Below are 128,820 nucleotides of genomic sequence, written 5' to 3' on the forward strand. Positions count from 1 at the left end.
GGCAGAGGGGTTGGCCAGCGATGTGGCAGGGACGGAAAGGAGCGTCTTGGTGTTGGGCTGAGCCGTCGTGCCGCTCACGTGGTTGCTGGTGGGCGTTTGAGCTTCACCGGCAGGGCTCGTGGCACCGCTACCTGCAGCGGTCGTGCTCAGGGCAGGCAAAGGGCTCTCGGTGGAAGACGAAGTGACCTCCGCCTCCGCCGTGGCCTGCCCCTGTTTGAGGGGGCTGGAGGTGAGCTGCGCTGCCTGTGTGTGCGCACTGCCGGCCAGCGGGGACGAGTGGCTAACCTGGCTTGTAGCTGAGTCTGGGGACGTGCTGGAGGTGGATAGCCATGGCCTGGGGCTGGGCGTGCTGGAAGCTGTGTTGGGGCTCGTAGGCTCTGGCGGCATGCTGCCCGACCCCAAGGTGGTAGGGCCAGAAGCGGCAGGAGGAGCAGTGGACTCAAGTGCCGTGGACGCAAGTGTCGTGGATGAGTGGGATGGGGTGGCCAAGCCCGCCTCCGTGGTGGGGCTGGTGCTGCTCGGCTGCGGGCTGGGCGTCCCTACTGAGAAACCCAGGGCAGAAGAGGGTGAGTGGCTGGTCGCTGCTGAGGTGGGGCTGAGAGATACGGAGGCAGCAGTGCCAGTCGCTGTGGCCACGCCAGTGGCCGTGTTGTTGGGCGTCATCGATGGGTAGGCGGAGCTGCTCACCCTGGTGGCGGCAGACGGGCCGCTCGAGCTCCCTTGCTGGGTGGCCGTCGTGGGCGCAGTCTCAGTGCTCCCTGCTCCGCCGTCTGTCTCCGTGGCAGAGGGGTTGGCCAGCGATGTGGCAGGGACGGAAAGGAGCGTCTTGGTGTTGGGCTGAGCCGTCGTGCCGCTCACGTGGTTGCTGGTGGGCGTTTGAGCTTCACCGGCAGGGCTCGTGGCACCGCTACCTGCAGCGGTCGTGCTCAGGGCAGGCAAAGGGCTCTCGGTGGAAGACGAAGTGACCTCCGCCTCCGCCGTGGCCTGCCCCTGTTTGAGGGGGCTGGAGGTGAGCTGCGCTGCCTGTGTGTGCGCACTGCCGGCCAGCGGGGACGAGTGGCTAACCTGGCTTGTAGCTGAGTCTGGGGACGTGCTGGAGGTGGATAGCCATGGCCTGGGGCTGGGCGTGCTGGAAGCTGTGTTGGGGCTCGTAGGCTCTGGCGGCATGCTGCCCGACCCCAAGGTGGTAGGGCCAGAAGCGGCAGGAGGAGCAGTGGACTCAAGTGCCGTGGACGCAAGTGTCGTGGATGAGTGGGATGGGGTGGCCAAGCCCGCCTCCGTGGTGGGGCTGGTGCTGCTCGGCTGCGGGCTGGGCGTCCCTACTGAGAAACCCAGGGCAGAAGAGGGTGAGTGGCTGGTCGCTGCTGAGGTGGGGCTGAGAGATACGGAGGCAGCAGTGCCAGTCGCTGTGGCCACGCCAGTGGCCGCGTTGTTGGGCGTCATCGATGGGTAGGCGGAGCTGCTCACCCTGGTGGCGGCAGACGGGCCGCTCGAGCTCCCTTGCTGGGTGGCCGTCGTGGGCGCAGTCTCAGTGCTCCCTGCTCCGCCGTCTGTCTCCGTGGCAGAGGGGTTGGCCAGCGATGTGGCAGGGACGGAAAGGAGCGTCTTGGTGTTGGGCTGAGCCGTCGTGCCGCTCACGTGGTTGCTGGTGGGCGTTTGAGCTTCACCGGCAGGGCTCGTGGCACCGCTACCTGCAGCGGTCGTGCTCAGGGCAGGCAAAGGGCTCTCGGTGGAAGACGAAGTGACCTCCGCCTCCGCCGTGGCCTGCCCCTGTTTGAGGGGGCTGGAGGTGAGCTGCGCTGCCTGTGTGTGCGCACTGCCGGCCAGCGGGGACGAGTGGCTAACCTGGCTTGTAGCTGAGTCTGGGGACGTGCTGGAGGTGGATAGCCATGGCCTGGGGCTGGGCGTGCTGGAAGCTGTGTTGGGGCTCGTAGGCTCTGGCGGCATGCTGCCCGACCCCAAGGTGGTAGGGCCAGAAGCGGCAGGAGGAGCAGTGGACTCAAGTGCCGTGGACGCAAGTGTCGTGGATGAGTGGGATGGGGTGGCCAAGCCCGCCTCCGTGGTGGGGCTGGTGCTGCTCGGCTGCGGGCTGGGCGTCCCTACTGAGAAACCCAGGGCAGAAGAGGGTGAGTGGCTGGTCGCTGCTGAGGTGGGGCTGAGAGATACGGAGGCAGCAGTGCCAGTCGCTGTGGCCACGCCAGTGGCCGTGTTGTTGGGCGTCATCGATGGGTAGGCGGAGCTGCTCACCCTGGTGGCGGCAGACGGGCCGCTCGAGCTCCCTTGCTGGGTGGCCGTCGTGGGCGCAGTCTCAGTGCTCCCTGCTCCGCCGTCTGTCTCCGTGGCAGAGGGGTTGGCCAGCGATGTGGCAGGGACGGAAAGGAGCGTCTTGGTGTTGGGCTGAGCCGTCGTGCCGCTCACGTGGTTGCTGGTGGGCGTTTGAGCTTCACCGGCAGGGCTCGTGGCACCGCTACCTGCAGCGGTCGTGCTCAGGGCAGGCAAAGGGCTCTCGGTGGAAGACGAAGTGACCTCCGCCTCCGCCGTGGCCTGCCCCTGTTTGAGGGGGCTGGAGGTGAGCTGCGCTGCCTGTGTGTGCGCACTGCCGGCCAGCGGGGACGAGTGGCTAACCTGGCTTGTAGCTGAGTCTGGGGACGTGCTGGAGGTGGATAGCCATGGCCTGGGGCTGGGCGTGCTGGAAGCTGCGTTGGGGCTCGTAGGCTCTGGCGGCATGCTGCCCGACCCCAAGGTGGTAGGGCCAGAAGCGGCAGGAGGAGCAGTGGACTCAAGTGCCGTGGACGCAAGTGTCGTGGATGAGTGGGATGGGGTGGCCAAGCCCGCCTCCGTGGTGGGGCTGGTGCTGCTCGGCTGCGGGCTGGGCGTCCCTACTGAGAAACCCAGGGCAGAAGAGGGTGAGTGGCTGGTCGCTGCTGAGGTGGGGCTGAGAGATACGGAGGCAGCAGTGCCAGTCGCTGTGGCCACGCCAGTGGCCGTGTTGTTGGGCGTCATCGATGGGTAGGCGGAGCTGCTCACCCTGGTGGCGGCAGACGGGCCGCTCGAGCTCCCTTGCTGGGTGGCCGTCGTGGGCGCAGTCTCAGTGCTCCCTGCTCCGCCGTCTGTCTCCGTGGCAGAGGGGTTGGCCAGCGATGTGGCAGGGACGGAAAGGAGCGTCTTGGTGTTGGGCTGAGCCGTCGTGCCGCTCACGTGGTTGCTGGTGGGCGTTTGAGCTTCACCGGCAGGGCTCGTGGCACCGCTACCTGCAGCGGTCGTGCTCAGGGCAGGCAAAGGGCTCTCGGTGGAAGACGAAGTGACCTCCGCCTCCGCCGTGGCCTGCCCCTGTTTGAGGGGGCTGGAGGTGAGCTGCGCTGCCTGTGTGTGCGCACTGCCGGCCAGCGGGGACGAGTGGCTAACCTGGCTTGTAGCTGAGTCTGGGGACGTGCTGGAGGTGGATAGCCATGGCCTGGGGCTGGGCGTGCTGGAAGCTGCGTTGGGGCTCGTAGGCTCTGGCGGCATGCTGCCCGACCCCAAGGTGGTAGGGCCAGAAGCGGCAGGAGGAGCAGTGGACTCAAGTGCCGTGGACGCAAGTGTCGTGGATGAGTGGGATGGGGTGGCCAAGCCCGCCTCCGTGGTGGGGCTGGTGCTGCTCGGCTGCGGGCTGGGCGTCCCTACTGAGAAACCCAGGGCAGAAGAGGGTGAGTGGCTGGTCGCTGCTGAGGTGGGGCTGAGAGATACGGAGGCAGCAGTGCCAGTCGCTGTGGCCACGCCAGTGGCCGTGTTGTTGGGCGTCATCGATGGGTAGGCGGAGCTGCTCACCCTGGTGGCGGCAGACGGGCCGCTCGAGCTCCCTTGCTGGGTGGCCGTCGTGGGCGCAGTCTCAGTGCTCCCTGCTCCGCCGTCTGTCTCCGTGGCAGAGGGGTTGGCCAGCGATGTGGCAGGGACGGAAAGGAGCGTCTTGGTGTTGGGCTGAGCCGTCGTGCCGCTCACGTGGTTGCTGGTGGGCGTCTGAGCTTCACCGGCAGGGCTCGTGGCACCGCTACCTGCAGCGGTCGTGCTCAGGGCAGGCAAAGGGCTCTCGGTGGAAGACGAAGTGACCTCCGCCTCCGCCGTGGCCTGCCCCTGTTTGAGGGGGCTGGAGGTGAGCTGCGCTGCCTGTGTGTGCGCACTGCCGGCCAGCGGGGACGAGTGGCTAACCTGGCTTGTAGCTGAGTCTGGGGACGTGCTGGAGGTGGATAGCCATGGCCTGGGGCTGGGCGTGCTGGAAGCTGTGTTGGGGCTCGTAGGCTCTGGCGGCATGCTGCCCGACCCCAAGGTGGTATGGCCAGAAGCGGCAGGAGGAGCAGTGGACTCAAGTGCCGTGGACGCAAGTGTCGTGGATGAGTGGGATGGGGTGGCCAAGCCCGCCTCCGTGGTGGGGCTGGTGCTGCTCGGCTGCGGGCTGGGCGTCCCTACTGAGAAACCCAGGGCAGAAGAGGGTGAGTGGCTGGTCGCTGCTGAGGTGGGGCTGAGAGATACGGAGGCAGCAGTGCCAGTCGCTGTGGCCACGCCAGTGGCCGTGTTGTTGGGCGTCATCGATGGGTAGGCGGAGCTGCTCACCCTGGTGGCGGCAGACGGGCCGCTCGAGCTCCCTTGCTGGGTGGCCGTCGTGGGCGCAGTCTCAGTGCTCCCTGCTCCGCCGTCTGTCTCCGTGGCAGAGGGGTTGGCCAGCGATGTGGCAGGGACGGAAAGGAGCGTCTTGGTGTTGGGCTGAGCCGTCGTGCCGCTCACGTGGTTGCTGGTGGGCGTTTGAGCTTCACCGGCAGGGCTCGTGGCACCGCTACCTGCAGCGGTCGTGCTCAGGGCAGGCAAAGGGCTCTCGGTGGAAGACGAAGTGACCTCCGCCTCCGCCGTGGCCTGCCCCTGTTTGAGGGGGCTGGAGGTGAGCTGCGCTGCCTGTGTGTGCGCACTGCCGGCCAGCGGGGACGAGTGGCTAACCTGGCTTGTAGCTGAGTCTGGGGACGTGCTGGAGGTGGATAGCCATGGCCTGGGGCTGGGCGTGCTGGAAGCTGTGTTGGGGCTCGTAGGCTCTGGCGGCATGCTGCCCGACCCCAAGGTGGTAGGGCCAGAAGCGGCAGGAGGAGCAGTGGACTCAAGTGCCGTGGACGCAAGTGTCGTGGATGAGTGGGATGGGGTGGCCAAGCCCGCCTCCGTGGTGGGGCTGGTGCTGCTCGGCTGCGGGCTGGGCGTCCCTACTGAGAAACCCAGGGCAGAAGAGGGTGAGTGGCTGGTCGCTGCTGAGGTGGGGCTGAGAGATACGGAGGCAGCAGTGCCAGTCGCTGTGGCCACGCCAGTGGCCGTGTTGTTGGGCGTCATCGATGGGTAGGCGGAGCTGCTCACCCTGGTGGCGGCAGACGGGCCGCTCGAGCTCCCTTGCTGGGTGGCCGTCGTGGGCGCAGTCTCAGTGCTCCCTGCTCCGCCGTCTGTCTCCGTGGCAGAGGGGTTGGCCAGCGATGTGGCAGGGACGGAAAGGAGCGTCTTGGTGTTGGGCTGAGCCGTCGTGCCGCTCACGTGGTTGCTGGTGGGCGTCTGAGCTTCACCGGCAGGGCTCGTGGCACCGCTACCTGCAGCGGTCGTGCTCAGGGCAGGCAAAGGGCTCTCGGTGGAAGACGAAGTGACCTCCGCCTCCGCCGTGGCCTGCCCCTGTTTGAGGGGGCTGGAGGTGAGCTGCGCTGCCTGTGTGTGCGCACTGCCGGCCAGCGGGGACGAGTGGCTAACCTGGCTTGTAGCTGAGTCTGGGGACGTGCTGGAGGTGGATAGCCATGGCCTGGGGCTGGGCGTGCTGGAAGCTGTGTTGGGGCTCGTAGGCTCTGGCGGCATGCTGCCCGACCCCAAGGTGGTATGGCCAGAAGCGGCAGGAGGAGCAGTGGACTCAAGTGCCGTGGACGCAAGTGTCGTGGATGAGTGGGATGGGGTGGCCAAGCCCGCCTCCGTGGTGGGGCTGGTGCTGCTCGGCTGCGGGCTGGGCGTCCCTACTGAGAAACCCAGGGCAGAAGAGGGTGAGTGGCTGGTCGCTGCTGAGGTGGGGCTGAGAGATACGGAGGCAGCAGTGCCAGTCGCTGTGGCCACGCCAGTGGCCGTGTTGTTGGGCGTCATCGATGGGTAGGCGGAGCTGCTCACCCTGGTGGCGGCAGACGGGCCGCTCGAGCTCCCTTGCTGGGTGGCCGTCGTGGGCGCAGTCTCAGTGCTCCCTGCTCCGCCGTCTGTCTCCGTGGCAGAGGGGTTGGCCAGCGATGTGGCAGGGACGGAAAGGAGCGTCTTGGTGTTGGGCTGAGCCGTCGTGCCGCTCACGTGGTTGCTGGTGGGCGTTTGAGCTTCACCGGCAGGGCTCGTGGCACCGCTACCTGCAGCGGTCGTGCTCAGGGCAGGCAAAGGGCTCTCGGTGGAAGACGAAGTGACCTCCGCCTCCGCCGTGGCCTGCCCCTGTTTGAGGGGGCTGGAGGTGAGCTGCGCTGCCTGTGTGTGCGCACTGCCGGCCAGCGGGGACGAGTGGCTAACCTGGCTTGTAGCTGAGTCTGGGGACGTGCTGGAGGTGGATAGCCATGGCCTGGGGCTGGGCGTGCTGGAAGCTGTGTTGGGGCTCGTAGGCTCTGGCGGCATGCTGCCCGACCCCAAGGTGGTAGGGCCAGAAGCGGCAGGAGGAGCAGTGGACTCAAGTGCCGTGGACGCAAGTGTCGTGGATGAGTGGGATGGGGTGGCCAAGCCCGCCTCCGTGGTGGGGCTGGTGCTGCTCGGCTGCGGGCTGGGCATCCCTACTGAGAAACCCAGGGCAGAAGAGGGTGAGTGGCTGGTCGCTGCTGAGGTGGGGCTGAGAGATACGGAGGCAGCAGTGCCAGTCGCTGTGGCCACGCCAGTGGCCGTGTTGTTGGGCGTCATCGATGGGTAGGCGGAGCTGCTCACCCTGGTGGCGGCAGACGGGCCGCTCGAGCTCCCTTGCTGGGTGGCCGTCGTGGGCGCAGTCTCAGTGCTCCCTGCTCCGCCGTCTGTCTCCGTGGCAGAGGGGTTGGCCAGCGATGTGGCAGGGACGGAAAGGAGCGTCTTGGTGTTGGGCTGAGCCGTCGTGCCGCTCACGTGGTTGCTGGTGGGCGTTTGAGCTTCACCGGCAGGGCTCGTGGCACCGCTACCTGCAGCGGTCGTGCTCAGGGCAGGCAAAGGGCTCTCGGTGGAAGACGAAGTGACCTCCGCCTCCGCCGTGGCCTGCCCCTGTTTGAGGGGGCTGGAGGTGAGCTGCGCTGCCTGTGTGTGCGCACTGCCGGCCAGCGGGGACGAGTGGCTAACCTGGCTTGTAGCTGAGTCTGGGGACGTGCTGGAGGTGGATAGCCATGGCCTGGGGCTGGGCGTGCTGGAAGCTGTGTTGGGGCTCGTAGGCTCTGGCGGCATGCTGCCCGACCCCAAGGTGGTAGGGCCAGAAGCGGCAGGAGGAGCAGTGGACTCAAGTGCCGTGGACGCAAGTGTCGTGGATGAGTGGGATGGGGTGGCCAAGCCCGCCTCCGTGGTGGGGCTGGTGCTGCTCGGCTGCGGGCTGGGCGTCCCTACTGAGAAACCCAGGGCAGAAGAGGGTGAGTGGCTGGTCGCTGCTGAGGTGGGGCTGAGAGATACGGAGGCAGCAGTGCCAGTCGCTGTGGCCACGCCAGTGGCCGTGTTGTTGGGCGTCATCGATGGGTAGGCGGAGCTGCTCACCCTGGTGGCGGCAGACGGGCCGCTCGAGCTCCCTTGCTGGGTGGCCGTCGTGGGCGCAGTCTCAGTGCTCCCTGCTCCGCCGTCTGTCTCCGTGGCAGAGGGGTTGGCCAGCGATGTGGCAGGGACGGAAAGGAGCGTCTTGGTGTTGGGCTGAGCCGTCGTGCCGCTCACGTGGTTGCTGGTGGGCGTTTGAGCTTCACCGGCAGGGCTCGTGGCACCGCTACCTGCAGCGGTCGTGCTCAGGGCAGGCAAAGGGCTCTCGGTGGAAGACGAAGTGACCTCCGCCTCCGCCGTGGCCTGCCCCTGTTTGAGGGGGCTGGAGGTGAGCTGCGCTGCCTGTGTGTGCGCACTGCCGGCCAGCGGGGACGAGTGGCTAACCTGGCTTGTAGCTGAGTCTGGGGACGTGCTGGAGGTGGATAGCCATGGCCTGGGGCTGGGCGTGCTGGAAGCTGTGTTGGGGCTCGTAGGCTCTGGCGGCATGCTGCCCGACCCCAAGGTGGTAGGGCCAGAAGCGGCAGGAGGAGCAGTGGACTCAAGTGCCGTGGACGCAAGTGTCGTGGATGAGTGGGATGGGGTGGCCAAGCCCGCCTCCGTGGTGGGGCTGGTGCTGCTCGGCTGCGGGCTGGGCGTCCCTACTGAGAAACCCAGGGCAGAAGAGGGTGAGTGGCTGGTCGCTGCTGAGGTGGGGCTGAGAGATACGGAGGCAGCAGTGCCAGTCGCTGTGGCCACGCCAGTGGCCGTGTTGTTGGGCGTCATCGATGGGTAGGCGGAGCTGCTCACCCTGGTGGCGGCAGACGGGCCGCTCGAGCTCCCTTGCTGGGTGGCCGTCGTGGGCGCAGTCTCAGTGCTCCCTGCTCCGCCGTCTGTCTCCGTGGCAGAGGGGTTGGCCAGCGATGTGGCAGGGACGGAAAGGAGCGTCTTGGTGTTGGGCTGAGCCGTCGTGCCGCTCACGTGGTTGCTGGTGGGCGTTTGAGCTTCACCGGCAGGGCTCGTGGCACCGCTACCTGCAGCGGTCGTGCTCAGGGCAGGCAAAGGGCTCTCGGTGGAAGACGAAGTGACCTCCGCCTCCGCCGTGGCCTGCCCCTGTTTGAGGGGGCTGGAGGTGAGCTGCGCTGCCTGTGTGTGCGCACTGCCGGCCAGCGGGGACGAGTGGCTAACCTGGCTTGTAGCTGAGTCTGGGGACGTGCTGGAGGTGGATAGCCATGGCCTGGGGCTGGGCGTGCTGGAAGCTGCGTTGGGGCTCGTAGGCTCTGGCGGCATGCTGCCCGACCCCAAGGTGGTAGGGCCAGAAGCGGCAGGAGGAGCAGTGGACTCAAGTGCCGTGGACGCAAGTGTCGTGGATGAGTGGGATGGGGTGGCCAAGCCCGCCTCCGTGGTGGGGCTGGTGCTGCTCGGCTGCGGGCTGGGCGTCCCTACTGAGAAACCCAGGGCAGAAGAGGGTGAGTGGCTGGTCGCTGCTGAGGTGGGGCTGAGAGATACGGAGGCAGCAGTGCCAGTCGCTGTGGCCACGCCAGTGGCCGTGTTGTTGGGCGTCATCGATGGGTAGGCGGAGCTGCTCACCCTGGTGGCGGCAGACGGGCCGCTCGAGCTCCCTTGCTGGGTGGCCGTCGTGGGCGCAGTCTCAGTGCTCCCTGCTCCGCCGTCTGTCTCCGTGGCAGAGGGGTTGGCCAGCGATGTGGCAGGGACGGAAAGGAGCGTCTTGGTGTTGGGCTGAGCCGTCGTGCCGCTCACGTGGTTGCTGGTGGGCGTTTGAGCTTCACCGGCAGGGCTCGTGGCACCGCTACCTGCAGCGGTCGTGCTCAGGGCAGGCAAAGGGCTCTCGGTGGAAGACGAAGTGACCTCCGCCTCCGCCGTGGCCTGCCCCTGTTTGAGGGGGCTGGAGGTGAGCTGCGCTGCCTGTGTGTGCGCACTGCCGGCCAGCGGGGACGAGTGGCTAACCTGGCTTGTAGCTGAGTCTGGGGACGTGCTGGAGGTGGATAGCCATGGCCTGGGGCTGGGCGTGCTGGAAGCTGCGTTGGGGCTCGTAGGCTCTGGCGGCATGCTGCCCGACCCCAAGGTGGTATGGCCAGAAGCGGCAGGAGGAGCAGTGGACTCAAGTGCCGTGGACGCAAGTGTCGTGGATGAGTGGGATGGGGTGGCCAAGCCCGCCTCCGTGGTGGGGCTGGTGCTGCTCGGCTGCGGGCTGGGCGTCCCTACTGAGAAACCCAGGGCAGAAGAGGGTGAGTGGCTGGTCGCTGCTGAGGTGGGGCTGAGAGATACGGAGGCAGCAGTGCCAGTCGCTGTGGCCATGCCAGTGGCCGTGTTGTTGGGCGTCATCGATGGGTAGGCGGAGCTGCTCACCCTGGTGGCGGCAGACGGGCCGCTCGAGCTCCCTTGCTGGGTGGCCGTCGTGGGCGCAGTCTCAGTGCTCCCTGCTCCGCCGTCTGTCTCCGTGGCAGAGGGGTTGGCCAGCGATGTGGCAGGGACGGAAAGGAGCGTCTTGGTGTTGGGCTGAGCCGTCGTGCCGCTCACGTGGTTGCTGGTGGGCGTTTGAGCTTCACCGGCAGGGCTCGTGGCACCGCTACCTGCAGCGGTCGTGCTCAGGGCAGGCAAAGGGCTCTCGGTGGAAGACGAAGTGACCTCCGCCTCCGCCGTGGCCTGCCCCTGTTTGAGGGGGCTGGAGGTGAGCTGCGCTGCCTGTGTGTGCGCACTGCCGGCCAGCGGGGACGAGTGGCTAACCTGGCTTGTAGCTGAGTCTGGGGACGTGCTGGAGGTGGATAGCCATGGCCTGGGGCTGGGCGTGCTGGAAGCTGTGTTGGGGCTCGTAGGCTCTGGCGGCATGCTGCCCGACCCCAAGGTGGTATGGCCAGAAGCGGCAGGAGGAGCAGAGGACTCAAGTGCCGTGGACGCAAGTGTCGTGGATGAGTGGGATGGGGTGGCCAAGCCCGCCTCCGTGGTGGGGCTGGTGCTGCTCGGCTGCGGGCTGGGCGTCCCTACTGAGAAACCCAGGGCAGAAGAGGGTGAGTGGCTGGTCGCTGCTGAGGTGGGGCTGAGAGATACGGAGGCAGCAGTGCCAGTCGCTGTGGCCACGCCAGTGGCCGTGTTGTTGGGCGTCATCGATGGGTAGGCGGAGCTGCTCACCCTGGTGGCGGCAGACGGGCCGCTCGAGCTCCCTTGCTGGGTGGCCGTCGTGGGCGCAGTCTCAGTGCTCCCTGCTCCGCCGCCTGTCTCCGTGGCAGAGGGGTTGGCCAGCGATGTGGCAGGGACGGAAAGGAGCGTCTTGGTGTTGGGCTGAGCCGTCGTGCCGCTCACGTGGTTGCTGGTGGGCGTTTGAGCTTCACCGGCAGGGCTCGTGGTACCGCTACCTGCAGCGGTCGTGCTCAGGGCAGGCAAAGGGCTCTCGGTGGAAGACGAAGTGACCTCCGCCTCCGCCGTGGCCTGCCCCTGTTTGAGGGGGCTGGAGGTGAGCTGCGCTGCCTGTGTGTGCGCACTGCCGGCCAGCGGGGACGAGTGGCTAACCTGGCTTGTAGCTGAGTCTGGGGACGTGCTGGAGGTGGATAGCCATGGCCTGGGGCTGGGCGTGCTGGAAGCTGTGTTGGGGCTCGTAGGCTCTGGCGGCATGCTGCCCGACCCCAAGGTGGTAGGGCCAGAAGCGGCAGGAGGAGCAGTGGACTCAAGTGCCGTGGACGCAAGTGTCGTGGATGAGTGGGATGGGGTGGCCAAGCCCGCCTCCGTGGTGGGGCTGGTGCTGCTCGGCTGCGGGCTGGGCGTCCCTACTGAGAAACCCAGGGCAGAAGAGGGTGAGTGGCTGGTCGCTGCTGAGGTGGGGCTGAGAGATACGGAGGCAGCAGTGCCAGTCGCTGTGGCCACGCCAGCGGCCGTGTTGTTGGGCGTCATCGATGGGTAGGCGGAGCTGCTCACCCTGGTGGCGGCAGACGGGCCGCTCGAGCTCCCTTGCTGGGTGGCCGTCGTGGGCGCAGTCTCAGTGCTCCCTGCTCCGCCGTCTGTCTCCGTGGCAGAGGGGTTGGCCAGCGATGTGGCAGGGACGGAAAGGAGCGTCTTGGTGTTGGGCTGAGCCGTCGTGCCGCTCACGTGGTTGCTGGTGGGCGTTTGAGCTTCACCGGCAGGGCTCGTGGCACCGCTACCTGCAGCGGTCGTGCTCAGGGCAGGCAAAGGGCTCTCGGTGGAAGACGACGTGACCTCCGCCTCCGCCGTGGCCTGCCCCTGTTTGAGGGGGCTGGAGGTGAGCTGCGCTGCCTGTGTGTGCGCACTGCCGGCCAGCGGGGACGAGTGGCTAACCTGGCTTGTAGCTGAGTCTGGGGACGTGCTGGAGGTGGATAGCCATGGCCTGGGGCTGGGCGTGCTGGAAGCTGTGTTGGGGCTCGTAGGCTCTGGCGGCATGCTGCCCGACCCCAAGGTGGTAGGGCCAGAAGCGGCAGGAGGAGCAGTGGACTCAAGTGCCGTGGACGCAAGTGTCGTGGATGAGTGGGATGAGGTGGCCAAGCCCGCCTCCGTGGTGGGGCTGGTGCTGCTCGGCTGCGGGCTGGGCGTCCCTACTGAGAAACCCAGGGCAGAAGAGGGTGAGTGGCTGGTCGCTGCTGAGGTGGGGCTGAGAGATACGGAGGCAGCAGTGCCAGTCGCTGTGGCCACGCCAGTGGCCGTGTTGTTGGGCGTCATCGATGGGTAGGCGGAGCTGCTCACCCTGGTGGCAGCAGACGGGCCGCTCGAGCTCCCTTGCTGGGTGGCCGTCGTGGGCGCAGTCTCAGTGCTCCCTGCTCCGCCGTCTGTCTCCGTGGCAGAGGGGTTGGCCAGCGATGTGGCAGGGACGGAAAGGAGCGTCTTGGTGTTGGGCTGAGCCGTCGTGCCACTCACGTGGTTGCTGGTGGGCGTTTGAGCTTCACCGGCAGAGGCGTGGTTCTGGTTTGTGCTGGCAAGTGTGCCTACATGGAAGACATAGTCTCCTGTGTCATGGCCTGCCCTGTATTTGCATGATTTACTTTAATACTCTACCAACTGTTATTTCATTCCTGTGTGTTAATTTCATTTCCCATGTTGGGGGGGGGTTTAACCTTTCTTTTCTTAGTTTCAGTTATGAAATTTTTTGCACATTTTTTAATTTCTATGAAATTCATTTTCCTTATTCTTTTTCATTTGCATATATTTTCCTTTTACCAGTACCACATATTACCTTTCTTTTTTACTTTTCTAATTTTTTCTTTGTTTTTTAGTGTCCTACTTTTTTTGTTATATTCCTTTCTTTTTCTCATTCACATATTCTTATCGTTTTGTTTGTTACTTGTTTTACTTCTTTATAGACATCCTATTCACTTGGGGACTTGTTTTATTGGATGACTTGGCATCGTTCGGTCCATATTTTGACTTGATTATTTGAAATGTCTGTTGCAGTCTAAATGATTTTTTGATTCCAGGGTTCTCTGATGTCTCTAAAATATCTAGAGAATTTACGCAGAAAATTTATAAGGACCAGAATGCATTTTTTAAGCATTTTTTTTTTTGCTCTATTTTATCATTTAAAATTCTTTATTTTGCAGTGCAATTATGTCCTCTTTACTGGTATTTAGGTAGTTGAGAAAGCTTTTTCTGTGTATATATTTATTTTTATATCTGAAATCATAATGATATTGGGAGAAAACTCATTGCTTTCCTTTGTTTACCTGTATTTCTAACTATAAATATGTCATAACTACTTTATTTCACAAGTATGAATTTGATAATAGTTTTAATACTCTTGTAAATTTCTTTAAAATAAAAATCAAATCTTTCTTCAGGTTTGAATCAATACGCCAACTTGGGCTCATTTCATTTACTTGCTCAAGCAATTAAACCTTGGTTATGAGGATTGGTTTTGTTTCCATTAAAAACACAGATTTAGTCCTCTATCTCATGTTAATATTACTGCTTGGCAACACTGAGTTATTATCCTGGGTCTTTGGTTTTGGTTATAAAAAAACTTGAAGTATTCTCACAGATGTTATACTGGGGTAGCTCTTTCAAAGTCATAAGAACCACATTAATTCACTTGTTTTGACTCTACTTTCCTGTAAAACCAAAGTGGTGTTTTCATATAATTTGATATATACATAAAAGCTTGTTATGTAACAATACATATTTTGGAAAATTTCTCCTACAGGCTAATATATTTTCTGCATCCCAGTACAGCTTGAATTGTAAGACCCCGTGCTTGTATCTCTTTGATTATTAACAGCAAATACTGATCATTCAAAAAACTTGGAATCATCCGCATTGAATAAAATGAAACTAAACAGTAAGAATAACATAACATAGTCCTCTGAATTTTTAGATGGTATTTCAAAAAAATTATCGCAGTACAGAGAGAACACAGCATAACTAATACAACCTAGTCCAACCTCATACATGCTTTCTTATGAGTCTTTTTCTAAAGAGTCTCATAGGGGAGAAAAATTTGCAAAATAGATCATTCATTAGTCTCATAAGTAAGCTTAAGGCTAAAAAATGTCATAAAATCTGATCAGACACTGCACATTTAATCTTTTAGATGAGAGTTTTCCAAATACTTTGCTCTCAGTCTTTTATCTACTTACAGCTTTATGTCCCTACTAAAATACGTGCTGGAACACTACATATTCAAGAGAAAATAAAAATCAAAAAACCCCACCTGTAAATATTAGATGTTATTGTTTTTTATACTGATTTTTAGCCTTTGAGCCCCCTCCCCCCCCGGCCCCGATTATAATTTCAAATGTATCTCAAGGACATCCTCTAAATATATAGTAATGGTAAATAATCAAATAGATTTTAACTTACACAGAAAGAACAAGAAAATGAAATGCCAAAGGTAATTCCAAGTCCCCATGTTGAGTTTTCACCCTCTTGCAGTACTCTTTCCATTTGTGAAACTGACGTTAAATTGAAGACTTCAGTAATTTAAACAGGGGTGAGGCTGCATTGTTACGTCTCAGCCTCAGCTAATCCCTCACACAGGTGGGATCACAGCCAATGTAATGAAATTCTCACACCTGACCTGTACTATAAAACATTCCAAAGTTTTCTGTTGAATTATGCTTGCTTTTCTTTAATGGAACCAAGTCTGAATGTGATGCAAAGGGTAGTGAGTCAAAAGGTAGGACAGATAGAATTCAGTGAGCAATACATCACACCTGAACATCTTTTTGGTTCATGTGATTCAATGAGTGGAATATTTTAACAACTTTCGGCCTGGGCAATGCGTGACTAAGGTACAGAACTTGCATCCAAAAGTCTTTCCCTAATCAGATGATACAACTTCTTTCTTCTATATTTTCCTGATTTTTTAATTAGTTAGGAGTCAATGTTTAATTTAACTGAAATTGCAAGTTGCTCAAAATGCACCAAACAGACATCAACCTTTGGTTCTCCAATACTGTAAAGAGGGTGGAGTGGTTGTAAATCTCTGCTATTTCATGTCTGTAAACTAAGTGGAAAATACTGTAAAACCAGGCTTCACATTCTTACCTGAGTTTATCCACATTTTCTTTAGCAGGTAAGCTCCTTCTAACTATCATCAGTTGACACAGATAGGCACTGCTGGTCACCTGCTTTGGGTCACAACTTTACCCAAAGACACCATACCCTCCTTTCTTCTCTTCGGTTGCAAATCTTTACAGAAACCCCAGGCCTCTGTGTGCTTGTGGGCTCATCAGGGGCTTAAATGGTTACATTATGACATATTTTAATACCCTTTCCTGCCTGAAGTTTATGCTGATAAAGGCCTTCATTAAATCATTTTCAGTGAGGGTTGTTTTTTTTTCCAATCACACTTTTTGCAGAGGAATGCTGCCAAACTGACAGTGCACTTGCGGTCCTTTGCAAAGGGAAGGGGGTCCCTTTTTCTCTGCCACACACCAGGAGTTAAAACTCGCCTCTTTGCAGGATGCTGCCAGTCCTGGCACAGCAAGAGCAGTGAATGTACTTAAATTTCCTTCACTCTCTGTCTGGAGCGGAGTGGGATGGAGTGGAGTGGAGTAGGGGCTAAAGAAGGAAGACCATTACTTATCTGAACTTTTAAAAAGTTTTCTATAGATATGCAAAGACCTGGCACACTTATAGCTGCATGAGTTCTAGATTTTTCTCCAGCAGTTATATTTTCTAAAATTAGTTTCATTTTGGTTTTACTTCAAGAAGGAAGTAAAATGAAGGCAAATAGTCATTGAAATTTATCCAAGAAAGGGTATTATTCTCTGGTGTGAGGTAGCAGATTTCAGCTTTGTGCCTTGTTTGGTGTAGGAACTCCTGACACAGTCAGAGGTTTTCTTAGCAATCACTTGTTCACAGCTTTAACTGAAATGCTTAAAGAATGCGTGTGAGCTATTTTCTCTTCTATAAATCATTGGCAATTCCATCTTCCTTTTACTCAGGAGGTCAATGTCTTCAGGGTCCTCTCTCTCTTGGAATCCCATTAGCCTAATGTCAGCCTTTAACCCATACTCAGCTTGGGCACTTATGGTGTTACCATTCCACACACGAGGGTAGTGTTTGGACCTAATCCCCTCCCATGACCTCTGTAGGTCCTCCCTATCTGTGAACAACGTACGAGCACCAATGCTCTTGCATGAGAATGTAACAAGGTGGATGGATGATGGCAGAGCGGTGGATGTGGTCTACCTTGACTTCAGTAAAGCCTTTGACACAGTCTCCCACAGCATCCTCACAGCTAAGTTGAGAAGTTGTGGTCTAGACAATAGAGTAGTGAGGTGGGTTACAAACTGGCTTAAGGAGAGAAGCCAGAGAGTGGTAGTCAATGGTGCGGAGTCTAGTTGGAGGCCAGTATCTAGTGGAGTGCCTCAGGGGTCAGTACTGGGGCCAGTATTATTCAATATATTCATTAACGATTTAGACGAGGGAATAGAGTGTACTATCAGCAAGTTTGCTGATGACACTAAGCTGGGAGGAGTGGCTGACACGCCAGAAGGCTGTGCTGCCATCCAGTGGGACCTGGACAAACTGGAGAGTTGGGCAGGGAATAACCTAATGAAATTTAACAAGGGAAAGTGTAGAGTCCTGCATCTGGGCAGGAACAACCCCAGGTTCCAGTATAGGTTGGGAAATTCCATATTAGAGAGCAGTGTAGGGGAAAGGGACCTGGGGGTCCTGGTGGACAACAGGATGACCATGAGGCAGCACTGTGCCCTTGTGGCCAGGAAGGCCAATGGCATCCTGGGGTGTATTAGAAGGAGGGTGGTTAGTAGATCGAGAGAGGTTCTCCTTCCCCTCTACTCTGCCCTGGTGAGACCCCATCTGGAATATTGTGTCCAGTTCTGGGCCCCTCAGTTCAAGAAGGACAGGGAACTGCTGGAGAGGGTCCAGCGTAAGGCAACAAAGATGATTAAGGGAGTGGAGCACCTCCCTTATGAGGAAAGGCTGAGGGAGCTGGGTCTCTTTAGTTTGGAGGAGACTGAGGGGTGACCTTATTAATGTTTATAAATATATAAAGGGTGAGTGCCACGAGGATGGAGCCAGGCTCTTCTCGGTGGCAAACAATGATAGGACAACGGGTAATGGGATCAAGCTGGAACACAAGAGGTTCCACTTAAATTTGAGAAAAAACTTCTTCTCAATGAGGGTGACAGAGCACTGGAACAGGCTGCCCAGGGGGGTTGTGGAGTCTCCTTCTCTGGAGACATTCAAGACCCACCTGGACATGTTCCTGTGCAACCTCACCTAGGCGTTCCTGCTCCAGCAGGGGGATTGGACTAGATGATCTTTTGAGGTCCCTTCCAATCCCAAACATACTGTGATACTGTGAAACCAGAGCTTTCTGTCCCTATCAATCAAAGGGCAGGATACACCACTCCCTACCTTTCTTAACCAAGATCATCATCTATGAAATGACAGCCACAGAAAATTGGGTTTTAACTACCTTAGAAGAAGCACCACTGTTTTTGGGGGTACATTGACACTTAACTGGTATGAAAAAGGTTCTTTATGAACCAAAAGAACAAAACAAGTTCAGATTTAGTAGTATAAGCCCATTTTCACTAACATATAGCAAATGACATATTAACTTCAAAACAAATAAAAAAACGCATAAAATTTCTTTCTGGGGAATAAATATAATGGGGTGTCTCGTTGTTTTATCACTGCCTGTCACCAGAGCTGAGGTTCAGATAAGTCTCTCTGTTAGGCAGCCTTGATTCCATAGGTTCTCTTTTTGTACCTGTGAAAATTTATGTCTCAGAAGCAAACTAACTTCAGCTTGCCATGCATTTTTCCATAGAAGTTGCTTTCTGGCAAATGCAGAACAAGTTTTACCACATGTCTTAAAGGTACAAGAGTTCCCAGTGTCAAACTGGTGACCCTTCTCAAATTTTTTAAGTACCTTTTGACTCATCTCACCAACATATAAACTCAAGATTTGACTAAACACCTACTTCTTACATGTACCTTTCAAAGCTTGTGAGGAAATTCAGGTTACACCTAGAGATAGATCAATATATACAAGGAAATAACAGGATGAAATGCCATATAGTACACTTGTTAAAACCTTGGTATTCCTTTGGTATGCTCAGAGACTCTGGACCTTACAATAAAAAAAACCAAAAAACAAAAAACAAAACAAAACAAAAACTTAAGATATTAATTTCCATCTGCTTAAGAACATGTTGTTTAAACCCCGTGTTTACCAAGGACTTGGCTTTTTTTTTTTTTTTAAAAAAAAAAAAAAACAAACTGAAAGAAATACAGAGGACAGCTGAATTGACAAAGGCAGTATCTTTCATTAAGTGAAAGAATGCAATGGGGAGAAAACCAAAATTCTTGTGTGCATCTAAGCCCCTCAGTCAACTTCAATCACAAGCGGCAAATATTGGGGAGAAGCAGCAGCTGGGAGATAAACAACCCATTTTGAGATATTCAGTTTTCTAATGCTCCCTTCTGCCAGCCATCACCGAATACTTCCAGACTCTCATTTGCCCATGTATTAGTCAAAGATGGAATTTCTTGGGGAAATTACAATTCAGAGGAAGAGGATAATACTGTTTTTACCTTCTTTTATCATGTTGTAGTACCAAACTGACATACCCAAGAGCTTCCAAAAACATATCAGTACTTTTAGTGAGAATGTGCCTTTGCTCTCTGGGTATAGGAAGTGGAAGAAAAAGGGGTTTTTAGGTAGGAACTGTACTTTCCACATGCATAAGAATGTCTGTGAGGCCACATAACTGCGGCCACAATATGGATTTCGGCCATTCAAACCCTCCCGCCTTCTACAGTGACTCAAGAGTTTTTTGCTAGAGGGATAGATTATTATTATTATCATTACTGTTGTTGTTGTTATTGTTATTATTGATACTAGATGTGGGTCAGTGACATTTCCAGATGACATTCTGTATCATTTACAATTACACTTGCATAAGAGGTGCCATGTCACTGAATTTTCTCTTCAGTTACTTAATGTGTGAACCTCATTTTAGAGAGTTTAGGCCACCTGAACAAAGTAAAGCTGTGTTATTCAGAGGAAACCACTGGTTTTTTTCTGAAATCAACCAGGACTGTCTCTTAGGTTTGTATTTTATGTTTTCCTTCTCATTAGTCACGAACAGAAGTGAGGTTCTTCCTTGTCCAAACCTGCTTCCGGAAGAACTGCTTTCTCATTTTGTAATTTCAGTTACAGAGAGAATGAGTTTTTTTCAACAACTTTCTTATTTGTGACTGATTCACACATTTCTAACTCAGTGTGATTCTGAACAGCAAAGATATGATATACATTTTTCTTCTGGTCACAAAAGTCCAAAAACATTCAAAATTTATGCATTTAAATGTGCACTCAGAACTTCTTGGCTGTGAGGCTTTAGTGTCCCAGAGAAAAAGTCATGCTGAGGAGTGTTAAAAGTTAATCAGATATAAGGAAATTAGATTAGATTAGCACTAAGTATTCAAAGAATATAACTTGTCTTGGCCGAAGACCTAAATAGCACACCATGTTCCAACAGGGTCTGTGCTCCCACATCACCCACACTGAAGACCCAGTCCAAACAAGCTGCATTTCCCCCTTGCCTCTTAGCATTTGGTGAGAAAGCAATCTGAGGGAGGTACAGGAGTATTCCTGTCCCTCAGCCCCGTAGGAAATCAGTGTATGGGGGGCATTTCATGGAATATGGGAGCCATGTAGCTCCCTCACTATAGATATCATGCACATGGCTACTGAGATAACTACAAGCAGCTACTCACTTATTAGCACACCATGTGAGCTATATGTTGTGAGACCTCTCTTACACATGGACAAACTGAGGCCTGGGGGCATTTATTTACTCATAGCATGATTAAGATAAAAAATTCCTAACTGGCAGACCTCTGAACAATCCACTTGATAAGAAGGAAGGAAATTTTCCCCCTGTGCTGCACAGGACTTCCAGATACCTTTAGAAAGCTCCTGTTCACTGAGGCTCACCTATACTTCACTAAAGACATGTCTGGACCTGATTTCCTCCTGCTCATGCGTAAAGAAACTACAGAAAATAAAGTCATTTTTCAACCCTCAGGCCATAAACCATGCTATCATTTCTGAAATGATCAGTCATTGCTCCTTGACAATTAATCACAGTGGGCACTATGCACAGCCTGCATCCATATTATGTAAATGCTGAGACAATTCCAAAGTATGCTTTGTGAAGGCAAAGATCCACTGAAGGCAGCATATTGCATGCATCTTGGCCACTTTGGAGCTCAGTACAATATGGATGGAAGGAGGGGGAAATACACTCCCAGGTGGCTAGGACACTATTATGGATCCCTGACCACAAAATCACACACACAAAAAAAAAAACTCGAACAGAAAAACAATTCATAGGAGCCTTGAACTCTTCTGACTTCCATCTCCCCATACCTAAATATCCAAAGCTCAGCACAGTGAGGCCAAGCAAAATCATTATCTTGACTGTAAAAAAATATCATGAGAAACAAACAGGAAACAAACAAGGGCAAGAAGTACCTCTATTTGCCTCCTAGGTTTGGAGAACTTCAAAGTTCACATGGACATACTTTTTGCTGCATTTATAATGATCAGAAATTTAAGACACAAGAACTAGTAATGCTGAAGACCTGTGTTCCTATGGGAGCTCATTAAAAACATAAGTGTCGTCAAACAAGAAGTTCCAGGCTTAAAATGAAAGAAAATGAGTTTCCTAGAAGCTATACCTGTTTAAAGTTGGCAAACTGTAGTCCCTTCTTTGAAGGGCTAATGAGGCATGGTGCTGAGTATAGAGTCACAGAGGTAATAAGTGTCCTTTAACTAGCTCCAATGAGATGAAACCCACATTTTTCTTCCCAGACTTGCATTACATTATCCTAGAAAGAGCAAATGCAAGAGAAACGAAGTACCAAATACCAGGACAACAGCAAAGAGCACAGATAAAGAATCAGAAATACAACTGAAACAAATCAATACCCAGAGTTCACAATCTAACTTGCAAACTCTGCAGCTTCCAAACAGACATCTCATGGATTTATTCAAATGCTCTACTCTGGAAATAAGCATGACAGAAAATAGAGACAAGCCTTCTGGGCAGGAAAGGAGGTATGTATTCTCAGAGAGGGAAGGTATGTTCTGCGTTTGGGCAGGGCATAAAGCCAAAAGGACACCATCATTGGAGAATATGTCAATATGTCTACCTTACTCACAGAGAGACCCCTGAGACAGGACCAGCCAAGGTGGCTCTAGAACCAGAATCAGGAAAGCTCAACTAATCTCAATGTTTGACTACAGATAATTAGTTCTGAAACAAAGGTAGTCTTAAAATACTAGTAAGACTATGTTACTTCTGTGACTTCACTAGCAATCTCTCTTGACTTTCTTCTGTGCTGTGCAGTGCAGATGCATCAGTTTGGTTATCAGGGAATTTCTAACACAGCACTGCATAAAGCTGTGTAGAAAAATTGTCCCTATGGGTTTGGACAGAAGGAAGGAGAGAAAATTACTCCAAACAGGAAATTCCAGTTCTCCACCAAACAACATAGTTGACACCGTGTCTGCTTCAGAAACACATTCAAACAGCCCTCTACCAGCAAACAAATATCCATGTTAATCATAAACTACAGGTGAGAATTAAGAAATTATCTGCAAGTTCCAGGGCAGAAATCAAAAGGCTACCATCAACAAGGGATTATTGCCAACAATATCACTTTACTACATAGAGCAGGCATCCAAAACTATAGCAGAGACTTCCAAGGAAGATTGTCCTGCCTTGGAGGCTTGATGCATGTTATCTAATGTTTTTCTCACAAACTAACACATAATATGATGGTAGACAGAGAGATTGGACTGCTGTCAATATGGCTACTGACACCCCTCTTCCGATGGCTCTGTTTCCCTCTTTATGTTTCATTCTCCTAATTCTGAAATATTTTATTTTTTCTCCAAAATAGGACTTCCTAGAATCACTGAGATGTTTCTCATGTATAGAAGAAGGTCTGCATTCTGTAGCATAACAGTTGTAGCTCTACATATCATGTCAAACTTCCTACAGATGCATAGACATAGCTATCATAGAGAACCTCAGAAGTACCTTTTGGATAAAACATTAAACTGGGTCTCTCTGAAATTATATCATTTCCCAGGTCTGCCACAACCAACTTTGGAGACCCTGAACACACAGCCCTATTCTCTATCTGCAAAATTAAGATCTACTTTCTTTATGTGGGCTATTTAAATTGCTATTCTTTGAAGAAAAGGTAGCTGCTGAGACTACTGCTTACTTGTATGAACATGTATACATTCTAAGCTTGCGGCTCACCATACATTGGGGGGAAGTTGTTTTTTGCTGGCAAGATTAGCAATCAGAGAGGAGACTGCTGACATTCAGCATGTGGTTCAATGCTACAGCAAAGTTGAAACTGCTGCTGAAAGGGGTTGTATGCTCCTCTGCTGTCTGGTTTTGCATCGGCTGAATAATGCAGCCACAATAATGCAGCTGGCCAAGTTAGCTGATCTATCAGAAAGCTCTTTTCAACATTTTTTCATCTTTTTCAGAAGGATCAATTTTAGTAGCATCTTCCAGCTGAACTGGCTTTCCACGAGGCCGCAGAATCATGGAAATTGGAACAAGTGCTGGGTACATAAGGCATATGGCTAGAGAAGAGGGTGAGATGGCCTTTCTTGGCAGCTGCCAGGTCTTAGATTGGCAGGACTGTCGTGTCATGTGGCAGCTTCAGCATCTTCTGTGAAACAAATTCGGCTGCAAAACCAGCAACTGTGCAGAAACATTTTGAGCTAGTTCTAATTGTTCCACTAATATAGTCCAAAATCAGAACTCCAATACTCTACCCCCATGATCAATTATTTTATTTCACCTACGGCATATTGGAACAGAGAACTCTTTCAATAAGCACCCTTTTGCTACATGTAGTTTCGTTATGTTTTTAAGAACTGTATTTTATAACTCACTTTCTCCTCTTACCAGCCTCAATCCATAGAAGTCTGCCACACAATTTTAAAAATTCTTTGGACTCAGCATTTCCAAAAGTGCCAGCAGACATGAGAGCCTGTCTTGTTTCAAGACTTTGAACTTTTACTTTTTATTGACTCAGGACTCAAAATCTTACCTCTTTCCAGAGAACATGTGACATAAAGTGTTCTGGGAAAAAATTTTGGTCTTAAGGAAGCTTTTGATTGCAGTACAGCTGAATGGTCTTTTTTTGAGTCTTATCTGAGTTTAAATACTTTGATTTCCCAACTGCACTAAATTGCAATCTTCTCTAATATGCAATATTATAGAGCCAAAATAAAACCCATTTGACAGTATTTTGGAAAGAGGTTTTGTGATAACTTCTTCCTGGTAATTTCAGCAAAATCAGTGCACTTCTTCGTGAGTTTCTTTTCACATAAACAGATTTTTTTCAAGTTTTGTTCTCAAGCCAGAAAAAAACAAAACAAAACAAAACAAAAAATTAAAAACCTTTCAATGGAGCAGTATTTCTGCCAGGGACTCCTCTAGGTTGGTCATTTTCTTTTATATAACTTAGATAATGACTATGCAAGAAAACCTTACTCCATCTTAGGTTACACTTTTTCATACCTACTCACCTTTCACTAGAAAGCATTAGCACTGCTACAAAACAATGTGGAGAATGTCACCACAGCCAGGATGGGGCTGGTCCCGGCTAAACATTCAGGTAGAGTGACTGATACTGCATTTCTCACTAGTCCAGCCTGTAGAGGAACCCACAGATTGTTAGTTCAATTTTTTTTTTTTCACTAGTTTTTTCTTTCACAAGTTATTACTTTTGCTTACTAGCAACAAGACAGCTACAGTCTTTTTTTTTCTAGACAGGTGGCCCTTGTATAGAAAACATCCCAGGGAAAGTCTGTGCTCTTTTCTCCTCAAATATAGTAAATAAATGTCCTGGTTTTGTTAAAAACAAGTTTCTCTTTCAGTGAATTTTGCCTGTCAGCTAAAGCCTTCATATTAACTGCATTTTCCTGGAGAACCAGACACATGTTTTGGTAAAATCTAGCAATGGAATGCAAACTTATTGATAAGCACGGATGGACATCTCGCGAGAGGGGCGACGAGAAACAAGTGACCAAGAAACTGACCAACTGTGTATAACATTCCATTCACGTGAATACTTCATATAAAATGGGAGATCACGAGGATCTCATCCCTTCTTTCCCTTTTCCCTATGGCCGACATTAGGAGAGGACCTTGCTAGTCGTCCCTGTGAACTGAGGCCTAGTGAGAGACTGAATCCAGCTCTGGTTGGCTGTGGAGTCTAATCCAGGACTTTGGGTGCCGGCTCTGCAGTTGCTGAGACTTTCAAGATTGGTTTTGTATATTTTGTATTATTTTCTCTATTCTTATTAGCAGCATTAGTAAAACATCTTTAATTTTTTCAAACTCTCTTCTCTCTGTCCTTCTTTTTTCCTCCCAATCGCCTCTCCTGAGTGGAAGGGGGGAGAGGGAGGGGCAAAAAGGGGGAAGTGGGGGGGGGGAGAGGGGGTTAACAATACATCTGCCAGGGTTTTATTGTCACCCCACAATCTTAACCCTCGACAGATAATTGGCGCCCAACGTGGGGCTAGAGAAAGGGGTAAATTTGGAGATTTTTGGCTTTTCTGCTGCTCTGACGTACCGTTCAATTTTCTTGGCACGGTGCCAACTCATAGAGTTGTGATACTCGCGCGCCTGTTTGCTTCGGATATTATTTAGTGGTATTAAGGCAAAGTGAATTACACTGATTTAAAGATGTTATGGCTTAAGTTGTATCAGTTATTTTCTGCATTGTGCTCACTGATTCCATATCTGTGTTGGGCTTTCTTTTTAAATCGAAGTATTCATTATATAACAACAAGGAACTGGACAATGCTCATGATGATACTGTGTGGTTTGTCACTGGTTTATTTCATTATACTGCAGCCCCTAATGAACTTCTACTCTCTTCTGCTTTACCTTGAAAAGCCTCCAGGAGAGATTAAAGAGCAGTACGGCTCTGTGTTGCTAATTGGTCAAGTGAACCTTTAGAAAGGCTGACTAACAATACTTTCGTTTTTTCGCTAGGACAGTTCACAAATGTTTTAGAGAATTTTGAATATCCTTGGAGTTTTGATAGAACTGTGATGGTGTTATCTGGTTTGCTGAATGTGTGTCAGTTTGTGCTTCTGTTAAGAGAAATGGCGTTCAACAGGAGGTTTGCGTCTCTTTGTTGTCCTGAGATTTGCGGTGCGTCTTCGGAAGCTTTAGCAAAAAGCACTCCTGGCCGCTCGAGAAAGAGCAAAACAGTGAAAGCTGCCGTTGCAGCTGCTGCCCCCGCCACGGCGCCTTCGCAGGCTGAAGGTACAGCTCCTACACAGAGTTCTTCTGCCAAGGTCACTTCTGATAACACTAATTCTGCAGCCTTAAAGGCAGCCCCCCCTTCTTCACACACTGGGCACTGTTGCTGCTGTAACCATAGCGATCACTGTGACAGTCATTCAGACTCTGGAAATGAATCAAATGATGGTAAACCCATATCAGCATCAGTTGCTGGTTGTAAGAAAGTCACTAGAAAGACCACCCGTGCAGCAGATGATGGCACAGGGCCAACATCAACCCAAGGGGCACCATCAGGACAGGGAGGAGATGAAGTGACCACCACTCGGTCCTTTTCTCCAGGTGAGCTGAGAGATCTGCGAAAAGACTTTAGTCGTCGTGAAGGCGAGAATATTTTAACCTGGCTGCTCCGATGCTGGGACAATGGGGCAGATACAATTGAACTGGAAGGTGGTGAAGCCAGGCAGCTGGGATCTCTGTCAAGAGATTCCACCATTGATAGGGCAATTTCAAGAGAGTCTAATGCCACTACTCTCTGGACCCGACTCCTGGCAGCTATGAAAGTAAGATTTCCCTACAAGGAAGATTGTATATCCAGGTTAGGGAAATGGAATACTATGGAGAAAGGTATTCAGTTCCTGAGAGAATTAGCTGTGCGAGAGATCATCTATTTTGGACCAAACAGCCAAGAGGGAACAGACCCAGATAGAATCAATTGTACACGACCTCTATGGCGCAGATTTGTACAAAGTGCATCACCTGCATATGCTAAGTCATTGGCAGGAATGCTCTGGTCATCTAGAGGTGGACAAGATATTACTGAAGTGATTGAGCAGCTCCGTGAATTTGAGGACAGCCTTGCTGGTTCTCTACGGGCTTGTGTCTCTGCTGTGGAGAAACTGTGTGAAAAATCTGATGACCGGTTTGAAAAGCTATTGCAAGAAATCAAAGAACTCAGAGAGGACACATACCATTCACGACCTGCACAAACCTATGTTTCAGCTGTTAGGAAAAGGCGTTTCCAATCTCGAGAGAGAGGACAGAGGCAGCCCACAAAAAGAGGTTCACTGTGGTTCTTCCTGCGTGAGCAGGGAGAAAACATGAATAAGTGGCATGGGAGACCTACCTCAGAGCTTCAGGAACGAGTACGTGAGATAAAAGGAAAAACTCCTAGGAAGGTGGCTGCTCCAGTTTACAAAAGGAGCAGAAGAGATTCTGATGCTCTTGAAGGAACCTCTAATTCACACCCAGAGACTGTGCAAAACAGAAATTAGAGGTGCCCTGCCTCCAACCAGGTGGAGGAAAGGGATAACAGAGTTTATTGGACTGTACAAATACGATGGCCTGGTACAACACACCCCCAGGAGTACAAAGCTTTAGTGGACACTGGTGCTCAGTGCACAATAATTCCTTCTAAGTATAAAGGAACACAATCCATTAATATTGTTGGAGTGACTGGGGGATCCCAGGAACTGACTGTTGTAGAGGCTGAAATGAGCCTAACTGGAAAAAACTGGGAAAAGCATCCCATTGTGACTGGTCCAGATGCTCCATGCATCCTTGGCATAGACTACCTCAAGAGAGGGTATTTTAAGGACCCAAAAGGGTATAGGTGGGCATTTGGTATAGCAGCTGTGGACACTGAGAAAATTGAACAGCTGTCTGATTTGCCTGGTCTTTCAGATGATCCTTCTGTTGTAGGACTGCTGATGGTTGACGATCAGCAGGTGCCAACTGCTACCACGACAGTGCATCGCCAGCAATATCGCACCAATCGAGACTCTTTGATTCCTATCCAGAAGCTGATCCGTCAATTGGAAAGCCAGGGTGTGATCAGTAAGACTCGCTCACCTTTTAACAGCCCAATCTGGCCAGTGCGTAAGTCTAGTGACGAGTGGAGACTAACTGTGGACTATCGTGGCCTGAATGAAGTTACGCCACCATTGAGTGCTGCTGTGCCTGACATGCTAGAACTGCAATTTGAACTGGAGTCAAAGGCAGCTAAGTGGTATGCTACAATTGACATTGCTAATGCATTTTTCTCTATTCCTGTAGCAGCAGAGTGCAGGCCACAGTTTGCTTTCACCTGGAGAGGCATCCAGTACACGTGGAATCGCTTGCCCCAGGGGTGGAAACACAGTCCTACCATCTGCCATGGACTGATCCAGACCACGCTGGAGCAAGGTAAAGCTCCAGAACACTTGCAGTATATTGATGACATCATCGTATGGGGCGACACAGCGAAAGAAGTCTTCGAGAAAGGTGAGAGAATAATTCAGATTCTTTTGGATGCTGGTTTTGCCATAAAACGAAGCAAGGTCAAGGGACCTGCACAAGAGATCCAATTTTTAGGAATAAAATGGCAAGATGGCCGTCGTCAGATCCCAATGGATGTGATCAACAAAATTGCTGCAATGTCTCCACCTACTAATAAAAAGGAGACACAGACTTTCTTGGGCGTTGTAGGTTTTTGGAGAATGCATATTCCTGACTACAGCCAGATTGTGAGCCCTCTCTATCGAGTGACTCGTAAAAAGAACCAATTTGAGTGGGGCCCTGAACAACGACAAGCCTTTGAACAAATTAAGCGTGAGATAACTCATGCGGTGGCCCTTGGACCAGTTCGGACTGGACTAGATGTTAAAAATGTGCTCTACACTGCAGCCGGAGATAATGGACTTACCTGGAGCCTCTGGCAGAAAGCACCAGGAGAAACCCGAGGTCGACCCTTAGGTTTTTGGAGTCGAGGATACAAAGGATCTGAGGCCAACTATACTCCAACTGAAAAAGAGATACTAGCAGCATACGAAGGAGTTCGAGCTGCTTCAGAAGTGATCGGTACTGAAGCACAGCTCCTTCTAGCACCTCGACTGCCGATGCTGAGCTGGATGTTCAAAGGGACGGTTCCCTCTCCACATCATGCAACCGAAGTTACGTGGAGTAAATGGATTGCATTGATCACGCAACGAGCTCGAATTGGAAGTCCCAACCGTCCAGGAATCTTAGAAGTGATTACAGATTGGCCAGAAAGTAAAGACTTTGGGATGTCTCCAGATGAGGAGGAAGTAAAACGTGCTGAAGAAGCACCACCGTATAATACTCTTTCAGAGACTGATAAGCAGTATGCACTGTTCACAGACGGATCCTGTCGTCTTGTAGGAAAACATCGAAGGTGGAAAGCTGCTGTGTGGAGTCCCACACGACAAGTTACAGAAGCCACTGAAGGACAAGGTGAATCTAGTCAATTTGCAGAAGTGAAAGCCATCCAGCTGGCTTTGGACATTGCTGAACGAGAAAAGTGGCCAATACTTTATCTCTATACTGACTCATGGATGGTAGCAAATGCCTTGTGGGAGTGGCTACAGCAATGGAAGAAAAGTAACTGGCAGCGCAGAGGTAAACCCATTTGGGCTGCCACACTGTGGCAAGACATTGCTGCTCGGCTAGAGAGCCTGTCTGTGAAAGTTCGTCATGTAGATGCTCATGTGCCTAAAAGTCGAGCCACCGAGGAACATCTAAACAACCAACAAGCAGATCAAGCTGCTAAGATTAAAGTAGCTGAGGTGGACTTGAACTGGCAACATAAAGGTGAACTTTTCCTAGCCCGGTGGGCCCATGATGCTTCAGGGCATCAAGGTAGAGATGCCACATATAAATGGGCTCGCGATCGAGGGGTGGATTTAACTATGGACACTATTTCACAGGTTATTCATGAATGTGAAACTTGTGCCGAAATCAAACAAGCGAAACGGTTAAAGCCTGTATGGTATGGGGGGCGATGGTTAAAGTATAAGTATGGAGAAGCTTGGCAAATTGATTATATTACACTTCCACAAACACGTCAAGGTAAGCGTTATGTACTTACAATGGTGGAAGCAACCACTGGATGGTTGGAAACATATGCTGTACCTCATGCTACAGCCCGAAATACTATCTTGGGCCTTGAAAAGCAAGTCCTTTGGCGACACGGTACGCCAGAAAGAATTGAATCAGACAATGGTACTCATTTCAAAAACAGTCTTATAGACAATTGGGCCAAAGAACATGGTATTGAGTGGGTATATCATATTCCATATCATGCACCAGCCTCTGGGAAAATTGAAAGGTACAATGGTTTGCTAAAAACTACACTAAAGGCACTTGGTGGTGGAACCTTTAAAAACTGGGATTCACATTTAGCAAAAGCCACTTGGTTGGTCAACACCAGGGGATCAACCAATCGAGCCGGGCCTGCCCAATCAGAAATTCTACGGACTGTAGAAGGAGATAAAGTCCCTGTAGTACACATGAAAAACCTGTTAGGAAAGGCAGTCTGGGTTACTCCTGCCTCAGGCAAAGGCAAGCCCATTCGTGGGATTGTTTTTGCCCAGGGACCTGGCAGCACCTGGTGGGTGATGCTTAAGGATGGAGAAGTTCGGTGTGTACCTCAAGGGGATTTGAGTTTAGGTGAAAATATTGAATACTGAACTGCATGATGTGAATTGTCGTACTAACAGTATTTAATAAGTGTCTTTCAGATCAAGACAGTGATGATGAAACAAGAGCTAGCCTTCTTCGAGTGGCGCCTGACAACTTCTTCGAAGTTGATGTCTTTAACCCACAAACAGTGGTCATGAAATGCACTTGTACCATTTTTTCCTGCCCTGGGAGACTGTTGTGACAAAATGAACGTAATGAACTTTTCAAAGCATGGTCCACTGATTAAGATTAATTACTCCTGGGTATATATGTACATATGTGTATATATATATAGTAGTAGTGATTAATTAGATTGTGTTGATAGATTGTATTGATAAGGTTTAAGCATTCAGTGAATGGCATATTATAAGGGGTGGAATGTCCTGGTTTTGTTAAAAACAAGTTTCTCTTTCAGTGAATTTTGCCTGTCAGCTAAAGCCTTCATATTAACTGCATTTTCCTGGAGAACCAGACACATGTTTTGGTAAAATCTAGCAATGGAATGCAAACTTATTGATAAGCACGGATGGACATCTCGCGAGAGGGGCGACGAGAAACAAGTGACCAAGAAACTGACCAACTGTGTATAACATTCCATTCACGTGAATACTTCATATAAAATGGGAGATCACGAGGATCTCGTCCCTTCTTTCCCTTTTCCCTATGGCCGACATTAGGAGAGGACCTTGCTAGTCGTCCCTGTGAACTGAGGCCTAGTGAGAGACTGAATCCAGCTCTGGTTGGCTGTGGAGTCTAATCCAGGACTTTGGGTGCCGGCTCTGCAGTTGCTGAGACTTTCAAGATTGGTTTTGTATATTTTGTATTATTTTCTCTATTCTTATTAGCAGCATTAGTAAAACATCTTTAATTTTTTCAAACTCTCTTCTCTCTGTCCTTCTTTTTTCCTCCCAATCGCCTCTCCTGAGTGGAAGGGGGGAGAGGGAGGGGCAAAAAGGGGGAAGTGGGGGGGGGGAGAGGGGGTTAACAATACATCTGCCAGGGTTTTATTGTCACCCCGCAATCTTAACCCTCGACAATAAATGAAGGCATAGGTCAGGTAAGTCACAACATAATGAACATCATCAAAGGAGTGACCATATGCACAAATGAGATAATAAGTGATTAATGTAATTATACAAATATAAATGTTACATGCATTATAGCACGTCACTCTGAAGGTGTGCACAACATCTATATAAATATACGACATGATTCTCCCACCTCTCTGCCTATCCTGAGCACCACAACAGGATGTCAATGTCAATTACTATAATTAGTGACAAAGTCAATCACATGAGTATGTGGATTATTAAATGCTTCCAGCTGCATTTTTACTCCCTATGAAATAACAGTCTCAAGCCTTGTGGATTTTGAAAAAAACAATTAATTGCTTGTGATGACTGTTTAATGTACCTGGCATGGCAGCACAATCCCTTTTTGTACTCCAGAACTACACAAAAAAAATGACCCTGTGTAACACAGCTGTGGGAGCAAGAAGTCAGTGATATTTGTGAATAAGGTACAGACAGCTTAAACAGCCTTGGCTTCCTTCCATCCCAGCCAGGACAGCCAGTTTTCTAGTGCTCTGAATAAGTTCTTGAAGAATGATTTAGCTTAAGGAATTACTTCTGATTTGCCTGTGATGTTGCTCTGGGGCAACTCAAAGCCATCAAGGTCATTTCTACATTAATATAATTGCAAGGCAAGGTCAGCTAGACTTCAGCTCTCCATGCCTGTTCCAACATTATTTGGGAGGAAAAATTTGGCAAGTCAGAAATGAGCAATGGCTTACCTGGAATGCAAATTACCCTTCTGGGGCCTGCCAGAATTAATGGGAGGAGGATGGGACCCATATTCTTGTTTTGTTCTGTTTCAGGATTGAATATAATGGAAGGCTTGTTATTACCTTTCTCTGTAGACTCCAGCGGGAGATCAATGAATAAGATTTTTTCTGTGCTGTTATTTCTTTGTGTCTTTCTTTCCTTTCTTTAATTCAGTCTGATTTGCTCTCCAGGGGGATATTAATTTAATACATTTCTAGTCTACCTTCTGACTTCGGAGACCTTCTCCTCCACCAGCCTTACCTGTCTATAGCTTTCAAAATACATATATAATAAACCAGCATCTTTGTCTAGCAAGGATATTCCCAGAAACAGTTGATGCAGTAAATAGGTCTTGTTCTAAACAAATTTAGCTAATGATCCATCTCCAAAGCATCAATTAATTTAAAAAAAAAAAAATCAAATATCTGAATGAGCCCTGCAAATGAATGAAACCTGAGAAAGTGCAATCCAAATATCAGACACAATACCTGAAAATTGTCTTCAGATTGTATTTTTGAATGTATTTATAGCTATAGACCTCCTCTTGAATCCCTTAAGTATTTACACATTTTGCTGCTTTATTGAAGTAACTGGTAATTTAGCAAAAATACTGAATGCCCTGTGCTCACTGATATTGCTGTGACTTCGAAAAGTTGTACCAGCTTACCAATAATGCCATATCCACTTCAGTGATCTAGATAACCTGCATGGCAACACATTGCTGATAGTGAGGATCACGGCTCATCAGGACACTAGAATGTTTATAAGGAGGAAAGACCATAAGCACATGCTTACAATCAAGCAGGTATTGCTGGATTACAGCTTGACAACACTAAGCTGAATCAGGAAAATATTTCAAGCATAGAGTACACAGGATTACAAGAGTATCTGTAATTACTAGCAAATAGAATAATATTAAAATAATTAAAAATATTAAAAATTAGCAGAGCTAAATTCAAGCCCTCCAAGCCAGTGCTGACATTGGCAAAGTCATTTGACTTCAATGCCTAAGGATAGTGAAATACAACTTTAAAGTTTGCATCTCTATAGAACCTGCCATTTGAGATTTTCAGAATGTTTTACAAACATGGTTTGGCTACATTTCATAACATATCTGCCCCAAGGGTTTCTCTAAGCTTCATCACCCTTATTTCATTAATCGAGAAACTGTTTAGATATCTAGCTCAAAGTACCTACACAAAAGAGTTCCTAAAGACTAGGAATACCACTGCTTAGAGGCTAGAAATCTATCCACTTCTGCCAAGAATAGCTTTCAGGTGAATGAGTGTGGCAGAGCAATTGGTACTACAAGAGGTGGAGGTCTGGTATGTTGAAATTTCCAACACTTGGGAAACTTTCTATTTCTCTGAATAAAGCTTAAAAGCTAAATAAATGTAAGTGATTAAATGACATCAGACTATGTATCCTGTTTGTTTACTTCTAATATAGGAATGCAAGTTGGGGAGGGCTGTAGGTAGTAATTCTCACTATGTGTTAGGTGAACAGAAGGAATAGTACTGTATTCCAATATTAAGATAATCACCTGTTTGGTTTTGAGAAGATAGCCATAACACTTCCTGATGATTTATGTGTTACAGTCACGGTATGAAACCAGCCATTCCACTGAATGAATTCAAGTTTTTGACATTTCATTAAATGACTGACAACATAGAAATTGTGTTATAGTGTGCGCTAGAACCTGTTTCTCTCAAGCATTTTATGTAAGATAAAGCTGACATTCCTGTTAGTCCTGGTATGAACCTTGGCCCTACGGGCATCTGTTGCATTAAGAGTGGACAGAGGAATTCTTTGTTGGGCATTGCCTGATATACAAATTTCACTCGAGACCCCACAATTTTTGCTGATCAGATACAGGTAGGGACAATTCCCTAGACTCTCATTGTCAGATTACAATGGATGATACCATAACAAAGCTAATATTATGTGGGCTCTGCCCCTGTGCAGGAAGACTGATCACTGAAGTGTCTGACATTGGTTCACTGTCAGCAAAGGGTAATAGTAAGGCGGGATTAAAATGAGAGCTCCTAGCTTTCAGACAACACCTAGCCACTCTTGAATTTCTTGTTGTTGCTGTTGTGGTTGGTTTGGTTTTGTCTTCATAAAGTAGCTTTTTGGGCATTTATTTCTCCAGCAAGGAAAGTAGGGAAAATCCAGATATTGATGGCAGATCCCTCTAACAGTCGTCTTTCAAGACAAGGTTTCCTTGAGGATCTCCTTCAAGTTCCAAAATTTGCACCTGAACCAGATAGTTCACTGGTTTGTGCATCCATAGCCAAGGCATTGCTGTAGGCTCTGGATGTTAGAAGAGCACTGTCCTTTGGTCACACAACAGAAATGCACTGGAGGACCTTCATGGCTGTTTGTGTCTGTGCTGATACTAATTTCTGTATTCAGACTGTGAAACTGGATGATAGACTCAGTTGATATGAAATCACTAAGATGGATCAATAATCAGCAACCATGACACATTGCAGAAGAGGTCAGGATGCTTCTGTGGCCTATCTATAGAAGCTCACAACCATGTATAAGTGTAGTACAGACACTTAGACTTTTAGTTCACTTTACCAAGTAGTGCATCATCATGTCAGAGCTATATAAATGTGACTTAATATTTGATAGAAACTTTTCACAATTGCCTTTCACTAAGGACTCTGAGATTAAGCCCTCCTCTACAGATAGAATAAAAAGGGAGCACTGTACCTGTAGTATGAATGAATCATAAATGCTCCCTCAAGAAAGGAAGGAAAGGTTACTGATAACTAGAATACTTCGAGACGCATTGTCCATATACACATTTGTTCTGCACCATCTGTCTCTCTGATCAACAAATTTCTGCAGGTGAACAGAAACTACAGTGTGTAAAACAGATTGGGTAGATGGTTGTGTATACATCTTTGTTTGGAACATAATGGGGGTTGGGCCCAGAGGCTGCTGAAGTGAAAAAACCTCAGTGCTAAGGTCTTTCTGGCATATGGCATATGTGTCTTTATACTATACAAGTATATAGGAAATATATAAATATGTTCACATATTAAATATAAACCACAAAGAACAGTAGCTGTTGATAAGTAACTTCCTTTTTTATGATATGACGTGTATCACTTTACGGGAAACCTATTATTGTATGGCATAAAAATAAACATAAATCTGCTTTAGATCTGCATCTGGGTAGTTCATATAGTATTTATTTCTTCCACTGTCACTTTTTCACTGAAACATCTTTGGAGAAGAGATGGTCATGTCCTGCAAAGTGTCAGCAACAAGCACAGTGACTCCACAGACAATCTGGCCTCTTTGACCTACTGTAACACAAATTAGTAAAAAATTTCTTCAGCATTTCTATCAACTTTTTCTTCCAGGTACTGCTGAAGACACTAAGGGAACTGTGAACTCAGACTACAGAATTGAAACCTAGCTGCACAAATCAGATTATTCTGAGTTAGTTTTACAACAAACTGCTGACAGCTCTTTCTGTTCAGCTCTACTAAGTGACAGTCATGGGGAAAAATACACTGGTGGATGAAGTGGAAGGGAATGGGGAGACAAGACAAGGAAGGAGTTTCTCCTTCATTGTATAATCCTGAGTGTTCACGTCACTTTGCAGTGCTAATAGTGTGGTGGAAACTGCCTTCTAGACTCCACCTATCCTGTTAGTGACCCAAACAGCATGTGAAAAAAATTTATGGGGAAAGATTTATACAGAAGCGTAAAAGAAAAGTACACAGTGATGTATTTAAATAAGTACAATAATACAAGTAGTCTTGAAGTATATTTATTTCTAGGTTTCTTAGTTAACTGCAGGACCTGTTGGCTGAGTGAAAGTATTTTTATAAGCCTGGCTCCAATTTTCACTATGGCGACTGTCCAAATAAGCAACACTTCCTGCAAGTTAGTGTCAAATCTCTAAAATTAACCTACAAAGATCAGAACCTGCATTCATATAAGGAGGAAAAAATGTAGATGCCAGCTCTGATCATATCATTGCAGATCTGTGATTGTTTTTTCTTCAGCACATTCTTTTCTGCTTGCTTCTTGAGCTGGGATGTGTAAGGGTCTCATGGCACAGCTTGACAGCAGGATTATTGAAGGTTTTTCCCACCATCCATATACTATGGTGGCCTGTTGCGGCTGAGTGCACTTCGTTAACACAACGTACACCTGAGGGAGGAAGGAGAGGACCAAGACTACATTACCTGAAAAGAACTTTGGGGAAAAAAAAACATGCCCAGCTTCTTTGGGAAGAAACAGCCCAACTCTTCCAAGCACAAGAGGGTAGATCTCAACTAGGGACAAAATATGCCCCACTGGCATGTTCAGAAGATGTGTGTTCTCTAGAAAATTATAGTGAGCAAGACAAATTCATTCCCCGTCTCTTCCCTTCAAGTATTACTAGAGACCAGTCACCAGGCTAGACAGTTATCACAGCACTGAACTAGGACAAAACCCTGAAGCTATTCCTGAGTGCTAAAATTTGTCTTTGCTCCAGTCACATTACAAGCACTTCGATTTGTACTCTGATGTTCATACACTTAAAAGCATCCTTTCCCTCTCCAAAGTGTTGCTCTGTAAAACCCCTTCTCCTCGTTGCGACACATGCACACAGAAAGTTGTGCTTTTGAGTCACTGTCACAGCTGGTTGCAGGGGACAGGTAAACAAATCAGTTCCCAGAACCAGCAGATCTCTTGGTAAGCAGTGCAAAACAATCCCTAGGCTTAAGCTGGCAGCACAGCAGGCTGCCACAAGGACAGGCTGGCAAAGAGGATCAGCAGACCAAGTGTTTAGGAATGAGATCTGCAACTCTCTGGAACAGGAGTCTGCATGATCTGGGCTGACACACACACAAACTTCAGCACTTGCCTTAGGGATCTCAGACCTGTGTAGCAACCTCTCTTAGTGAGTAGAAACCTCAGTCAAGAAGTCGAGACACTGAAGGAGTCACAATTGCAGTGGAGTATGCTATGGGTTTGCACACGCCTTTGCTAAATGCTCATTCTATGTCCAACTTCAGTGTCCTGGATCAACTTCATCAATATTTTATCTCTTTGCCTTCTCCCTGCTCTAATGCATCACCAGTCTTTTAGATGTAGGTTCTTTGAGAGAGGAGTTACCTGATATTCTGCACCTACACTGTGCCTCTACCTTCCATAATATTAATATAATACTCCTTTGGGAGTAGTGGATTGCAGTCCGCTATTCTTACACTCCTAGTTCATCCAATTAGTTACATGAAAAAGACAGGTGAAGGGAGAATTCGGGCAGTCTGCAATAAGCAGCTTTGAAGTGCCAACACTTAAAAATACAAATATGAGGCTCCTCTTCAAGAAACAGCAAGAAAGAGCATCCAGAGAACTTCAGGTTGGTCAGCTGTGTTTCAGTCCCTTCCCAGGGAAGTTTATGGAGCAAGTCCTCCTGGAAGTCTCTTCTTCCAGGCATATGGAGGAAAAGAAAGTGTTGAGCAGCCTGCATGGATTTACTGATCACAATCTGTGCCTGACCAGCCTGAATGCCTTCTATGAAGAAATGTCTGTCTCTGTGTACAGGGAGAGGAAAGAAGATGTCATTAACCTGGGCCTTAGCAAGGTTTTTGACAATTTCTCTCACAGCATCTTTGTATCCAGCCTAGAGATGTACGGACTGGATAGCTCAAGACAAGTAACTGTTTCCTTTAACTGGAAGTTGTGAGGCTACAGTAGGAGTCTTGTGTTCAGTTTTGGAACTCCCCAGTGCAAAACATACATTGTGAGACTGAAGCAAGTCCAGTAAGTGTTACCAAGACAGTTAAAAGTCTGTACACATGACATTTAGGGGCTTGACAATGTCCCTGGACACAAGAGAATCCTCTCAACAGCCTGCCAGTAAGTGTATAATGCATATGCACAATGTCCCAGGCTGCTTTCCACACAGCTCTGTAGCCAGTGCTTTGGTTTAGGCACTTGAAGCAGGGAAAGGGAGATGGAAGCTTTGTTATCCTGTCATACTGGCAGACACTGGCCTGATCTGTGCTTTGTTCTTGTACTGACAAAGGATATGAACGCAAGGTGTCCCTTTTTTTTCAATCAAGAGAGATGTACTTGGTTAGTCTACAGTGCAAGTGTGGTTAGATGAACCTGAAGGTGCCTCAAGCTGGAAAAGCTTCTGCCCTTTCTCATTCAGCTCACTAGCTCTAGTCTGAGTGTATCCTGGACAGGGGGCTTCTCCTTTCACTACTCCAATACAAAGGAAGATGACAATTCTAGTTATAGAAAAGGGGCATTTTTATGCTTAGGGAAGGCAGAGATCCTTAGTGGGTGTCTTTCCTAAGACCGTCAAATGGTTATATGGCCTCTACTCATTCCCAGACACCATTACTCTCCAACTCGACATGATTTTGTGAAATCCACTCACTCTTCCTTCCTGCATATTCGCCTGTGACCAACACCACTGTGAAAGTCATGCCTGCTCACAAAAAGAGCCTTTAAGAAGAGACATCAACAGCATAAAGATTAGGTATGACCCAGCAAAAAATTATCTCTTTTTCTGGATCAATCACTTTATGCATGAATTGAACTTATAAATAGGTACACATTCCGTAATTCTGTGATACTTCTTCTTTATTTGTTCAGAAACTGTCTGTTTTGTTTGGTGTGTTAAAATGGATAGCTAAATCCACACTGGTACTGCTTAGTTCATGACAATTTGTGTTCCTGTTTGCATAAAAATTTAGTCTCTACAGGACAATTAGCTGTCTATATCTATAGACCAGCTTCTGGTTTTTCTTGTTTCCCATGTACTAGCACTGGGAAGCAGCACTTACCCAAAGCAGGTATGACTCATGTCACTTGGAATTAAATGTTATTAACATTGCTGCCAAACCAGGAATAGAGAGAGGTGGTGTGGGGTTGGAGGTTCATTTTCTGACTGGAGAAGCATATTTTAATTCTTAGGTTGGTCTTCTCTCTGCTAAGTTATTCATTCAAAGAGAGCTTCTCATAGGATCACAGAAAGGACTCACTCTCGTGCCATGAAATCTGAGATTTGACTCATATTGGTGAGATTCCCAAACTTCCTTAATGCCACAAAGCTTTTCCCACTTTCTCTAGGTAAGTAAAATCTCCACTTCTCCAAGCTTCTCTCTGCAGATGAGAGAACAAAACCATGGAGGGTTCTGTTGAGATTTACCACCCAAACTGTAGCCACCGTGGATGGGTTCATTTGGCTGGTGTACTGAATTTACCCACTACACTCCAGCCTTGCCAGAAGATCAGTATCCTATTTTTTCAAAGTATATTCAGCCAAACTACTGTTGGCTGAAAAGGTAGAGGAGTCTGTCCACCCCAAGAGAAGAGGCAGAAGAGAGGAAAGGGGAGAGCTTTGAATCAGGAATGAAACAGCTGTTTTCAGTAGTTGTGCAATCACGTGGCAAGATACCTCAAAAGTAGAACTATAAATGCATTCCAGTTTTAATTAAGAAAGTTTCTGTTCACTGTCTAGCAGGTCAAAATTGGATAAAAAATAACAGGTGTAGGACAGAACTAACAACACACCTAATCTTCATGTCGGCTCACTCATACCTCACCTTGGCTTGTTCTCCTAACCAGGGGAAACTCCCTGTTACAATATGAGTAGACAGTTAACATCTTTGTCCTGTTATCAACAGGGAAGCGGATCTATAAAATGAGTCATTTTGTTACCTCTAAAGATCAGTGACAAATAGATGTGTTATTGCGCATAAATATGGGAATGTGCAAATACACGCTCATCCACATTTGTGAATGCAGTAACTGGAAGAGCTAAAATATTGCATACATGTATCAGACCTCGGACCCTCTTTGGGCCATGGAATGCTTTCCAGAGAGGTCATGAGCAGGTTAGCAGGAAATACATTCAAGAGCACGGCAGAGTCAAAGCTACAGGAAGGAAGGTTCACACTACCCCTGCCCTCCAAAATTTGTGCCTTCTATTCTACCAAAGGTCATACTGTGTGCTAGAGGGCTGCATTTGCACTTGGATTTCAACCCATGTGACCCCAAATGCTCTAATTGTGACACTGGCTGCAGTAAGAAAAGAGTTATTAATATCTGTGTGACTTAAAGCTATAGATCAGGATCTATATTATGGAAGCTATTTCCATTTGAAGAAGCATAGAAATGACTCAATATCCAGTTCTGTAAAGAAGTGATATGGCTTTTGATCTGTATAGCATTGTATAGAGTGTGTCTTTTGCCACAGGACAAAAAAACAGAAAGTCATATTAGGTTTTGTGTACTTACCAGATGACAGTACACAGCAAGCAGCAATAAACTGCAAAAAACTAAATTATTACATCTGCTGCTGTTTTAAAGGGAGAGGCTGGGAAGGGTGTGGAGGAATGAGAAAATTCTTTCCTGAGCCACCACCACAGACCTAGAAGGTAGTTACAGATCAGGCAGATAGGGAAAAAACCCTTTTGCTTTGTGTGTGACCTCTGTATCACACCTAGATTATCGATAGTGAGTTTCTTGAGCATGGCTCTGCAAATCTCTTTGACAGCTAAAACCACACACTGAGAATTTACAGATATCTGTGGTACAAAAGAATATGATATATTATGCAGTAATAAATTGCACCCTGACAAGACATCCCAAGTCACTAAGCTTTAAAATCTGCCAGAAAATGTAATACTTTAAGTAGCTTGCATTGGAAATATTAGACACGTTCACAATAGAAAAAAAAAAAAAACCAAAAACGTAAAGAATGTGGTAACCTGTGATATTCTTAGCACCTACATCTAGCACCTGCTCAGTAATACAGGAATACATATGTAAGGACTAAACATTTCCTGGGATCTGAGTTACTGTAAAGGTTGTGAGAACACTCACAGTCTCCCTGTAAGCAATTACCAAGCGGGCTTTAGAGGTAATTGCCACTGGTTTTGACAGGTTTCTTCCATATCTTTTAGGAAAATTATCAAACATCTCATTAAGAGTTCATCCCATTTTTCCAGGCTATACAAAGGCAGAACAGAGAGTGTCTTATTAGAAAGGGTATGTATGTATCTACCAGACAGAGCTTTTAGTAGGTGCACAGTTTTCTCACAAGTACAAGAATTCTTCCATACTCAGCCTTGGTCATTCAGTGTAAAGCAAAAAGTGACTTGGTTAGAAATGAGAAGATCGACTTCACAGAATCATAGAATGTCCTGAGTTGGAAGGCACCCACAAGGATCATCAAGTCCAACTCCTGTCCCTGCACAGGACAACCTCACAGTTCACACCATGTGTCTGAGGGCATTGTTCAGTCTCTTCTTGAACACATCAGGTTTGGGTCATGACACCTCCCTGGGGAGCCTGTTCCAGTGCTCCACCACTCTCTGGGGGAAGAACCTTTTCCTCATGTCCAGCCTAAACCTCTCCTGGTACGTCTTCCTGTCATTGGTCACCAAAGAGAAGAGTTTGGCTCCTGCCCCTTCTCCTCCCCTTGTGAGGAAGCTGTAACAAACAGGATACTAACAAATACTACGATGAGGTCTCCCTGTAGCCTTCTCCAGGCTGAACAAACAAAGTGACTTTTCCAACAAAGGTCTTCTTTGCTTAGTATTAAATGTTACAATCATAGAATCATATAATCATTTTGGTTGGAAAAAGTCTTTAAGATCATCGAGATCATTGCTAACCTAACACTGTCAAGTGCATCTCTAAACCGTGTCTCTAAGAACCTCATATATGGGTCTTTTAAACACCTCCAGGGATAGTGACAACCACTTCCCTGGGCAGCCTGTTCCAATGCCTGACAACCCTTCCCGTGAAGGAGATTTTCCCTAATATCCAATCTAAACATCCCCTGGTGCCACTTGAGGCCATTTCCTCTTGCCCTATTGCTTTTTACCTGGGAGACCAACACTCTCCACACTACAAACTCCTTTCAGGTAGTAGTAGAGCGTGATAAGGTCTCCCCTCAGCCTCCTTTTCTCCAGGTTAAACAGCCCCAGCTCCCCCAGCCACTCCTCATCAGACTTGTGCTCCAGACCCCGCACCAGCTTCATTGCCTCCTCTGAACTCTCTCCAGCACCTCAATGTCTTTCTTTCAGTGAGGGGCCCAAAACTGAATACAGGATTCAAGATGTGATCTCACCAGTGCTGACTACAGGGGGACAATCACTTCTCTAGTTCTGCTGGTCACATTATTGCTGATACAAGACAGGATGCTGTTGGCCTTTTTGGCCAACTGGGCACACTGCTGGTTCATGTTTAGCCAGCTGTTGACCAGCACCTCCAGGTCTTTTTCTGCCAGACAGTTCTCTAGCCATGTGTGTAGCATTGCATGGAGTTGTTGTGACCCAAGTGCAGGATACGGCACTTCGCTTTGTTGAACCTCATACAACTGGCCTCAGCCTCTCCAGATCCCTCTGTAAAGCCCTCTATAAAGCCTCAAGCAGATCAACCCTCCCACCCAAGTTGGTGTCGTCTGCAAACTTACTGAGGGTGCACACAATCCCCTGGTCCAGATCATTGATAAAGATATTAAATATAATTTGCCCCAATACTGACCCCTGGGGAACACCACTCATGACAGGCTGCCAACTGGATTTAACTCTATTTGCTACAACCCTCTAGGCCCAGCTATCCAGCCAGCTTTTTATCTAGCAAAGAGTACAACAGAAGAAGGCAGTAAGTCAATAGCATAGGCCATCTCAGGTGCTCCTTCTTCTGATATATATAGCTTTACTCCATGAAAATACCAATATCAGTCTAAAAAACAAATTTTGGAGGAAATGCTAGATATAACAAACCTGGAAGTTACTAAACATATATTGTCCCAGGGAGACCATGCAGGCTGCAATGGTCTGTATTAAGGAGTTCAAAAGAGGGGCAGTGTGTTATCTTTGGTAGTACTGCCTCATAAGAGAAGTCCAGGATGTAGGACATCCAGGATACTGGATAAGGACCACAGCCTGGACATCCTGGCATTCTGACTTCGGCTTTCTTGGAAGTCAGGTGAGAATTAGATGTCATTTCAGTGGAGAGACTAAACTTGCGCTTCTCATACACCTGTAAGACAACAGAGGTACCTTCCTCCTGTTTAAGATGCCACAGCTGTAGCCCAACAAATGAAAAGCAGTAAAACAAGTAGTCAAATAAATGCTGAGAAACTCAGGAAATTGGCAGCAGTATCTAGTATTTCCTGAGAGTAAGTCAGCTGATTTTCAAATGGACTTCAAAATGTAGCCTCAGACAACATACCAGCTGAAAATCTTTCTGGGACATAAAGAAAACACCTCCAGAAGCCAATAGCATCTTGTTCCACTATTACTCCTGACTTGTGCCTTCTAGACATAGACAAGAGTTGTGGCATTCAGTTTAGTCTGTGCTCTGCAAAAGCTGTTCTGTAAAAATTAAAGTTGGATTTAGTAAACCTCCCGTTCCAAATTCCATTTGAGCCATATTTTCACATTCTTTGCTAAGTAACTCAGTGGACAATGTTACATTTTCATTGAGCAGGTATGATACAGTACACAATTGAATATGCTGGACTAAGCTTAAGAAAGGTATTAATATATAACACTCAGTAATTAGTTTCTCAAGGCTAGCACTAGAACAAACACAAGACCCTTCTATCTCCACGGGCTAGTAATAACTATATCTGTTCCAAATATTGATGTGGAGCACTTTCTTCATTCTTTCAAATTACCACATGCCAAGGGCACCTAATAAATGGGAGCATTGTTTGTGGCCAGCATTTCGTATCAAAGCTCTAGGCAGTACAAGAAACAAAGCCAGATGTTTCCTGAGTGGATCTGAAGAGTTTAAGTATTACTAAATACAAGCCATGAAGAACCCACACTGTCAACAGAGTTATTAGCTGCCAGCACATTCTCAAGTTTATAGTAATATTGTTTGCTGGAAAGAGGAATGAATGAAAATTTTGCTGAATGAAAATTTAACCTGAATGTCTCTATCAGAAAGGCAGTCTCTTCCTGGAATTCAGAGTCACCTTCATGATTCTGGAGCAAGTAAGGTTTCAGGGTGCTTTGAGATGGATTTGTGTCAGCCTGCTGAGAATACTGCTATCCCATAACCTACTACACCATGTACTTTCAAATATCAGTGAAAGTAGCTCCATAACACCACCATACTTGGTGTTCCCCAACATTCCTCAATATTTATATCAACCTTTCCTGTTCTTCCTCTGAATTTTTGCAAAGGCTCCATCCAGGTGAGGAAAGCAAAATGTTCAATGTAGCAAACGGACAACTATTCAGTGCACCATCAATAAACCACCTGGGACATACTTTCTCATTATCCTTAGGTTCCAACCTACTTCTGTCTCTTGTTACTCTTTGTCACAAGAGCAGACACAAAATAGTCGAAGAAAAGCAACTTTGGGAGACTGTGTACTTTACAGGATTAAGCAGAAAGATCACGGAAGAAAAATGCCACCTTTCTTTTGAAATTGATTACTTCCATAGTGAAGTAGGAAAAGGAAAAAAACACGACTCAAATAAAGGTTTATTACTTCATCTGTGCCTACAAATACTTCACATTTTCCAGAAGATATCTAATATCTCTACATGTGAGAAACTTGCACAGGAAAAAAACACTTCTACTAATACTTTCCTTGAATGGACAGGGAGAGAAAAAGGGAGAAAAGTGGGATCAATCAAGTTATCTGCGCTGTATAACTACACTATTCATAAACATACTGAATGTAGTCTAAGACACAGCCAAACACACACAAAGGTAGGTTGATAAAACCACCATATTTTTTTCATTCCTTATAGTTATTATTTCAAGAAATCCAGCTTCTTGGCAGCAATGCACATTTATCCTGATCATCCCAAGACTTTTATAGCCTTCATTAGAGGTAGGGCTTAGCACCAGCTGATTTAAAGTTAATAGTGTGAGTGGACATTCTGGCACCCATTGCAAGCACTACACCTGTGATGTATTACTGACACTTCCATACAGCATTTTAACTTAATTGTTTTGGTCCTTTACTGCTTTTTTCCTTGTCATCTCCAAATGTTCTGTCTTTTTCTCGATTCCAGTTTTATGGTTGTTTTATGATTATTTTTAGTGTACAAGTCATTGTGTCTGTGTCAAGTCTCCGAAATTATTCTTTTTGTGGATTTTGGAGGAAAAATCTCTGTTTTGGGAAAGAAGAGGATGAGAGGCAGAGAACACTTTCAGGGGAATTTGCTGCATGTGGAAAGGTGCTGTATTGACAAGTCTGTGTCACCCCCTGGCAGACAGTGTCACATCCAGACTATGTACCCAAGAGCGTCCTTAGCACAAGGTGGTAACTGTCTACACAGCCAGGGGGAGATGAGTTGAAGAAGCAGGCGGCGACTCACTGAAAACTCCTGACTGAAGTACTGCCTGCAGTGAACCTGCTACAATCAAGAGAGAGCAATGATAGAAGAGAAATCAGCAAAAAACACAGAGGGGTCTTGAAGAAAGGTAGTACCTCTACAGAGAGGATACTACTCAGTGGCAGGTTTGCCACAAGCCTTGGAGGACAGACCCCTGGGCAGAGCAGATGTTACGGAGCCAATTAAAGAAGCTGTGAGAAGGCACTGTGCTCTGGGCTTTCTACCAGATTGTAGACAACATCATGTTTTTAGATCAATTGCAGTTAAACATTTGCAGTTCCCTTAACTTGCTTCCTTCCGCAGCTTAGAAGAAAACTTTCCAAACAGGCATTAAAGAGTCAGTTCCTTTAAATTTTAATGGAAAAGGAAATTTTCCAATTATCTCAGCTTTTTCCCAGCCCTGCTGGGGCCAAAGTTTGGCAGCATTATAATAAGAGAGAAAGGAAAAACGATCAGTGTTTTACAACAGGTGTCAGCAGTGTACCTAATGAAATTTAACAAGGAAAAGTGTAGAGTCCTGCATCTGGGCAGGAACAACCCCAGGTTCCAGTATCGGTTGGGAAATTACATATTAGAGAGCAGTGTAGGGGAAAGGGACCTGGGGATCCTGGTGGACAACAGGATGACCATGAGCCAGCACTGTGCCCTTGTGGCCAGGAAGGCCAATGGCATCCTGGGATGTATTAAAAGGGGGGTGGTTAGTAGATCGAGAGAGGTCCTCCTTCCCCTCTACTCTGCCCTGGTGAGACCCCATCTGGAATATTGTGTCCAGTTCTGGGCCCCTCAGTTCAAGAAGGACAGGGAACTGCTGGAGAGGGTCCAGCGTAGGGCAACAAAGATGATTAAGGGAGTGGAGCACCTCCCTTATGAGGAAAGGCTGAGGGAGCTGGGTCTCTTTAGTTTGGAGAAGAGGAGACTGAGGGGTGACCTTATTAATGTTTATAAATATATAAAGGGTGAGTGCCACGAGGATGGAGCCAGGCTCTTCTCGGTGGCAAACAATGATAGGACAACGGGTAATGGGATCAAGCTGGAACACAAGAGGTTCCACTTAAATTTGAGAAAAAACTTCCTCTCAGTGAGGGTGACAGAGCACTGGAACAGGCTGCCCAGGGGGGTTGTGGAGTCTCCTTCTCTGGAGACATTCAAGACCCACCTGGACATGTTCCTGTGCAACCTCACCTAGGCGTTCCTGCTCCAGCAGGGGGATTGGACTAGATGATCTTTTGAGGTCCCTTCCAATCCCAAACATAGTGTGATACTGTGATACTGTGTGCTGTTCTTACAAACAATAGTTACATTAGGTACCCATACCACCGGTCTAAAACACTTCTTAGGAAATAAAGAGGTCAAAACCAAACCTTCTGATTTTATTTCTACACATTTTTCAGCCATTGTCTCAATTATCTAGAGCCAGTGCTTCATTAACAAAACAAAAGGTGGGCAACACCAGAATGGAAAGAGGAGATGGTCAGTGCTACTCCTCTAGAAGATTTCTCCTTGGCCTCAGAGCTACTATTTTGGAGAAATTGCCTGATCAGTGATCTGGGGAACTGACCACAGCAGTCCAAAACAAGCGTTCCAAAGCCAACAAATCTTGTCTGAGCAGCAAATGAGGTGCAAAAGCAGGGACAGAGGAATCCTGTTGCACCTCATACATTTCCTCATTCACAGGAAACACCTGTGAAATTCCTCAAAGGAATTAGGGTGTGTTGATCTAAAAAGGTCACACAATCTATAGCCCAACTTACATGCCTCTATACCAATGCACACAGGATGGGTAACAAACAGGAGGTGCTGAAAATCACTGTGCAGCTAGCAAGCTGTAATCTAATCTCTATGACAGAAATGTGGCGGAACAAATCGCATGACTGGAGCACTGCAATCAATGACTATAAAATGTTCAGAAGAGACCAACACACAGAGGGTTGCCCTCTGTGTAAAACAAACAAAAAAAAAATATTGTCTGCATAGAGTTGATAGAGTTGCCTTCAAAAAACAGTGATGAACAGGTTGAGAGTATATGAGTAGAAAACAGGGACCAAGACAACAAAAAAAACCTCGTGGTTGGTGTTTAATACAAGCCACTCAGCTTAGGTGAGTCTGTTGATGAAGTGTTCTTACTGCATACTCACAGGCTTTGGTCCTGCTGGGAGACTTCAATAACCCTGACATCTGCTGGAAAAGCAGCACAGCAAGCTGTAAGCAATCCAGGAGACTCTTGGAGTGCACCAAGGATAGTTTCTTAATCCAGGTGATAGACAGCCTGTGGGGGACTATGGTGAGTCCTCGGATTTCCTGACAGAGGGCATGGCAACAGAAATTAGCCTTGAAGATATTAAGGCCTACCCGTGAGAAAGATTGGAGTAAAGGAGTATCCGGAGATGTTAAGGATGTACCCATGAGAGAGAAGGGAGTAAAAGAGTAACATTGATGATAGCAAAAATAGCCAATGAGATGTTACTGCTGTAACTTGTAATCAATAGTGAAAAGACACATGAATTAGTAAAACTGTACAAAAATGCACTTGTGGCAATAAATGACATCTACTACTTTCATCCTGGAAGAACTTGGTCTATGTCGTTTGTCCGTCTCAACCACAATATGTGGTGACCCCGACGTGATCCTGCCTGAAAATGATTTCGCATGAAGAAGAGATAGTGGTGAAGCTGTGATAGCCGAAGATGAGCTGTAGAGATGGAGCCCGGTACAGCTGATAGAGCAGCAGGGGGGAGCTGCCGAAGATCCGGATCCTTGAAAAGACACCACGCTAAGAGTTGGTGAGCTACCGGCAACAGGGGGGGTGGAACTTATCTAAAGAAGAGGGTATTATATTATCTACATGGAAATTGGAAGAAGCAGGGTATTAGCCTTCTGGAATTGGCTTTACGAAGGATGTTACTATGGGGCAAAGCACTACTGAAAGATCCAAAGAAACAACTGAACTGTTAACAACATGGCAGTTGTTGCTAGAGACTTTGAGAGGATTAAAAGAGCAATGGGAACACGCAGAGACAGCGGAGAGGGGTGGCTTCTCTGGACTAGATTTGAAAAGAAAAGAAAAAAAAAAAGAAAGAAAGGTGCTGTTCCAAACCCCCCCTGTTGCTAATGATTCTCCAGCATCGTTCAAGTCTGCGTTATCTGATGACTCAGGTGAGGGTGAAGGTCTGCAGCATTTTCTTGAAAAGTTAAAAGGAAAAGGAGTATGTGTACGTGTTGCCCCAAGATCAGATAAAAGCCATTAAAGACTCAAGCAAAATTAGACCTATGCAATGTAACAGCTATAGATCATTTAGGACAGAACGATGGGCATTCGATGAAAGAGGTGGGTATCCCCGAACTCTTGGAAGAGACACTAATTGGCACACCACAATTACAGGCGCTATTAGTTTGTGAAATCCTGAGGCAGTCAACAGACCTTGCATATCAAGCTATGATAAAGGTGCCTGAAACCGACAAAGCAGCCAACTCATTTGCAACTATTAATCAGGGTCCCAATGAGAATTACATGCAATTTATTGACCGTCTTCAAGAGGCCATCAATAAGCAGGCTGAAAACTTAGAAACTAAGGAAGCACTAGTGTTGAAATTAACTGTAGAAAATGCTAACGTTTGCTATCAATGTGTTATCTGCAAGTTTTACAGTACATATTACGTGCTTCTGTGTATTGCCTCTCTGAAAATCAAGCAGCTTGTCAGGAATGTTAGTTAATTGTTTTACTGGTTGTTGTTAGAATTGTTTCTTTGTGGTATAAGTACACTGTAAAATCTTCTCCCCACTTTTCCCACTTGCGCTGCAAGCAGCCCTGTGCTTCCCCTCCCTCCCTCCCTCTTCTCATGGTTTTACTTACAAGATGGGGTCAGAAATGACTGTTTTCAGTCGTGTTCCTAAGAAATTGGTATTGGGAGGTGTTTTAAAACATAGGAAAGCACTTGGAAATATGAGGAAGGAAGATCTTGTGAAATATTATGATCAATGGTGGCTGCTGTGTAAGTTAGATGAATGGGAAAAGTGGCCAGAGGATAGAACCTTGAAGTATAACACTTTGTTGCAATTAATGCTGTTTTTACTGCGAGAAGGCAGGACAAAATAAATCTCTACAAGAGATCATTAGATCATTACAGACAGTTTTACAAGTGGAACAGTTTGAACTTAACAAGCTGAGAATTAACTGATAACACAGGTCATAGAAAACTTGCTGCAGTCTGCAAGATGCTTTCCTTATTAACCTATTTTCTTTGTGGGTATCTGTTTAAGCATGTTGCAGTTGTAGTAGGTCTTTGTTGTGTGGTATGATGAGTTCACAGACTGTTCAATCATGAGAATCCATGGACTCAAAATGTGCGTTTTGTGATCATACAGAAAATCATGAGTAATTTAGTTCTTTACTGCATGAATGTGATGGTAAAATCTTGTATGTAGTAGCTGTTATTTTCCATTCTAGCATGCTAGCTTTATTCCGGCATTCAGACTTGCACAACTCTGTGACAGGCTGTGTCTCATCTTGATGCACTAAATTTGGCTCTTGTGTATGCACACCAATTAAAGAACCCTGGTTTTGGGACAATAGTTGTAGCGCACCAGATGAGACACTAATAAAAACCTTGCTCAGTCCAGCTTTCAGTGGCGGTGGGGGGGCAGGTGCCAATTGGGCTCCAGCACACACTGACCTGTTTTGTCAGGGAGACCCGGCAGTGCCTCTGCCTGGCTGAGCAGTAACAGGTTCAAAGGGGCAATGCAAAAACTGAGATGTTGGCTTGAATAAGTGTAACTGTGATCCGTCTGCATATTTGAACTTGGTATTTGGTTTTCATATCTCAGTATTTTCATAGCTCAGTATTTTAGTTTGCATATATATATATTTGGTACCAAAAGAATTTTGTTTGGGGAGATAATTACAAAATGGGAACCGTTTCCGCTGCTAAAATACCACCTTGCTCCCCCTTAGGATGCATCCTTATACATTAGAGTAACTTTTGGGGAAATATTCTGATAAAATAAAACTTGAAATGATACTGTACTCAGAGGTGGCTTAAATGTGGAATTCTGGGGTTTAGTGCTGTATTGCAATTAATGTTGTTCTGCAGAACTTTGGAAAAAATTGGTTGAAGTACGGTACTGTACGTTAATTTGCTAATTTTGAGACCAGAAAAGAATTTAAATTGTTAAATTCTGATTCACATTGAAAAAACAAACAAACAAACAAACAAAACAAACACACAGAAAAACCCACAGAAACAAAACAAACCCTAAATGCTATGATGGTGAACTTGGTATTGTATGAGGTTGTATTTAAAAGTTGCTAGAATATGAACTGATTTGGATCTAGGAAAATGGAATAATGTATTGATGTTTAATATGCTGGGTTTTGACATCTGTAAATTGCAAAAGGTAAATGGAGCTAAGGAATGTAACTATTGCTGAGCTACTTGGAATTGCATATAAAGTGTATTATGGTTGGAATGAAATGGGAAAACAAAAAAGCAAAATACCCCAGGCCTGTGTTGTACAGTTTGAATACAAATTTCAGGCCTGTGTCAAGCTACAAGATAAACTCAGCTCATTGTAACTGAGGAGTTTGCCAGAGCCTCCCACTTTGTACCAGCAATTATGCCACCTGCGTGGCCTTGGCTACATCTAAACTGCAGCAAGAAGAAAAAAAAAAAAAAGGGAAAAATCTGGTTGCCCACTGTTAAGTGGAGACAGGGGGGCTTTATTCCCCCCACTCAGTCTTTTTTTCCTGAAGTGTTGTCATCCATCCTTGTTGTGGCACTGCGTTGCTTCTCGGCTTTGAATCAGGGGTTGTTGGTGCTGTTTCTTTTTGCTTCAGTCTTGTTTCTTAGGTTCTGGCATATCTGGGGAAAGAGCTCACCATTTTACCTCCTTGCTGAGGTTGGTCTTTTCACGATGGTCAGCTTTGGGGAGTCAGAGTGTTCAGTGCTTCTCTGGATCAGACTGGTACTAATTTGGGTGTGGAGTGGAGCCAGGTTGGTTTGGTGTGGAGTTTGAACTGATTTGTTTTCATGCTGGGCTGGAGATCCTGCCATCTCAGATGGGGACAAGAGGGAGGTTTTATTCCTCCCCACACACCCCCTCCCAGCAATGTTACTGCTAGAGAACAGTAATACTGCATGAAGGAGTCTGAGGGTGAAATTTAAAGGCATTGCCAGTGGATCCATAGTTCTAATGAAGCTGGGAAATCAAACAAAAAAAAAAATTTTAATAGACTTATTCTGTGTTAACTAGTTGTAAGAAACTTCTTAGTAAATTCACCGTGCTAGTTTTTGAGGTCATGGGAGAGAATGAAAGAAAGGCCATTTTTTGAGACCAATGGAACGCCAAATTTGGAACACAGTTTTACCATAGAAATTCTTGTATTTGCCAGAAAGCCCTATACCTCTCTTGGGTCAAGATTTGTTAAGTAAATTGTAAGCTCAAATAACGTTTTCTGAGAATTCCGTTTAGTTGCATGGCCTACAAGAAGCTGCTGGGATGGTGCAGATCTGCTTGCTTCAAGTAAGGAATCTCCAATGAAATTTCAAACGCTGTATTTCCACTAGTATTAGCAGCCAATGTTTCAATAAAACGAACACTACACTGATAGAACTGAAACAGGACTTCGATTTGGTAAGGGACAACAATATCCAATAAATATGACAGCCAAAATGGAGTTAGAAACTTTGATGAATAAATTTATGACAACCTTACAGGCTGACTGCATTTGATTGGACTTGCAGATTTGTCTGCTTGTAGCTACAACATAGAAACAACCTGTGGCTATTGTGGGACACTACGATGAGGTTGCTAATAGACTGATATACCAATTGTTACTCCGATCAAGAAATGCAAGAAATGAATTTAAGTCTTAATAGGCCATGATCCTTTTGTCATATATGTACCATTTGTGAAATTTAATTTTGATTTTTTTATTTGCAATCTATGTCCTTGTAAATTTCACTAGCTGATTTTCTTAACAGCACAGCTTTTGCCATGCCTAAATGTAAATTGCTGCAGAACCTGCAAGTCTTTAACATCAGGTCACAGACCATACTTGTATCTGGTCTGATCCTACATGCTTGCACAGTTTTTGTGGATGGTCCTGGGAAGTCTCATAATGCTGTAGTGGTCTGGCGTGAAGATAACAATTGGTATCATTCTGTAAAAATTATTGAAGGTTCAACCCAACTAGCAGAACTTGGCACAACTTTACATTACTTAGAGCTTTTTAAGGAGGAACCTCTAAATTTGATTTGTGATTCTGAGTACATAGTCAAGGTCCAACACACATATCTGATTCTGAACTGGTTTTTTGAGGTTTTTTTTTGTTTGGTTTTTTTTGGTATTTTTAAAACAAAAAGTGGGGAGAAGTAGGGAAAACACCATAAAACCAATTGTCAAAAGCATTGTATATGATGAATCACTTATATCTAAGTGGTGCAGCCCAAATTTGGCCTGTGATGAAACACTTTGCAAGTATGACCCAGAAACATGCTAAATCAGAAAGAACCTACATTAGCTATGGTCAAATCACTAGTTAATGGTCAATGGAAAAGGCCACATCAATTGATAACCTGGGGGAGAGGCTATGCTTGTGTCTTTACAGATCAAGAGCCGCAATGGTTGCCAGCACAAAATGTGAAACCTGTATTATCTTCCTGACAATGACTGATGCAGCTGCTGCATTTTGGATGCCTGCACAGACAAAGACTAACATGTGGATTACTTTAGCCAACATGACTGACCAGGACTCCATATGCCTAGCTATGGCATCTGCGGAAAACCCGTTCCACACATGCTTGGTTGGCATCCTCCTTGATGATTACAGCAGCATCACACAATTGTTTCAAAATAGTGGTTGGTGCGAAGGCATTGCAACGAAATGTAATAATGCCAACATGTCACTTTGGATTATTTGCCTCCTGGAAGCAGATACTGAACCACAGGAACTGGAATTGCTGGCATGTATGCCCATGGATGCTTGTATCCAGCTGGTTTGTGAAAAGTGTCAGAACAATATACAAGAACATAAATGGATAAAACTGCAAAATGTTAATGCTACCCTTGGTGACTATAGAAATGAAACTCAATGGTGTAATGCCTCACAGAAGAATCCAAGGGGTGTTGTTGATAATGTGGGACAGCAACCCCAAAACCTCCTGTATGGTGTATTCTTGATTTGTGGAGATAGAGCCTGGCCAGGAATTCCTTCTAACACTGTTGAAGGACTGTGTATATTGGGACAATTAACTCTCTTAATGCCCAAAGTATCTATGATAATAGATCACAGAAGAGCAAGACGGGAAAAATACTTTTTGCATGTATATGAGTCAAAATGTAATGATAATGTAGATTTTTGGGGATCAGGGTTAAGAGTTTCATGATTTCTTCTATCTGGTGTTGGCACAGCTAAAGCTTTAAATACTTTAGAAAAATTAGGATGCTATCTAGCTAAGCAAACTAACAGAACTTGTAAGGCTTTAAGTGGACTTTTGTTAGATGTAGATTCTGTAAGACATGCTACACTGCAGACTAGAGCTGCAATAAACTGTTCGTTATTAGCTCAAGGATATGGGTGTGAAGATTTTGATGGAATTGGTTAAATAAATTGTTCAGTGATTGGGGGCTTTCAGAGTGGTTGTTATCAGTAGTGAAAATGGGACTGATTGTTTTGATGATTGTTGTGGTTGTGTTACTAAGGTTGCCATGCATTACTTCTCTGCTGCAAAGAACCCTGCAGCAGACAATGAAGGCAATTATTTTTAGCACAAATACAAAAAGGGGGAAGTGTGGGGGACTATGGTGGGTCCTTGGATTCCCTGACAGAGGGCATGACAACAGAAATTAGCCTTGAAGATATTAAGGCCTACCCGTGAGAAAGATGGGAGTAAAGGAGTATCCAGAGATGTTAAGGATGTACCCATGAGAGAGAAGGGAGTAAAAGAGTAACATTGATGATAGCAAAAATAGCCAATGAGATGTTACTGCTGTAACTTGTAACCAATAGTGAAGAGACACATGAATTGGTCAAACTGTATAAAAATGCACTTGTGGCAATAAATGACATCTACTACTTTCGTCCTGGAAGAACTTGGTCTATGTCATTTGTCCGTCTCAACCGGAAGAACAGCCCAACCAAAGGAGAAGCTTTATTAGACCTGTTGCTTATAAACATGGGTCAACTAGATAAAGATGTCAAGATTGGCAGCAGCCTAGGTTGCAGCAGTCATGCCCTGGTGGAATTCACAATCTTGAGGCAGATGGGCCAGGTGAAGAGTAGAGTCAGGACACTGCAAACTTTGCAGGAGAGCAAACTTCCAGGTGTTTAAGTGGATGGAACCCCCTGGGAAACTGCCTTCAGTGATAAAGTAGCTAAACAGAGCTGGCAGCTCTTCAAGGACATATTTCTTAGAGCAAAAGAGCTCTCGATCCCCATATGTAAGAAATCAAGAAAGGAAGGCAAGAGACCAGCATGTCTGAGTGAGGACCTCGTGATCAGACTGAAATATAAGAAGGAAATGCACAGGCAGTGGAAGCAGGGACATATACCCTGTAAAGAAAATAGGGATGCTGCTCGGATGTGGAGGCATAGGATCAGAAAGCTAAGACACAGTTGGAGCTGAATTTGACAAGGGATGCAAAGAATAAGAAGGGCTTCCACAGGTACATTGGCCAGAAAAGGAAGACTGAAGAAAAAGTACCCTTATGATAAATAAGGCAGGAGAACTTGTGACAGCCATCATGGAGGAGGCTATTTTGCCAAGGTTTTCAGTGGTAACCTGTCTTTCCACATCTCTCAGGCTCCCGAACCGTAAGGCAGGGACTGGGGCAAAATAGTCCCTCCCATCAAAATTGAAGATCAGGTTCAAGACCACTTGTAGAACCTGAAAATACATAAGTCCATAGGACCCAACAAGATGAATCCCAAGGTCCTGAGGGAATTGGCTGAGTTACTTGCCATGCCACTCTCCATCATATTTGAAAAGTCATGACAGTCAGGTGAAATCCCCAGTGACTGGAGAAATAGAAACATCACACCCATTTTCTAAAAGGGCAAAAAGAATGAGCCTAGGAACTACCAACCTGCCAGGCTCATCTCTGTGCCCAGTCAGATCATGGAACACATCTGCCTCAAAGATATGCCAAAACACAGGGAAGACAGGGAGGTGATTAAAGACAGGCAACATGGCTTCACCCAGGGCAAATCATGACTATAATAGGGTGAATCCAGCAGTGGACAAGTGAAGAGCCATAGATAGCATCTCCCTGGACTTATGTAAGGTCTTTGATACAGTCCTTCACAATATTCTTGCCACTAAATTGGTGAGATATGGGTTTGACAGGTGGACTGTCAAAAGGATAAGGAATTGGCTGGATGGCTGTGTCCAACGGGTTACAGTCAGTGGCTTAATGTCTGAGTGTAAACCAGTAACAAATGGTGTCTCCCAAGGGTCAGTACTGGGACAAATACAATTAAATTACTTCACCAGTGGTATAGATAGAGGGACTGATGGCATCCTCAGCAAGTTTGCAGATGGCACCAAGCTGAGTGGTGCAGTTGATTCACTGGAGGGAAGTGTTGCCATTGAAAGGAACCTTGACAGGCTTGAGCAGTGGGCCCATGCGAACATCATGAATTCCAAATAAGGGCAAGTGAAAGGTCCTGCACCTGGGTTGGGACAATCCTCAGTATCAGTACAGACTGGGAGACAAAGGGATTGAGAGAAGCCCTGACAAGAAGGACTCGGGGATACTTATTATTGGGGATATTTTTTATCCCAGATAAAAAATTGGATATGAGCTGGCAACTAGTGCTTGCAGCCTAGAAAGCCAATTGTATCCTGGGCTGCATTGAAAGAAGCGTGACCAGCAGGTTGCGGGAGGTGATTCTGTCCATCTACTTTGCTCTGGTGAGACCCAGCCTGGCGTCCTGCCTCCAGCTCTGAAGCCCTCAGTGCAGGAAAGGCATGGACCTGTTGGAGAGGGGCCAGAGGAGGCCACAAAAATGATCAGAGGACTGGAACAGCTCTGCTGTGAGGACAGGCTGAGAGAGTTGGGGTTGTTCAGCCTGGAGAAGAGAAGGCTCTGGAAATACATTATTGCAACCTTTCAATATGTGAGGGAGCTTATAAGGAATAGGGAGAGAGACTTTTTACCAAAGCCTGTAGTCACAGGACAAGGCACAATGGCTTTAAACTGAAAGAGGATTGATTTAGCTTGCCTATAAGGTAGAAATTTTGTACAATGAGAGTGGTGAACCACTGAACCAGGCTGCCCAGAGAAGTTGTGGATACCTCATCATTGGAAGTGTTTAAGGCCAGGTTGGGTGGGGCTTTGAGCAACCTTATCTAGTGGAAGGTGTCCCTGCCCTTGGCTGGGGGGTTGGACTAAATGATCTTTAAAGATCCCTTCCAATCCCAACCATTTTGTGATTATGTGATACTTCAACCGAACAATCTGCTCTTTGCCTCAGCATGAAAAGAAGACACAAAGGGATACAGCTCTGAGAAACAGTGACTGCTAGCCACCTAAACGTAACACAGAAAAAGAAAAAATTACAAAGAAAATAGGTGGCAGCTGTGCAACACTTTTGCACAGGGATGAGAAAGGAAGAACTTGGAGTAAGTGCTGGTGCTTCTTCCCTGCTTTTCACACTTGCATCAAGACAAGTCCACTAATGCCCTCAGGGTCAGCTTCATCGAGGGTGAGCTCTGAATATGTTGCTTTTGGAGCAGCTGTCAGAACTGTACAAATCAAATGCCCAGGGAGGCCCCTGTGACACTAGGTTCAGATTGCATCACCAGATTGTTGCAATACTATAATTGGACTGGGAATGTTAAATACTTTTTTGGTTGCCTTTGCCACAAAGCATGAAACTAAAAATATGTTTGCCCTTTGTAATGTTGAGGAAAGAGATCCTTAGTAAGTGTACATACATAGTTGTTGGTAATTGCAGTCCATTGGTGTTTGGATAAAGTCAAGTACTGTGTGTCTTGAGTGATGTTTGAACATTATACTAATACTTGAACAGTTCTTCAGAAGCTGCCACATCCACACAATGCACACCTTAATGCCTGTGACTAAATCATAGAATGAAAATATAACAGCACAAACATCAAGTTACAATAATGCTTTTATTAAGACACCAAAACTCTGCTAAACAGACTCATATAATCCCAATAGCAGTTTCTGCTAAGCAGGCAAGGTGTTAAATACAAGCTGCTGTTTTGCATTTCATCTTGAAGACTAGCGTTCAGCTTTTGTAAATGGTATAGCTCCACTGAAATCAACAGGCATATCTCTAGACCTGTCACTTTCAAGCAGCTCAGGATTGTGAGTACTAAAAACTAGGAAAATATATCTAGTAAAATAGCTTATCTTTTCAGTGTGTGCAGAAGACAAACACGTATACTTGAGAGCACACTGAGACAAAGTTAAGAGACTTCTACAGAATAAAAAGCTAATGCTTATGTTCATCAGACTCTAAGATTGCAAAGATAATTTGCAATTTTACTAATGAATTGCAACCAAATGGATCTTTTTTATATTAGGATCTGGCAACCAATATTTCAGCAAGGAAAAGTCAAAGATTTTTACTCCTTACAGGCTCACTTGAAGCAAAAGCAGAATACAAATGATTATTTGAAATGTATTTACATATTTAAAAGATCAATCAGTATGACCTTTTGCAAAATGTAGAAGTTCTTTACCTAGTAATCTTATTCCTATTAGAGATGGGACTAGGGGATAAAGAAGCAGCTTTTCAATGTTATTCTGTACCAAAAAAATTAGTACCTAAATGCTATGGCTACTGAGAGCATTTGTAAGTTCAAGTTAAAGACAAATTTTCACTGAAGAGTTATTTATAATGGTGTCCACTAAGCTTAAAGAGTAATGAGCTTATTGACTGTAAATTACTGAATTACATGTGACGCAGATACAGCAGACTCTCACCATTCAAGGAGGAGTGCACACAACAATCAGAATCAAGGGTTACTGGCAACAAGTTACTGCATCACCCTCCCGTCTTTTAACACACTCACTGAGGTGGAGGTTTGGGGCAGGAGAGTGAAGAAAGAGTCCTGCAGGAGATGCTTATTGTGCAGAAAAGATTTTTGTTCCAGTTTATCCAGTTGAACAGACTGTTGTTGTATCCAATGGAGCTTGTAAGCTAAACCTTTGCTGCTGCATTAACTGTAGGGTCTTGCAGCCAGGCAAAATTCAGCTCAAATTTATAACTACTCTGTTGCAATTGGAGCGCTCTCACTTAGGTCAGCAGCACACTCCGTGGCCCGACTGCACAATAATTGTGGTCTAATTAAACAGAATACATAGGTACTAATTGACTTATCTGGAAAAAACGTGGGCTCTTTTTGCCATTTTTTTTTGGTCTCTCCACTGAGTCCTTGTCAATTAAAGAATTTACCATCAAATCTCAAAACTCATGTGAATAACACTCTAAGCAGGTTAAATCACAGATTCACGGTGCCTTTTATTTATTTGGTGACAAATCCAATACTTGTCCTCCAGCTTCTGTATACTTAGGGCGTTGCACAAATAGGTCTTCAACATTGCTGCAGCTCAAAGTTTCAACCTCACCTTAAGTAAACAGGGAATTACAAACTGAAAAGGAGATCTCTCGAGGGGTTTGCTGATTTACTTCCTGGAGTATTTCTAGAAACATGTAGCTTGTCAATAGTAGTGGCACAAGTGATGCTAAGATGGGCACATAGCAGCTCGGCACAGTGGGAGAGCTAAATGTTGAAACTTGAATAAAGAACCATGAAGTCTTTCTTTTTTTTCCCTTCTATTTTATCCACAGAAAAAACTGCCAAAATTCACTTCAACCTGGAGCTGCAGTTACAAATAGTTCTTAGAACAGTAGGGAAAGAGCAAATTTAAAAAAAAAAAAAAAAGTCTTTACAGAAGCCTTTGAAGCCTTTTTTATGTGACATTAATTTGAAGACTCAGTATTGCAACCAGTCATGATCACCATTCTGAAGAGTAATGAAAACCAAATTCTGAGTGAAGACAAGCTTCAGTTCTCCATGAGATGAGACATGATCCAACTAGAAAAAATAAAGGACAAACTAATCATGATTGAGAAAGATAATCAACTACCTTCCAAAGAAAGTAAATACACAGGAAAGGGTTGAGTACTTCCAGCATCTAAAAGGAGCCATTAGCTGAGACTTGAACATGCTGATTATGTATAAGCATTTTGAGTCCAACAATATCCTTTATGCTATGACGACATTGCAGAACTCCAGAATTCCCTTTACTTTCAAGTATTGCAACCACCCATGGTCACTCATGAGAGCAGAATGATGAATGAAGACAAGCCATTCTTCTCTCTGCAGAGAGACTCAAAGGCTTCTTATATAGGTTTTGACATAATGGACCTAGATATGCCCTTCACAGTGGGTGATGGCTCCCTCGTGGGACCTGCATCACTGATGGAACTGTGCAGCTGCTGGAGATGTACCAAGGAGTCCCAGGTACCTTCACTTTGGGGTGCTGACAGGCAACCCTCCCCATTGCTGGGGAAGCGATCAGAGCATCACCCTCACCTACAGTGATCTCTCAGGGGCTGCCCATAGATGACTACAGAGAGTGGTCTCTATCATGTAAGACTAGGGGAGATATAGCTAATAGTAACTAGTCAAGACTTTACAAGCGGACAGATGGGATACAGTCTTCTCTGTCTCTTCTCTGTGATATACGTTAAGAATTATGGTACTTAGTGAAGCAAATACATTATCTGCAAATAACATCATGAGAAATCTATTGAATTTACTGTGGTCATGGTAGCTGCATTGTCATGCAAGAGGACTCCATCAGGAAAGAGTTACTAACTCCGGTAACAATGTCAAATGAGCCTGTTCCCAGAAACAGAATTGGATCAGATCTGAAGTAAACATCCTTAACCTGTGAAGCAATGTTAGGTATTCTTTTTCAGCAAGCCAGCTTTCTCACCCATCTCTCCTCCTCTTAAAAGGACAAACATAAAAATGGTGGTGAGCAGCTAGAACACACTCATTTTACAGAAAAAGTGCTGAATCCAATGGCATTCTGGAAGAGTATTAAATTCTCAAGTTGCAGAGGCAGAACATGTAGTGACTAACACTCCTCAGAGCTGTCTTTTCGGACTGTCTGCAGGCACTTGTAAGCACTGCTTACGCACTATCAATATTTAAAGCTGTTTATGTCTAACATCCTACTATTTTCCTGAAAAACACACCACCTCCCAAGAGAAAATTAAACCCAGGCTTTTGCAGAAAGGGATAACTTCTGAAACAAATTAGCTTCTGAAACATTTATAAAGAGAGAGGTTAAGTTTCTCTCCTTTACTATACTAATCGAATTATACTAATTATATTAACTCTAACTGAGGCCAAAGCCACAAAGGAAGATGAGAAAAAGAAGGCTGTCTTCTTCTTCTGTAGTCTGCAGCATTTGAAAACAGTCAAGAATAGCTGGAATTTCATTCTTAGATTTATGACCTTCACCCACAGTGAACAGGACAGGAGGTTCAAATACCCTTAAACAGAGAATGTCCACCTGCAAGTATTTAAGCATTTCAGGAAGAGCTAATCAGCTAAAAAAAGTAACTGATCACAATTCAGTACTTACATCTGGTAACCTGGAGATCACTAATTGTAGAACACTTGGTAGCTGAAGTTGTCAGACTTGATTCTGAAGTTGTATCTTCTTGTCTTTCGCTGGTACTGGAAAATGAGAAGGCTCACAACTCCGAGCACAAAACCACACACAGCAAAGGCAATGAAGATGATGTATCCAACTCCCAGGCCAGTTTCCTTCTCTCTCTTCAAATCAGATGCTAAAAAAAAAAAACAAAAAGAAAGGTGAAAGAAAAAAGCTTTGAAATTTCTAAATCTTTTCCTGGGGTAAGAAACCAACCCTGCCTACAAATTAGCCAATGTGCATGTTGAAGCACAGAGCTGTGAAGCTGTGATACAGAAGCTAATCAGCCTTTTGTGGAAGGCCATTCTCATGGAAAGGTCTGTGATCCACAATCTAAGTTCCCTTCCTACATACAAGTGTAGAGTCCCTGCATACACGAGGGTGATGTGGCTCTGGACTTTGACTCTGCATTTTCCTGTTAAAATAAGAATTAAAGGATAAACACTGGTGCCTTTTTGAAATGCTCCCTTACTTTCAGAATGGCCCTAGAGGTGAAGTATTCCCCCATCTTAATCCTGCCCCCATTCATCTATGATTATTAGAAGCCATTTATTTTGCTTTTATCTTATATGTAACACTTATCTAAACACAAAGTATTTAGGGAAGGATTCTCCATGTGTGCTGGGTCTCTAAGCTCCCACTCCAGTCAGTAGAGACCTTGCTGGTGCAGTTAGTGGGGGCAGGTGAGTCACACTGAGGTGGTCACCACAGATTCAACTCTGTAGCCAGAGCTCTGGCATCTAGTGCCACCTGAGAAGCCTGAGGGCATTTACAGTGTCTGCACAGGTCTGGCAGACATGGCACAGGACCTGCAGGAGAACGGTAGTCTTTTGGAATAGCACCTGGACAATGAGGGGAAGGAAAGAATGGGGCACCCTGGGTCCTGAACACTAAATGCAACGTGTGGGCAACAGACAAACCCCTTGTTGCCAACTGTCTCCCTCAGCTCCACGGACCATTGACAGAACGTGTTTGCCTGGTTCATGTGTAGTGTACTTTTCCAAGTACACTTCCATGTACTTGTCCAAGTCTGCAAGCAGAATCTCCTCTCCCTTTAACATTATGCCTCTGTTCTCATTTGCACATGTACTCTTGCACAGTCCTAAATCATTCCTGCAAATGCTTGATGCACTACAAAACCATCTATTTGTCTGCATACATTTTCAGGACAGCACTTATTTAGCCAAGTACTTGTGCAGCACCTGAGATGCACAGAAGGCAAACACTAATGCATACCTGCCCGTAATTAGTGACAAGATCTTTGGCTAAAGGGCACTGTTGGCAGCCACAGAGGTATGCAATAGCAGTATCCAAGCCATGTAACATCCAGGGCCAACACCAAAACAAAACCCAAAACTAATTCAGAAATGAAAACTGAAGGCCTGTGGCCTATTCTAACAGACTAGTACTTGCATATAATGGGAGAAAAATACAATATGCTAAGTCAAAGACAGTTTCTAGGTCCAAAAGAATATTGTGACCATCAGATCAGAGGAGAAAAAAATACCGTGAACCAACTAACAGTCCATCATTAACTTATCTTCACAGTCTGGCACAGTGACTGGCAAAAGAGGCAACCAGCAGGATGAAAGGGGGTGACTTCTGTCTATTCACAGTAGCCTAGTATTAAAACTCTTATGTTGGTGTGTACAAATACTCCCAATGACTGTTTTGCACTAATAAGGTATGAATGCAAATGGCTTGAGGAGGCCAAATGATTGAAGATGTTAGAGGCCATAGCTGCCCTTGTAAACATCAGCAGGGGTAAAAGCAGAAGAGGCAGTTGCATAAAAAATTAGACCTTGCTTGCACACAGTGCTGATGTTCATTCTCTATTAACTTGCACTGTACCACTCCACCAAGTTAACCAATGTGCTGTGCATCAGCTGTGCTCTGCCACCTTTCCTCAGGGTAGTAATAAGGTCAACACCAGGAAGTCCAAGGAAATGCAATCTCTTATCTCCTCTGATTTTGGACTTCAGAGTTCAATATAATTGTGGTCTAACAACTGTGTAAACACTTGAAAAACTGATTGCGGACTAAAAGATTCAAGCTGCTTTGATACTTTACAATTGCAGTAACTGTCTGATTTTGTGGCTGTTGCACTTGCCACCCTGTGCAAATAGCTACACAAAGCACTGAATCCCCTCCCTTTCTACATTGCCTTGACAATCTGACAGTAACTTCACTCAGGAGGGCACCTGCTTTTCCACACTGCCACACAGCTTCAGTAAGAACACTCCTCAGAAAAATATGCAGAGGGGTACGAAAACCTTGTATCACAAGTCTTCAGTTTCCTTTGTCAGGAAAATCTTAAAAAAAAATTTTAAAATGGTGATTACTCTGTGTCCCCTTTTTGTAAGCCTCTATTCATATCATAACTCACCAGCTGATTTACACAGGGGTCCCCAGGATGTTCTGTGCATGGCGAGGGTTTCACCAGTCCTCATGGATCGAGCTGCATGGCATCTCTGCAACAATCAATTCAAACTCCAACAAGTAATATGGCTTACTAATTAAAAATACAAAGCCTTCTGCTGAGTATGTGAATTGAGGTTTTTGTTTCTTAATGTTACGCTTTGTTAAACTGAAACGAGCACCAAATGGGAGTTCAAAAGAAATGACATTAGGGAAACATAAATGTAAAAACTGTAATTAGTCACACTGGAAAACACTGCTGTGAACGCACATTTCACACACACAATCTTTCTTTTCATTAACTTTCTGGGTTTTTTTAGAGGAACCTGTAGGAGAATAACCTTCTCACCAATTCTATAAACCAGGGTTTTGAAAACAGTTTTGGATGTTCCTGCTGTCCGCAGCAGGCACAGCAGATACTACAACCAGCACCAGCAAAAGCAGCAGCAAGTTTCAGCCCCTGCCAAGCTGCATGTCATTCTGAAGCAACACACAACTCTTCAGTGACCTCCGAGCTACTAATCCAGGAACTACTACTTAGAAAGCCCTGCTGGGGATTACGTATTACAAATGAGGAGCACTTGCAGAATATACAGCACACATCTGCATACTTCCTCCTTATCACCATTCAATTTGTTTGCTACCTTTTTGTTTTAAATTGCAGCCTAAAGGTCTCTGATGGGAACTGTATCCTGTTGAGGTTATTCAAAAGATACTGTGCTCTCCTGGAAGTGAACATAAAACCAGAGAAGCTGCAGTGCCACACTACAATCAGCAAGAGAAAGCAGGAAAATGCAAAGGTGTCTCACCAGCTTGTCTAGACAAGAATATCCCACCAGTGTTGCCAGCCTGGTTACACAGAAAAGCCTCTACAATCCACTGTCAGCAACAGTGTCTTTAGCTGGGTCAGCCCACAGAATAATACCCATGTATTATAGCTGCATCTTTGGCCTACCCTCGAACAGCTCTCCCAGTTAGGTGGGTCCATTAGAGAATACAGTTACACTGCTGTTCCCTTCATGTCAATGATTTTTTGTTTCCATATGGCTGTGGAGCAGTCACATTCCACCAAACATATGTATGGTAGTGGTATGTCACTCATTTTCTCATTCAAAGTCATGGTTTTTACTCATTTCTTACTACATTATTCCCCAGCCTATTTTTTTTTTACTCTAAACTTCAGAGCACCTTACTCTTTTCTGCCAAGAAAACATGGAATGAAAACGCTGGGTAAGAAGAAATAATACAGGATGTCAATCTCAATTTTGTGGGCAAAGAGCTTAAGCAAATCTGCCCTGAAGCAAGTCAGTATTCTCCAGAGTAGCAGATAGATCAGATGATCAGATCCCAGACCCTGGTTACTCTCCCAGCCATCTCATGTTATTTTCAAACATATTCTGCTTTTGTTCCAGTTTTCCTTGATCTTTGCACCTCCTGCAGCATCATCTCTCTTCTTTGTAAAAGCCATTGACATCCTTTGTAGATGTGCCTAATACTTGTCTTCTCTGCATAATATGTTAATCTAAGATACTGGATTCACTAACTTTTGATAGGGGGTATATTTTGTACAGGAGAAAGAGCAATATAACTAATATATATATATATGAATAATATAGAATATATGAAAGAAGAGGGCTTCACTGATTAACTCTGCTGTGTCTTGTTTACTGTAGATGTCAATGTCAGTCAAACCTCATCTGGGGCTAGCAGAATTACCCCATCACAGGCCCCCATAACTCAGACCAAAGCCAGTCCTTTAGTTAACCATGTTCCTAAACTCTAATCCATACAGCTAAACCCTGCTCTAATAGCAAACCAAACAGCTCCCAGCAAAGCAACTGTTTGATTCCTGACAGCATCCATATCAGCCCACACAGTTCCTGTCCTGTCCATCCTTCTTATTTCGTCATCCTGCACCTACCACCACGTCCCTCCACAGCTGTTCAGGACACACAGTGAACTTTGGGAGGCCACCACCTCCTCCATGGGAGACTGGCTGAAACACTGGTTTTTAACACGCAAATTCAGCTGTGAAAGCTGGAGACATCTTTCCATCTGTCAGTCGTGTTTCCTGTCCCCTTTTTTTTTTTTTTTCATCTGGAGGAAGCTTTATACTTTAAGAAAGGAAATACGTATCGTCTGGTAGCCATTTTTAATCATTTAGGAAGAGATCATTTGTTCTATAATGGGCTTAAACTGAGTTATTTAGAGCTAGAGGAAAGTGTTAAACAATGGAGGAACACCAAACTGCTAATGAAAACATCCTTGATAGAAAAAGAGCCAGGAAAGCTGGAAGAGGGACAAGAGAATTCCTGTGTGTCTGTTATAAAGGGGAAAAAAAAAACATCAGCAAAACCTGTTTATTTCTTATTTCTATGGCAGCAACACATTTTAGATGAAGCAGTGTGTATCACTTATTTAGAAGTAAAAAGAAACAAAGCAATGCTTTGGAGCACAGACAATTAGAAACTGAAGTTGTTACCAGAACATTGCTTGGTTAATTGCTTTAAAAGCAATAAGGTTTTAGAAAGCCATAATAAACTCTATTAGAATCACAGCCCTGGAAACTTTATGCCACTGAGCTTCCTTTCCTGGCACTTAAACTCTCACCTGGAGAAGCAGATCTCTAGGGAGAAAAAAAAACAAAAGGACAGAAAAGCATGGCAAATCAGTTTACTCAGACTTTTCTGCTGACAGTGACAATATGGGTTCTCACTTTTTTGTAACACATCCATCTGAGCTGACACATTTCTGAACAGCCTGTCTCATCGTAACATCTATTAATTGCCTTCTGGCCACTACTAGGCAGGGGCAAAAAGTTCATTTCTCAGGTTCCCCAACTTTGATGTCCCCATTTCTGTGCAAGCTCCATGCTTTCAAATAAGAGGATGAAGCACAGGAAAAAAGGTGGACACATCCATATGATTGTAGCTCTTCCCCTGCTCTCAGCAGAGAATGAAGGTAAACTTCAAGAACTACTTTAAACCCTGTTTGGAAACATTACTCCTTCAATTCAATAGCAGGACTACATATGGCAGGCTGGAGAAAAATAGCATAGTGGAGTAAAACACTTACTGTCCTGCAGGTACTTCCTGGTTTCTCCATACAAATACGAATTTTGCAGTGTAAGTAAACGACAGAATTGTTGACAAAGGAAAAAACTTTCATCTTAAACTGTGCTTTGCTTGAATTCCCATTCTCTAGCAGTGTGGTATATGTATTTGGGATGGGACAGCTGAAAAGGAAGAGAATAAAACATACATAGCAGTGAGGGCTATGGAAGGTTATAGCACATAACTCAGGCTGTAAGGCTCCTTTAGAAAGCCACAGCCAGACCCTCCATGAAGCAACTGTCCAGCAGTGCAGGGGTGACAAGGGGCAATTTGCTGCTTTATTCTCACAGTAACCAAATAGAATAGGAGATTCAAGAAGTGGTTAGAGGGTGGAAAAAGAAGGAAAAGAGTGATGGAAATAAGAGTTTAAACTTGGCTTCACCAAACACAAATTGGAAGAACATCATATTAAAAGGAATAGCTTTTGTTACTGAGCAAAAGTACTATGCTGTATTTTAAAATGGCAGGTGAGGCCAAGGAATACAACACAACATGGGAGTAGAATGAGGAATCCAGACAGGCATAAACCTCCTCTTTTACCAGAGGCTGCATTAGTATTGTGTGTGAGTCACAACACATAAGAATGGGCTATGTGTGGAACCTATGTCTTCATCAGTGAGCTTTTGGTAAAGCTGAATCACAGAGAAACAGGTAAAGCAAACACTTTTCAAATACTCTTTCACTATTGACTGCCAAAACTACCTATTTCTTTGGGTCAGAAGTAAAATTCCTTCAAGAAACTATGGGGAAGACAACCAAACTCAAACAGCTACCACATTACTCTTTGTAAATATTTTCTTTTCATACCTACCTTCCTCATTCAAAGAAGGTGTGACCAGTAAGAACAGTAAGGGATAGTTTATACAAATTATGGGAACACACACAAAAGGCATTTAAAATATAACACAGTAGTAATCACCGCCACCGGAAGATCTAATGTATGGCACACGCTATTTGCAAGTGTCATTTCTGTACCTGTTACTGATAAAAGCAAATGAAAGGGGATCCACTGAATTATTAGTTGGAGTTGCCCAGCAGTCAGTGAGGACCACCTTAAGCTTGCTGTCTGCTCTCTGGATCCCCACTTCAATCATTACATCGTCACTGGCAGAAACACTGAAATTTTTTGGTATTGGGGAATTTCCAAAAAACAGCTGCATTTCTGTTCTGAAGTGTCCAGATCCATGCAAATCCTCAAAGGTGGTGTAAAGTCTGAAATAACAATTAATCTCCTTTAAAAACCACAAATTTGATTACATGTTTTTATAAATCAGTGTCTCTTTCTCCGCCTCTTGCAGATTTAAGCAATCAAGAGTTAACTGCAGTCCTGGATGTTAGGACACTGTTTAAGAGAAAAGGATGAAAATGCATCAAGCTTTTAATTGGAAAGGTAGGAAGCATGAAAACACAAGTGGGAAAATCTGAAGGGTGGAAGGTCTTGGCAATACAAACATAGCTGAGAGAGATATTTGAGAGGAGCTGAAGGGGAACAAGACTATGAGCTGTCTTTAAGTTCAAAATAAGGAGAGTAAAAGCTTTGTGGAGAAGTGTCAAAAAATTAAGAACAGACAAATTGAACAGTAATTGAGGAACATGAGGAAATTAAAGAAGTCAGAAAGAAGGGGCCTGACAAAGAATTTGCAGGGGGGATAGAAAAGAAAATACAATGTCTGGAGGGTTAGGAAACAGACAGTAGATTTGGTGATGATCGGTTAAGCATGGTAGCAGGCAAGAGAGAGGAGGTGGACTTGTATGAAGGGACAACATTGACTAGGAGAGCACCTTTTCTGTGACCATGGGTTTGACTTTCTGTGAATAATGGATTTGATTCCATCTTACTTGAAGATGGGGCCTTCCATAAAGTATTTGCACTACTTCTCTTTTTCTCCCAAGTTGATCAAATAAGGATTTGTGGGGGTTGAAAATTGCCATCCTCAGCACTAACATATCAGTCTGCATGCCTACATCAGTTGAAAAGACACATGCTCCAAAAGTAGGAAAATACTGTTATTGCCACATGTGATTGCCCAGGAAAGCAAAGATGAGTCAGGAATTCTTGCTCCTGAACCTGTACCAGTAGCTCCCAAAAGTTTAGTTTCATCTTTGTTTTAGCCAGGCAATGGCCAAGCTTGTTGGCTGTTGGATCCATTGACACGTTACATGGAGCAGAAGACAAGCACATAGCAGGGACCATCTGAGCACAGGACTCGCAGGATGGCAAGCAAGTCCTATTGTTGGATACAGCTGAGGTCCCCAGGGATTTTTGCAATGCTGCAGCACTCAGCCACACAACAGGGTTCAAGAGCAGGGAGAGTTGTTACTTACCCCTCTGCGATGTACCCAAAGGAAGTCAAGAGTTCATTTTGAAAGACACAGTGAATGAGACTGGCAACTTTTAAATGGTGGATTACTCCTTGAGCAGAAATCTCATTCCAAAGGACAGTTTTCACTATGGTATCAGTCATGTTCTGGAACACAGAAAGAAGAAAGCACAACTTGTGAACATCAGTGTATCTAGGGATATAACAGAGCTACAGGCTTAGCAGCTTCAAGTGATCAGGAATTCTCCATTCTCCTGGCTGCAAAAATCGAACAGATTTAATCTCTAGTATCTTATTTGCAGTACAACGAGACAATGAAAATCCATCAGCCTTCCTCCTCTTCCTCAGTCTGCTCCACAAGGGAATTTCTGTACTTTGGCATGGTCTGAGCATAGGCTTTGGTTTGGGATCCAAGGAGACAGTCATCACTCTCTGTCCTCATCAGTGGTAGCAATTGGTATATTTGCCTAAATATGATAATTAGATTTCTTTTAAGAAAATACAAGCTTCTGATAGCTGCAGAGGAAGCCCAGAGGGACATATGAAGTGACTCTCTGTTTGAAGAAACCCTTGAGTTTTGCTGCCTGACCCCAAAGATTTCCCTTCTCTTTCTTGTTTTCCCTCCTGCCCAAACAGCAAGGTAACTTTCTGCTCACAGGAAGAGATTTTTTTTCTCCAAAGAAAATTTTTTGTCCAGCATTTCAGCAACTAATAGACTGTACTCCTAGATAAGGATATGCCAGTGCCACCCTCCTCGCCCCACCCCAAGACCAACAAAAATTGCTGCGGAGCTTCTTCAAATTCACCGGCTCAGGGGACTTACGGTCTCAACTTCAGTGCCACAGTCACTCCAGTTCGTCTGCAGCACAACGTGAGAGCCATTGTTGAAGCTCACATTGCAGCGAGGCTCCCCCAGGTACAGGGAGGTTTCTGGGATAGATTCCTGCTGTAAGAATCTCTTCTGGATGACAAGGACAATCTTCTCATCTTCACAGAACACTCTCACCGCGTCTTGAATTGAAATTTCCTGGGCAGGTTTAACGAGGTGGACAGGAGATACTTGAGGAGAAACGTCAGGATTTGACACAGGATCCATGGTAAGAGGAGGCAGCATCACAGTGGAGAACATTATGTCCTCCAGAGCTTTGTGGTCAGCAGTGAAGTCCAATGAAGCAAGGGAGGAAACACGAGTTGAAGTTTGCAAAGATGTTGCAGGTAAAGCTGTGTTGAGTACAGGTTTCTTATCAATCTGTGTTGCTTCCTGGCTGATAGGAAATGCTGAAAAGTGCCAAAAATAAAGGTACTGTTGTAATTTACAGATTCAAATGGATTTTATAAGCTAAGCACAAAACCTTAGGAGGAAACTCACTGGCAGGAAACTAGCTTCTCGTTTTTTAACCCCCTCCACTTACTGCCAAAGCTGTGGCTTTTCTTTTAAAGAAAGAGCGCTAGAGATACCTGAAGTGCCTGTGAGTAAAGCTGAAGTCCAGTATTTCCTGAGAGCTGCAATAATTAGCGTGCTCAAGTAAAACACATATATATAGCTTTTGGAAGATCAGTGCTTGCAAGAGATCCCCATCTGTAGGTTTCTCAGCAAGTGTTCGTATTTTTTTGCCTAGTACTGTAGGACACTGCAGACTTCTGGATGTGGAGAGCAGAGTTTGCTCAAAAACCTGGTCCCATTTGTGGCCATTTCATACCCAAAGGATATAATCCCAGACGCTTTGGAAAACCCATTTTGGGGGAAGTACAGGGCAAACCTTGTGTAGCAGGCTCACATTGCATATAGGTGTCCTGAGAGATACGATGGGAAGTTAAGAAATATGTTAGTAGCAATTTTAATGGTTTCAGGAAGAAAAGAAGCAGGAAAAAAGGGGAAGCAAAGGTTGAGATCAATGCCTATGTCAAACACCTGACATCCATCACAGGCTATGGGGTTATCCCATGGCTCTCTGCTTCTAGAAGCAAGATAAGTGTTCATCCACCACTGACTTAGGGAGCACCAAGACAATAAAATCCATTTGCAGTGAAACAAAAAAAGATGTGTCTCATTGCACAAAAATTCTCTTAAATAATTTTAAGGGGTTGTACATACAAATAGCATCTATTTCTCAAGCAACATATAAAATCTGTACATACAGATACCCTTCTGGAACTTCCCAGCTTTCAGAAATGCCCCAAATTAAAAAGTTGCTGATATGAATGTAAGAGGAAGAAAAACGAAAGTCTGAGCTCTTTCAGGGCTGCATTTCCCAAAAGCTCGTTACCATAATGCTAAATATCTTGGTTAAACAAAGCTAAGCAGTTGACAAATCCCTGTGACTTCAGCCAAAAAGTAGCTTTTCACTGTGGTTACAAAAACAAATATAAATTACTGAAGAAGCCTAAAAGAATTTAGGAGCTTAAAGACCCATCATACGTCATGTAACAAATGATTTAAGGAAACAGAGAAGCTAGATTAATTGACTCATACAAGAAAGTAGTTTGTAGTATCAACATTTCATCCCTGCTGCCATACAGAGGTCAAACCATGTACCTAGTTCTTTCTGTTACCTCATCTATGATCTCTGCTGTCCCCTCTGTTACTGCTGATGAAAACAACCAACAATCTTGACTATGCTGTCTAATTTTAATGGCAAATATGAGAAAACAGAACTGTTAAAAGAACCTTATAAAGACAGCATCAAATATTAACACAGTAAACTCTGTGACAGAGTACTACAGTTAGAAATATTTGAAGTCCACTGCAAGATTTTTCCCATTGGGATCCAGCTGAAAACAATGAACCAAATTAATCTCTGGCAAAATTTGAAGACTTGTGGCAAGTGTGACCCTGATCCAATAAAGAACAGATCACTAAGTATTGTTAGACATTAGATAATAAAATATTTTGGTTTGCCTTCACAGCTTCTTCCAGGTCTTTCTGGATGCACATCAGCAAATCCTTCGTTGCAGCTGCACTGGTAAAACCCAAGCGTGTTATGACACGATGCATCTGGGGAGCAGTCATCTTCTTCGCTTTTGCACTCATCATAATCTGTTGGGTATATTTAAGCAAAAGGCAAAGGTAGAGAGTGTAGAAATGAAAATGTGATGGTTATGAATCTGGAGCAAGGTCATACAATGATATCATGGTGGCATTGCGCCTCTTAGGTATGACACTCTACTGTACGTGTCAGGGAGCTGCTGGGTCTAGAAGAGGTGGGAAGCACAGCCTAGACGGCACTGACAAAACCCTCCAGGAGCTGTGCTACCAATGATGTTCAGCAGATACTCACTGAAATGCAGACAGCCTGCTGCAGAGCTCCTATCCTCCTAAATTGATCAACAGCCCAAGGGGAGGCTTCCGACCCCACGGGTTTCCTCAGTTGCCTCCCCCATTCCACACTCCTGAGGAGACGGTTAGTAAATGCCCAGGACGAGTGAAGCAGGAGGTTTATATGACTGGTCCAAGTTACAGTCTTGATGCTTTCGTAATTTTTACCTGGCCAAAATTTTCACTTTTAAAAGGAAAAATATGCCTTACTTCCCTTTCACTTCTGAAGGTCTAATTGTAACTAGGCAAATGGTAACAGGCAAAGAGAATGTACAGGGCAGACCAAATAGCTTCTTACGAAGTAATTTTGCATGAGATTCTAACTGATAGCTTATAACAATGCTCTTTGGACAAACATATCATGTTAAGGATATAGAATTTGCTTTTTTTTCCAGAGATGACACATTAACTTGTGAAATAGCATTCAACAGCAGTTAGTCAGGATGCCAATGTTTCTTGTTACAGGCTTAAATTACATATAAAAGAAAAGAAGTTGTACAAGGAGTCATTGTGCACGTCTTGGTAAGGTGTGGACTTTCATCTGAACTTCCAACCCACAGGTGTGTGAGGAAAACATGTACTCCCAGGGCAGCAGAATTCACATCTTCATGTATTTGTTTATTGGGGTTTCTATCTCATGCAAAATTATTAGCAAAAAGCAGAGGGTCATATGTTTCAAAATTATTTTAAACGGAGATCATTATGTCTGTACAAGGAGCTGTTTCCACTGGTAGTTTATAAAACACTCAGTTTGTGAGCACTGCTTCTAACATCTTCATATCTTCTTCTATATAAAATTAATGCTATCTATAGACAAAAAGATCAGTTGTTTTTGTCCTTTTAGATCAGGCGTACCTCACTTCTTATTTCATCTCTTGATGTTCTCTAAGAAAGCTTATTGGATGGATAAGCATGAGCAATATAATGTGAGAGAATGGCTTTTCCTACATCTGTTTTGCAAACACTTTCACTTCAAAAAATACAGATTAGTAATAGGTTTTATCATTTCCTAGTTCTGAAGAATTGTTGGAATACAAGCTGTTCCTTACCATTTATGGAGAGACTTCTCTTGTCAACTGTGAAATAGCTGTGTTCAAAGGCATCATGAAAAGCGGTGATGATGTAGTCGATATCCACATCTTCTGCAATCAGTAAATTGAAACTTACCACTGTGCTCCCATTAGTAATTCCTGTTATCAACACCTGAATCAGACCAGCATCCATCTGCTGAAGAACAGCAGGGGGCAGAGATCTATATACCTGGAGTAAAACAAAAGGCATGTGAAGACAGAGAGATAGAAGCAATCACGTTTTAGGCTTTCTACCCTGCCCAGAAGAGAGCACTATGCATTACATTTGTGATTCATACTCTGCAGGGAATCAACAGAAAACTGACTTTTTGCTTTATAACATTTTTACAGCAGGCTGAAGGATATGACATATATTTAACTGTGAATATTAAACAATTAAGCAATATTAAAGCAATTAAGATACCTCCTCTGTCATTTGGCACAGGTTCTTGCCTCTGGTATCAGCAAGGAAGGGAGTAGAATGACAGGAAGCTCTCATGTTCTGCCTCTCAAAATGCTTCTGCGGAAAGCAGGCAACCCAATATGAGGAGGAGCTGCCAATGGAAGTGGAGATACCTCCTGACACTCCACACCGCTTATATATCTCGGAGGGCTCCCTCAGCTCAGGTACATTATAGCTTAGGGCAGACCACCTGCAAGACTTTCTTCACAGATGATTTATCATCAGAGCAAAGTAAATAAGAAAAATTTTACTGGTTATCATTGAGTGCAAACCTGCCTCTCTTTAAATGCCCAGGCCAGGACAAAGGAAAAAGAAAGGTGTTTTGTGCCATCAGCACTGCGACACAACTCAACCTCCAATCAAGTCAGTCCTCAATCTGATTTCATGAATGTTGTGTTAAAGTCTTCCCTGAGGAGTATCATATTATTTCTGCAAACATTGGGGCACACAACCCCAACTCACTGTCCTCCCTGAGAGTCCAAGGGCAGAGCTAGGAAATGGCTCTGCACTATTTTGAATGGGAAGAGCCACCCTCAAAGTATTGCAGCACCAAATCACAGCTGAACTTAGGGCAGTCTACAGAAACCAGTAAAATAAACATTCACATTCTGTACGCAGTGGCCTTCAACTTCAACAGCAGACTAAGAAAGAAAATACCACCTTTTTCAAGGCACAAGGAGCTTTATTCATAATAACCCCAGAAGCAGCATCCTTTACCACATGGGAGAGCAGGATGGTCTGCGTTCTGTGGGATGGGAAAATACAGCCCTGCATGAGCCTTTGCATCAGGTGCGCTGCTCCACGTCTCTGCGATCCAGCTCAGATGAGGGAACTAACCTCTCTGGAAGAGATAAACAGGCTGGAGCTGTATGTGCGACCTCTTCCCATTCCACCCTCCAAGGCTGGGTGCTACCTCTGAAGGGCAGCTGCCCATGGGAGTGTCTTCTCCTCCTACAGGAGGAGGGCAAGGTATCTGGGCATACACAGGGGCCCCGGGGGATGTCCAACAGCTTTTGCATTTTCAGCACTTTTTTCCTTTATCTCCAGGCCTAGCACCAGCCATAGGAGGAGCAGACACAGGTCAGATGAGATCATCTCACAGAACCATCCCAGACAAGACATAAGGCATTAATTCAGCTTTAAAGAACATGTTGAGAAAACATTATACACAGAAATACAAGCCTATTTCTAAGAAACTCTCCACAAATAGAAACTGGTAAACATCCACAAGTGCTCTCTTATCAGTCCTTTTCCTCTAGTTGCCCAGAAAAGGGGCCTGATAACACTGCACTGGACTCCTGCCTACCTGCATGTCCCAAGGGAAAGCAGGGCACACATACACGCATGGATTTGTATGTCAGGTCTTGCCCCAACATCTAACCACAATGCAGGCAGAGTACATACCTGAAGACCAGATGGAAGAGCAAGCACAGGCTGAGTGATGCCATCCATCAATGTCACAAATTTTCTCATTAGGATTGTGTATTTTCTATTCTCCCTTTCTCCAGGAGACACTCACAGATGCTCTGTGTTTCTTAGTATCTTTCACATGTGTCTCCCAGCAGCACACAAAGTACAAATGCCATGTCATCCCTGCCAAACCTCCTGAGCCTGGGATACATATAGCTTCAAGTCCAGCAGTTAACCTCACACTGCCAAGTCCACCATTTAACCATGTCCCTAAGTACTGCATCAACATTTTAGGCCCAATCTATAGAGTACATCGCTCCCTTCCTTCCCAAGCTCAGCTTCCCAGAGAATTAAGGGGACTGGCAGGGGCTACATTGTGGTCACCTCCAACCCCCTCCTCTACACATTTTCTGCAGGAAATATCTGGAACAGCAGGTCTGGATCTCAGCCATGGGTTTAAAGCAGAACTTATGTCAGAAGTGTAAAGCCCAGGGGTGCAGGCAGTGACTTCCACAAGGGAGAGCCCAAGGAAGAGGCAAAGCAAGGGTCAGCAATGGGAGCCAACAGCAGAAGGAGCCTCATTTCTCTTGCATGCATGCACAGAGCTCATGCACTTTATGCTGGATTCTCCCAGATGACCACAGCTCTTTCACACCTATGTGCCAAGCCTGACTTACCTGCCTGCTCTGTGTTATCCAGTCCTGACTTACTTGCCTGCTATGTATTATCCAGCCCTGCAGACAGGCCCAGATTTGCAGGTGTGCTGCAGCCCTTTTCTGCATTCTCAGAGCTAATGTGTGTTGCATGTGCTTGGTGGAAAGGTAATACGTACGGAGCTGACCCCCCACATGCAACTGGAAAGGGCTCCCATGGACCTGCAGCCACTGCAAACCTTGCAGTGTCCCGAGGGGCAGGCAGGGAGAGCCAGGATGATGGAAAGAGCTAATTGCCCTGTGGAAGCCTGGGCAGACCATAGGCTGTCCTTGTCAGCCCCCAAATCTCCCTTTCACCAAGCTGGGGAGCTCCTGGGACCATTCTCCTCTCTCTTTCTGCTGTTTCACAAGCATGTACTGAAAAGCTGGAGGTCAGCCCTAAGTTTTCATCTTTCATAGTTTTTATCTAAACTTCTGGATATTAAATACATACACCTGTGACATCATCTTAGTCCACCCCGGTATTGCCTTCTTATCTGTCCTGAAGATTTTACTTTATCAATATTTCTTTTTACTCAAGCCTTGGAAAATTTTTTTGTCTGTTTCTGTTTGTTTCTTTCTTTCTTTTGTTTCTGTCCTCATTCGTATTTTTAATCACAAAGCAGGACTCGGAGCTTAAGAATTGTCAAGGGGACATTCACAGTATTGGTATTTATCCACTAGGTGACACTACAAACCCCTTTATCCAGAAGGCTATATGATTTCACAACAGGTACCACACCCTAGGTTATCAAAATAATGGTTGATGAAGTGAGGCTAGGGAAAAAAAAAAAAAAAAGGAAAAACAAGAGCAAACTTTCTAGAAGGAGCTGTTCAATATATAATACCCTTGAGTATGAGGTTTTCTTACTAGACAAATAAATTATCCTGGGATCCATCATTGTATCTACAATTTCTATAGCATACAAAGGAAACACTAGCAATGTCAGACCAGAAGAAACTGATATGCCAGAAGAAGGGTCACAAGAAAGGGGGAGAACAAGAGCAAAATTAACACCAGGATCAAGGGAAGGGAACATCCCTGGCTCGGGCAAGAAAAACAGGAGGCAGATAAAGTTCAAGTTCAGAGTTAGATGGAAGCCACATTAAAACTCATTTATTGGGATGGGAAAGGCCAATAGGTTTTTCGAGCAAAAGGATAGTTGCAGGTTCAGGCAGCCAGGCTCACCCTATGGGTGGCTATGGCAAGTTTGGTGGGTTTTCTGGGACAACACATCCATAGGTTCCAGGCAAAACGTCAGCAACTCTTTGTAGTTATCATGGGTACTTGCCCAGAAGCCTGCATGGCTGGCAGAGCAGGGAATGCACTGGCAGTCTGGGAACTGGAAATAAGTGAAAGGTACATTAATTTGAACAGAAGCATGCATTAAGCTTGTCTTGCACTCAGAAAAAAAAAAAAACCTCCCCACTGCCCATGCTTTGGCTGCACCTTCAGGGAGAAGGTACTAGAGCACACATCTGCCCAGACACCATCACCAGCAACTGTAAGGATGACGAATATTTGGAATAAACTCAAGTTAACAAAGGGGTGAAATCGCACTGAAATAAGGAAACTGCCTTAACCTCTGTATCAACACTCATTCCACATTCAGATAGCTTTAACTGCAGTCATTTTAAGCGTGTTAAGCTATGTCAAACAAAGTCTATGTCACTTCCAAATGAAGGGGTCACCCTGATAAGACAACATCATATATTAGGTTTACACTTTTTTGTCAATCGGTATTTAAGGTATCTGAATTCAAAACAACCTGTTCCACTCAGGAATTAAATTCATCTCAGTGAATACATTTTCAATTCAAACCTTCTGTTTTCCTGATTCATTTTTCTGAGGATAAACCCTAGATGTCACTATATTCTTCTTGGCTGTTGCAAAAGACAAGCTCAGCAAAACCCAGGAAGACTAAAATACTCTCTTTCCCTTAGCTGTGTCATTTTTTAGTTGCATTACAAGGAGGATGGTGAAATTAGCTTAGACAATGACAGTGCAAGTTGTCACATCAAGTTTTTACCTCATTCTCATCTACACATTATCTAAAAGACAGTATTTACATTTCCTGTGCTGCCAATTTAACCACATGGCACTTAAGTGCTGGGGTGGCTCTAAGCTAAAGAACATCATACACATTAGGATTTATAAATGCTCTGAATGGTAGATGGTGACTCCAAAGACCTTAAAAAAACCAAACCAGAACAAAACAAACAAAAACTCAAATAAACAAACAAAACAAAAACCTCTGGCAAAGTTTATTTAAGTGGAACCTGATAGTGCTTTTAAAGACCATTAAACTTTCCTCACTTATTTCTCACCCTTATAACCTGAAAAGAAAATATGCAAATCTTTTGTTTTTTCCTAAACTTCCTTTTTCTTGGCATCTAGAAACACAACATTTTTAATAAAACACTCGCAACATATTTTGTCATTTACAGTAGCTACGATACTATAGCCCACATACAGTGGCTCAGAGATAGATGGAATCAACACTAACACATCTCGCCAGCTGATCCATAAAACCGATGAGCTGGAAAAAGGAGCTAGTTCCTTATAATCACAAGTGATCATTCTCTGCCTGAAACTTTCAGAAATAGGTAAAACTGACACCAAAATATATTTTTATCAAAGATTTTCTGGATTAACGTATCTGACTGAATAGCCCATTAAGAAAATATATTCATTTTAGTCCATTTAAATACTATGCCATTCCAAAATAGCCTTGGGCAGAGAGTGATGCTGAATTAGAGTGAGGTCAGTGGAGAATTGCTCCCTTTTCACTTTGCTAATCACGTCATTCTGATTTTGTGACTGTTTTTCTGATGTGACAGCTTGGGGTCAAAACAACTCCGGGAAAACTGTGCTCCGCCAACACATCCAGAAAGGTGCAAACCGGTAATGACCAGTAGGAAACCTATTTGATATCCAAGAAAACATCATGCACAGTTAAGCGCATGGTGCTTTTCCCTCCTTGCAGGTATCTCTAACCCATCACTGGCCTGGCCTCGGCCCGAAAACTCACTGCTGTCACCCACTGCAGACAACTGCACTGCAGGGACAGGTTGTAACTGTGCACAGTGAGAGACGGGGAGGCTTCTGCAGGATTTGAAAATTCATATGATTGTCAGAGGTGGATTTATCATCACAGTTACCAAGGCTTCTGAAAACACAGATAGTTAAGGGGAGATAAGGAAGGCAATAAAGCAGCTCAGCATAACCAGAGGTTTTTCCAAGCACAGGTGTGTTTGATTAAACACCAGCAGGAACAGACTTCTGATAAATTCACTAAGAAATTAGGAGACTGATACTGTCATAAGCAATGCCTGGGAATTACAAGAGCGTTAAAGGTGCAGCTGATATCACAGTGCACTTTGATATCCCGCACTCTAATTAGAAGTTCAGGCAAAGGGAACTTAACAAGAAACCACTCCTTTTCCAGAAAGGTCAGCCTTAAGTTACTATGACAAAGGGTAATAACACTTACATAGTTCATTAATATACCACTGTGTAGGGCAAGGATATCAGAGCACTTGGCAAATATCCATTAATTTTTAACCACACCCCTGGAGGAAATCAGTAAGTCAGCATAACTGGGTTTGAGAAGCAGAAGAAATGGAAGCACCAGAGAATTCCCAAATCCTGATCCCATTCTTAAACACAGTTGCATGCTCATCCTGCAATCTCAGACGGTCGGGGAACTCAGACCTTACAGATGTGTCAGGGAAGGCAGATGTGGCATACAGCCTTCATGGGAAAAAGATGGCACACGTGGTTTCACTGACATTGATAACAGGTCACATCCTTCTTAGCCACTTACTTCATCAACAAAGAGCTGTACAAAGGTGTGGTATTCCTCACTGCTTGTATTACTAAAGCCTGGAGAGTATTCCACGTTTGTTATCCGCACCACGCCACTAAGTTTCTGGACAGCTGCAAAGTAAGAAAAAGACAACTTATATGCATGCTCCATGGACTAGAGCCCATGGACAAGTGTGTGACAGTCACTGGCATGCCTGGCCACATGGAGTATGCATCAACTTGTAACAACAGAAGGCTGCAATGTAGCCAAAAACCCAGATGCCTGAACACTGGCATCCAGCACCTTTGTCTGCCCCATCTGGCCCCTGGATGCCTCTCAAAAATGGTACAGACATCCTGTAGGTCTTATATCTGTCAGCTCTGTCTGTGAGAGACTGCTTTCCTCCCTACACACATCTGTCTCAATTTCAGCAGTGTATAAGGCACCAGGTTCCAGCTCTGAGACTGTCAGGCTCCTATATTGAATTTTGGTTGCCCATATTAGCTGCTTTTTATCAAGCACTAAGAACTGAAAAGCAAGGCTCTGCACAAACTCTGCGGACCACATTATATCAAAGTTGGTTCTAGTCACACTGGGGACAACAATCCTTTGAGCTGGTACAGGTACTAGAGGAAAAGAAGTAGTCATCAAGTAAAGTTTTTCAGGGGGGAGGAGAAAGTCATGTCTGCTTAAAGCAAGCCACCAAAGCGGGCTTCCTTTATCCCAGCATACTTCCGAACCCACACCACCACTGGTCAGATCAAAGGTTTGGGGCTTTCTTTTTGCTGTGGCTCATCCTGTCATGTGAACATAGGTCTTTAGGAGATAAACTAAATTCAGTTATCTGGTGGTGAGAGAAGAAAATATTCTGAACAATTTTAGAATGAGAATAGCCGGTATTTAGAAGACGTGATGGGCTATGAAGAGTTGGTTGAGGTTGACCCTCCAGGTCAGAGGTGTTGCCACAAGGAGGAGCTCTATATTCAGCTTCACCAAACACGGATTTTTGCTCTCTAAGTTTCCTGTCCCAGGCTGGTGAGATACCACTCTGATGGCTCTTCCTCTTGTTCCCCATGAATAATCCCTTCACAGGCTCCTTTCCCAGCAAAAACATTTGGCTGAATATTTGATTCATCAGGAAAACAAAACAAGTTTTTATAAACGCAACTTGTTTGTCTAGAATTCTTTAACTTGTTTTCCATCTGGAAGAAAATGACCTTTGTTTTTGTCAGTTAAAATTAGCTATTTTGATTTTTTTTTTAGAGAACATTTTTCGTTTTCATTAAAAAACAAAACAAACAAAAAAAACCCTCACATTTTTTTATGCTTCCTTACATTGAAAGGGGGCAAGGGGAACACAAAGCAAAGCAGTAGCTGGAGCTTTTCGAGGTTAACATGTTGTTCATTCCAAAATTATTTGATTCCTCAATGTGGCCACCAAGGTCCCAAAGCAGCTCTCTTCCCATGTCTCACCAATGCCAGGCAGAGAGAAGGATACAACATGAAGAAGAGAGAAGACAGAAGCAGAGCAGAGGCATCAACACAGCTGCCAGAGCTCAGCAGGAGCGGAGAAGTAGACACTGTGGCACTGGTGAGCAGGACTGGTGGTACAAGAGAGGCTGGAGAAGCAGCAGAGCTGGTGGCTGAAAAACAGGTTTTCCAGGGAGGAAGGAATGAAGGAGAACCAGAAGTGGGGCTGGACCAGTGGAGACCCCTAGGAACAGGAGGCTGTAAAGCAGGGGAAGAGAAAATAGCAGAGAGGAGTGTGGTTTGGGATCAGAGAGATATGGAGAACATGAGAGAAAGAATAAATGCAAGCAGAAAAAAAACTCTGAAATATGTATCACTAATGAACACACTAAAGGAAAAAAAAAATAGTGATGGACAAAGATGGCGACACTCCTATCCCAAACAAAACTGTAATTTAAAGACCAAATCTGACTCTAATCTCGAAACATGATTCAGATCCAATCAACAGAAAAATAGCTTAATTAGCTGCAGCACATTTGCCCAAACCCAAACAGATTAATCTCTCCCTGCCAGTCTAGTTACTCTCAATTACCACCCCTGAAAAAGTGGCTCACAGGTTTCCATGCAGCTCCTGCCCCACAGGGGATATGTGGGGTTCTGTTTAATCCATCCTTCACTAAGGTGAATAGGAAGGCAGGTTGTTTGCCTTCCTGGGTCTCTCAGGTAACTCTATGGGTGGTTGCTGCTGCAGTAGCCTGGAGCCAGAGCATCCAGGAGAAAACAAAATGTGTGGGAAAAGGACAGGGGTCACAAAAACGACCAGAGGGATGGAACACATCTGCTATAAGGACAAGCTGAGAGAGTTGGGGTTGTTCAGCCTGGAGAAGAGAAGGCTCTGCAGAGACCTTATTGCAGCCTTTCAGTGCTTAAAAGGGGCCTATAAGAAAGATGGGGACAGACTTCATAGCAGGTCCTGTTGTGACAGGACAAGGGGTAATGGTTTCAAACTAAAGGTGGGGAGATTCAGGCCAGACATGAAGAAGAAATTTTTTACCATGAGGGCAGTGAAATACTGGCCCAGGTTGCCCAGAGAGGTGGTAGATGCCCCAACCCTGGAGACATTCCAGGCCAGGCTGGATGGGGCTCTGAGCAACATGATCTAGTCGAAGAGGTCCCTGGTAATTGCAGGGGGTTGGACTACATGAGATTTGAAGGTCCCTTCCAACCCAAACTATCCTATGATTCTACGATTCTACATTTTCCTGAGCCATGCTCAATGCACTGTATCATTTGCTTCATCTGCTTTGAGATGAAGAAATGTAACATTGATAAAACTAACTGCCAAATTAGCAGAAATAGAAATTATTTTGACATGCTGATTTAGAAAAAAAATGCCGATCCCTGCAAGAAAATAACTTTGACATAGAAAAACTAGTTTCAGACACCTCCATCCCAGACCACTGATTCTAACTCTGCATCTTTCCTGACTCTGAGTGAGGTTTTATGCAGCCAAATTGCCACATGTGCCGATCCACACCAAACGCACACTCACTGGTGTCCATGACTGGGCTTGGCATCAGGCTGGGAGCTGGAGAGGTGCCTGGCAAAGCTGATGACCCCAGGGCTCCAGAGTATTTCTCAGACCAAGAGCTGTCTTCTCTTCCTATCTCGACATGTGCTCCAAGAGTGGTGTTGAGGGTGGGAAGAGCAGCCTCCCCCGTGGCAGGCAGAGCTGTACCAGGACCATCTTGAGAGCTGGTCTGAAGCACACCAAAAGCTGTCTGACTACTGGTAGTAGCAGAGGTTGTCTGATCCGAAAACTCCAGTAAAGGCAAATTGAGTTGCTCTTGCCCGGTTGTGCCCATGGGCACATTTGTGAGAGCAGCCGTTCGCTGTGGTGCACAGGGGTAAGCTTCTGCCACGGAACTTGGCTGAGACGGACTTATGGCCACCCGCTGCTCTGCACTCCTAGCCAGTTCCTCATTGTTGGTGACCCCTGTGGCTGTGGGGCTGTTGCTCCTGCCATAGCCCGTGTGTGGTACCAGGCCTTTTCTCCAAGGAGTGCTGGTGGGAGAATGACCATGGGGTGCTTGCTCATCACCCCGGGGCAGTGCATTAGGGAGGTGTAGGGCAGTGCTCATCTCGGAGCCTACAGCAGCCACCATCTCGGTGGTGGCAGGGGAAGCAGGGCCTGCAGAGCTTACTTCTTCAGGAGCAAACTGTGTGCTGTTTGCTACTTCAGGAGCCATGGTTTCAGTGAGAGGGTCCACAATCTCACCTGCAACGCAACAAATGCACATTGAAATGTGACCTCACACTGGACAGAGAAGGCATCAATCAGAGCAGGCCAGGTCTGACCTGAAAATGGGGTCAAGACCACTCAACCATGTGTAATATTATTACAGAAACAGATCTTGGATATCTCATTAACACCTTGTAGCATACTCGATTTTTACAGTGTTGAATCTGATTTGTGCCTAGTGAAAGAAGCAGATTTGATTCCTGGGTCTCCTCTTCTGTATGAGAGGGCATGGATCATTACAGTGGGAGAAAATAAGCTGCAGACATGCCAAAAGAGGAAAAAGTACTCCTCATGTTGCTCAGCAGTCAGTTTTTAGGTTAATCATGAAGGATGTCAGAGACATTTCATCCGAAGACATACATAAGGTTCACCTTAATATTCAGAAACAAATTGTGTGTACTCCTTTCAGCCAGATACTGCAAAGGTGCATCTATATACACATTGTGTGCCACACAAACAGTTACAATAAAAGCAGAGGTAGGAAAACAAACCTTTCATGGCAAAGGGAAACTACATGCCAGTCTTTTGCTCACCTTCACAGTTTCTTCCAGGTCGGGATGGATTGGTATCCATGGTTGTCTTGCACCTGCAGAGGTATGAGCCCATCAAATTGATACACTCTGCAAATGCAGAGCAGTCATTCTCAGTGTGAGAAGCACATTCATCCCAGTCTGTAAGACCAGAACCAGAACTTTGGTCAGACAGCCTCCCTTCTGGCTGCGTTAAGATAGAAATAATCATAAAGTAGTTCTTTCTTCAGTTTTTGAATTTATGAATGTAATCTTCCTTTCCCATTGTTTACCTGACAGCCAACTCTGAGTGACGCAGAACACTATCTATCTGCATTATTATTCTCTCACATAAAAATCAACCTTGTACTCTGAAAAATATTTTCTCCAGGTAAAGACTTTTTTCTTTTTTTTTTTTTTGAAGTAAACATTTGTTTGAAGTGACAAAATATTGTAGATTTGTACTAGAGCTATATCAAAAGCATACATTATACCTAGTTGTGCATACAGTACTTACAGGTACACCAGGTAACTAATAGATCTGTTACCACAAGCTACCACCAGATAGAATAGATTTAATCCAAATAATTTTCTGCTTCAAATAAAAAGTAAATACAAGTAGCTCCCATGACAAGCTCTCTTCAGTTCTTAACAGAGGAAGTGCTAAAGGGAAAAACTCTTTTTATAAAAGATTTCTTCTCACAGGTAATACTATAAAACTATGACCTTCTTTCTGGCTCATCAGGGCATGAATATGCTCTAAAGGTGTTCCTTTAGACGTAGTCCAATTTCAGCTGCTCTGAATCAGTTAGAGATGCTTCTTTCATGGAATTATGGAGCTATTTTATTGCCGAGTCCCTTCACTCTTGAGGGACTTAGATCTGGAGTCTTACATTATTCGCACCCTGTTTCAGCAAATATGCAAAGTTTGAGTTCATGTTTTGGACGTGAACAATCTCAGAGAATCCCATGCGAGCCCTCCCTGTGTGCACTCCCTTGTGCATATACCTTCACTGCCTCAGGGCCACAAGAGAGGGAGGGCAGAAAACCAGGCTGAAAACTGAGTCTTGGGAAAAACAATTCTGCTCATAGGCTAGGAAATCGTTTTGAACAATGTATGATCATAAGTGTTTGTTCTGAAAGTTTGCAGAGCTTAATCACTGTGATTATTTATCTGAAAGAAAGTGCCATTCTAGAAACAGAAAGCGCAGAGCTGGTGCGTGCATGCACATACATGCATTCATCTTTCTGCTTGCAGGCAGCCTTCCCCTTTTATTTCCTTCCAGCTAATATAGCCATTGTTTTCCCTTTCTTCCTGATTAGATAATTGTTGTGTCCATAATTGTTTTCATTAGACAATTTCATGTGCCTATGGTCAGCATCTGACAGCCTAAGCCACTTAAAGGGAATACAGAAGTATGTGGGATTGATCAAAGCACCAGCAATGAATGTATTCTCACTAATGCCTTATTCTGCTGTGAGGTAATTGTGACTCTTGATGGCTTCAAGCATCATCTGAGAGATGCTTTCCTGCTAATTGGCAGATAACTTACATTCACTGGCTCCATTGTCTCTGAGGGTTTCCTTTCTCATCACTTAGCAGGGCTTTTCAAGCAAATTCCTTCACCTCTGATGGCCACATTCAATCATGCATCAGGCCAAAACATTTATGTTCTTTTCTCAGTGCTCACTGGTGCTTGTACATGCACTCATGCACATACACACACACATATCACACTTTTTTGTATGATAACCATTACATCTCAGCCAAGGTGTGCTCTGTGCTCCCTTTCAGCACGCTTAGCATCTCTTTGGTCTTTCACATTTGGCAAATGCCTTCCCCACATACACACCTCAACCAACAATCCTGCTCCAAGAATTATAAAAATAAAACACCATTGTTTTCACTCTGATTATCCATTATACTTGTAAGAGGTATATGCAATGGGTAAAAATCTGAAACTCCTCGCCTAATGATGTTGAAGATGTTTAAGATTTGCACAACTTCACAGGGAACCTGCAGTCCTAAGCTCAACTTGAAAATTAATGGAGGAGAAACCCAAAGAAATCACTTTGGATTCAGGGAATCGTGGAGCTGAAAACAGTTGGTAGCTAAGAGAGTATTAGTGAGGCATCATGCACACTTGCCATATTCTTACACTTCTCCCAGAACTGGCTCCTGGCTACTACTAAGGACGTGATATTGTGCTAGATAGATCTCGGGCCTGACTCATCACACAATCCTTTCTCTTTTCTAACTTTGCCTCACCCAACAGACAGACATTTTGGTGTTGCTATTCATCATAATAATTTATGAGTCCTCAAGGAGAGATGCAATTGCTCCACTCCCTTCGGTTGTGTTATTGCTTCTGACTTCTCATTGTTTCAAAGTTGAATCCCCTGCTCTGCCATTGTCACTAAACCAAGCACACAGCCTTTTGGTGGTCATGCTCCACAGAGGATCCAGGTGGCATTGCTCCGCTGGTGCAAGAGGAGCTGTGCAGGCTTACTGGGCACATCCAAGAGCTCTCAAGGATTGGGAAGCAATACAACCTACAATATAAATCTTTCCTTCATGTGCTGCACTCCTTTGCCTTATTTTCCACATTTGACTTTAGGAAACTCATGTCAAACAAATGCTTCTTTAGGCAGAGCTCAGAGATAGACCTGTTGTCTCTCCCCCTGAGGAGGAGTGGAGGAGTTGGCTGTGCTCCTGGTTGAGAGTGGTGCTACTGGAAGCCATGTGCCTTTCTGCAATTACAGTAACAGTCCTGAGCTATTGCCTCCTTCCTCCCCACTCTTTCGGTCCCAGGATCAATAATGGTTGTAAAGTATTTTGGCACACATCAGCATCTTGCAATTCAGGATCAGCTACCACTCTGGTATCTGTAGGCTTCAAGTGCAATTTGTCTCTCTGTTTAATCTGTCCTGTTTGTCTTAACATCCATATTTTCTGCAACTCCAAAGGGAACTTTTCCTGATCACGGTAAACAAGCTTTAAGAGCTCAGTACACGGGGAAGCCGGGGGGAGAAGAATAACCCATTCTCGTTGGCTTTGGCAACTCTCTGAAGTCTGTCTGGCTCTGCCAGCTGGGAAACCTGAAGCCAGAACTCAGCCCTTTGAAGATAAAAATGGTGATTACTGAAGACAAACAAATGCCTAGTTTAACATAAATTCCAAGCATGCTTCTTCAGTCCTATTCACTGAGAGGACATTTGGGAATTTCTCTGGCTGGATTTCTATTGTGAAGATGTTACTTTCCCTAAACCCACATATATCCCTGCAGCCTTGAAGCACAAAACTGTCTAGACGGCATATATATCTAAAGGCTACAAATATTCCTCATTAATCCTATCTACAATTCAGTGTGAGAAAGATAAGACAAACTTCAAACTGCTCATGAAGAGAAGAGGGTGGAAAATTAATAGGGAAACCAAGGGTTCCACTCCTTCTTAAACATAGTGAAGAAGTGCCTGCAGGTACCTGGGGATGGCCAACATTCCTTCTTCTGTCTCCTTCTGGGCTTACGAATAAAAGCCCATGGAGGAGTTGTCATGTCGTGGTTTTTCCTTCAACAAACCACATACCTTGTCTCTATAAAGTACTTTTCTTGAAGAGCATTGGTGATAATGTGCATTATCAAAATACAAGACCTGTTCCATTTTTTGGAAACAAATACAAGTTTAAAAATTTACCTTCTATTTTAGTGTTTTGCTGATCCACCAAAAGCACAGAGCCATTATGTAGGTAAGAAATCACTGGGGCAAATGTGGAGACATCAGCTGGAAACTCAGGATCCTGCACAGTGATTCTGAGCCTCACAATGATGCTTCCAGCTTCCAGGGATTCAATCTGCACTTTGAGTTTCCCAGATACATATAAAGAAGAAATGCTGGGTGGAAATGAATTTTCAATCTGAGCAAAAGGAGAGAAGCATTGACAATCAGGAACCCAACAGAAAAAGCTCCTTTTAAAACTGGACTACGGGGGTGGCATTTTAAAGATTTATGTAGCATGGAACAGTCAGCCCGGGGAAGTGGTATTTCAAAAGCATGTAGATGTGGTGCTTAGGGACATGGTTTAGTGATGTTAAGTCAATGGCCGGACTTGATGAGCTAAAAGGTCTTTTCCAATCTAAACGATTCTATGATTCTGTGATTCTACGATAGGTACAACATAAAAAATGTTGTAAAAAGAAAAGTTTCAAAGCATTTCAAAAATCTTACTTTTCAGAGATTATTGAGGCACAGAGATGTGTGAGTCTCTTTGGTACACATAGGTACCCTCGAAAATGGTACCCATCTGACCACTGGTCTTACAAACCAAACTTCATTTTGGCTCAAGGGAACAGAATTCCTTCTGTCTCTGTTTGCCTGCCTCACAGTGGAACTGCCTGGTAAGTTTGTATGCATCAGACTCCTGATGTCAGCTCTGTATGTCACATAAGCTTTTCATCCCAAGCCTCCTGTATATTCACTTCTGTGCTCCCAGACACTGGAACTTAGTTGTCTCTACTGTTGCTGGAGCAGATTCTGGCTGATTTTCGGCTGCTGCCAGCTAGCAGTTCCCCATGCAGAGTTTGACACTTAGCATCAGCCAGGGGCCAGACCAGTCAATCTGAATGTGACCACCATACTCTGGAAGACCCAGCTGCATGAATGCAAGCTGGTTTGTGCCAATTGGTGTCAGTGCCAGAGAATTATTTGGGAAATGTTTCATTTACCAGTATGGGCATAGCTCTAGCTGCCAGTGATTCTTTGGAATTCAACAGTCCAAGCTCAGCCTGCAGCTGAATCCAATGACAAATCTCAGAATGAGACACAAGAAAAATGGGGGTGGATAACCTCAAAAAAAAGTGTTTGAGACAGACCAATGTCAAGGCAATATCACAATTATACCATGGTTGATCACCAATCTGCTAAGGAGACACATCAGTTGAACAAATGCTGCTACTCTGAACATTAAAGCTGCCATATGGCTGCTGATATTTGAGCTGCGCAGGAGCTGGCAGTATCACCTCACTCCTCTAGAAGGCATGTTGAACCTTTTGTTCCTACATTCACCTCAAAGCATGCCTTTGAGTACGCAATGCAGAGCCATAAATCAACACACCTTTGTTCCCATTCAGCCAGAGTTTGCTCAAAAAAATTCCTACAAACAAGCTGTTTAATTGGTCTAAGTTCACATTAGGGCAGGGAGGCAAAAAAAAAAAAGGGAGGAGAGAGGAAGTGAGATGAAATATTGTGCTTCCAGACACCCAAGAAGGCAGAAGCAACACAGCCAGGCAACACTCTTTTTCCTTCCCAACCCCATGATGACAATTAGGTCTGCATGAGTCTCAGAGGAGACTCACTCACAAAAATCCTCCTGCACAACAAAAGCAAACATTTGCAGGTATGGGACTTAAAAACATATCAGGAGGTTGAACCTGCAGTTTCTCATGAGCAGATGCCTCTTCTGCACTGCCTTTGAAAGTATAGCTCAATTATTGTTTAGGGCTTTTTTTCTTCAGATTTATATTCACATATGTTTATGAGGGACCCTTTGTTTTAGGAAAGTGTAGTTTTGGATGGAAATCTCAGTTCCTCTGTTTGGGCCCTGTTGTGTACAAAAACCTATAAGAGATCACTGTATCTGAAATATCTCCTGTATTGGAGAAGATGAGAGCTGGTAACAGATTTCATGACTCAATTTTTGTTTATGGCTGATTACACCTAAGCATGGACAATGGCTACATATGTGCATGCAAAGAATGGGTCTGGAGAAGAAAACTTGAACTGGTCACTATTCCTTAAAGAAGAAAGAGCTTTGAGAGCAGTCAGACATTTATTGAGAAAGCAGTGCTGAAATGAATACCAGCAATGTACTTTCAATAATCCATTAAAAAACCTCAGGTCAATGTAGTGTGAGTTTATTGCCAAACTAAAGATCTAAGGAAAGGCGTTCCTGTTGCATGCCTGCATTTTTAATTCCTTTGCCCTTTTGTAGGGGAAAATGTTCATTGGCTCTATTGCTAATAAGGCCAAGGGCTTGATCTGCTTAGTCAGTTGAATTTTGTTTTAATTACAAAGAAAGGTCACAGAAAACAGTATGATAATTTTCAAGGGATATTTCAGCCAGGCACAAAATCCTCTATTACATGAAATAAATTCTAAATTAAAAAAAAAAAATACCCACAGATATTTTAGCATTACCTCTGTAAGCAACAGCCTTGAAAATTCTTCATATGCTGAGCTGCTGGTGTTACGGAAATCATCAGTGAAGTTGTAGTTGAGAATCCTCATAGTAACACCAAATATCTTGGCCTCTGTAGGACACAATAATAAACCAGACAGTGACAAAGCAGAAGGGGAAAGTATTCAGTCAACAATGATGTGCACAGATGATGGAGAGAGAAGGGGAGTAGAAGGCTGAGAAAGTTTGCTATTAAACCAAGAAAATAAAGCAAATATTCTGCTCCAAGCTTCCTATACATTGAGGAGATGCATTTACATCATCTATGCACTTACATAAAAATATTTAGGTGCCTAATTAGAACTGCATGAGAACTGGGTATACACATATTCTTGTGGACCTGACCCTACATAACTCTGCATTTAAGTTACATCCAGGGTTGAATTACCTATGAGCTGATCTCTGGTCCACCTGTCAGAACTATATTTTTTTTCCTGGGTAATAAATATATTCTTAAACTGAAAATAATAACAAAAACCAGTGCATGCCACTTCTCTGTCTGGTAAGCCTTGACAGATAACACACCGAGCATGTGAGCCAAAACCAAGAGCCAAGGAATCTCTTAACCACTTTGAACTGTATAAACAATCTGAGGCTGTTACTCTTTGGACTGATCCTTGGAAAACTTTTATTTTGCTCAAGTGCTCCAGCTTCTCACTCTGAAGTTCAGTCCCCTGTTTCCGTAACCACTAGACATCCTACTTTCCTTCTACAAAGGGAATAACTTCCTTCTGACACAAACTAGACACATCCCTCATCTGATCAAAGGGAAGGCTCTTGTGGACAAACATAAACAGCATTCTCACTCTGGCCACTATTAAATAATACACTGCCTGCTTTTTGAAGAAAATGTGGAGAGTTTTCTTTTTTTTTATTTGCACAAGGGCTTAGAAAATGATTTAAGAATAAAGGAAAAGCAAAATTATGTTTGATCAACAACACACTAGAGTCTCAGGGAGCTAGCATCACTAGCAAATTGAACAAAATTATCCAGGTATTCTGCAAGCTTTTTTACATGGTCCTTGTTATTCCCTTTAATCCTGGTCACTCACAAATATTCAGCTGAATCTGGCCTTATTCTGAGCAGCCTTGTTAGCTCAGCTGAGCCCTTGACAAACCAGTTGACTGTATTTCTCAGTGGCCACAGCCATCAACCAGGAGTAATGGGGCCTGATGGGAGATGGGTGGCAGCAGGATGCAGTGCCAGGCACAAACAACAACAACAACAACAAAGTATCCTAGTTTAGCCTGATATCTGTAATAGCCTGACTCCAGCACCACTTGATCAACTAAGGCCAGAGCTCTGCTGCCTGATAGTCCAGATTGTATAAACGCTGGGGTAGAAGAGAAAAAGGTCACTGAACAAGGTGGGAAATGGCGTTCAGGGGTAACCAAATGGATCACTGATGAACTGCAAGTGAGTGGGGGAAGAAAGAGGTGGGGAGGGAGAGAGGGAGAAAATATATCTTTTTTTAAAGTGGCCGTTTACCTGTTTTAACATTTTGACGGAAGATTATGGTTTTTCCACAGGTTTCATAGCTGATCCACACTGAATACATCACACCTGCTTCCAGTCCAAACACATCCATTTTCATTTCCTCTGTTTTCAGGTTTTGTACAATGTCTTTGCCCCTGAACACTTGGACTTGGAAAGTATGGTTCAGAGTAGAACTGACATGCCAAGACATTTCAAAACTGTTGCTGGTAATGCTGAAGATTTGGTAGTTTCTAACTGTAGAGGGATCTATTGCAGTCCCAGGAAGAGTCATCACAGAAAAAAAGCAACATTTCATCTTTAAAGCATTTTATTATTCTATATCCACTACAGACAAGCACTTTGATAATCAATAGAGGAATCTCCTTTCTACAATGCAGCAGGATAGATTCTGCCCTTCTCACAGCACCAGGTACCCTCATCCATGAACCATCCTCTCAGAGTGATTATTTGGGTGCTTGCTCTTTTCATTTCCTTTTACTATGCCTATTTGTGTTGAATCTCTAGTAACACTAATAATCAGCCAGTGAGTTACAAGTTCAAACAACAGAAATAAGTTTGGAATAGTGAATCTGTGTTCTCTACACATGTTGACACCTGCTGTGCCTCCTGTCACTTTGATCATCAAAATGCACCTCTTCAGGCAAAGGCTACCTTGATTTATGCCTGGAAAAACCCCAGGGATCTCAGCTTTTACAGGCTGAGGGCAGAGTGGAGGGCAGCATTTCACCTATTTATGCCACTCTAGTGCAGCGCAGTCATTTTCATGTTGATGGGAAAAGACAGCACCCTTCAGAGATTATTCCTCTCCTTGAAGGAGGAAGAGATGTCTAAATTGGGTAGGATGAATTGCCCTCCAGCAGAGCCTGTCCGTCCCCAGTAACTAGAGAGAGCACCTGGGTAGTGAGCACAGACTAGTCACCTCTCCTGTAGACAGCTGGGGTCAGGTGAGATGAATATCATCCGCCACACTAACCAAGAGATCACATCATGCTGCCACCACAACTTCATTTCTTTCATGCTAATGGTTAGCCTGAGGAAAACGGTTGTTTTCTTGAATTATTTCAATGGGAACAATTATTTCCAAGCCTCTCAATCATAGGGTTGTCAAAAGCCTCCAAAGACATTGCCCCTGCTCTAGAAGGACTTCAGTTTAATTTCTCTAGCTTCAGCTTGGATCAGAAATTGTGGATGATGATCAAGAACATACAGCCTGTCTCTCTGACCTAGGCAAAGGACTACTTAAAGCTACTTCCTCCCACAAGACAAAAATGTCATTAAAAGGATTGTGATAACTCTCATCTGAAAGGGCTGAAGTCACCCATATAAGGACAAACCTACTGGGGTTTGTTCCCATTACAGTCCCTCAGACAACCATCATGTACAGCAGGGAGAATATTCACAAAGCTTGTCTCCAGCGTAGGGTAGCTGCAGCCAATCGCCCTGATTCATGTCCCCTACCGACATCTTCAGAGACTCAAAAGCAAGAGGCTCACATCCCAGTGGCTGTGGCCAGAAGGAGCTCCTGGTGTCGGTAGCAGTTCCTCCTATACCTAGTTCCAGGACAAGCCTGGGCCATATAGTGAGCTGGGTCCAGGACAAGTGAGTGACAGTGGCCTCACACAGACCTTGCTGACATGCTTCTGGCACTGGAGGATTATCCAGTACATGCCCTGTGATCCTGCACTTGAGTGGTTCACCAGGCACAAGTGACTCAAGAAGCCAGCGTGGTCACCTCCACTTCCAGCAGGCCAATTCCCTTTAGCAGGTATAAGAATAACTGTGGGGCTTCTCCAGTGGTCACAGCATGACAGCCCCTGATCTGAATGTCCCATTGAGGGATCCTCTCTCTTTACATTTCCATAGGTGGAGACTCACTCCAAAACTATTACCAGCTTCTGTGAACACCCTCCTGTGACTCAATCAGCCTCAGGAAAAATGGATCGAAGAGTGGCTGAATTAAAAGCAAGGCAATATTCATTCAAATTGCAGGTTACTTACAGCACACAGCATCTGTAGATTGATTAGTCATGGACAAGAGACTTGAATTACTTGTAGACTGAGAGCTGTTGCTAGTGTTAATGAGATCCAACTCCAAACTGGGAGTAGATGCTGCCATGCCTAGGGAAAAATAGTATTATCAAGGAGTTAAAGTATTTCTAATAAAGCAAATTCAAAATACCATTCATGTTTCCTACAGCTGAAGAGCAGCAATAGAAGTAATATAAATATAAATGAAAATAAATGTATTATGATATCACAAAAGCATAAAGTGATACATTATCTTAATTCTTGAGATTAAAGAATTGTAAAATCTTTTTCTAACTAAAACATTGAACCTGCAAGTAGTTATCTCATTATCTTTAAGCCTATTAGCAGGCTCATAGATGTCTGTGGGCTGTACCCCTGGTACCACTGGTACCACAAAGAATTATTTCACCCACTGCCAAACTCCAGCTGCCTCCAGCGGAACACTCAGTGACAGTGCAGCTGCTCAGGGTGGGATTAGACAACCACTGAGTCCTGTCTGCAGTTACGCAGTTCAAATGGGAAGGAGACTTGGTGTACAAATAGCATCACTAATCATTACTGACTTCCCCAGGAGGCTGGGGAGGTGTACTGACACCAAGTGACTTGCTCTGAGAAGCAGTCAGGGTCTGAATCTAGAGCGTTTGGCAGGTGAGTGGGGACAGCTGAGGGACAGCCTGGAGAAGCAGCCAGGTACTGTGAAATAAATACACTTCATTTCAATCAGAAACAGCTATCAACTGGTTTATGTGGCACCTCCTCCCATGGGAGGAGAAGGGGCTCTGCCTGCTCCAGAAATCTTTGCCTTGCAGGTAGGTAGGTAACTCCTGCAATAGACCACAAAGTTCTGCAGAAGCATTCTCAGTATTTCCCAAGGTGAGATTTACATTCTTACCTTCCTTTCTTGTGCTCAGCTGGTGAGGGTTGACATCTGCATGTTCATGTTGAAGGTCACAGCTGTAATAACCCTCCACATTTACACAAGTGCTTTTCTCGGGACAAGCATTGAATTCAGCATAGGAACATTCGTTGACATCTAAGAAGAAGAACACACCTTGCACAGGCATTGATAGCAGCATCAAGATTGATCTGCAATGTGTGTAGGGCAGGCTCTCAATATGAAAAATTCAGTGCAAATCTCCAGTAATTCTGCTGAAGGTATTCTGGGTGTATATAGGTGCAATGAAATCAGAAAGGTGCCCTTCCCTGAAACTACTTCCTGTTCAGTTATAAAACCCTGTCACTTTCTTACCCCAATTCTTTAGAATAAGAGGACAGTTAGTGGCAGCTCTTGCTTACAGATCCAGGCTGTCATCCAAACCCAAGAGATATCAGCAGCAGGGGGAAGGAGATTTCACTGAAAGTTGGACCGAGTTTTCAAAAGTAAACATGGAAGCGATGACAACAGTGCTTAACAGGACACATTTCAGAAGTGAAAACGTTTGGATTACTACACAGTAATAAGTAGGTTAAAATAATTTAAACCAAATATATATAAATATTTACCTTTAAAATATTTACATTTAAAAAGTAGGCAACAATATGCTATACTAATTAACAGACTACGAACACTCTTTGTTTCATGCAAGGTACTGGAAGTAACACATGAAAGCAGAGTATATCCGCTTCCCCCCAAAATGCTTCTTTTAAGAGCCTGTTTAATACAACTAATGATTTTTCCAGAAATTTCAACACTTTTACTTTCTCATATAAAGATGGGCTATACTATGAGGAGAAAATAAATTTAATTAAGGAAGTGGGAGTATTCCTCTCCAAACTACTAACTCCAAAATAATTATTAGTTAACTACAACTCTCCATCCTATAATGGATAGGCTAGGGCCATATTTGCAAAGTTTACGAGATTCACTACACTATTTTTAGAAGCAAATTGATAGACATACAGACAAAATTCCAAGTGAAGAGGGATGAAACCCTCTGAAAAATCTTCCCCCCATGACAGGATTATGATAATTAACCTTGCACTTCTGTGTCAATCACTTCATATGCATGCTTCACCATGTCTTTCAAGGAAGAGGAAACCTCCACTAGTGGAGCTGGCTGGTGTAGTCCGATCAGAACCTGAGAAGCCACCGTCCCAGCATAGATTTCTGCACGCTTACTCTGGATATGGTGCACAGAGACATTCAAGGGCTGTAATGCACCAGTAATCTGGAAAATAGGGGGACAAACACTTTGGTATCTCATTCCTTTATCATCACAAGTGTATGCCAATAAGGCATGACCCATGCAATAATAATCATAATCTGAACGTAGAAAGTACCAATTCAGAAAGCAGAGCAAAGTGGCAACACGTAGTAGGTCTGTATTTATGCAAGGTGAGCTCTTCTTATCATCACATTTCACAACAGAGTTACAGCAAGGTAGTGCCAGCAAGGTACTTACAGCAAGGTGTGGAGCTGCATGTCAGACTCAAATGCTTAGGTAGGAGGATACAGGCCAGGAAGATACAGAAAAAGGCTCTTTGGCTTGTAATGCTTAAACACCAAAATGTCAATAGACAAAATATGCTTCAGACAAGCTATTACAGTGCATCTGTAATAAAGCTGTCCAACACTTCTTACTTTAAGCAACTAAAATGACTGCTGGCAAAGGGAACAGAAAGAAAAGGAAAGGAAGAAAAACAATAGGATGAGCAAGAAGGCTGGGACTAAAAGCCACAGAAAGACCTCAGGACTGACCAAGTCATCACAACTGCAAGTCAGGGATCAGAGAAGGGATATGGTGGTGAGCTGAGCATTAGGAGTCAGTGGAGCAGACATTGCTCTGAGAAAGCAGCTCACTACAGAACTTCAGTTTATATTTTTTTGAGTGTTTGACTTTGCCACAGCTTGCTTTAAATCAAGATATGAAACTCTTGCTGGATCACTGAGCTTTATTCCTTACCACATAGCAACAAGACCAGGGTTTCTCACTTTTTTAGGGTACAAGAAGGGTGAGTTCAGGTAGGAGGAAGAAGTAAATTCATGCAACATCCCCATCCTACTGCTACCTTCTATTCTTCTGCCATCAGCGTTAGTTGGTGATGGGAGAAAGGTTTCCTTTGCTACCAGCCCACCCCCAGCAGCAAACTGGGGAGGAGTAGAAATAAAAATGAAGGGAAGTAGGGAACTGCCCTTTTGGGTACCTTTCAAAGGCCACATCCAAGCCTGGTGTTCTCCATGGAATAGTGATATATACTAGGGAAATGCTTTGAGTTTATGGCCTGGAGGGTCTTTGTCCTAGATCACCAATCCATTTCCTAAATATCACTTAAAGGACAGAGCGAGCATCCATGTCTGAGCTTTGTTCTTCCTGCAGACCCTCCTTTTGGGAAGCATGCCTCACACCTCTGCTAGGGCTGTGTTCTTCTTGGTTGTCTTTGCCTCTTCCTACCTGCCTTGTTGGGGACAAGGAGAGGCACAACCATGCTGCTGTCGTATGACCGTAAACATGTTGTTGCCAGTGCTGCTGCTAATCCATGCATGAGTCAGAGCCTCAGTCCTACAGCAAAAGCAAAACCCTGCTGTCTTCCCAAATGCTGCTTCTGTGGCAAGAATGACAACAGAATGCCCTTGACCCAGACACAGTGCCCTGCCATAATCCTGAAGTTTTACAGCGAGTCTTCTGGTGATGCTGGGTCCACCTGGTATGTAGTTCCCAGTGCCATAGATCAGGTTTGTCTCTTGAAAGGTTTAACTCAAAACTCTTATCAGAAAACATCATGCTTTGCAGGTCTTGAAATGCAGACCCAGACGGTCACAGGCCCAAAACTGAACAGAGACAGACCTGGAGCAAGGTTATGCTTAAGCAGGAAAAAGAAATCCTGTATTTCAGAGTGTCTTTAAGCTGCCCTTGCAAGAGACCTGAAAAATTTCCTAAAGAGGCTGATAAATTGATAAATCAATGTTATTTGAGCTCCTTGAGGGTGAAGCTGGCGTTCACCAATTACTGACAAATTAGGGCCCAAAAAAATTATCCAGCTGAACAAAGGGGAGCAACTGGCTGGCAAGGTTGTGCCCAGCAGAGAGGACCATGAGATCCCTCCTGGGCTGGAGCAAGTGGTGCTTACTGACTAACAGAAATGTGGATGCAACAAGCAACACAAGGGAGCATTCATGATTGTACATACCATGGAGTGCAAAAGGCGTGAATGATTCAGAAGGTGAGAATCCACTCTGATTAGTTCATTAAAATCCATTTTCACTAGAACTGTCACATTGTACCAGAATGTTCTTCCTAAAGCGTACAAAATAAAAGAGCAAAGTCATCTCACGTCTGATGCTATAGAAAGTGACAGAGCTATAGGAAAGCTCTGAGAAACCAAAGCAAGCTTTAACTTTGCAAATACGAAGGGCCCACATACAGCCACCAGCTAAAGCCTCCTTCACCATAGGCTGCAGGCAGCAGCATCAGCAAAGGCGAAGAAGCTGAGCAAGGTTTGCTGGACCTGTAGCACCTGCACCTCAGCACTCATACGGGTGCAATACTGAAACTGAATATCCTGGAGTTCATCCAAAGCAGATTCTCGTATTTGTTTTATGAAGAGCTATGGTAACAGTTTTCCTGCCCACTCCCACCCTCAGAAGGAAAAATTAAGCATATTTCTATTAGAAGTGGTCTTGAATTTATCTGTAATGTACCTTCTGGCATTGGATCCACACAGCCTGCTCCTTTGGATGAGTTGCAGCATTTTTTAAGCCCTGGACATTCAGTATCAAACGTGCAAGTATAATCAGATGTTTCTATATTCTCCATTGGACAAATACCAGGTCTTGAGGCAAATACACTGGATCTATTGAGTGCTAAGTAACAAAAACATTTCTGAGAACAAAAATATAGAAAACTGTTTCCATAAAATTGTGCTATTTAATTTACAGCAAACACCTCCTTCTCATTTTAGAAGTGCATCTGTTCTGAGGTTTTCATGGGGAGAAAATAGCAGCCTACAATACCATTATTTCATTTCAAGAGTGCAAATGTTCTCAGATTTTTCTCTTGTTCAATACATTTCTGTTATAGAAATTTTGAATTTATAAATTTCCATTAATAATTATAGATAGATAGATAGATAGATAGATAGATAGATAGATATCTGAATGTGGAGACATTGAAGTACTGTAAAACAGAAGATGTGCCTGATGTCAGCTACGACTAATCCAAATAATATCCAGTTATCAAAGGAAAAAGGTAATGTCTAAGCTAGAAATCAGGAGTTTTCATTTAACCTTTTGTTGTGACAAGGTTAACCTTTAGTTATAGTAATTGAAGATGCTACGTGAGAGAGAAGACAAGATGCTGTTCTTGGGTACAGTTCAGTGGGCTACAGAGAAGGCCAGGACATGAGAATGGAGGCCCTGCTCTGCAGCCTGGCAGCACATACTCCGTATCAGCCAGCTAGCCATCTGGGGGGGTTGGTAGCCCACGCTTGGCAGCCCTGCCTAAGGCAGAAGGTTACTGCTTCCCAAGACAAGGGCAGACAGCAGTCCTGGCTCAATGCCAGCTCATATTCTTCTCTGGAGGAAAAGAGAAAATATTTCTAAGCTCTACAAACATTGCTTTCACTCACGCCCTCAAGCGTAGCTCCACGTAATGCTCAGCTCTAGTCTTTCCAATCAACCTAAAAGATTTCTCTTTCCTATTCATTTCATGCCTACAGATTTTTGGTCCTACAAACTCTTGATTGGGCAACTAAAGTCATCCACTAGACATGCAGTCTTATTCGAGTGAAGAAATAGCCTACTAAGACCAGTGGATTTAAGACAATGGTCTCTGTCTTTTGAGGGGCCCAAATTATGTTTGTCAAGGGTCTCTGAAAGGTATTAAGAAATGTAAGCATAGCTTAATGATAGGGGTCCATACCTCTGCTGAAAAACCTGCCAACACCCACAAGATGGAGAACAGTACACTGAGGTGTGACCTCTCAGCAGCATGCAGGTTACTTGCAGGTGTAATTTCAAAGATCTGCGTGTGGAATACATGGGACAGCACTTTCCCACACTCTTTCAGATTGTATTTGATACACCATGTGTGTGCATCGTGTGCACACAGTCAATAAGCACAAGCCTCAATAGGCCTGTGAGCATCTTTGAACTAGAGTTGGTGTTAGACCAACAAGAGCTCTGGACAGCAAATTAGGAAACTACCCCTGCCCAAAATCCCAATCAACAGCTGACTACCCTATAGGAAGCAGGATTTGTCCTGCTATCTAATGCAACCTAGTGTGGGCCCCTTCATGCCTGCAAACCAAGGGCCCCTACCCTCCTTAGTCTTCCCCAGGACCAACTCTGCCTCCAAAGTTCATTTTGAGTCATAGTCCTAGGTTTGCAGTGGGAGGGAGCGAAAAAAAAATCAATCCTGTGCAATCTTATTCGAGTACTTCTGGGTCCAGCAAGACCTAGTAGTCCTGTTCTGCTTCCCAGCATGGACCAGGAACTTCTGCTGCTGGCTCTGGGGCTGGCACTATGGGCCATTACCCCAAATGGGTCCTACTGCTAGAAAGCCTTTTCCTGATATCTAGTCTAATACCACAATAAGGTGTGATATGGCCTCAGTTGCCCTTAGATGAGTGTCTCACACTTTCCTAGTCTCATGTAATCGTTCCATCCCAGCCTCTCACACCAGGCACAGACACGAGCACCAAGGGATTTCCCTGTGTTAGTATGTCACCAGTGCTCCTTACTATTCAAACCAGGTGGATCTTGGTAAGCTGGACTCAAACAGGTAAACCCCTCCAGCTCTGAGATTCAAGTGTAGTTCAAGCAGGTTTAAAGTTCAAAGCAGCTTTTTTTTTCCACCTGAGACTTTTTTTGGCATGTTTAACTGTGCTGTAAAAGATCTAATGAGTCACATGCAATCTCAGAAAACACTATTGAATCCTGGCTGAGTGCCACAGTAGCCATTTATCTAAAATCAAAAGGTCATCATTTTTGGATCAGCGGAAACAGAGATGGATTCACATCACATTTCTCCCTAATTGTACCAGATGCACTTTCAACATGCAATTTAAGCTCTCCAATTCAACCGTCTTGGGGACAGCCACCTACCAAGCAACACTGCCAGTACTGGAGAGCAAGCCAGCCAGCTCCTCCTGTCAGTTGGATAAAGTATAGGCTTTTCTCCTCCATTATTTGCATAAATGTACTGAAGCAACAATACAGCACCCAACACTTAGCAACAAAAGCTCAGTTACCAGCCTGTCCACATGACAGCTGCTGAGTCTGCTGTGACCATAGGATGGCAAGACCTCCCAGGAGACAGATGCTGAGGGACATCATTAGCTCAGCCGTAAACTGCTTCCTCTCTCTCCTTCCACCTGGAGGGGCCAGGTTTCATCCAGAGAGTGCAGCATAACCAGGGACCAAAACTCTGCATTCATCTTGGGCATCAGAAGGTGGAGACAAATCTATGAGATTACAGAAAGAGCTGCTGGCAAAACCCGTTACAAAGGCAGACTGGCAGCTGTCATCATATGATCCTGTTTTCAGGGTCTTTGAGCATTCTGGCCTTTATCTGCTCAGACGAATGTTTTCCAACCCAATTGCCTGTCGGGGAGTTAATCGGGATGGAGGACAACATCACAATGTGCCGGTTCAGCATCTGACAAATATTTAACAACCTTCCCTATGAAAAGCCATATCATTCATTAGAACATATTCAGGAGCCATGGGCTGAAATTCCCCAAGGACACACTTGTAGATCATAGGAGAACATGGTTTTCAGAGCACAAGAACAGTCTGCATGCTCAGAATAAGCTTAATAAAATTTAGCCACTGCCATCTCCAGTGGGTTCATTCTGTGGGCAGCACCATGATGTAGCCATGCTCTGCCCATCAGCGCTCACACCAGCAATCGGTGAAGAGACAGCTCAGATGAGACTGCAGATACACCTGTTCCCCATTGGATTAATGTAGCTGGGAAAGGCATGGAGTGAGTATCTGAATGGAGCAGATAGCCTGCGAGGACAGACTACTAAAAAGGCTAGGGCTTTGTGCTGCAGAGAGAGGAAAGCTGAGGGAGATGTGATCAAGGTTTACAATATCCCAAAAGCAGAGGGTTAAGGTGAAAGCAGAGCTGGTATTCATTAGACCCCACAGTAATAAAACGGATAAAAGCATGCACTTCTTTAACCAAAGGGGAATTCACTTCTGCAATTTGTCAGCACAGGAAGGTGTGGAGACTGACTGCTTCAGTGGGTTCAAAAAGGGACAAGACAATTCCCAGACAGGAGACCCATAAGCAGACACCATGGGGGATACTCAGGGACATACCCTCTGACACTCTTAATCCCATTTCTGGGACGCAAACCGCAGGACAACCAGAGACATCTGCTGCTGGGTGAGGTTCCCCCCTTCCCATCCTGGAGAGATGCTGCAATGAGGCCTGCATGCTGCTGGTGACACTACTGTCCCATGGCTCTCTTGTGACAGTCCAAGCAGGGGGGACATCCATGCCACCACTCCCCACTGGAGTGCTGGTTAGATCCAGCACGCAAACATCTGCATGCAGGCTCTGAAAGGCCCCAGCCCTGTTGAGGAGCTACTTGGGCACCTAAAATGAAAGGTTTTTAACTTTACAGTTGTTTCTCTGAAAACTTTGGGAAGTTACACACACAAAGCATACTCTGATGTGTGACCTTAACACTGCAAATTAAATGCCCTCCAGTTAAGAAACTCCAGGATTAAAGTTGTCTGGGCCTTCTTATTTCAAGGTATTTTTGTATATGTGTGCTTAAAAACCAGCCTTCGTTACATGTTGATGCACTCTTTTGCTCCCTGGCTGGAGATCTAGCAGGGTTGGATGGCAGATAAGGAAGGTCTCTGGTTTCCTCTTATGCAGTAAGGTGGAATGTGGGCAGCAAACCAGCCACTGAGAGAAGTAAACATACAAGCAGCTGGAAACTAGCCTGGAGAATTGGACCCTGTCTTTGCCTGAAATAAATTTCAGCAATATGCGAGAAAGTTCTGTACAACAAACTCATAACAACCTTTCAGAGCCATGGGTTTTGCAGGAACCTGACCTGCAGCCCTGGGACCTGCTTAGCGATTAAGGGACTGCTCACAGTCGCCACTGAGGACACAAGGTTTTGTGCAAGTTGTTAAAAGTGGCTCTAAGAGCTCTGAAAATCAACATTAAAATAACTTTTTAAAAATGCAAAACTGCACCCTAGGTGTGTGAGAGTGGGCACACAAAATGGTTGGATCTCAGTCTCTCTGCAGCTCACTTGCCCAGCTGTGTAAGGCAGAGAACCTTCCTCCCTCCCCACAGATTTGGTGAAGACAAATTGCTGTCTGTGAGTCGCCCCAGGATTCACCTTAAGAGGTGATAAATAATCCTCTATTCAGAGAGGCCAGGATGATGTGCCGCTGGGAAGCTACTTAGAGGGTCTCCATCGTCCCTGAGCCCCACAGGGAAATGTGGCCCTGCGGCAAGGCAATGCCAGATCAGATAATAGAAAGAGTTTACTAATATGCATGCACAAGCACAAAGAGAGGAAATAAGGACTGGTTTCATTTAATTCAATCTTTAGAATTAATTCTAGCAGTTCCTAGCTTTAAGATACTTAACTTTCCAATTTTTAATTTTAAAAAAAGTAGTTTGTGTGTGCACGTGTAATATTATACTATCTTAATGGATTGGTGGGCAACTAGAGAGAACAACTGGAGTAACTTGACTAATGATCTAGACTTTTTTCCCCAACAGTAAAGAAAAAAGAAAAGCAGGCCTGCCATATCCCAGGCAGGGGTAAATCTTTATTTCTAAGAAGAAAAGGTGGGGAGTGGCCAGGAGCAGATAACCGTGAAAGGTCACAGAGACCTTTCGGCTCCTGGCAGGATGGAGGGCATACCAGAATGGATAACATCAAGAAGAAAATAACGGTAGCTCAACAGCACGCTGTGCAGTAATTTCAGCAGTTCCACTTTCTCTTTTCATCATTTATTTAAGACTGTGTCTAGACAGTGCATTACCATTCACAGAATTTATGACTAATGCCCTGAAAAGAAAAGATACCAGAATAATGTAAACACAGAATTCACCTAGAAGCCATACAAATCCTTTTATGGCTTATAATATTCCAAAATTAACTTTGACAGGAAAAAGAGTCAAGGTGACCACAGTATTTCATGGACAAGCCTGCCCAGGGTGCCCATCAACAATGTGGCAAGGGCAGAGAATAAATACTCCAGCTAAGCTTTACTAGTGATTTACAAATTTGTTAATGTTAGATGAAATAAACTCATCAACAGCTCTCAAGCCTAAAATATCCCTAGAGATGCTTTTAACAGGCATAGAATTATACTGGGGAAAAATATTTAAAGTGTTACCAGGATGCCCCCTTTCCCCCCAAGAAAACAGTTTCGATTTTCAGAGGTTCAGAAATACCTTGAAAATCGTGACCACTCATAGAGTTTCTTGAGCAAACAGAGGCAACCATAACCAGCTAGTGACTTCAGCATTTACCTGATACACCTATTTCCTTGTATTACAGAATTAAAAAGCAATTTGCTATGATTGCTTCTCTGTCTTGTCATTCGATAAATACGTGCACATATGTGTGCGCATGCACGTATATCAGAAAGACCCTTCTGAAGTGATTATTCAACACTAATTAGATCTGCTGGAGTTTTACCCCAGCATGGAACTGCTGTTCGGAAAATACATATAATCAACAGCGGGTTCATTGCCAGTGTGAGGAGACTGCCTGGATATACCATAAGCTGCAGGTCAAATTTTGCTCTGGCTGACATTCCACAACAGCCACAGAGCCAAACAATTGCAGGATACAACAAATGAGGGATGATGTGTATCTAATTATGCTTTCATTCCTCTTTTCTAGCAAGCCATTTTAAGAACAAGAAAATCACAATGACCACTTCTGTGTTCCCATCTTTCTATCAAAGAAATTTTCCTGCTAGATAAAATATTCTACTAGTAACTGCTGAGAAAATACTTCACAAAAATTGTTTGGAGGTTCATTTTCGAATGCTTTGTTGCAACTTAAAAGTAGGATGAACACATTGTTCTTTATAGATCCCATTACAAGACATGTGGCTCATATCCTCTCATGTTATGTTATACAATCGGATGCAGGAGCAGGTTCAGGGACATTCCCATAGAACTGAGTCACCCAAGTCTTATGACCCAAAGCAAGCGCAAGGGCTGCAATAGGACCTTTCTTTTTCAATCTTTTGTTACAGTGTTGAGACTTTGTAAATTGCCAGAGCAATAACTTGAAAAGGGGAAACTGAGAAAATGCAATGTCATAATGAAAATAGGAGAGAAAATCATGTCCTGCAGAACTTTTCTGGACACTAGAACAGTTCAGTGCTGGCCTACTTAATCCAAGAGGCACATTCAGCTTAAAAGCATGTTGCTTTATCCATTAAAAAAAAAAAAAGAAAAAAAAAAAAAAAAAGCTCCTTTTCTCCAAGGAATCCCTTCCACCTATGAACTGAGTTCTGCTAAAAATTAGCAATTTCTTGTTGACAACTGGTAGCCCTTATGTGGGAAAGGAAAAAAGCTTCTATCTTGAGTCAAAAATTATAAAGTCATAGAATCATAGGATACCAGGTTGGAAGGGACCATAAGGGAACTTCTTCCCAAGTAGAATCTTGTTAAAACTGAGAAGTTAGATCAGATCCATCAAAAGTTTCACTAGTTTCCAGTTCTCCAACATAGCCCTAGGTAACCTGAGAAAATGGGCCCCAATGTAGTTTTGATCAGAAAGCAATGGGTATCAACTTGTCCTGAGGCCGCAGGTTGTTCTAAATTAACACTAAAACTGGGTTTGCATCCTGGGAACTGACCCTGCTCGAACTGAAAGAAGGTGTTAACCTAGTCCATCCTGAACTACTTTCACCAATGAAGCTCCTGCTGTAAATGCAAGCACACTCAGAGCACACACAGCACCAGGCAAGGCTACATGAGTTCTTGCACTTGGCCACAGATATTGGCCTGAATCAGGACAAGTAATCACAGAATCATAGAGTAGTTTGGGTTGAACGGGACCTTCAAAAGCCATCTAGTCGAACCCTCCTGCGATGAGCAGGAACATCTTCAACTAGATCAGGTTGCTCAGAGGCCTATTTTGTAGTGGTAACCAGCAAGTGTCTTCTTCGTGCTTACCTAGAAGTTCAGTGAATTTGTGACTATGGGCGGCAAAGAGCAAGAATCAGAAGCAACGGTCTTTCATGTCTACTCCTTGCCATGTTGGACCAAGTTTCCTGTAGCTTTTTGCAAACTCAGTGATATCAGCGAAAAGGAACCTGTTACCCAGAACTGAATTAAATCTTTAAATGTCTCAGTTTAAGTAAATCCTCTTCCACCAGATATTTATTTCAACTATTAATCTAAAACTTACCTAAAGAGCAGTAGAGTCCAACTTGCTCATATCCTTCACAGCAATCTGTAAGAGTGATGGTTTCAGGGACTTGAACAGTATGATACTGTGTTTTATAGTACGTTCGGGGACACATCATCCATGGTATCCATCCTCCACAGGAAGTGCTTTTCTCATAGGACTTTTGGTAGGCAACCATTTTAAACACATTTTGGGTCAGACTATAGTTGCACAGATGGTAACCTAGCAAAGAGAGGCCCTTTTCTAGGGACGGAAAAACAAACAAACAAACAAACAAACAGGAAAGAGAAGGATCAGCACTAACTTGTCACTCCAGAGCACACATAGGTTCCCTGCAGTATCTAGTTAAAAATACTGTTACGAGAAATCAGTGACAGAACCAATACAGATGAATGCTTTCTAAGAAGATGTTAGGAAGACCATCACTTCAGAAAATGGACAAAAGAAAGAATTAATAGTGACTGCTTGTCACAGGCATCACTTGAATCATAAAAGGATGCAGATTGGCAGAAAATTCAATGAGCTCTCAGTGTCTTCAGGTGCAAAGCAGAAAAAGGGCTATTTAACTCAAGTAAGTTTAAAGGAGATTAATATTTATTAACATAAATTAATAGCAGAGCAGAATAGGCACTTCCAGGGCAGAGTCATCAAAGTACTTTAAATGTCCACTCCAGGTTTACACTGCCAAAGTGTTCGTCTTTCTCCATCGACTATAATGGGAATGAAGGGTGAGTAACTCATGGGCAGATGAGTCACAGTAGATGTCTGGAATAAGACATCCTTCCGACATCACCCTGGGCTAAAACTGGGCACACATGCATCACTGGGAAGGACTTTCAGGTATCTGACACAAAAGGTATTCCTGGCGCTCCTATGTTGTCTGTCTGCATTTGTAGCAGACTGTACTAGACCAGTCCCTTTGAGAGCTGCTATGGTTCATTGACTTCAATATAAAGGAAGTCAGGAACAAGTTCATTAACTACATAATTTCACCCAGGTCTGGGAATGGGACTCAGTTTCTGGAGTTCCGAAACCACTCATGATGAGAAGCAAAGTTGTTACATGCATTACTTAAAACTGAAATACTTGAGCAGGAGCAGAGAGAAAAAAAAAAAAAAAAAAAAAGGAAAAAGACACCACAAAGAAACCCAAACAACAAGAACAGCAAAAAAAACAGATGGAGTTTAGCAATTATCATGTCACAGACATCAGACTGTCTCTTAATGAGATGCTATAGAAGCCAGGGGGGTTGAGTCACCCTATGTCCAATTTGGGAAACAAATGGGACAGAATTAAAATGCCTATATCATCCTTTAGACAAAGCAAAAGAAACTTTAATAAGGATAAATATGAAATAGCTGAAGGGATTCAAGTGTGGCAGGATTGTTATTTCTGAGAGCTCTGAGAGGACCAGGGCCAGTCAAGAGACTGCATCTAACATAGTACATACAACAAGCACACAATTAAAATATTTATGGCTTATCTTATTTGTACAGCTTATCTCGTGCCTGAAAAGAAGAAACAGGTAAAAAAATATTCAAGAACAAAAAAAAATTTCAGGTTCTTAGGAATAACGTGCTTTCAGCATGTTTAGCTGTCCAGCTAAACAAACAATATATGTGCAATTTGAATAGGACTGGAAAAAAGTTTTGAACAGGATGATCCTTTGGAAATGCATAGACAGCCCAGAAGAAAGCATGGAATACATACCATAGGCCACAACACATCCTTCAAGTTGACTCAACAAACTCACCCAGAAGGTCTTCCTGCCAGCCCTGATCTTTCAATCTGCTTGAATAAGAACAGTCTCAAAGGCATCGCCCACCTTAGACATTCCAAAGGCCATGAAGACATATGGATTTGTTTGATGCAGCTCCCAAGTGGAGGCACAGATACCTCTCTGCGGATAAGAGCACTTTGGAAGAGCAGATGGAAGATGAGGATAGCTGGGACTGACCATGGACCACCTCCAGCCTTCCCTCTTAGCTATAAATATCTCATGTCTGACCAGACTCAGGGAGAGCATCAGGCCCCTGAGAGTCCATCCCTTCTCTGCCTAAGCCATCTATGTCTTCATCATGTGGCAAAAGGCAGAGTTTGACACTGGGACGTGCTGCAAAGGGTGCGTGTGAGAGCAAGAGACCTCCCAGCAGGCTCCAGGGGGACTCATGCTGCTGCTTAGGGCAAGGCAGCAGAAAAATATCAGGCAACAGGGCATATCTGGAGATCCCACTCCCTGCTTCATCCTCCTCCTCAGACACAAGTAGGGCATCTCTATGGCCAGTCCCTGAAGCTGCCTCCAGAGACAGCAGCTGAAGGTCCATCACATCACTAGAAAGCACCAGGGCTGTTCTTTGTCCTTAAGAAGAGAGTGAAAGGAGATGGTCATGAGGGGCAGGAAGGAAGACCCACAGCCTGTGTCAAGCCGAGGGGCAGGGGCTGTAACTCATACCCTGCCTGACCCAGGAGAGAACCCCAGCGGCTGGCATACAGGTCTGACCAGGATCAAGAAAGCCTGTACCCAGCCATGGCATGTAGGTCGCTGTGCAGGAGGGAACTGAAGGTTAGGTGGGACAGAGCAAGTAAGGTGGCCTCCCTCCCCTGGTTAGATTTAGGATCAGGGGAGGGGAAAGGGGAAAAGGGAACAAACGTGGGTTCTGGAGCAGAAATCAGAGATCAAGAGCTGCTTTTTAACCAATGCATTTGATCAGTTACCGCTTCACATAAGGCACCAAGTGCCTTACAAGAAACAAGTAGCTGTCAATGCATTTTGTAAAGCATTCCCTTGCCACATGTTAGGGGTGCTCTGAGAATACCTGCCCCAGCAATGCTTCTAGGCATGTAAGCATGAAAAACCAAAACCAAACAAACAACAAACAAATAAACCACACCATGTTCCAGGTTTGGGTTTTTTTTCCTCACTTTCATTAGTTTGGGACCTGAATGGCTAAATACCCCATGTGGAATGGAAAGAGTACCTAACTCATTTTGGATCTAGCCTTTATCTAGAGAAAGTGCACAAACACCTGTTGGTGATCAGGGAACCTGAGAGCAGCAGGACAACTTTTTCCCTATGGAAACAAGAAACTACTACACTAAGGAATCATTCTGTTACAGTATAAGATGATATTAGGGGGGGTAGGGTACATAAGGAAGAAAAGTTCAGCCTAGCTTCTCATCACTATGATCCCTCCATTTCTCCAGAGCTCACATATCAACATGGCTTGAGCAAAGCAGGCACTGGAAGAGAACAACCGAGTAAGGAGAGCACTGAAGATTCGTGTTGTCCGTGCAGAGCTGCAGCCGCAGCAAGGACATAACACTGGAAAGCTAAAAATTCCAGAGTCAGCTGAGCTGGCTTAGGCTCTACAGCAATGTGCAACATAAATACAGGTATGGAACTGAGAATAAAACTGTATAGAATTAGACACAGTTTATAATTAGAAGCTACAGCTGTCAGAGCAGACATGAAATCATATTTCATACTTAAACATTGATACTAGGCATAGAATGAGGCTGCCAAAGCCAAAAGAGAAGGTTTGAGATATGGCTGCGGTGGCACAAAAAGATACCCTTGCTGGAGGAGGTCAGCCTGAAGGTGACAGGGAAAGGTGTGGCACCATCATTACTACCATTATCCATCATTTCCATACAGTTTAAAACAAGCTTTGACACTCACGGAGTTCAGTTATTTGCTGACAGCAGTTTCCTGCTGAGCTATGTGGCTTAGATCAATTTGGGCTCTTTAGCAAATTGGCTTTCTGTTCTCATTACCCCCATCTATGGGATTATGGCACTATTGAATGGAATTAAAATGCACTGGCTGTTGTTTCCAGCAACACAAAGCTGAAGTCAATAGCAAAGCAGGGGAAGGCAGTCGGCTGACATTAGTAGGGCTACGTTACGCCTATAATCTCTGGACTTCAGGTTTTTATCTTAGCAACCACTAGCTTTCAGCACTGTCAGGGAAAGTGTAGATTTGATTATGTTAAGCAAGAGCAAAAGTAATTAAAGCAAATACTTTATTAATAGAAATAAATACTGAGAGGAAAGGCTGGAAGAGAAGGCTGCATTAGGAGCAGACTGCTTAGAATTGAAGGTCAAACCCAGATCAGATCTGAGAGCATGATCAAAAAAATCATCAATAAAAAATGCTCGATAGCATTTATGCCACAGACGTAGCTGCAATTCTGGAAACTTCACTGCTCAAGTGCCAGAAAAGCCACTGTGATCTGGAATCTGCAAAATGTTTTCTTGATAGAGAACAAGAGCAAAACCAAGCCCCTTTCTTGTCCTGACATAACATTAAAAGTCATCTGTTGGAACAGGTTCACAGAGGGCAGATTGGAACTCAGCTTTAAAAGGCAAAGGCTCCAAAACATGAGGAAAAATGGATTAAGAGCTAGATTTTTCTGGGTATTCCAAATCCTTTTTGAAGTCAGCACTATTGACTTCAAATGGCAGTAGAATAGGGGTTCTGCTGACTCCCATCTATAGCAGCCTCTTTTTTACATAAGACTTTGACAGAATAACAGGAAAATCTGCAAGGCTTTAAAAAATATGGTTTGTATTTTTACTGAGACTTGCAAAACCACTTAAGTAAAAAAAATGCAGCAAAAAACAGCCAAAAAATCATGTTCTTTTCTCCTGTAGATAAATCAAAGCAGAAATTAAGAGCAAATTAGGATTTAATTTAGCAGTTACAACCTAGAAATTGGGTTAGGTTTTTCCAAATTACAGCCCATACCATAGATGAAAGTTAAACATGTATTCTACAGCCTCATTTTATGCATCTCTAGGAATTTGCCAGGTACATTACTACATAATTTCCTCCAAAAGTTTATTTTAAAGACAATTTTCAGAAAAAAATGTGCACAATACTGAACACAAAGCAGGAATCCTACTCATTCATTTCTGGCACAAATGAAATGACAAGGCTTATTCCTGGGGATGAAGAGTTGGGGACAAAGGTTGTATTTTGGCTTGGTTAGATTTTGTTTAATTATCAACAGAAGATTCTTCAATGGTCACTGAGATGTTACCAGTTCTTCAGCTTGGCCACCTTGGCCAGTTTATTTCAAATAAAGAGATATCCCACTCCCAAGCTTAGCTGTCCTGCATAACAATTGTGGTCTTCTGACCACAGTTTGCATCACTCACCTGTAATTTCATTTCCCCTTCCCTGCTGTGTGGCTGCCCAGAAGATGAGAACAGAAATAAGAGCGAACCTGGCCATTGTATCACCCCTCCAGAATGAGCCCTTAATCGCTTCGTTTCCAAGGTGGTAGAGCTCAATTGTCCTTAGATGCAGCTTTTGGATTAGGGAAAAAGGTGCTTCGTTCTTTTACCTTTTGCAGGTGGGTGATAACTACTGACAACAGAAACAAAGAGGCTCCAGTGGGAATTTTGCCAGTTCTCTTTCCTTCACGCTCTCCCCAGGGAACCTGCCTCTTCTGCCTGCTCAGCTTGCACCCCACCCCCACACACACCTCATTTTGAGAAAAAGGTGTTTCAAAATTGATTATTTAGTCCACATTTACCCTTCTGAGTGCTCATTCCCTCTTGCACCTTGAATATCTGACAGCCAGGAGCCAGATTTACATACCTCAAATGTTAGGTATATGCACCTTTGATTTCATTTTTGTCCACACATCAGGAGATAATTATTTTTTAAATCTTTGATTCTGTACTTTGGAAAAAACAAAAACAAAAAACAAACAAACAAAAAAAACCTGAGAGCAAAAGCAAATGTCTATGTCAATGATTTTTCCCTAATTTAAGCTGTTTCACTAGATGCTCTCATGCTCATTTCACTGCAATTTCAGCATCAAATAAACCAGAGCAGTGTCAGGCAAACAGAAACCTTATTAGGCAGGGCATAAATCAGGAGATTTGAGAAAACAAAATCCCTTTCTTTTCATTGTGTAAATCATGAAGGCATGTTCCCAAGATAGATGTGCCTGCAGCCTTTCAATGCAAGACAATAACTTCAGTGAAATATGACTTGGCTCATGCAAAGAAAAGGAGTAAACACAGTATGTTATTTTATGAGAAGCTGACACTGAATTATCAAATATCCCAGGTACAGTTCTTGGAGCTGAGGCAATGTGTTCAGAGCAGCACTTAAATACATGCAGCATTATTGTAGACAGTTTCATGTGGATGAAAGAGCCAGATGTAAGGGAGGTGGAACCACAAACCCTCTCATCTGTGTATGTTCAGAATATCGCTTCTGTAAAACACAGTTGGGCAAACACCATGTTAGCGCTCACAAGGTAAGAGAGCTGGTGCCCTGGAGAATATGTGGGGCCAACAGGGGAGTTGCTAGATGGTTCAGACCCTCTGGCAAAGCACAAAGCCAGGGCTCCATGTAGTGTTGAGGCACTTGTGAGCTGTTCTTCTGGCTTGGAAAATAAAACAGCAAACTCATCAGAGGAAAAAAACAAAAATTAACGCTTGCCCAAACTTCAACTGAAAAATATTTTTGCAAAAAAAATGGGGAAATGGGTAGAGGAGAGGATTTCAACAACAAAATTGTTTTGGAAACATTTCTGCTATGTCTAAGGAGAATGCGTACATCAGCACCCCTTCTCCTGCACACTCTAGGCAGCCTACTCAGGCTGTATCCCCCACGTGCACCTTTTACATCCCACATCAGCACAGAGAGGCAACAGGGACACCCTGACTGTAGGTCGTACAGAGGATGCCAGTTGACTTAAAAACTCCATTAATAAATTTTTTAAAATAAAAAAGAAGGCAAAAAAGAAATGGGGTGTGGGGGAGGGGAAGACAAAAGAAAAAAGAAAAAAACCCATATATATATATATATATATATATATATATATAAAAGGGGGGAAATAAAAAAAAAAAAGAAAAAAGGGGACTTGAGTCAGTGAAGTTCAATTTGCATAGTCTATTTTTTATTTTTTTTTTTTAACAATCTAAATTTTCTGGCAAAAATATCTTGATTTAATTTTTCCAGCTAGCACTCACAAAAAAGATCTTCAGTCCTTAAAAATGACTTTGTACCTCTGAAGAATTGTATGTCCTGGCCAAAGTCAGATGTAGGTAATTCCAGACTGGCAGCTGAATTGGATTGCATTTGGGGTCTCTTGTTTACAACCCTATATTGCTGGATAGGGTTGCCGTATGCCTTAAACAGCTGCTGCTTTCCAAAGTTAGCTATAAAACAAATGTCATCATCTTCACCACTGAGGACTTCAATGACCGAAGTACAATCCTCCAAATTGGAGTAAAGGACTAACAACCCTGTTCTAAAAGACTTAAGTATAAAAGCTCATCTTTAGGACTGTTAAAAAACATGGATAAAACTTTGCATATTCACAGCTCAGCCTTATGGCTGGCAGCTGGAGCAGGTCAATGGTCAGGGTGAGGTAACCAACAGCGAGTTGCAACTTTATTGTAGTAGAGAATGAAATGGTTCCTAAATACAGAATACGCAGGACTCCCCCTTTCAATCAAAACTGTAAGTAAATCAGCTGGCGTTTAATTGAAATAAGAAACAGATACAAAAGTCATGTATTTCAGGATTTACCTTGTAATTTCCAAATTCTTTGGGGTTCTGGTTCATATTTGCATTATTTTTTCACTGTTACAAGCATTTAGGCACAGAGCAACTTAGCTTTTTAGCAATGCAGAGACTGGAAGAGGCCACCCAGACAATTAAGTATGCACCCTACGTCCTGTACAACCATTTCCACATCTTTCAGACATATTCTTGCACTGTGTTAACTGCAGTAAGTTTAAGATGATGCATCCTAGGCAGTAGCATGTGCTCTTTCTTCATATTCCAGCAGTTGCTGTAATGAGTTGTGCTTACTCAGCACAAGTCAATAAAGATTCTGCAGGGAAACTAAATAGATTCATCGATTGTTTTGGAAAACTGACCACCTGCATGTGCATGGCTAATTACACAAAATTGTATTTCTAATAACCATTGGTGTAATTAATAGAAAAAGTTTTGGTCTTTTTTCCCTGTTCTTTTCAAGCAGGTGCTGCTGTCTTAGGACCCCAGTGCAAAATTGGCTTTTGCTTTGGTGGTGAGGAAGGTCAATGGAGAGGAACGGAGAAGGAGACGTTTTGTGGAATAAAAGTGCTGGCTGTGTGGTGCTGGTCGCGAGCTGGAGTGCAGTCTGGAAGGAGCTCCTCACAGTCCTCCTGCCCCAGTCATCTGGAGCTGATCAGTTCTCCTGGCTCTGTTGTTTATATTTTCTGCAGTTACATTTGTAATGTCTGAATTGATCTAAAGTATGCAACTTACAAAAAGAGCTGTGCCAATGAAAGCCATGTCAAAGCTGATTAATGAATAATTTTACAGCATCCAGAAACAGATTTTTAGAGATCAGATTTGACTCTCCTAGACTGTACTATCAGTAATTGGGATATTGTAGCTGACAACAGGCTTTCTCATCATAATTTTTAGGCATTTATTTCTTTAGACAGATTCACTTTTGATTTAATTAGTCACTTAAAGGATCCCAATTTTCTTTAGGCTAGGAGTTTGACACAGAAAGGTCAGTTGCTGGAACATTTCTAATTGCTTTGCGATATTTTGTCTGTGAAGTACTGACTATTTCAGATGCCCAAAATGGTCATGATGTTTCAAGACAGACTGGTCTGCATGCAGGAAACAAGACTGTGCCCTTGGGCTCCATGGGAGTCTAAGAGAATCTGCTCTGTGCTCCAGAAGGCAGCACGCCTTCCCGTAGATGTACAGGACCTAAAGCTCGAGAACCTTTAAATCGTTTACCCTGACTTCTCAGAATCAGCTGTCAGTAAATTTATCCCAGATCTTTCTTCCAGACTCACCATTTCAATCCGATTACAGCTTGTCAGTCTGAGAAATCCCAGACTGTGGCCTCAGAAGACTGCAAATGGATGGAGGTGCCACCAGTCCTACAGATCTCACAGTGGAAATAAACTGGTCTGAGTCAGGAACACAAAGGCAAAACCATGCTGCAAGCTGCCAAAGAAGGTGACAAGAAGTTCAGATGAGACCTGATTTCCACCTGACTTCTGCTCCACAACAGCATTTCCTGATGGCTCTGACTCCCAGGGAATTTTGTCTCGCCATCAGGGGAGTCTTAAAAACTGCCCCTGCTGTGACATTTCAGATGTTTAGTAAGGCCTGAGCAAAAGCTCAATACTTTAATGAGGCATTGCTACAGTTTTTTCCTCTTTTCCACTCCTGATCTTTGCAAAGCCTGTAGAAACTTAATTGTCTTTGAGCCTGAAGATGATCTGTCAAAACTGGCTTAAATCGGTCAGCAAGGCCAAAAGGTTTTAGAAGAGAGGAACAGGCTGACTGTGCTGGTTTGATTGAAAATGAGTTTATTTTCTTCATGTAGTTAGAAACCTTTCTTTTCCATAGCTAGCATGGTCATTATTTGGACTTAGTTTAAGAACAAGAACACCCCAGCACAGAGTTAATGTTTTTAATTGCTCTGGTCTGAGAGCCAAGGACACTCTGAGCTCTGCCCACAGGTGTGAGGGAGGTGGGAAGCGGGGGCATGGAGCTTGACTGACACCCAGACTGATCAATGAGAGTATTCCATCCCATAAGTGTCATACTTCATTTTTAAGGAGAGTCGGGACCTTCCACTCTCTCTCACGTTCTCTCCTCTCTCTATTTATTGGAGCCAGGACAGTTCAGGGGAGTTCTGTTTGGGACTTTCATTATTTTGGCTTTTTTTTTTTTTTTTTTTTTTGCCATCCTGCCATTTTGCAGAGGCCTCTGGGCCTTTCTGCCTCTTTCCCTCTTCTCTCTCCGGCATCGGCTTTGGGACCAGGTGTTGCTTCCTGGGACTGGCTGCTCAGTGTGGACAGAGTTTGTGAGGAACTGCATTGATTATCTTTTATTTTACATTCTAGTTTTTTATATATATGTTTACTAGTAGTGTATTAGTATTTTGTTATTTTATTAAACTGTGTTTATCTCAATCCCAGTTTCTCCCTTCCCTTTCGATTCTCTCCCCTACTTGGGGGTCAGGGGGAGTGAGCGAGCAGCTATCATGGTTATATTGCTAGCTCAGGTTAAACCATAACACTGACTTAGCCAGAAGTAATCTTTTTGCAGCTGAAGACAAAACAAAATAACTAACTTCTGCCATCAGGATACAAACTTATTGCAGCTTCTGGAAAATAAATACATATAACCAACACCTTAATGTCTACTCCCTACAGAGAACTGAACTTCTCAGAAACTTTAACTATTCAGCTGTCAGAGTGAAAATGCTAGTCCATGATTCTAGGGACTTCCCTGCTCCTGCCAGGGACTCCTTGTGCAGACACAAGCAAGTCACACAGGTCAAATCTGCCACTGCAATGAAGTCATGGTAGGGGAAGAAAGCCTAGTATTTCAGACCTCATGAAAGCCACAGCTACAATACTATAAATACACTTTTGCTTATATTGCCTGAGAAAAAAAATTAGAACAGAAAAAGCACTGTTTTGCCAGCGTATGCTGGGCCTCTACAAGGATGGACAATTTTTTGAAGGGAGTCCTTTTTTCCATGAGCTTGAGATGCATATCCAAAGAGTAGAATAGTAACACTTGCTTATTTCGCTGATATGTTTCAGAAAAAAACGCATTGAAGTTGAAGGGACGTACACAAATGACAATAAAAAACTATTCACTTACAGCCCTAAGAGCTACTTAGCTCAATTACACAGGCAGAACAGTGCCTGACTGTATGCAGTGATTTGTTCTGTCTCACCAAGAAGCTGTTCCTCAGGAAAATCCTCGCGTTTTGTTTTTTCCCTGAACATGCATGAACTGTTTTAAAGTGACTCATGAGGAAAAAGTTCTTATTGGTAACAGAAGGAAAAATTATGAGTCAGGCGGAGGTCACGCTGAACCTCTGCCTGGCCTTGCTCCTCTGACTGAGCACCGGTTGTGCAATCTCAGCACAGAGAAGCTCTTGTTTGCTCCAGCGCTTTGATGGCCTGGTCCCCATCCCAACACCGAATTTGGTACCAGATGAGACTGATGATCACACCTCATACATGATTTAGCAGTGCTGCAGGGAAGTAAATCCCATCTAAGACATTTTGTAAGCATGCTTCTTGTTTTTAACTCTGAAACTAGGCATTCTTGACAGAAAGCAGTCTGGGCGGCAGGTATTGCCCTTTGCTATGATGGCCTACTTGGACGAAAAGTCAGAGGGTCTCCTGCTCAGCATCCCCCGCATGGGGTACATGGGCCAAGTCCACCTGAAGGTCCCATTCAGCAAAGAGCATCATGTCTGACCTGTATCAGCACTTGGTGATGGGACTAGAGCCCCTCCTCACTGGCTGGACCATTGGCTCCCTGCCACAAAAGACCCGGAACAGAGCACCAACACCCACCTCACACCTCCATGTTGACCTGGTGCCACGAGACTCAAGAACTACAGCATCTTGCAGACATCTGTGACAGGCCCACAGATGGGGCCACGCTTCACTGTTTTGTGCCAGCACCACTGGCTCTAACCCATTTTTGACTGAAGGCATGTGCTGCTCCTCTTGGAAGAAGGATGACTTCCCATTTCTTAGCCCTAAACCCATCCAACATGCAGCCAGGATATGGACAGGAAGGACAGAGGACTGTGCATGCAACTGGGAATTCCCCCAGTGAATCCACCTCTTGCACACACGTGCAAAACCTGCCTCTCTTAAGTAGATTTGAAGTGCAAAATAAACCAACCAAAATACACAATCTGCTTTTCACTGTTGGTCAAAATAAGATTTAACCCTTACTTTCAGCAGATAGAGAGATACACAGACAGACACGAATACACATTTCTGATGGGAGATTTTTCTAAATGTTTGAAGAAGGTAATTTATGGCCCAAACTCTAGAAAATGTTTCACAATTTGTGTAAGATCTTTCATTGATGCATTAGATTTGAATGTTTTTAGGAAGCTTCTCACTTCAAGGGACCTAAAGGAAAACTGTTTCCATGTGCTCCTGAGACAACTCAGTTAAAAGCAGAGAAGCTCACGAAGGGAGAGGAACTTTTCAAAGCAGAAAAACTGGACTAGGAGAAGCTACTATACAGACAGGGTGAGTGATGGCACCCCACTTTAGCTGTGTGAATACTTCAGGAGAGGTTTGCAAAAAAACCAGCACATTTTGACCTGGTTAGAAGGTACAAACACTTGAACAGATTTGTTTAGAAGAAAGAATGCAGTAAGTTGTTTGGGGGAGGTGTATTGCTGCTTCTTTTCATCCTGTTAATACCTGTAATTGTGATCATCCCAGACAAGCACTGTATTACTAAGTACAAAGGAGACAGGGAGCTTTTTAAGTGGGTGGAAAACCACCAAATGACTAAAACACCAAATGATCAAAACCAATATGGAGTGGTAGTTTGGGGTAAAAGGAAGCTTGGGCTGCAAGAAAAAGAATAAAATTTTTCAATCTGTCTGCCAAAATGTACTGACCAGACAAGTTATGAACCCAAATCTGTGCCTCTGAGGGAGTCTGAACAAGCAGAAAATTCACTGGTTGTTTCAGAGATCTCACTTCATACAGTGAGGAAATGCTTTTCTTTTTTCTTCTTTTTTTTTTTTTCCTAAGAAAATCCTGGCCTGCTCTCAAGTGTTACTGTTGTTTTGAAATTACTTCTGTTTTGAGATTGATACTAAAATGCCAGTGTGACGAAAATCAAGGCATCTATAGGTTTTCCACACCCTTGCTCATAACCTTCCCCCAAATAAAGAGTACAAACAACTTGCAAGAACCCCTGCACCAGGTGTCTGTCAGAACCAAGCCAAGTCTGAACAAACATCCAGACTTGCCCAGAAGGCACTACAGGGCTAAACCGTCCTCTGAATTACTCAGCAGTAGGCTATTACCATCCTGCTCTGACTCTGCGTTTCCATACATACACATTCACCATGGTTTCACCCACCAAGTGACTTCTGCCATCTGAAGCATCTGTTGAGTTCAAGATTTTGCTCAAAGGAGAGCAAAGCTCCAGCTTGCACAGTGTTTTCCAGCACGCTTGCATGATCTATTCCATCAGTACCTGTGAATTAAGTAATGGAAGAGTGGAATTCTAATATTAGCCCATGAGACTCTCGCAAGGGGGGCACTTTCCAGTACTGTGCAGCCAGAAGGAAGCCTCCGTTCTCAGAGTGTGAGTTCTACATTATACTGGGGAAGAACAGTGCTCCATCTCAGCAGAGTTTCTCAGCACTCATATTTCCACTTTTGATGCCAGGAAAACTGCTATTCTTTCTGCAACCTCTCCTACATTAAGTCCCTGCCTCAGTGAGATAGCACAATCTGCTTTGCCAGGTAATCAGGAAAAAAGAAATTCCTACCTCCTAACAGCATTCACTGCTGCCACAAACATTGGCAGTTTCTCTACAATACCATAGTGCTGAACAGGGGGCTAGAAATCTAAATGCTTGGTTTGGAATAAAGGTTATATTGCATCACTGCCTTGGTGATCCATAAAAGAAAAAATCGATCACCACTTCTGCAAACCTCATCATGAAAAGGAGAGAAGTTTGGCACGGAAGTTCGATGTTTGGAGCACAAAGAGACTTCACACCAGGTTTTGGCATTCTCGGGTGAAGAGAGATATGTGGTCATACACTGTAAAATAGGAGAAAAATAATTTTCTTGATTTTTCTCTCCTTCCAGTTTTCAGATCACAAAAACCCCAGCTGAAATTATCTCACTGTATTTAACAAAAAAAAAAAAAAAAACCAAAAAAAAACCAACCACATATTTTGCCAGATATTGAGGCTTGATATTTAAAGATGCTTTTCAAAATGTTTATTGCCTTGTGAAAACAGTGGGTTATTTACTGAATCTGTTCTGTACCTTTAATTAGCACAAACGCCAGTAGGGAAACTTCCTGCGTGCTTTTCTTCCATGCTGACCTTCTGCATGAGAAAAATTCCCTAGTGAAAATAGATTTTAATTCCCTCCTTGAAATCAAACATCTGGCTTTGGTTAAGGAGGCACATAACCCTGTCCTTTATGATATTTGGACTGCAAGTGTTCTGGAGCAAGGAGCATTTTCGTTGTTATCTGCTGCTGAAAATGACAGGGCCTTCACTTCATGGCTATAATAATGACAATGCTATCACTGAAGGATGATGAGAACATGATTGTTGTCACGATTAACATTCGTTTATCATTCAAATGCCAACTACAAATATCAGCACACATATTCCATCACTTTTCATCATTGTAATTAATTTCTATCATTAATTTTCTATCATATTCTTAAAACTACTGAATACACTGACATCAGTGCTAGAACTTGATGCTTCCACTAGGATGTGGCAAGTATGTTTCCTTACCAGCAACATAGAAACCTCATGCTGTGGAAGGACACAGAAAAGTATCCTCATGGTAACAAGTATATCTGTATGATAACAAGGGTCTAGTAAGAAAAAATTATAACATGGTCCACAACCAAAGCAATATTTCCATGTCAAAAATGGCATGGCTGAGGCAGTTTTGCACTCTGAAGAGCTGCAGTGAATGACAGAAAGGAGCCAAATCCTCAGCAAACCGCCTGGGGTTTCATATGGCACAAAGGTGAGGTAGACCTGGAAAAATGGGGTCTGTGTAATTCTCTGGTCCTTGGGGCAGAGAAAGGAGGAACAGTCAGAACATTTTTGCCTTTAAGATGCTGCTGAAACACTCTACAAGAGAGACATGATTAAAAGGAGGTAAAGGCAAATTCCAACAATAGTGGTATTACCTTTCCTTTTGCTGTGCCAAATACAAAAATGGAAGGTCTAGCTTCTTTTTTTAAAGCAAACATCTGAATTTTTAACTGTCATGTGCCCACATTATGCAACTACCCAGTCCCTAACTAAATGGGCTGAATTTCAATCTAGAGTTGTCTAAAAATAAATTTTGGAGGGCTGCTTTCCCAAAAGGGCAAGGGTTATGCACATAAGTCAATATCCACTTAGAAAATATTTTCTGCATTCCTACAAACAGCACTGATGATTATCCAAGTACAAAGGTCTTCTTAATCTAATTTGCTTTTAGGTCCTCTTCTGTCTTTCCCTTTTTACATTCTATCAGTCTGAATAGTAAATGCAGATTAATGTTTTGCTCAGGGTTTTTTCTTATCATGTCTCTGCCATTATATATATGTATTTCGGTTGGACTCGATCCTGAAGGTCTCTTCCAACCAAAATGACCCTATGATTTTATATACATATATGCTTATACTCACACACAAACATATGCACATAAACAGAAACCTACAGGTACATGCATGCATGCATACATACATGTATATACGCACGTGCAAAAATACAACCATTGCAAGGGGAATTCTATTGATTCAACAGTGTTAATATCCAAATTCAAAATGATGGAACTGTACCAGTCTGTTGAAACTTGATCTTACAAAACCCATTTTTCAACCATGACTGTTACACTCTTTAAGCGCCACAATTTATACAGAAAACAAGGGTGAAAAGGAAGGATGGGTTCTGGCACAGGTAGATGAGACAAAGGATGAAAAAAAGAGACAGTGGTTTGCATTACAGTCTCTTGCAACTGTGTGCAATTGGTGAGGAGGGAAATGGCTCCCTGTGCACTGGACGCTTGAGCTGGATGTTGCAAACACCCTCTAGAAGCTTTTATCTATCAGTTTAGTTTAAGCCTCTGTCCTTAACAAGTCTTTACATGCGCACCATAAAGGCAAGTCCCATAGCACCTTATTAACTTGTTTATTCTTTTCAGCTCTCTGCATGCAAGCTAAATCACATTGTGCAATTAGCTGTATGAAAACAAATAAAACGTATTTTGGTTTTGCGTGTTCAAGGATCAGTTAAAGATCTGTTCTCTTCCAAAAGTATTAGATGGACTAACTTAGGATCAGTTTGATGTCTGAAGTATTTTACTGTACTATGAAAAGAAACTGCTGCTGAGGTTATGTTTAAAACCATTGAGATAGTGAAAAAAAAATCTGTGACTCGAGCAATGAATTCTCATTATTTGGACACCTTCGTCTTCTTTCCTGTAAGAACAAAATAATTCATTGTTTTTAGGAGGTACGTGTGATGGGGTGGTCTTGACATACCACAAAGTTCATCCTGTAGCATATTAATATTTTTTCCGTTGAAAAGTCTTGCCTCCAAATTTTAGCGTTCGAGTGATTCAATTATTAGCAACTCCTTCTGGCAAATAAAGGGCTGCACATCTCATCCACGTTACATGACATTTATTTGTAAGGGAAAAGGAAAGAGACAGTTACCATGTAAACAAAAGAAAAACAAGAACAAAATCCCACTCGCTCAGTTGATCTCATCACCAGCTAAGCTTAATTTTGATTAGCTCTCCCATCAACAGCAGGACCCGCTCTAACAGAATTTACCATAAAAGGAGATTTGGGGATTTACTGTTATCAGAGGGATTGACCAAATGTTAAAATACCAATGGTGAGAAGAAACTCAAACTATTTGAAACTGTTGATTTTAGCATGCATTTGTTTTCTAAATGTGTAATAGGTCCACCGTGGCTGTTATCAGAATGGCTCTGCTTGATTTATTTCATTATCTTCTTCATTGGGTCAGTTCATACAGGTATATTTCAAGTGTTAATGTAGTCTCCAAAAAATGCAGATTGAAGGCATATACTGGGTGTATTTCAGGTCACAAGAAAAACATTATCCCAGCCCAAGAAAACATGAAGGTTTTTGCCCTCCTCGTATCAGTATGTTCCAGGAGAACAAAGACATTTTACTTGTCCTTCTTATTGCTGGGAGACTAATAAAATCACAAAAATGTCCCAGTCCTGTGAGTGATGGTAAATACTGTTGTTCAGGGGAGTATGCAGCAGCTTACTTGCCTGAAATCTATGATGGAACTGGGGTTTTCATATTCTTCTATCAAGAACAGATCATCGTGGGTGTACAAGGTTCCCTTTAAACGAAATCACGCATACTGTATGGGTAATAAAATGTCACCTACAGATACCTTAGAAAGACTTGTAGTCCTCCTTGAAGAAATGAGAAAAGAACTTTGCATACCTTGTGAAGACAGGATGATTTAAAAGAGTACTTAAGAATAAACTAAAATTTAAATTATACTATAATAAGCTATTTAGAATAAGTTCAGGCTAATTCCCATTAAAAATAAGTGGAATGCATTTGAGAAAACACAAGGGTATCTTTCAGTAAGTATTTATGGAAATATAGAAAGAGGAACAGAAACTTGGTCATAAATTTGCCGAGATGAATTGAAGGTGTCATTAACGTTTGCTCTCTCTGTATGAGCCACGGGTTCTTCCTCTTGGGGGAATCACAGTGGAAAACTGTAAACACATTTTTCTGCACAGCATCATAAAATAAACTCCCAGCTCTGTATTCAGCGGTGAAGATATTGCCAGGCAACAGGAGATGATTGCTATATCCTGAGAGAATGCCCTGAATTTATTATTTTTAGGTCATCCCTTAGTGACACAATGCAAAGTTTTGCCTGGGTTTTTTTTCCAATGAGCCTATACTTGAAGCTAAACAGATGTCCAGAAACTTCAGCAGATTAAAAAAAAAAAAAAAAAACAACATAACCAAATCTCTTTAATTCATTAAAATCTGTAGCTATCAAGTGATAACAATCAGTATGCAGTTTAGCAGGAATTAATAGTATGGCTATGCCCACTCAACATTACCTTCCAGGATGTGCCACTCAGAGCTTCAAGAAGACCTGTGAGGGCCAGTTCCCCGCTGAAGCTTTTCCACGGGCTTCTGACACACCACCATACCTGTGGGACATGCACAGGCACTGGCACAACCTCCAGATAGGAACCTGGTCTTGATGACAAGGAAGCCACCATAACCCTCAGCAAATTTTTCCAGTGATTAATAATCTTCACTGTTAAAATATCCCTGCCTCTTTCTTGAAGTTACAGCTTCCAGTCCTGGAAGCCTGTCAGGTTTTTTGCTATAATTACCTTTTTTCTTTGGAGGAAATGCTCCTTGCTTTCCTATTTTCTTTTAATTGGAGAGGAGATGATTTTGAAAGGTTCAAGCCTTTCAAGAAAGCAAAGAAAAGGTAAAACTCTATCAGAAGCTGTCAATTCAGTGCAGGGTTAATGAAGGCCTTTATGGACTATTCACATGCAGAGGTGCATTACATGATCATAATAGTCCTCTTTAATTTCATAATTTAAAAATCCCAAACAGAGAGTTCTGTGTCAGTAGTAATGACAAATGACTTCATTTTCAAATGCTTCTTTTAAAATTTAAATGCATACATCATCTTTTAACATAAATCTATTAACAAAGTGGAATCATAGATGGCACTTTAAAATATTAAACACTTTGACGTTCATAATTCCTAATGGAATTATATTTTCTTCACCACTGGCTAAAAACACATTTCCAACCAGATTTTTCAGCTTAGGTGGCAAGGGGTAATCTGTTAAGCTATAGTTAACTACACCACTTGAAACAGCCTCTCCATACACACCAGCTGCACCAAACAGACATATGGAGGTGGAATTAGGTTGATCTCAGTTTCTAATCACTGTACACAGAAACAACTGCTGTCCTTGTGTTGGTACACACTGAGGTGGAGGGCTGCTCCTGATGGCTGAGGGCACACCTTGGTGGGAAAAGGTCAGAGCAAGAATAAAAGCAACCATGTCATCCTCTGTGTGCTAGGACCTGCTGCTAAAAATGAGTAGCAATAACTGCTGACATAGTATCTGAAATATTCAGCAAATATGCTGGTCCAGGACATCTCCCAACATGCTTTGCCTGCAAGGGTTGTTGCAGACACCTGGGTGTACCTTAAACAGCATGAAAAGTCATGAGGACTTTCCTCTGAGCTAACACATGGCTAAAGAAAACAAGTCACATTTTAGCAGCAGAGTGAGTGAAACCCTTCAGCTCACTCCCTGAAAAGCTGTAGTGTAGTAAAGATAAGAAGAAAGAAACCACCCAGGACTGAGGAAGGTGAGGAGGGGAAAGGGAGGGAGGCAGACAGGAAGGAGTACGTTGCTAGAAAAAGCATTTGCCAATTCCACACAGACTGTAATGCCTCCAAAAGTCTAAATTGACGCAATGGAAATGTAGAAGCAGAAATGCAGAGATGAACCATTTGACCTAAAATAGAGGGAATGCTGAAACATATAAGGTAAGAAAGTGTGTCATTTTAGCTTCAACAGCAAAATAATTCCAGACATAATCTTTCAAAAACGTTTGGCCAACAAAAACTACAAGACAGTGTTGGTTACTACAGCTATCCAGGTGCAGTGGAGAACTCACCTATGACAAGCTATAGTTTGAAATGGACAGGTCCGTCCTCCTGCAGCTCTCATACCCAAAAGCCGGGCAACACCCAAAGTACCATAGATGCCAACCAGTCTCCAAGGGTGACATCGTCAGTTAAGGATACAAAATAATCTAAAGATCAATGGATGTCAAGTATGTCATGAATTATAGAATCTCCTCTCACTTTCTCTCTTCCAGATCAGTGTTGAACTAACACAGAAAACCAGACTACAAAGTAACTCTCATTGCAAAGTAGGTCTGCAGTAGTTCTGAAGCAATAGAGAAGTTTCCAATGCAGAGAGCCTGCACATATTTCCTGGACTTTTACAACCATAATTTAAACAAAAAAATGTCAGCTGAAGGGGGAAAAAACATATATCCAGGCAGCTGAGCAGCCTGACAGAAAGGAGAGGACAGAATTTCTGTTCCACATCCCACGTTTCTGCAGATTCATGGGAAAAAATATGCCCCTTCACTAACTCTAGAGTCCATTGACAAGACTGCAGGCATCAGATTCCTCAACCACAGATGTCAGGGTTTAAGACTAGCTCTAAATCATTCAAACCTTTCCTGTCCCCTACCCTGGAAAACACTGAACTAAGCTACCCTGTGAGTGTGTCAGGTTCCAGCAGCAGTTCCCCCATGCGCCATCCTGACAGCATGGCACCCCTGCTTTCTTCCAATTTGACTACCTCCATTTTTCACATAGAAAGGGAAAATTGTATTTTCACCAGGTTCTCTCCAAAAAGCAACTTCCCTTTTGTATCTAAATACAAGTTTAATACTACTTCGTGCTAATTTGGAAGTAGGAGGAGACCTTAAGAGGAGAAAGAACAGCCATGTGCACTGAAATGCAATAACTAGGTCCTTCCACACCACTCTGAGACTCTCACTCTTTTTCTGTGCTTTAATTAGCCACCTGATAAGTGCCACCATCTTCTCATCCAGTGTCAAAATATATCTGCATAACCTTAAAGCCAGTTTCAACCTAGGGACCAATGTCAGACTAAGATTTCTCCAGTTCTGAGCCATCACATATGATAGCTAGTGAAATGTCTTCTCATTCACGCACTACAAACAATAGTGCTTCAGACATACAAACACCACAAAGTACAAAAATTAAAAAAACAGTTTAAAGACAGGTTTGTCAGCATGTATTTTTCTATAATTCTGTTTAGATTCATAATTTGTGCAGAAAACTACCTGACACTAGTGTCTTGTGGCAATGAATGTCACATGCATTATAACGCTACAGCTTCACTGCCGCCTGCCCAAAAGGACATTAATTGCAAGGTGAAAGTCCACAGTTTCAGCAAAATTGGCACCTAGATACTGTGCAGTGAGACACATGCAGTCCACGTGCATTTGCACCACCACACAACCCCAGCTTGGACTGGAGAACCGAGGCACATTGCCCAAGATCTCCCTTGCTATCATTTGCACCTCACTGACCCCAGCCCTTTCTAAACCTGATGCCAAGTGAGGATTCTTGGTGAGAGACCTCCTGCCTAGCTAGCTGTGTAGGGACCTCCCTTGGGTCCTCAAACTTGGACTAAAAATCTGGGTGGTTTGCCATTAAAAAAACCCTATTTTTAAAGTGCTGGGTTGGGGACTTTTCATGGAGTTTTTTTGTTTGTGGGTTTTGTTTGTTTTTTCTCCCCAAGAAGTCCCACGACAACACCAAAGGAGATGCTGTAAGAAGTCACCGTACTGTGAGGAGCCTGGCAAGCAAAGCAGTGCAGCTCATGTGTGATTTTAGTACTGCAGTTGTCTTCAACCAGAAACACTTATCCTGTGGATCTCCAGTAAGTATTCCAGTTTTGCTGGTCATGTGCAGTCCTGAGCTATGATCCCTACCAACATAACTAAGAGAATGACACTGGAGAGAGAAATGTTTATATATTTGACGGAGGGGAAGCCAATTGTGTAATGGCATGACCAAGTTGTGCCTCTTCACATTCAGCATTCAAAATGACACGTAGACATAACGCTGTGTAAACACACGTACCTACCAAATGCCTGGAATATAACACATTACAGCCTGTACAGGCCCCAAGCAAGATGCTCATACTGGAGAGGCGATCAGCTTCTCTGCTGTCCATGTATAATTGGCTCATATATAACGAACTGCCATAGGAAACTGAGGGGAATAGCATCAAACGGCCAGGTGAAATGGCCTCTTTCAGAGCACTGTGTCTGTACTTCAGAACTGTAAAGCAACATCCTCATTCTGCTTTGGGTCTGAACTCATTGTGCAAAGAACATAATTGGACAGTACAGAATAGACAATAATAAATTCATCCAGTAGCGTGAATATAAAGACATCAATAATTCAGTATCTTGGTTATTTCGCCCATGCCATTTGAACTTTCTACTCATTAATGAATACATCAAAATGGAGATGACATCAGTAAGAGTGCACAGGTCATAGACCTGCAAAAGTTGACCTATAGTTATTACAGGGAAGTATTTCTATATTCATGGCCTGAAAGCAAGTTTCAGTTCTTCATCTGAAATTGTGGTCATGTCTTTATAGTGCACACAAAGGCAGGAGAATAAGTTTGAAGTTTTTATAAATTGCAAGCTCTCCTCAGAATATGCATTTTATAGTCTTATGACCAGTAGGTTAACATCACACATGAAATACCTCAGTGACACAACAGCACCCTCAGGTATAGTACATGCACAAACAAAAACATAGTTTTTTGGCTGCAGAAACCAAAAAATACAATCTAGAAATAACATTTATAGCACTATTTGATGGAACAAAGAAATGTAGATGCAATTTTTCAGCAAGTTTATTGCTTTACTATTCAGTAAACCTATTTTACTTCGCAACTTTCACATTTTTTACTTGATGAGAACTTACCCCAAATCACTGTTAACATTTGGATTATATCTTCCTAAAAGAAAAATAATCTATTCAACACACACCACATTTTCCAGCATCTTAGCAATGCACAAACACAAATGCACTTGCTGCAACTCTAAAAATTGCTATTCATCTCTGTGTAATCTCTAAGCCCAGAAGACTGTTGTTTGAGGTCAAACTGTCTGATTGATACTGAGGAATTAAAGCATCAAGCTGACTTTTTAAATATACCATAGCACTAATAGCTCTTTGTTGCTCTCTCTGATTCACTTATATAAACCTTCTAGAGAACTACGGCTACAGTCACAATGTTTCTGCCCGGAAACTTGATCCCTAAAGCCACATTTACAGGAAAAAAAGGACGACAAACATAATTATTGTACTAAAGCAAAACTTCCAGAATTTCTTTACATATAGTTAGTCTAAAATAAGGAGCCAGGATGTGCACACTTGTAACTAGGAAATCAAAGCCGCTTTTCAATATTGTCTTACACACTTCCACTGCAATCAGAATACTCAGGATTTTATTTTTAGAAGACTCAGGCACTGAACTCCAGCTGAAGTTAATCAGAGCTGTGAAAACTGATAACATGAAATTACGCCCTATCTGCTGCACTGTGACAAATTTTGTATTTGAGTTGCTCCTGCAGCTTTTTATCAACATGTTTTATTGATAAAAAACCTATGTTTGGCTTACTAGTTGCAAATTAAGATACATTACTCTTTTAAACAACAATCATAGTACCATGACCATCTGCCCACTTGGCAGAATGCATACTTCAACACTTGTATCCATTTTTTTTTCTCTGAATCATTGTCCGACCTGTGGAACTATCACCTTTTTTAAGTAGGTATGTGTTTTCTACTACTT

The 128,820-nt window shown here is 44.1% G+C and overlaps 1 protein-coding gene across 1 annotated transcript; it reads right to left on the reverse strand.

Moving 5' to 3' along the window:
* Nucleotides 1–60,747: 60,747 nt before the first annotated feature.
* On the reverse strand, nucleotides 60,748–106,006 carry UMODL1 (uromodulin like 1). The gene is made up of 20 exons (XM_080364030.1): nucleotides 105,814–106,006; nucleotides 98,096–98,257; nucleotides 97,585–97,691; nucleotides 95,432–95,624; nucleotides 94,349–94,489; nucleotides 93,427–93,546; nucleotides 91,420–91,674; nucleotides 89,891–90,003; nucleotides 87,392–87,611; nucleotides 83,720–83,857; nucleotides 82,437–83,162; nucleotides 79,433–79,545; nucleotides 73,020–73,230; nucleotides 71,554–71,691; nucleotides 69,478–69,932; nucleotides 68,659–68,801; nucleotides 67,309–67,545; nucleotides 66,296–66,455; nucleotides 63,189–63,273; nucleotides 60,748–60,938 (listed from the first exon to the last, which is right to left on the reverse strand). The coding sequence occupies exons 1-20, from the start codon at nucleotides 105,989–105,991 to the stop codon at nucleotides 60,751–60,753; spliced, it is 4,083 nt and encodes a 1,360-aa protein (XP_080220156.1). The 5' UTR covers nucleotides 105,992–106,006; the 3' UTR covers nucleotides 60,748–60,750.
* Nucleotides 106,007–128,820: the final 22,814 nt, after the last annotated feature.

The sequence above is a fragment of the Nesoenas mayeri genome (genome assembly GCF_963082525.1).
Source record: "Nesoenas mayeri genome assembly, chromosome: 1".
Taxonomy (NCBI): Eukaryota; Metazoa; Chordata; class Aves; order Columbiformes; family Columbidae; genus Nesoenas; species Nesoenas mayeri.

Coding starts and splice junctions, on each gene's coding strand:
- UMODL1 (XM_080364030.1), bottom strand. CDS start 105,991: ATGGTTGCCTACCAAAAGTCCTATGAGAAAAGCACTTCCTGTGGAGGA. Junction 73,231..79,432: donor TACAGCTCTTTGTTGATGAA/GTAAGTGGCTAA, acceptor GTTTTACTCCAG/GTATATAGATCTCTGCCCCC. Junction 69,933..71,553: donor ACCTGGAAGAAGCTGTGAAG/GCAAACCAAAAT, acceptor GGCACTTTTCAG/CATTTCCTATCAGCCAGGAA.